Genomic DNA, 135,256 nt, shown 5'->3' with positions numbered 1-135,256 from the left:
TTTAAGAAAATTGAAATCGTATCAAGTATCTTTTCCGACCACAATGCTATGAGACTAGATATCAATTACAGGAGAAAAACCTAAAAAATACAAACACATGGAGGCAAAACAGTATGCTACTAAACAACCAAGAGATCACTGAAGAAATCAAAGAGGAAATCAAAAAATACCTAGAAACAAATGACAATGAAAACACGATGACCCAAAACCTATGGGATGAAGCAAAAGCAGTTCTAAGAGGGAAGTTTACAGCAATTCAATCCTATCTCAAAAAACAAGAAAAATCTCAAACAACCTAACCTTACACCTAAAGCAATTAGAGAAAGAAGAACAAAAAACACTGAAGGTTAGCAGAAGGAAAGAAATCATAAAGATCAGATCAGAAATAAATGAAAAAGAAATGAAGGAAACAATAGCAAAGATCAATAAAACTAAAAGCTGGTTCTTTAAGAAGATAAACAGAATTGATAAGCCACTAGCTAGACTCATCAAGAAAAAAAGGGAGAAGACTCAAATCAACAGAAGTAGAAATGAAAAATGAGAAGTAACAACTGACACTGCAGAAATACAAAGGATCATGAGCCATTACTGCAAGCAACTATATGCCAGTAAAATGGACAACCTGGAAGAAATGGACAAATTCTTAGAAAGGCACAACCTTCCAAGACTGAACCAGGAAGAAATAGAAAATATAAACAGACCAATCACAAGGACTGAAATTGAGACTGTGATTAAAAATCTTCCAACAAACAAAAGCCCAGGAGCAGACGGCTTCACAGGCAAATTCTATCAAACATTTAGAGAAGAGCTAACACCCACCCTTCTTAACTCTTCCAAAATACAGCAGAGGGAGGAACACTCCCAACCTCATTCTACGAGGCCACCATCACCCTGATACCAAAAGCAGACAAAGATGTCACAAAAAAAGAAAACTACAGGGCCAATATCACCGATGAACATAGATGCAAAAGTCCTCAACAAAATACTAGCAAACAGAATTCAGCAGCATATTGAAAGGATCATATACCATGATCAAGTGGGGTTTATCCCAGGAATGCAAGGATTCTATAATATATGCAAATCAATCAATGTAATACACCATATTAACAAATTGAAGACTAAAAACCATATGATCATCTCAATAGATGCAGAAAAAGCTTTCGACAAAATTCAGCACCCATTTATGATAAAAGCTCTCCAGAAAGTCGGCACAGAGGGAACTTACCTCAACATAATAAAGGCCATATATGACAAACACACAGCCCACATTGTTCTCAATGGTGAAAAACTGAAACCATTTCCTCTAAGGTCAGGAACAAGATAAAGGCTGCCCACTCTAACAGCTATTATTCAATGTAGTTTTGGAAGTTTTAGCCACAGGAATCAGAGACGAAAAATAAATAAAAGGAATCCAAGTTGGAAAAGAGAAGGAAAACTGTCACTATTTGCAGATGACATGATACTATACATAGAGAATCATAAAGATGCTACCAGAAAAATAGTAGAGCTAATCAATGAATTTGGTAAAGTAGCAGGATACAAAATTAATGCACAGAAATCTCTTGCATTCTTATATACTAATGATGAAAAATCTGAAAGAGAAATTAAGGAAACACTCCCATTTACCATTGCAAGAAAAAGAATAAAATACCTAGGGATAAACCTACCTAAGGAGACAAAAGACCTGTAGGCAGAAAACTATAAGACAGTGATGAAATAAATTAAAGATGATAAAAACAGATGGAGAGATATACCATGTTCTTGGATTGGAAGAATCAACATTGTGAAAATGACTATACTATCCAAAGCAATCTACAGATTCAATGCAATCCCTATCAAACTACCAATGACATTTTTCACAGAACTAGAACAAAAAATTTCACAATTTGTATATAAACACAAAAGACCCCAAATAGCCAAAGCAATCTTGAGAAAGAAAAACAGAGCTGGAGGAATCAGGCTCCCTGACTTCAGACTATACTACAAAGCTACAGTAATCAAGACAGTATGGTACTGGTAGAAAAACAGAAATATAGACCAATGGAACAGGATAGAAAGCCCAGAGATAAACCCACCCACATATGGTCACCTTATTTTTCATAAAGGAGGCAAGAATATACAATGGAGAAAAGAAGCCTGTTCAATAAGTGGTGCTGGGGAAACTGGACAGCTACATATAAAAGAATGAAATTAGAATACTCCCTAACACCATACACAAAAATAAACTCAAAATGGATTAAAGACCTAAATATAAGGCCAGACACTATGAAACTCTTAGAGGAAAACATAGGCAGAACACTCTATGACATAAATCACAGCAAGATCCTTTTTGACCCACCTCCTAGAGAAATGGAAATAAAATCAAAATAAACAAATGGGACCTAATGAAACTTCAAAGCTTTTGCACAGCAAAGGAAACAATAAACAAGATGAAAAGACAACCTCAGAATGGGAGAAAATATTTGCAAATGAAACAACTGACAAAGGATTAATCTCCAAAATATACAAGCAGTACAGCTCAATATCAAAAAAACAAACAACTGAATCCAAAAATAGGCAGAAGACCTAAATAGACATTTCTCCAAAGAAGATATACAGATTGCCAACAAACACATGAAAGGATGCTCAATATCACTAATCATTAGAGAAATGCAAATCAAAACTACAATAAGGGGGGCTTCTCTGGTGGTGCAGTGGTTAAGAATCCACCTGCCAGTGCAGGGGACACAGGTTCGAGCCCTGGTCCAGGAAGATCCCACATGCCGCAGAGCAACTAAGCCCATGTGCCACAACTGCTGAGCCTGCGTGCCACAACTACTGAAGCCCACATGCCTAGAGCCTGTGCTCCGCAACAAGAAGCCACCACAATGAGAAGCCTGGGCACCACAACGAAAGAGCAGCCCCCACTCGCCGCAACTAGAGAAAGCCCACGCACAGCAACAAAGACCCAACACAACCAAAAATAAAAATAAATAAATGTATATATATATATAAAAAAAGATGTGTGTAGGATCCCTCCTAGTTATAAGAGGCTGTGTCTCTGGATACCACATATCCCAGAACCGTGCTAAGTGCTGTTATGGTGATGGGGTGGGGAGCGGGTGGGGAGGGGGCAAGCGGAGATCAAAACCATAGTCTATATGCCAGCTGAAAAGTCAGGACAGGCACAAACAGAACTACTTGATAACAACAGAGACAGTCCCCCAAAGGGGGCAGCTATCTGAAGACTTCAACTTGCAAATAGAGTTTAGAGAAGGCAAAAGTGAGTAGGAATTCTCTCCCATGGAATTGGAAAAGATATTCACAAATCATATATGTGAAAAAGGATTACTATAAAGTACTCCTACAACTCAACAACAAAAAACAAACAACCCAATTCAAAAATGAGCAAAAGGTAAAGCAATTATACTCTAATAAAAGTGTTAAAAAAAAATGAGCAAAAGGGAATTCCCTGGAGGTCCAGTGGTTAGGACTCTGCACTTCCACTGCAGTGGGCCCCGGTTCAATCCCTGGTCAGGGAACTAAGGTCCCACAAGCCACACATGTGGCCAAAAACAAAACAAAGAAAACAAAACAAGACAAAAATGAGCAAAAGACTTCACAGTTCTCCAAAGAAGATATACAAATGGCCAATAAGCTCACGAAAAGATGCTCAGTGTCACTATGTCACTAGCCACTCGAGAAAATGCAAATCAAAACCACAGTGAGATACCATTTCACATGGCCCATCCATCAGGATGTCTATATCAAACAAAGAAAAAGAAAGAAAGAAAGAAAAGAACAAGCTGTGACAAGGATGTAGAAGAATTGGAACCTGGTGCATTGCTGGTGGGAATTAAAAATAGTTTGGCATTTGAAACATGTGATCCAGCAATTCCACTGCTGGTTATATACACAAAATAACTGAAAGCAGGGACTCAGATATTTGTATACTCATGTTCATAGCAGCATTATTTACAATACCCAAAAGGTGGAAACAACCCAAATGTTCATCAACAGATGAATAAGCAAAATGTGATATATACATACAATGGAATATTATTCAGCCTTAAAAAATAATGAAATTCTGATACATGCCACAACATGGGTGAACTTTGAAAGCATTTTGCTAAGTGAAATAAGCCAGTCACAAAAGGAAAAATTATGTATGATTCCACCTATATGAGATACCTAGAGCAGTCAAATTTAGAAAGACGCCAAGTAGAATGGTGGCTGCCAGGGACTGGGGAGAGGAGGGAGTAGGAAGTTGTTGTTTAATAGGTATAGAGTTTCAGTTTTGCAAGGTGAAAAGAGTCTTGCAGATTGGTTGCACAATGTGAATGTACTTAAAACTATTGAACTGTACACTTAAAAATGATTAAGATGGTAAATTTAATGTTATGTGCATTTTACTGCAATATAAAAATTTAAAAAGAGAAAAAGAAGTAGTGGAGCTAGGATTCAAATCCAGGACATCTGATGACAATATGTGCTCTTAACACTAGGTTACACTAGTCTTGCAGGTAATCACTAGTCCATGAGCATTAGAAGGTAGTTTATCTGTCACCCTGTCTTGCCAGAGCCTGTCCCTTGGTTCCACCTATATGAGGTATCAAGTATAGGCAAATTCATAGGCAGAGAGAATAGAATAGAGGTTACCAGGGGCTGGAAGGAGGAAGGAATGGGGAGTTATTTTTTAATGGATACAGATTTTTTCTGTTCGGGATAATAAAAAAGTAGACCTCACACCATAAACCATAAGTTAGTGGATCATGTCTCTTGTGACATGATCCACTAACTTAATAGTGCAAATGGCATTGCCAGGATAAACACTCTTCTGATCACTACTTCCTTGAAATTCATGAGGATTCTTCAGTTCATAATGACGTTATAGTTCATTTGGACCCAGACTTACCTATATTCTTGTGTCCTAATAAAGCCCAAACCGAAGATCTCCACAGAGGTCCCTCAGGGGTTTACTTAAGCACCCACCTACTTTTCACGAATTCTTACTAGGACTTTAAAGACCTTAGATTACCTTGTTATTTTATGTTCATCCAATACATAGTTAACATTTTGCTTCATTCTAAAGATGAAGTGAGCTCTAGGACTGGTATCAATCCATTTAATTTTTTAGCTAGAATATCATAAATTTCCAAAGAAAAGTTTTTGTCAAACCAAAGTTCATTGCCTAGGGCATGATTTATACCAAGAAGGCAAAGCTCTCACTTGCAGACTATCTGCAAACCATTCTTTTTCCAGGCTCACTATCAAACAAGAGGATTCTTGACTAGGACTCCTAGTTATTGCCAGCAATGGATTCCCAACTTTTCTGAAATTGCTATTTAATGAAGTTCTCAGTAACTCACCCTCTTCTATGAAAACCGAAACATGACCAGGCATTGTGTGATATAAATTTAGCTCTCCAACCACCTCCTTCAATCTGGAACTAACTAATTATTATAAACCTTTTTTTTGTTTGTACATGAGCAACCTGGACAGGCCCTTGGTGTTCTGACTCAATTTTATAGGAATCTGATTCAGTTCTGACTCAAAAGCATGGAGACCAATTGCTTACCACAGCCTCCTCTAATTATAGCTTTATAATAACTTTTTTAATGTGGATTTTTTAAATTGGCTGCCATTCAAGCCCTGGTGGATTGCAAAATGCCCCTTCTTGTCCTCCCATTCACCCTGGCCGGGCCTCCCTTTCACTGGGGACCTGTCTTAGTTCTTTCAAGCTGCTATAACAAAATACACAGACTGGATAGCTTATAAACAACAGAAATTTATTTCTCACAATACTAGAAGTTTGATGTCCAAGATCAGGACGCTAGCACGATCGGCTGAGGGCTTTTTTCTGGGTCAGAGATGTCTCATTGTGTCCTCCCATGGCTAGGGATCTCCTGGATCCTCTTTTATAAGGCACTAATACCATTTATGAGGATCCCCACCACAGTTGAAGCACCTCCCAAAGCCACCACCTACTAATACCACCACCTTTGGGGTTAAGATTTCAACATGAATGTGTGGGGTTCACAGACATTCAGACCATGGCAGAGCCTGTTCTCATTGGCTATCGGCTAATTCTCTCTTAAATGAGTCAGCCAGTCTCTCTCTAGTTGCCCGGCCAGTCTTCAGGTGGTTCTGCCACAAGAAGCCTAAGAAGTCAACCTGGAAGTTTAATTTGGACCTTACTCATCCGGTAGAAGATAGAATTTTTATTTATTTATCTATCTATCCATTCATTCATTCATTCATTCATTTATTCATTTATTATTTATTTATTTAGCGGTACGCGGGGCTCTCACTGTTGTGGCCTCTCCTGCTGCGGAGCACAGGCTCCGGACGCGCAGGCTCAGCGGCCATGGCTCATGGGCCCAGCCGCTCCGCGGCATGTGGGATCCTCCCGCACCGGGGCACGAACCCGTGTCCCTTGCATCGGCAGGCGGACTCTCAACCACTGAGCCACCAGGGAAGCCCATGAGTGCTTTTTGAATTCACAGCAAACAGTACTTCTGTCTCCCAAGCAACTCGTCTGTAAAATGTTTCACGTCAACTACATTTGGGTATGACGAGCATGGAAACGATAAAAGGCACAGAAATCAAAATTATACTGTTTCCTAAGCATGCTATAGTATCAATTTTATATTTAATTACATTGAGTTTTGACGTGTACAGAATTCCATCAAAATGTCTCTGTGTAATTTCATGGGAAGTACATTTAACCTAAGCTCTATTTGGCTTATCTTGAAGGAACCGTTCTCCGAGCTTGTTTGCCCAGCTGCTGCCTGGAATGCGGTGTGGGGCTGGGATGAAATCAGTGATGGGGTTGGTGGGTGATCAGCCAGCCTTGGACAGAATATTTCAAATAACCACCTGTATATTACTTTATAAGCTTCTGCAGTTTTGACTTTAATAGATTTTTAATATTTTAACACGTTTAAAGTTCATATGCTTTTAGTTTTTGCACAAAGGCCCAGACTGACTGGATCCAAGTATTTTTTTGTCCTGCTATTGCAATGAGAAACTATAGGATTTGTTTGTAGTTCCATCGTCATCACTGAACAGTGGTGCCTGTGGCCAGTCTTCCTGGGCCCCGCTAAGATGGACACTGCAGCACGACTCAGAGGTTGGCCACATCTGGTTATTTGACTGTGTCAGCTCTACATACTCCACTGACATGGCTAATTTCAGAGCCATCCCCAGAGACCTGGCTCCTTGCTTCTCCTAGGCAGCTGTGAAGACTGGACATCATAAAGGAGCTAGTCAAGGCCATGTAAGTACCTCTAGAATTCAAATTCCGAGCTCTTTTCTATTAATAGACAAACAGCACTGACACTTGAAACATGCCACTAATTAAGTGCCCAGATGTATAGAAAAAATAAGTAAATAAAGTTATGCTTAAAATAGGTCCTTGGGCTTCCCTGGTGGCACAGTGGTTAAGACTCCACCTGCCAATGCAGGGGACACGGGTTCGAGCTCTGGTCCGGGAAGATCCCACATGCCATGGAGCAACTAAGCCTGTGAGCCACAACTACTGAGGCTACGCTCTAGAGCCCGCGAGCCACAACTACTGAGCCCACGTGCTGCAACTACTGAAGCCCGCACGCCTAAAGCCCGTGCTCTGCAACAAGAGAAGCCACTGCAATGAGAAGCCCGTACACTGCAACAGAGAGTAACCCTGCTGGCCGCAGCCAGAGAAAGCCCACGTGCAGCAACGAAGACCCAACACAGCCAAAAATAAATAAATAATAATAATAATAGGCCCTCAGTAGATAGGCAATGAATAAGAAGAGATAACTCACAAACAGAAAATAAAAAGAGTAGACTACTACACACAAGTGGAAAGGAAAATGTTAATCTTTAAGAAATTTTTTCAAGTGTGACAGCATTTAATTAATGAAAAAAAGTTACATTTCCCACCTTGGTCTGTGCTCCTGGGACCCACCATTCTGTTGGGATTTTCTTGGGCAGGGTGTCAGCTAAGATGATCTAAGAATAATTTTTTATATAAAAATGTCTCAATTATTAAAAACTTAGAAAAATGTTTAATGAAAATGCCCAATTCTGATGAAGCTGGGGTGAAATACGCATACTCATCTAGGGCTGCAGCAGCTCAAGTTGATACAAAATAGGCTTGAAAAGCCAGAATTTCATGAAAAAAATAATGCAGAACAGAGTAGGTTTTGTATTATATTACTTTCAGAATATATTGGATTGGTCAAAAAGTTTATTCGGGTTTATCCGTAAGATGTATGGAAAGACCCAAACAACGTTTTTGGCCAATCCAATATGTTTCATAGTTTAATTTCCTTAATAGTAAATTAACATGTACATGATAACCAACTACAGAAAGGTCCAGGTTGGGCTTACAGTCTTTTTGAGGTAGTCAGTTCTGCGGAATCCAGGGAGTTATCTTACTGCTCCAGCTCTTCCAACCAATTTGAGTGTCCTGTAATAAATCCCTTTCTACTTAAAGCACCTTGAACACCCAGAGGGGTTTCAGTTCCTTGTGCAGAACACTAAGCACTGAATGGGTTTGACAACATTGCCCAAAGGAGCAGTGTTAAGAGACTCAACAGGATGAAAACAGCATTCTAACATGAGAGACGAGGACAGCTTATTACTGTGAGCTTCTCTCGTGGCAACCTAAATCCCTCCTAATGCTAAAAAGCCTGTTTACTTCTTGTCAATCCCTTGATGAATAGCTACAATGTTGAGCTCCAATTCAGGTGTCAGAAATTAACATTTCTGCTAGAGAAAGATGCATCTGAGCCCAGACTGAGCGTGCCTGGGACATGACCATGGCCCTCCCTACCCCACGGAATGGTGATTGACAGGCCCTCATGATGAGTCCCTGGGATAAGTTTTCTGCAGTTGGATAATACACTTGGCCACATTAGACTTGTCCCTTGATGCTAGTGTCCATCTAGTTGACACTGTGCTGCAAAATATACTAATACACACGACGGGTGATCAGCTACCAATAAATCATGCTGTTGTTCTACTCTGATCGCCTGTCATAAAATATTCAGAGCTAAAAATGCCTTTCAGTTTAAATGGTCACTAGGGCTTTAGTCCAGTTCAATGGTAAGTTCAGGTTTTATTATATTTTTGCACAGGCTAGATGTGGAGCACAAACTGAAGAGTTCCAGGAGAAGCACCAAATGTCGCACCCCACACGGAAGGTGGGGACCTATGCGGTGCAGGAACATATGATGGGAGGAAAGGCCAGAGCCCTCCATTTGGCTATTCCTATCCCTAGCCTGACACTGGCTCTGCTGAGAGGCTCATCTGGTCATGGGAAGCCAGCCAGATGGGGGCATTTTAGGATGTGTTCCCTAGTTTTTTACTGTAAGCATTCAAAATGTTTCCAGTCTTTTGTGGTCATATAAGGAGACGATAGAGTGGAGGAAATCTATATGAACATAGCTGGGATTGGAGCTCAAATTACCAAGCATGCCATCCTGCGTAGGAAACTGGATGACTGGAGATTTGGGAAGGCTCAGTTCAGATATCCTGTCACTAATAGAGATGGGGAGCACGTTCGTAAGTCATGTCTGAGGAGCTGTGGTCCTGACTGGCTGGTGGTGAATGTGGGAAGTACGAAGGGTGAATTGACAGGAAGGAGTGAATCTGGGACTCTGTGTCTGGAATGTGGAGAGTGGTTTGTGTCCTGCACAGAGCCCAGTGATGAATGGGTTTGAGAGCACAAACCAAAGAGAGCAGTGTCAGAGACTCACCATGATGAAAACAGCAGTCCAGCAAGAGCAATTAGACCTTTCAGGTTTTCTCTAACTTTTGTTCATTTTTAGGACATGGTTAGAGCCAAAGAAGAATTGGTAAAGGGATCAGGGTTGGGACTAGGGTGATGCAAATGAGGCCCCTAGGGCACAAAACTTAAGGAGGTACTCACCCTCTGGGACCAGCTCTACATCTGTATGACCTTGAGAGTGAGTATCTCCTTAAATTTATGCCTCCTTGCCTCGAGGTTATCCTGGCCCTGGTAGGGAAATCTTCAGACCACTAAATAGCCTAGGCTCCCCCATCACTCGTGTCCCCACGTCCTTTTCTCCTATTTCCCAGGTCTCTGAATTTTCCCTCACTGCCCACCCCAGGGACAGTACCATAAGAATCTAATCTTAAATTAGATTTGAAATGAAGGGCAGTGCCAGTTAGGTCCATTAAAGCCTCCCTGTATGCTCCCCTGCCTGGACCAAAGATGGATATGGGGAAAGTGATTTCCGAGATGGAGATATCTTCCTCATCTCCACTCCCTGAATCCAAGCCCAGCTGAACACCGAAATGGCTTCTCATTCTAATTTTTTTTTGGCTGCAGCACACAGCTTGCAGGATCTTAGTTTCTCGACCAGGGGACCAGGGATCGAAACTTCACCCTAGACAGTGAAAGCCCGGAATCCCAACCACTGGACAACCAGGGAATTCCCTCTCATTCTAATTCTGACCTCCCCTCACTCTTGCGTCTCGTCCCATCCTTGCATCAGTTTAGTTTAGGCCACTCAAGTGCTCTCACTAAGGGTTCCCTTCACTGTCAGTAGGCTGCTCCATTCTGGTCTCAGAGCTAATAAATTGATCCGCTTTCTCCAATATGACAGCTACCTTCTTCCCTTAATTTTTGCTTTCCTCAGCCACCTCTTGGCTCTAGGACAACTCTCAGGTGCCTCCTAGGGTGAGAGAAAAAGCTTTACCACTCAGAGTGATCTTAGGCAGTTGGTAAACAACCAAGTGTGGGATCTCAAGAAATCTTCCCACCTCCTATCAAATAATTCCAATTTTACTTCTCAGATGTATACCTCTTGATAAGAATGCAAACACCCCTGGGAAGGCAAGTACTTTAATCTGTCGTCAAGCAAGCCTTATATGAATAAAGGAGATGAGAATAGATTTTGGTAGAGAGTTTGAGGCCTTGGGTACCTTGAGTTAAAGAGGCTTCTAGAAGATAACCTGGGTGTTCCAAATGTGACAGTCACAATTTCGCAGAGAGCCTTCCTCAAAGTTCCCCGCTCATCACTCCCCTACTTTCCACCTACTTCCCTTATCTTGTCACCTCCTCTCCTGGCAAGTCAGTGCGGGTTGTTGGCAGGAAACCCCTGCCCCTTGCTATAAGACCTCTCCAGAGCGCTGCTTGAATGTGCTCATGATGTGGCAGCTGACTTCTGAGGAGAAAAGGATGCCAGAGAGAGAGCAAGAAGGAGCCCCCTTTTCCTTTGATGTCCTAATCTCTCACACACCATCATTTCTGCCACATTCTGTTCAACGGCAGTGAGTTGTGAGATTTAGCCCACAACCTAAAGGGAGACGAATTAGGCTCCACCTTTGAAGAAAAGCAGATCAAAAAATCTGTGGACATATTGTACTTAAGTCGTGAGATGAGTCACTGTTATGGCCCATCATAGTTCAAACCATCAGCAGGTCCTGTTGCTCTACATTCAAAATGTATCTCAAATCTGACTGTTACCGAGTCCAAGCTCGCTCTGCTCGCCGCACCACAGGCCAGTGAATTGGAGACGAGGTGCTGAGGCAAGGAATACGACTTCACTGGGAAAGTCGGCAGACCGAGATGGCAGACTCGTGTCTCTGATGAACCATCTTATCTGGGTCTGGATGCCAATTTCTTTTATAGAATTAGAGAGGGAGAGGCGGTGAGAAGTCAAGTAAAAGGGCCATCAGACTTGCAAAACATCTCCCGGAAAGACCAGCCTGGGTGAGGGGATGCGTTAGTTTCTTTTTTCTTGCATCCGTTCAGAGGTGGGCAGGGTTCCCTGAGGCAGGCCATTTTGTATGATTATAATAACAAAAGCAACGAAAAGCAAAGATTAAAGTCAGAGAAACAGATCCAACGTGGAGTCCGAGTTAGCTCTTCCCTGTTACATGACCGTATTTTTTCATTTTCTTTATTAAGTTATGATTCATACACAGGAAAATTTACCCTTTTGTGGGTATAGTACTGCAAGTTTTGGCAAACATATAAAGTCATGTAACTAACATCACAGTAAAGATAAGAGAACAGTCCTATTAATCCAAAAACTTCCCCCATGACCCTCAATGGGAAAGTAGGGAAAGTTCTACTGGGCTTTCTGATGCTAATGGTAATAGGCAGTGGTAGCTGAATTTGCAGGAAACTCCCTGGGAAGAGGGGGTATTGGTATTTTCACGAGGCTCTCCTTTACTCAGATAAGTGAAGTTCAGATAAGATTTCTTTCTGTATCTTAAAATTTTAACTTTACCAATTCTGGGAGTTCCAGTGAGTCGCCACACCTCTCACCCTCCAGGAGGCTAGACTGGCTTTCTTATTTGGCACTCCGCAGGCTGTGTTCTGAAAGAAAACAGAAGCTGCAAATGTCTTGAGACCTAGGCTCTGGAACACATGCTGAGACAGGAGCGAAGGGGGCGGGGCACAACCCTTAACGAATGACACAGCTGTTGAGAAAAACTGGGTATGACAAAAGCTGGTTAGAACTGATTAGTCCCAAGACGGCAGAAGATTCGACTTCCAGTGGTCACTAAGCCTTATTATATGCTCACTGTAATACATTAGCACATGCTACGTGACACACCCGCTCGTGCCATGACAGTTCCGAGGCCCACCATAAAAGGCCAAAAAGTGGGCGGTGGCCCAATTCCTAGAAATCCCTGCCCCTTCCCTCCACCCCCCGCAAATAGTTGGAATAATCCTCTCACTCGTTAGCCTATGAAACTACCCACCCCATATTTCAGGGCCGCTCTCTCCTTCTGAGATGGACCGCATTCTGCCTATGGAATGTGCATCTCTCTCAGTAAACCTGCTTTCGCTTTGCTGTGGCTCGCTCTTGATTCTCTCCTGTGCGAAGCCAAGGACTCTCACTAGGTGGCCCATCCCAGCAACTCGCTCGAGACATAGGACAGGACCATCCAATTGCGCCCCGTTTTCCTGTAACATCTTTACAAAGGAAGAGGAAGAAGGTGGTCTTCTCCCCTCCTCACTTTTCCTTTGACTATAAAAATGTAGCCAACTTAGTTCTTGGGACAGAGCCCTTTTGCCTGCCCGCTTCTATCTTTTACAAGCATCCTATAGTAATAAATCTACTTCTTACCTATCACTTTGCCTCTCACCAAATTCCTTCTGCACCGAGACATAAAGAACCTGAGCTTCATTAAGTCCTGAGACGTGTTGTGCGGTTTCAATACAGTATCCATTCCACTACATTCTACTGGTCAAAGCAAGACACAAGAACAGGCCAGACTCAAAGATTGCAGAAATAGACTCTACCTCTGAGGGAGGAAGAGCAAAGAATCTGTGGCCATAATCTTCCACAAAGCGTTTGACTGGAATATGGGGTAGGTGAAGGCAAATCACCCCGTGTCTTACTGAGCTGGCGTCTTGAAGGAGCCATAAACCTCCCTCCCTCCCTACCGCTCTGCCCCCTTTAGCAGGAGATCTGCAAAAGCCTCCGATTTTCACCCTAAGCTCCCAGCATCTCTCCGCTCTCCACCTTCTCGCAACCTCTCTCTGCTCTGTAGCTGAGCTACAGCCAAGATCTATGATCTTGGGCATATCACTTTTCCTCTCTGGCCCCCCCCAACTCAGATACCCATTCTTCTCCCCACCTCATGCCCTATAGGCCTCCTCACCTTCCTCTCACAGAGAAGTCAGCTCAGAGTGAGTTGAGTGGAGAATTAGGAAAGCTCTTTGAGGCTTCTTGGAATTCCCAGTCACAAAAGAAAATTTGGGATAACAAAACTGTTGGGGTGAAATTTGAACAATAGAATGGAGGGGTTTGGTAGGGTCACTCACAAGAAGCGGAATGGGAGGGAACTAAAACCAGAAAGTTACCTTTAACTTCTCTGCCTCAGAGGGACCACAGGCTGCCCTAGGCCTTAACATTTGGGACTAATAGCCCATAATTACCCATAATGACTTCACAGGGCTCAGCTCAGGTAGGAGCCCAGGCATTTCCAGGTAATGGTTTTTCTTCCTTTTTAATTTTGAGTGTGTTAGCTCCCTGTATGGATCGAAAGGCATTTATTAACACAAGTACCTTTGATAATTATGTTGGCTTTGACTCATGTGCTATTTATTAACTACTTCAGTCAGTACAGGTAAGAGCCCTGCTTCTGGGTCAAGCAAGAGAAGGAGACAGAAAACTCAAGTTTTCTCAAAAGGAGTCCTGGGTGTCCAGAGAAGACAGAGGGAGCTTTGTCGTTGTGCTCCTGGGGGAAGGGGAAAAGCAGGAGACAGACCCTTGAGGGGACAACTGGAAGGGACAACACCCACAGGCTGAGCCTTCGTTTTCTTATCTGCTAATGAGGCTTACAACCAGGGAATGCATCAGGGATTAATGCCCACACTTTTATCCATGTAAGGAAAAACAGTAAGACTTTGAAATTAAGTGGGAGTCCTGACCTGGATGGCTCATAGATCCAGGTAATCTCTGCCTGGTTTGTCTTTTTTTAATTTATTTATTTTTTATACAGCTGGTTCTTATTAGTTATCTATTTTACACATATTAGTATATACCTGTCAATCCCAATCTCCCAGTTCATCCCACCACCGCCCCCGCTTTCCCTCCTTGGTGTCCATACGTTTGTTCTCTACATCTGTGTCTATTTCTGCCTTGCCAACCGGTTCATCTGTTGCCTGGCTTGTCTTTGACTGGGCTATTCTACACCCTGTAGAGGTAAAAGTCTAAATACTCATAGTAGGGCAATTAATTCCTTCCTAAGAAATGCAACCCTGTGGCCATTTCACAGTGGATGCAACTGATTCCTATGGCTATTGACCAATGTTGCCAGTTCTTCCAGTTTGCAGCTGTTCATTAATTCATTTCCACATTCCTTATCTGGCTATAAACCTGTGGTTCTTTGAGATTTTTTAGACTTGGTCGTAATATCCCAGCGTTTCCTCATTAATTAATGAGTTAAGTTTTTGGCACAGGTGCATTTTATATCTGAGTAAGTTGTCACACATTAATCCTTTAACATCTTACAGAGAAGGATAAGGAGGTCCAGAGAGGAGATGGGACTTTCCTAAGATCACACAGCTTGTTTGTGCCAAAGCCATGACCAGAACCCAGGTTCTTTTTTTTTTTTTTTTTTTGCGGTTCGCGGGCCTCTCACTGTCGTGGCCTCTCCCATCGCGGAGCACAGGCTCCAGACGCGCAGGCTCAGCAGCCATGGCTCACGGGCCCAGCCGCTCCGCGGCATGTGGGATCTTCCCGGACCGGGGCACGAACGCGCGTCCCCTGCATCGGCAGGCGGACTCTCAACCACTGCGCCACCAGGGAAACCCCCAGGTTCTTTTGACTGTTGTATGTTTAGTAATCCCTGACGTGCATCACAGGGTTGTCACGAGGACCGGAAGGTAGAAGAGAGAAGAGAACATGGTGTAAAAAGTGAGAGGTGAGGGGTTCTTGTGTCGGGGGTGGGGGGTGGGGAGAGGAGGCTCACTGGGTCCTGGGTTCCAGCCCCACATACTAGGCGTGTGAGCACAGTCAGGTCACTTGTCTTCCCTCGGTCTCATGACCTGCCCTGCTTACCTCACAGGGCCCTGGGGAAGGGGAAGCGAGGTGAGGGAGGATACTTGAGAAAGAGCTCTGGTGATTTTTACAATGTACTTTCATATTCTTTGAGACTCCTCTCTTCAAGAGGTGGGGCCTCATTCCCCTTAGCTTGCATATGAGCTGGATGTTGTTAGAAGTGACTCACTTCTAACAGAATAAAGCAGAAGTAAGTGTGTGTTTTGTGTGTGACTAAGGTCATGAAACAGCATGGTGGCTTCCACTTGGCTGCACTCTCTCTCTCAGACTTCTCTGGCGGAAAGCCAGCCGCCCCGTCTTGAGAATACTCAGACAGCCCCGTGGAGAGGCCCTCGTGAGGAATGGAGCCCTCCAGCCAAGAGCCAGCTGTAGTGAGTTTGAGAGATTTCAGGGCTTCTTTCAAGGAAAAAGATGACCAGGAGGTTGGCGATAGCAAACAGGGAGCTTTATTTGGGCTTTCACAGGCGTGCACGCAGGGGAAGCCCTTTACAGCGTGAGACCATCCGCAGGCGATCGCTTGGGCCCACCACCCAGAAGAGGAGGAGGGCAAGGAGAGGCAGATGGAGAGGGTCCTTCATACCTAGATGATGTTGTCCAGCAACATGATGGGGAGTCTTGAGGTGAGGGAGCTCCAAGGGGCAGTGGTGGCTTGGGCTGTTCAGTGGCACCAGAGTTTATTGTGCTAATGGCTAGCAGATTTGGCACGCGGTATCCTGGGGAATGCAAAACAGGCAGGGTCCAAATGGCTAAAGGTGTATTTAAAACAACTGGGTGTGTAAAATAAATAGTTAATATTTTTATTTTATTTATTTATTTGGCTGTGTTGGGTCCCAGCTGTGGCACGCAGGATCTTCGCTGCGGCATGTGGGATCCTCCACCGCGGCTTGCGGACTCTTTGTCACGGCATGCAGGCTTCTCTCTAGTGGTGGCACACGGGCTCAGTAGTTGCAGCGTGTGGGCTCCAGAGCACATGGGCTCAGTAATTGCAGCACGTGGACTTAGTTGCCCCCCCTACCCCCCCGCTTCACCTGGCCTGTGGCATCTCAGTTCCCTGACCAGGGATCAATCCCGCGTCCCCTGCATTGGAAGGCAGATTCCTAACCACTGGACCGCCAGGGAAGTCCCTGGGTGTCTAAACATTTGAGTTTGCACCAGCATGCTTTTGAGCCAACGGTCCCAGTTGGCTGTGAGGGGCCATCTTTGCCTCATTATGTAACTGTGTCAGTCTTAGAAGCAGATTCTTTAATCCCAATCAAGCCTCAGGCGACTGTAGTCCCAAAAGAACTTTGAAACTTCACGAGAGACTCTGAGCCACAACAACGCAGAGACTTGGCTCCCAAATTCCCGACCCTCGGACACTATGCGAGATGTAAACGCTTGTCGTTTTAAGCTGCTAAGCTTTAGGATCTTTGCTCTGCAGCAGTAGATAGCTAATACAAGTGCCTTGAGAAGCAAAGCCCATTGCGTTGCAGGAAAGGCTGGCTGTGTGCTTACTCCCTCTTTCTCCCAGGAGGCCGAGGGTGCTGCTTTGAAACAGACAAGGCACAAATCCATCAGAATCAGCCACTTTTCACTTGCTTCTAGATTATTTAGGCCTCCTTTGCCTTCATCCCAACGCCAGACCTTTTAAAATGTTAAGCCTTTAAATAGGCCTGGGCTTCAGCTTGGGAAACTACATTTCTCTTTCATCCCTGCCACACTCTCCTCTGCCCAAAGCCAGAAAGGTCTTGGAGGAAGCTCGTCTCTGCCCTGATTGATTTTCCCCTCAGCTGTGGCTCCATGTCATTGGCTCTGACTGGGTCCTAATTAGGGAATTGGCTTCCCCATTTCTTGTCCTGGGAGCTGGAGATGGCGCTGCCAAGGTGGGGGACACCTCCGTGCCCTTCCATTCTCACCCCCCTCAGCCAGGATGTTCTTTCAGGAGTCTGGCCTGAATCTCTCCTGGTGCAGCTTAAATCTGCACCCTTCTCTCTTTCTCCACAAAGGAGTTTCTTCCCAGCAAATACAGCCTCCTATTTGCTTTGTCACAGCTGGTGATCTGAGCCGAGCCTCCTCTCACTCCCAGCGCAGCCTGCTGACCCCCTCCCAGAAGAGGACAGAGCCCACGCTGTGTGAGGCGTGTCCTGCTCTCCCAGATGCCTCATCATCGTCCATCTCTTGTTTCCCTTGCGGCCCCAGGGAAGCCGGGGAAGCCTCTGGGGATCCCTGTGCTCAGTTCTCAGTCCTGAGCTCAGTTCTCAGCTCTGTCCTCTGCTCTCCCGGAGTGGCTCCCCTGGACCTCCGTGTGCTCACTTGCAAGTCCGTCTCTCAGGGCTGCAGAAGCTTGAGTCTCCATCTGACCCGTAGGAAAGCCAAGACATGCAGGTTATGGTCCAGCTCAGTCAGGTCCCCAGGACTGGAGTTCCTGCTCAGGGCTCAATCCCCAAGACAGCTGGGCCTGCCAGAGTCCTGGTGGGATTGGTCTGTTTCCTCTACCCCTTCTTCTCTGCCCTCCTCTGAGAGGCCTGTAGAAGGGGTGAGTAAGGGAGGGGAATCCTGAGTCAGATACTCTATCTTCTATTATCATCGAAAAGTTCCAGGAGAAACCAGCTCATTCCAATTCTCACCATGCACAGGCCTTAAGTAAAACTTAAAATCCTATTTCCTTTCTTTTGTGGGTAAGCAATTAGTGAATGGTCTGTTAATAATGATGGAGATCAGAATTGTGATTTGTTTGGGAGTTTGTTTTTTAAATTTTTTTCCACTTTCTCTGAGAATTGGCTTCAGTGCAGGAGAGGAACAAGAAAAAAGGAAACTAATGTTTAGTGAGTATCTGTTAAATGCAGCAGGATTCCTTGTCAAGGGTTCTCATGAAGTTGTTACCAGTTGAACAGTGCCTGTTGCCCCATCTTACATATAGGGAGAACATATGATGTGCTTTTGACCAACACAAGACCTCAGTGCAACTGTAGGTATCTCCATTCAGAGCACCAGTAAGCCTTCCTCAGGTGAGGCTGGCCTCATGCTTCCCCAGGGACACAAAAATTTATCTGGCTGGGCTGGGATCCAGGGACATGTGGGTTTTCCCACTGCCTAGCTCTGTGCCCTAAGCCTCTTTCACCTCCCAGGCCCTGGGCCCCTCCACACACATGCCTCAGGGAGGCCTATGTGGAATTCGGAGATGTGAATGAACAGGATATTGTATACAATGCAGGTAAGAATATAAACTGGAAACAAGTTGACAGTCTCTTGTTAAATGGAACATTTGTGTACCCTAATACCTAGTATCTTATTTCTTACACATACATAGAGAAATTTTAGAACTGTATACCAGGACACATGCACAAAACGTATTCAATGCTTGGTATCATTGTTCAAATGGCAAAGGAGTAGAAACAGTCTCAGCATCTATCAAAAGGAGAATGGGTAAATAAGTTATGGCATATTCACACTGTATCAGTTGAGATCCAGTCTGGAAAGCAGAAGCCACACTTTCTCTCTCTCTCTTTTTTTTTTTTTAATTTTTATTTATTTTATTTATTTATTTTTGGCTGCGTTGTGTCCTCGTTGCTGCACATGGCATTTCTCTAGTTGTGGCAAGCGGGGGCTACTCTTCATTGCGGTGTGCGGGCTTCTCTTGTTGCAGAGCACGGGCTCTAGGCGTGCGGGCTTCAGTAGTTGTGACATGTGGGCTTAGCTGTGGCTCGCAGGCTCTAGAGCGCAGGCTCAGTAGTTGTGGCGCATGGGCTTCGTTGCTCCATGGCATGTGGGATCTTCCCGGACCAGGGATCAAACCTGTGTCCCCTGCATTGGCGGGCAGATTCTTAACCACTGTACCACCAGGGAAACCCAGAAGCCATACTTTCAATCAGAAAGGATTTAATACAGGATGTTGTTAGCAGAGGCACTGGAGGGCTGAAAGAAGACAGAGGGAGTGCTGAGCTAATCCCTGAATAAAAAGTCAGGAAGGAGCTACCCACTCCAGGGTGGAGAAACAAAAAGGAAGGGAGGGTTTTACAGACCTCCCAGAAGCTTGGAGGAGGGGCTTTAAGGAATCTGGGCTCTGACCTCTGAGGATGGGACAAAACCCACCACTGCCTCTGAGAGGAAGCAAGAGGTTTTGGGGGAGTGAAGAAAGGGCTGGAGCCTGGGGCTAAGTGTCACCATTAGAGAATCACTGGAAGGAACCAGGGATATACAGAGATAAAAAGAAGGTAGTCCCTTCTCCCCTCCTCCACCCTCCAATTTCTCTTCAGCGCCCCCTATTAGCAGAACCTAACAGGATGCCAGCTGAAAATGGATCAAGGACCTAAATGCAAGAACTAAAACAATGAATCATGTCGAAGAAGACGTAGGACAAAATCTTCACAATGTTGGATTTGGCAATAATTTCTTGCATATGACACCAAAGGCACAGGTAACAAAAGAAAAAATAGACAAACTGGACTTCAAGAAAATTTAAAAATTTTGTGCACCAAAAGACTATCAATAGAGAAAAAGGCAACCCACAGAATGGGAGAAAATACTTGCAAATCATATTTGCAAAGGGATTACTATCCAGAATATATAGAAAACTGAAACTCAACATCAACAACAAAAAAACAACCTGAATAAAAAGTGGGCAAAGGACTTGAGTAGACATTTTTCTAAAGAAGATATACAAATATTCAATGAGCACATGAAAAGATGCTCAAAATCACTAATCGCTGGGGAAATGTAAATCAAAACTGCAGTGAAATACCACCTCACATCAATTAGGATGGCTATTATCAAAAAGAAAAAAAAAAGGGCGGGGGGGGGCTTCCCTGGTGGCGCAGTGGTTGAGAGTCCGCCTGCCAATGCAAGGGACACGGGTTCGTGCCCTGGTCCGGGAAGATCCCACATGCCGCGGAGCGGCTGGGCCCGTGAGCCATGACCGCTGAGCCTGCGTGTCCGGAGCCTGTGCTCTGCAACAGGAGAGGCCACAACAGTGAGAGGCCCGCGTACCACAAAAAAAAAAAAAAAAAAAAAAACAGAAAACAAGTGTTGGCAAGGAGAAAAATTGGAATCTTTGTGCACTATTTGTAAGATTGTAAAATGGTACAGCCACTGTGGAAAACAGTACGGCGGTGCTTCAAAAACTTAAAAATAGAATGATCATATGATCCAGCAATTCCACTTCTTGGTACATACCCAAAAGAATTGGTAACAGGGTCTCAAAGAGATACTTGTACACCCATGTTGATAGCAGCATTATTCACAGTAGCCTAAAACGCTGAAGCAACCCCAGTGTCCATTGATGGACGAATGGCTAAGCAAATGTGGTGTATACACACAATGGAACGTTATTCCACCTTAAAAAGGAAGTAGATCCTGACACATGCTACAACATGGATGAACCTCGTGGGCATTATGCTAAGTGAAATAAGCCAGTCCCAAAAGGATAAAAACTGCACGATTCTGCTTATGTAAGATACGTAGTAATTTAAGACAAAAAGTAGAATGGCAGTTGCCTGGGGCTAGGGGAAGTGTGGAATGGAGAGTTATTGTTAAGGGGTACAGAGTTTCAGTTTTACAAGATGAAAGAGTTGTGGAGACTGGTGGTGATGATGGTTGTACAACATTATGAATGTATTTAATACCACCGAACTGTACACTTTAAAATGGCTAACCTGGTAAGTTTTATGTGTATTTTACCACAGTAAGAAAAATTGGGGGAAAAAAAGACGAGAAAACATGAACTTTAGGACAGTTTACTTCTTGTTGGGGGAGACAGGAGGGAGTGGGGTGAAGAGCAACGCAAAGGAAGATGCAAGTTATTACTGATGTTTCAGCTCTCTTGTCGGGTGGCAGGCTCATGGGTGTTAACCATATTATGTTTTATAGATAATATTTTGTTAAATATGCCTTTTAAAATGCACAGAACATTGAATTTTAAAATATAAGTGAGAAAGCATTCAGAGGTAAAAGAAGGAGGGAATGTAACTTGGAGGCGGGCCAGTTGGAGTAGTGGGCGTGGGCGGTGGCACAGCCATGACGTCCGTGGGACGGCGGGGCCCGGGGCTCCGGCAGGAGGGCAGAACGGGTGCAGGAGGAGGAGGAGGAGGAGGGCAGCCTGGGATCCTGGCGGCGGGGTGCAGTGCCGCCCTGGACCACACGAGGGCGCCCCACACCGCCACATCCAGGCGGCGGCAGGGGAACGGTGTGGGCGGTAGGAAAGGAGGGAAGCCGGGGAGAGGCATTTTGGGGAGGGTGGGGTGGAGGGGAGAGCCTCCTGTCCGCCCAGACTGGCTCCTGTGTTCAGGTTTACCGTGTGGTCAAGCCTCGAAGAAGGTCAGTGTGAGGTTCAACTGGAAACAGAGCCGGCTTTCAGGCCCTGAGGAATCCACGCGAGGGTCCATCAGGGCTGCCTGCGGGGTTGGGGTGGGTATTTGTTATTTATTGAGGCGTGGGTGGTGTGCCTGTGCTGTGTCGGGAGTGACTCTATAGGTTAGCGGGTGTGTGTGTGTGTGTTTCTCCAGGAATATAGTGGAGAGTGGGAGCAGGGCGAGGAGAGGGGCAGTTGCTGCTTCCCCCCGGCCTGGGGCTGGTACTAACAAGAGGGAGAGCCTGCGGCAAGATCCAGCCTGTGAGGACTCAGAACTTCCGCCTCAGAGGAGCCCCAGGTCTGAAAGAGGAGGGATGAGCCTGGCTGCCGGCGGTGGAGGGCACCGCCCTCAGTCTGGCCCAGCAGGACTGTATATCGGGGGCTTCCTCTGGGGCCTGCAGACAACGCGCCCCCCGCCCCAAGCCTTCTAGTGGTGGTTCGGCACCCAGCAAAGTCTAGGATGCCACAGCGGCTGCCAGGCCCTGGATCCTGCTAGGGGCTGCTGCTCAGGGACCTGGTGTTGCTAACTGGTGCCCAAGGGCATAGCCCAGCAGAGGTCTGTGACCTGAAAAACACCACTGATCTCACTTTAGACCAGAACATATTTTTTTTTCTCCTAAAAGCAGTGGCAGGGAGCCCAGGTTTGAGGAGGGTATGAAGGGTGGGAGAATATGCCACCTCAAAATACGCCTCTAGAGCAGAAGGATTATTCTGAGCTGATTATTTTGAGAAACTACAGACCAAGGAGGAGTTCTGAAAAACAGAGTAGAAATTACTTTTTTGAAAGAGAAATTTACATTTATAAAGAAAATCTCCGTTTGTAAGGGTATCTCCCTCACTGGGTGGAGAAGTTGACTTTGGATCCCAGAGAATCTTAAAAATCCCTGAAGAAGGCAGTAACTTAAATCTGCATAACAAACCCTACCCTTGTTTACTCTGCTTCTCCTGGTAACCCTTCAGAACTGACTTCCTCCCCACACTCACCTTTGTTTCTTCTGTTTTTGGCTGAAGGTGATATTTAAACCTCTGGTTTAGGCCACCTGGGAGAGTTAACTCCTTTTCCCTAGGTATGTCCCTGGTGTACAAGTATATGAGAATAAACTTATGTTTTCTTCTTGTTATTCTGTCTTCTGTTTACAGAGGTCTCAGTTGAGACTCAGAAGGGTAGGGGAGAGTTACTTTTCCTCTCCTACAGCTGGGACAGCTTCGAGGACCTAGAGGCTTCTCCCCTTCCCACCAGTCTCTGGTGCTATCGCACGTGAATGCGCTTTGCGGGCTATATCCTGGTCTGGCGTCTCAGCCCAGAATTTGAGAGCATTAGGGTTGGTAGAAATCAAACCCAGGGTGGGAGCCTCTGGCCAGTAGGCTGAGGCCCTGTACAGTGTCCCAGAGCAGGGGGAAGAGAAAGTCCTGCAGCTTCTCAGGGGAAGAGGAGGAATAGCAAGCCACAGGCGTCCTGGGGATGAGAGCAGGACATTGCAGTGCCCAGGACATGCCCTGCGGGGGAGGGAGAACAAGAGCAAGCCTCAGAGCGCCCTGGCTGAGCACTCTGTCCTTGTCCAGCCTTCTCCCCAGTGGCCTGGCCTTGGCTCTGTACACCCCATCTTTCCAGGAGCTGCATTCCTAGGTCTAGCCAAACAACCACGAGGAAGATGTGAGAGAACAACTTCCTTCTGGGATGGGACCCCTCTGGGGAGTAGCAGGACCTGGTGGGGAGCGGGGGTCCAGGGAGCAAGGCTTAATGACCATGTAGTCTTTAAGAAGAAGGCATCAGCACCAGTCCTGGGTTGGTTAAATTTCCAGTTCCGCCACCTGGTAGCCATGTGAACGTAAATGAGCAAATTACTTAACTTCAGTTTCATCATCTGCAAAATACGGGAACGATAATTACCTTGCAAAATTATGAAGGTTTAGAAATTAGGAATGTAGAATGCTCAGTCAATGGTAAATGCTGTTACTATTGAAACCGACTTCACCTAAAACCTCTGCTGAGTTTATGATTAACCTCTCTGTGCAAAATTTTATTGCCTTTCTTGTTGCATATCTGTTCCCCACAGGATTGAGGATTATCAAAGAAAAAGGGGGATTGAAACCTAGCAGGACCCTGCAGAGATCTCCCAGGTACAAAAAGCCTTTCTATTTCCCCGTTTTTCGTTTGTAGGAAAAGGCTTTAGTCTCCTAGGCCTGAGTTCCAAAGAGCAGATTCAAGCAGTTACTAATTAGGGAAGTGAGGACATGCAGAAATAAAGGGAAAGCAGCCAAGAAACAATAGTTAAGTGATAAAACAGAGTCCTAAGGATATACATAACCATCTGACAGGTATCTTTTTTTTTTGACAGGTATCTTTGAATTGTTGTGCAGGAAGTAAGACCCTTATCCAGGTGGAGGGCAAGCTGAGCACAAGCAGGTACATCCCAGACTGGCTGGAACCAGAAGGTTGGTGATTAAGATTCCTGAAATATTACCCTGTTACCTCACCACCAACCAATCAGAAGAAAGTCATGCCCCCTGCAGCCCTCACCCCCAATGTTGCCTTTAAAAACCCTTCCCTGGGGGCTTCCCGGGTGGCGCAGTGGTTGAGACTCCGCCTGCCGATGCAGGGGACACGGGTTCGTGACCCGGTCCGGGAAGATCCCACAAGCTGCGGAATGGCTAGGCCCGTGAGCCATGGCCGCTGAGCCCGCGCGTCGGAGCCTGTGCTCCGCAACGGGAGAGGCGGGAGAGACCACAACAGTGAGAGGCCCGCGTACCGCAAAAAACAAACAAAGAAACAAAAAAACCAAAACCCTTCCCTGGGGACTTCCCTTGTGGCACAGTGGTTAAGAATCCACGCGCCAATGCAGGGGACACGGGTTCGAGCCTGGTCCCGGAAGATCCCACATGCCATAGAGTGACTAAGGCTGTGCACTGCAACTACTGAGCCTGTGCTTTAGAGCCCATGAGCCACAACTACTGAGCCCATACACTGCAATTGCTGAAGCCCGTGTGCTTAGAGCCCGTGCTCCAAAAAAGAGAAGCCACTGCAATGAGAAGCCTGCGCACCACAATGAAGAATAGCCCCTGCTCGCCGCAGCTAGAGAAAGCCCACGTACAGCAACAAAGACCCAACGCAGCCAAAAATAAATAAATCAATACATTTATTAAAAAAACAAAAACCCTTCCTTGAGAGCCATCTGGGAGTTTGGGTCCTTTGAGCACAAGCCACCTGTACTCCTTGCTGGGCCCTGCAGTAGATGCTGTACGTGCCTTCACCACGACCTGGTGTCAGTAAGTTGGCTTTGCTGTACCGTGAGCAAGCAGACCCAAGTATGGTTTGGTAACACTATCATTACTTTCCAATGCCCAGACCCATGTAAGATGGCTCCAGGCCTCTCTTCCAGGCTCTGACAAAGCAATCCTATAATTTGCCTGTACTACTGTACTGTGATAGTGAATCACTAAGAAGTTATTATGTTACCCAGACAGGAGTGGGTTAATGTCTCTCTGTTGATGGGAGCCTCTGGGAAAATGCCTTGATTCCAAAGACTTTGTTGGTTGGTGAGCCTCTTCTTTCATCAGGGATCTCACAGCAGAAGTCATACAGAACTTTCAGAGCAGAAAGAGACCAGGGGTGGTGCCTGTCTCTATGGCCTACCCTGATAGAAGCTGGGGCCCAGGCAGTGTAAGGCTGTGCTGATGTCCCTCGTAACTTTCGTATCATGGGGGTGAGAGCTCAGGGGTCAAGTGCCTCCAGCACTGGGGGAAGAGAAAGGGCCTGAACTTAAACTATGTGTGTACAGCTTTTCCCTTCTCCTTGCTCTGGAGCCTCTCAGGCAACCCGTTAAAACTCCCTTAGGTGAGGCAGGGAGAAGCCTCCCTGGTTCATGGCACATAATAGCTGCTTAATAAATGTTGCTGGAATTGAATTACATGCAGACAAGAAGATTTTGGGGAGCGAAGAGACTTTATGTGAATTCAGTCCAGAGGCAGGAGCCTGTAGGTGGGCACCACCCAGGATCAAGTGCCAGGAGTTGATAGGGGCCGCACCCTTCTGGGTGTGCCTGATGTTGAAACCTGGCAGCCACCCTAGGTTTCTCCCTGCTCCCACTCCCACCCTGCTCAGTTCACTCTGCCTCTTCCTAAACTCGCTTGAATCTGCTCTGCTGTTTCCCTTGCCCTCCTCTCAGCAACCATATTTCCAGCCCAGACCACTGCCGTATCATGCCCGGAATCCTCGCTTCCAACCTATTGCACAAACCGCATCCAAGCGATATTACTGAGACCAGAATGGTGATCCCTCTCCCTGCTTAAACACGGCTACGAGTCCCCATTGCCTACAGGATAAAGCTCAAATTCTCCAAAAAATGACATGTAAAGCCCCATGCACCTGCTCTCCTCTCCAGTGTCCCTTCTTACCCACTACCCCCACTGCCACTCTGGGCACGGGTCAGACTGAACTGTCCACTCGTGGAGAATGCCAAGCACCCTTTATCTTCCAGGGTTTTGTGTATGTAATGCCTCCTCAAGGTGGAGATTAGCATTGTCACACACACACACACACACACACACACACACACACACACACACACACACACACACACACACACACACACACACACACACACACACACACACCCCTTGTTTCCTCCTGCTTAGTCTGATTAATTTCTAGTTCTCCTTCAAGCCCCATATTAGACTCCGCTACGACCGGGAAGCTGTCACTTACCCCCTTCCCTCTGCACCCTGTCAGTGCTGGCCTGGGTGCCCCTCTCTGCTCTCCCAGCTCCCGGTGCCCCCCAGGCCTTTACTTTTGCATTGACCTTTGTGATCCCAGTTTTTGCTCCCCCCGGAGGAGGAGTGAGTCTCCTCCCTTCTTCAGGGTGTGGCCCTGCCTGGTTCACTGCTTTATCTCCAGGGCCTGGCCCAGTGCTGACACTTGGCAGGCGTGTAGCTGTGACCACTGTAACTTCGCCAGAGCCCACCTTCATTCAGCACACGCTGCGTGCCAGGCCCCGGGAGGGTGCCTTCAGGCATAAATGTGGTTAATGCTCACAGGGCTGAATAGCACACAGGGTCCATTCCCACCTGTTTCCTGTCCTTTAGGGGTGGAAAGCTAAAGCCTCATCGTCTCGCAGACCTCCTCCTTCGGGAGTGGTGGGCGCACATTGTGATCCAACGCTGAGATCCCTCGTGGGATTTGGAAGGTGGAAGGGAGCTAGAGGCCACCTTCCTACCGCTTTGGCTATTCCCTTCTGGCAAACAGGGTCATACAGATGTGCGTCTTCTCCTGCAGCGGTATCCAGTATGTGGTCCCCACCCCCGGCAGCAGCAGTAGAGGCCCTGCCTGCTCCCTGGGTCACAGCCACGACAGTGTATCTTGAACTCAGGTTGCCAGTGATAACGTCCAGATGCTCACCTTCCTCTCCTGCCCACAGCGAGGGAGCAGATCCTCTGGAGACTCGGCCTTACCTCCTCCCTTCCCCCGTCCAGCCATCCAACCATCCCATTAGCACCTAACCCCCCCGTATCAAGTCACTCTCTGCTCAAAATACCTTGAGTGGTTCCTGTTTCCTGTGCTAAACTCTGGCTGATATGACTGTTGTTATCCTTATTTTACAGATGGGGAAACTGAGGCACAGAGAAGCAAAGTGATCTTCCCAGAGCCACACAGCCAGTGGGTGGTAGGGCCAGGCTCCAAACCCAGGTCTTTCTGAGCCCCGAGCCCACTGCACCATCTTGCCTGGTGAATATGTGTTGGTGTTGCTGGCTGCGGGAGGAGGCCCGGTGAGCTTTTAGGCGGTGGGCTGGGCTGACACCCATGGCAGGTCCTGAGCAGATCCCCAAGGTGTCTGTTCCTTCCTGAGAAGCACAAGCGGCTCAGGTTCCTGGGAACTGACCCCGAGGCTGGGGCTGTGGGATGTGTGGGGCAGGGAGGCTGCTGAGAGCCACGCCGTCTGGGCACCGCGTCAGTCAGTTCCCAGGGTTGGAGCCCATCAGCAGTGTCTGGAGAAACACTCAAGTGACCAGTGCAAAATCAGATTAGGGGGATGGTGAGGTGGAGGCGTCACCAGGCCCGGAGGCCGTCTTGGGCGGCACCACCTCGGTGAACTTGTAGTGGTTTGTTCTTGTCATTGCCCCAGGGTTGAATGGAGCCTGAGAGTCTGACAGACATTTGAGGCTCATGTATGTACCAGAATTCAGAGGGAGAACATGGTGGGCACTCAGACTGAATGTTCCTGCCAGCATGCTCTCTCCTATTAGACAGCTAAAAGTATAGGGGAGGCCAAAAGGTTGTCCAGTGAGGAGAAAAGTAAATCAAAGGAGTTGGTTGATGCTTCAGGTATTTAGAGGACCAGTCTTTGGCTGACTACATCTGAAGGCAGGGAGCAAGGCAGCCAGGGGGCCAGCCCCTCTCCCTGGACAGATCTTCCTCTGGTGTCTTCACTCATGTATACGTTCTTTTTCTTAAACAGACTCAGTAAGTGAGTGCTATCACATAACAAGCATCAACAGATCCTCCTGGCCTCACAGAGACGTTCCAAGGGAAAACATGACTTCTGAGTTTCCTTGTTGATTAGTGCCTTTCAACATCCTGCCTTTGCACAGGTGCAAACCATTTTCTTGTCAATGACTCTAAGTTGCGCTAGTTGCCTGTGAGACGTGCAGGGTTGCCCGGCCCTGTAATGAGGACTTAACATTCCTAGACATCTGAGGTACCTGGGACATTAATGCTCCACCACCACAGGTCTGCCGGCAGAAGTTCAGCCAAAAGGTAGGAAGGGAGGGGAGGGAGTCTGACAAAGGGTATAGAACGCAGACACATTTTCATTCATTTCTCCGAGGCTGCCCATAGGTTCACAGGGATCTCCTGTGTTTGTTCCTTTATCAGACCTGGGCTTGGGAAACACTGCTGCTAATTCACTCGAGTTCCTGAAGTTCACCTTCTGGATTTTAGGGTCCTCATCACACTGTATTGTAAGCACTGATTTTCTTTTATTGCCCCCACTGGACAGAGCTTCTTGCAAACAGAGACTGGCCCTCATTCACTTTGCTATCTTCCTAGCCTAGGCCAGGGCCTGGCACATGGTCTGTGTCTAACACATGCTTGCTGGTCCCCTCTACCACGCCGCCACACAGCTCTCTCTGGATGCTCTTCTCTGAGAGAAATGTAGCCTTCCCTTTCTCTACCCAGCTCAGATGTCACCTCCTGCAGAAGCTTCCCCAAGTCTCTCAAATCAAAAGGGCTCAACAACTTTGCATGTTGTCCCCTCTCCTCTCAAGAAGCTCAGTCTGGTAGGTGGGGGTTTAGAAAAGCAAGCTAATGTGTACAGTGTACTGTGATGCTTGACAGACTTTAAATGGGCAAAGGATCACTGCGTGTTCATTCAGTGGAGTGCTCTGAGTTGTCTAGGATTCCAAGCTGTCTGATTCTCTAGGGAACTAACTGCACATTTGATTATCTTTCGCTGGGCTGTTTTATAACTTTGCTGTGATGGAAGTTAACTTGTACAGGGCTGATGATGGCGCAGATGTTTCCTGCCTGATGTGTGATGCAAATTGTTCCTGTTCGTGGCAATGCAAATGAGTTTTGTCCAGTAGAGAATAAGTCTCCATAAGTCCAATTCTCATTTGAAAGTTGTAAAATCTTACTGGTTCTTTCCTTTTTTTTTTTTTCCAATTCAATTACTTATTTTAGTAAATGAGTAAGAAATAGAAAATTTTAAATATAGATATTTGTGTCTTTTTACATTTTATTTTATTTAAATTTTTATTGGAGTATAGTTGCTTTCCAATGTCTTAGTTTCTACTGTACAGCAAAATGAATCAGCCACACACATACATACATCCCCTCCTTTTTGGATTTCCCTCCCATTTAAGTCACCACAGTGCATTAAGTAGAGTTCCCTGTGCTATACAGTATGTTCTCATGAGTTGTCTATACTGGTTCTTTCCTTAATTAATGAGTTATATAAACATGTTAATTTTATTTCTGTATGAGAGTCATGATTTTACCATTTTGCAAATTATGTTTCAGTGGTAAAAACTATGACAGAGGTAGTGATAATATATACTGAGCATTTATTCTGTGTCAGGAAGTATGCTAAAGATTTTATAGTTGTCGTATTTAATCCTCACAGCAACCCTATAAGGTAAGTTCTATTTATTAGTCCCATTTTACAGATATAGGAACTGAGGCCTAGAGGTTAAGTAACTTGCTTAAGGACCCAGAGTTAATAAGTGGTCTATCTGGACTTTGTACCCAGAGACCTGGGATTTGACACTAAGATTCATATTCTAACTGCACTGTCACCATAAAGGCACTCAGAAATAAATTGGGGCAGCCACTGTGGAAAACAGTATGGAGATTTCTCAAAAAACCAAAAATAGAACTACCATATGACCCAGCAATTCCACTCCTGGGTAAATATCCAAAAAACAAAACAACAAAACAAAAAACAACACTAATTTGAAAAGATACGTGCACCTCAATGTTCATAGCAGCATTATTTACAATTGTCAAGATATGGGGACTTCCCTGGCAGTCCAGTGGTTGAGACTCTGTGCTTCCACTGCAGGGGACTCGGGTTTGATCCCTGGTCAGGGAACTAAGATCCCCCATGCTGTGTGGTGTGGCCAATAAATAAATAAAATATGGAAGCAACCAAAGTGTCCATCAACAGATGAATGAGTAAAGAAGTGGGTGTATATATATGCAATGGAATACTACTCAGCCATTAAAAAGAATGAAATTTTGCTATTTGCAGCAACACGGATGGAATTGGAGGGCATTATACTAAGTGAAGTGTCAGACAAAGACATACTATATGTTATCACTTGTATGTGGAATGTAAAAATTACAACAAACTGGTGAATAAAACAAAAAGAAGCAGACTCAGAGATATAGAGAACAACCTAGTGGCTACCAGTGGGGAGAGGGGCAATATAGGTGTAGGAGGAAGAAAAAGGGTTGCTATGGGATTATATGAGATCATGTGTGTGAAACTTTTGAAAATTTTAAAGCACTATAGAATTTAAAGAATCATTCATTCAATTAAAAGAACAAAACAGATCAGTGGGAAAAAAAACAAATTGGGGAATCAGAGAAGTCCTCCTGGTAAAAGGAGACATGAAGCAAGTTTCAAACGGTGGATAGGAGTTGGTGCAGAGGAGAAAGGAGGGAGGGGTTTCCTGGCAGAAGTCAGCACGTAGGAAGGCAGGGAAGTCTGAAATAAGGTCCTGCACTTAAGGAACTAAGAAATTCACCTGGGGCTTCCCTGGTGGTGCAGTGGTTGAGAATCCACCCGCCAATTTGGGGGGCACGGGTTCAAGCCCTGGTCCGGGAGGATCCCACGTGCTGCGGAGCAACTAAGCCCATGCGCCACAACTACTGAGCCTGCATGCTACAACTACTGAAGCCTGCATACCTAGAGCCCGTGCTCTGCAACGAGAAGCCACTGCAATGAGAAGCGTGTGCACCACAACAAAGAGTAGCTCCTGCTTGCCGCAACCAGAGAAAGCCCACGCGCAGCAACAAAGACCGAACACAGCCAAAAATAAATAAATAAAATAAATTTATTAAGAAGAAAAAGAAACTCACCTGGGCTGGAGAGCGGGGTGTGGGCTGAGTATTGGCAGAAGAAGACTGCAGAGGTATGTGGGAGCTCATCAAGAAGGGCCCTATGGGTCAGGCTAAGGAGTTGGGACTTTATTCTCAAACTACAGGATTTAAAGCAGAGTGAGTGATTAGATGAGTTTTATTATTTTTATCTTTATTGCCTTTATTTGAAGTTATAAAAGCAGCTGAAAAATCTGGCCGTTTTAGAAAAATCATTTTAGAAGCAGTGTTGAGGCTGCATTGGAGGTGGTGAGAAAAGACAGGGAGGATGTTAAAAACCAAGTCTATGGCAGGGAAAAAGAAAAAGCATTGCAAGGAGAAACAGTGTGTACAGCAGTTCAATCTATACATTCGGGCAACCGATGAGGTACGTGGAGGTGGGAATGGGGAGAGGCTGGGACGCAGGTAGTTTACAGCCCTCCAAAGCTCAGAACTCCATCTACTGCAGGCCTGTTTATGCTCATTCTTAGCATTTGAGAAACAAGATAGTACTTAGGATTTAAAAGGAAAAGGGTTCTTCCCATTCTGAAAAGCATATGTAAATAGGGCCTGACACAAAAGTACCCAGGCACTTTTCTTTTAGCCTCAAGGGAAAAAAAATGAGTTAGGAAAATAAAGATAAAACACAATGACAAGAATTATTATAAACCTTCTCTTAATAATTACAGACATACAGATTGTCAGCACACCAGGTGATTTTTAATCCCAGCCCAGTTCCCCTCCTGGCTTCTTAATGGCTGCTGGCCACTTCCTCTTGGGACCTGGCCAGAGTAAGCTCAGGAAATGCAAACTTTTAATTCTGGAATCAGTAAAGCATATTAGGAAAGGAAATCCCACAACTGAAGAAATCACATTATGAATTCCAAAGCCAAGGAAAAGGACTGTAAATCAGATTGTGAATTCATTGGAGACAGGACCATTTGACTTATTTTGGTGCAGGATCCAAGTGATTGGTTTGGTCTCTATTCACCCTTCAAGGTTATCCAGGATTCAACCTCTTTCATTCTCGTGTTTCCAAACTTCCACCCAGTACAACATTTAGCTCTAGCAGCTGAGCTGTCTGCAGTCTTGCTTTGCACACTTCTGACAGCAGGGGTGGGGGAGGGGTGGTGCCAGCTAAAGGGTCAGTGTTTTTCATTTATAGCCACGTCCCTAGGATTGTGCGTGAATGAGAACGTACTTGAAAGGCCTTTGTACACTCTGATGAGCTATACAAATATTATCGCATGTTCTTTATTGTTCTGGTTGATGACAACTGACACTATTTAATTTTTAAAACTACTATGAGCTCAATACTGCTATGTACTCAACTGTATGCAGTGTACATTCACAATCCGCACAATAATTTCATTATGTTTCACTTACCGAAGAGGCTCAGAGAAATTAACTTGCTAGAGTATCTACTTTTTGTCCTTTTTAGGCCCTCCTGAGATTGGGTTAGAGACTTCTCCATGTGCTGGCCCATCACAGCCCTTACTATGCAGTCTCCCCCACTAGACTAGGAGCTGGGGGTGCCAGGAACTGCATTCTGATCACTGTTATCCCTTCTATCTAGGAAATAGGCACATAGATGATGCTCCAAAAAACACTATTTAGGTGAATTAATGAAGGCTGATCTTATGTCCACTGCTCTTTTCTGAATATTGCTGTTTTCCTTATAACTTACTGTTCACTGTCCGCTTTCCCCTACTAGAAGGTAAGATGCATAGAAAGACATTTTGTTCATGACTGGATTCTCAAAGCCTAGAGCAATGCTTGGGGACCTAGTAAGGGTCCAGTAAATACCTGTTAGTAAATAAACTAAAATAGCTGCTCGGGCAAGCAAATTCTACTTTTTGTGACATCATAGTATTGTTTTCTGATGCTGATCTCAGTAAGATAATGTTCGACAACCGTTAACACTGTAACGTGGGTAAGTGCGGAACGCTCTGGCTTCCTGAGTTAAACATTCACTTGCAGCTGAATGATGACTGCAAGGGGAACCGCAGGAATGCTGTCCCCAAGAGCACCGTCTCAGGAAGGAGACACTGGTGGTTGACACAGGCAGCCCGTGGACTCTACACTCTACAGCTTTGGTCCAGCACCAGCGAAATCACGGCTAGAGACCACTGTGCTCTTGACTTCCATCTCATTCACCTTCCTTTCACCAGATGCAATTCTTGAAGCAGAAAAATAAAACCTGTTTGTAATAATTATCAGCTTCATCTTCTTAGGAGTCATGTGTCTCTTGCCAGAACTCTTCTAGATCAAAGGTACTGCTGTTTTTTCCTCTCTGTAAACCAGTATTATGTGCTCCATTAAATATTTTCTTGTAGTATAAAAGTAACCATGACATCAAGAAACTTTAGAATGTGGAAAAAATATAGAAAAAAGTTACCTCTAAATTTACCAGGCTCACGAAATTAGTATATTTGTTTATGTCCTTTATCCCCTGTGCACATGTATATATGTATTATGCACACACACACACACCATGGTAGTTTGTGTTCTGCCTTTTTCATTTAACATTGTGCTGTGATTATATCATAAGGACTTCATAACCATCTGTTTAAATAGTTATTGATACAAGAAATTGATAATTTCAAAGGAACAATTTTCTTATATAAATTCCAAGTCTGGAATTCTTAGGGAAAAGATGTGAACTCATGGTATTTGACACATATTATGAAATTGCTTTGCCAATATTGTTGTACCAATTTATTGAGCCACCAACTGATGATAATTTATAATTTAAGTCATGTTATTGATATAGTAGAGAAAAATAAAAATCTCATCAATCTTTCAGTTTACCTTTAAGAACATTGCTAAGGACAAAGGACTTTAATCATGATTGGTTACTAGTTACATTTCTGCTCTTTAAGAATCATCACAAATATTGAGGGGAAAAGATTATCAGTTACTAATCAGGTGTCTTCCTTGTGGAGGCAGTGTACAAAGAGCAAGGGCTTTGGGATTCAAATCCACCTTACTTAAAGAGCCGGGACATATATGCAACAACCTCATGAGGTGTTAGTTTCCATTCATTTCCAAACAAAGACCATTACATTTGTAAGACTAAACGGAGGATCTGATCCAACAGGACAGTTTTTGATCATTTAGCTAATAGTCTTATCTTTAAGAGTCACTCCCTTAGAGCTATCCTCTGCATGTAAGGCTCCACCCACCTTGGAAATTAGAGGAGCTCAATTTTTTCCCAGGTACCACTTTTCTTTGATTTTTTTTTAATAGTCAGGTGCCTACCCTTATTAAGCCCTTACTTAACACAAGCTGTCACATATCAACTAACCTTCATGACAACCCTAGTGGGGGATGGTACTAATTATTAATACCTTACGAAAGAAAACATCTGATGCTTAACCCTAGCAGTCTATATCGTTAAGCAACCGGTAGGCTGTAGCTATTCCAGTCTCCTCTAGCAAGTCAAGGTAAAAGTCAGCAAAAAGTAAGTAAATCAGTGCTGTTCAGCTGAGGAGAAAGATACTCTGCCAATCACTCTCAACTGAATGATTGTCACTATGGCCCCGACTAAATGGGGGAAAGGATACAAAGCTAGAACACGTTTCAGGAACGATGTACTTGAAACCTCCTTAGATGCTTCAGATTAGAAGCATCTAAGGAGGTTTGGCTTAATTTCTCACATTTGGGCAAGCCAGGCAAGCTTAGGCCATCACTTCCTTATCAAGTTTTCACAGTGACAGAAGTCTATCACTAACCTCTTTCTTCAAGTGCCTGAGCTGATTAAAACAAGCCATGTTGTTGCAAAGGTGGAAATTTACTGTTAACCTTTCCTCATCTTTCCAACCATAAGGAGCGGGGAGGGGGCAGGGGGCACACGCCTGATAATTAAGTTTATTACACTGTGAACCATTTGCTAGGGAAGGTGTAAAACCCAGACACTGAGGTTTTTCATATAAACCAATACCCAATTTATCAATCTGAAATTCAATATAATAAAACATTGGCTCATATATTAAATGGCTTTTAACAATTTTTTTCCTTTTTAAAATACAGGATTAATATTGACATATATAATCTATGGCACAAACTACTAAATTCACACAACCCAAGAATAAGAGGATTATTCATCAATGTGATTAAATCGGGGATAAAAATACCTCCCTGAATTTTCCATAATTTGTTTTAGCATCATCCTTTCCTGAATATTTTTTGTAGAAATTATTTATTTTGAATAGTTTAAGATAATTTCAGTTCTCAATAGAGGACTATAATGTGATAATATAGTCTTGTTATCATGATCATCTACAACTGTCCAACCTATCAGTTTCTTAAATAATTTTCCAGATTTGAATTGGGAGGCTATTTCAGAGTATACTCTTGAACAGTCCCAAGCCTCTTTGGGCATAACTACTTAGAGAGCTGTATGTTCTCTGTGACTTACAGAGTGTGGAACAATGCAAAGATAGGCAGGGACTCTATTCTCCCAAAGCAGCCACTGAAGCTGTGTCAACTGAAATAAAATTAAGAAGTCTAGTCAATCCTCATATGGAGCAAGGGACAACAGACTGCCCAGTCAGAGAGCCCAGATGCATCATCCAGTGTTGAACACAACACTGCAACACAGAGAGGATTAGTTGATTGTTAACACGGAATAGATGGCAGAGTAGGCCTACATCGGGTTTTAGTGTTGGCTCTGTTACCAAACTTGATCTTGAATAAATCCCTTAAGCTTGTATCTTCAGTGGGAAAAAGTCAGAGTTGGACTGGGTAATAAAAGGTTTGTTTAGTCCAGCTTTGAGCCAGTTTTTAAACTTTGCTTCAGAATACAGCAACTTCAGAACACTTCCTTCTAACAAATGGTCAGTCTGCACCAAAAACCCCTCACTTCACTAACAAGATTCAACTAATGGAAAAAGACTAAGTAGGGTCTTATGTGTGGATGTAGCTTAACAACTGGGATGGGGAAAAATCATCTCATATACCAGGTTTACTCCCCCCACCTCACATTTTTTACTTGTATTACTTTACTCAAGGGTGATCCTCATTTTTATAGAAGGGGAAACAGGTACACAGAGGTTAAGTCCATGCAAAATGGCAGAGTCCAAACTGGAGCCAAGCCTGCCAACAATCACAGTAGGCTTCTCCACTAAAATTCCTCCTCCATCTGTCATGATACTTGGGCACAGAAGGGGAGCTTTCATTGTATCCTTAAGATTAACTGCTCTGGTTTCAAAATGCTTTCAGAGAGGTCGTTTCAAAAAATTCCCCTCCTGGTTGCCTTAAAGAAGAGGTAAGGAGAAAAATCAAAATAAGCCATATACACAAATCCCAACACACATAAGCTGAATAATTTACATTAGGAAGGGCCAAATTGAACCTTGATAATAAAAATGAAGACACAAAATATTTTCCTCAAGAAAATAAGCACATGGAAGAAGAAACATTTCTTAAAAAAAAAAAAAAGTTTATTTTAAAAAGCCAGCCTCTTAAGGTTTTATATCTATACTTTCACACTGTCAATTACAATGACATTTAAAAATGCATTGAATATAATTTATTGACTGTCTATCATTATCCTCCTGCCACCATTTAAAAGATATTAGGTGAAAAAATATTTACAGTTTTCATTCTGGTCCATCCTCCTTCCTATCCTTATACTAAACCCATTTCTCTACTTTTCAGATAAGTGAAAAGGGTCACAAAATCTTTAGGTTTATGTAAAGAGTAAGAATGTGTCTAATAATTCTAAGCAAAACATTAATTTTCTTTAAGGCCTTATAAGAAAAAGAAAAGGAGTTACTTATTAAAGCAAACATAGCAACTTCTCTCCCAATCTTATCCTTATTGGTTTGTGTGGGCCAAATCTCTATGGGTCTCTTTAATTAGCAAATATTTTTTAAAAAACCCAAAAAACTGAACACACAAAGACTATCTCACACACAGTGCTAAGCTAGATGTGGCTATAAATGGAACCACTATGAATCAAAGGGGGAAAATTCCAGGAAAAACAACAACAAAAGATTCCAAGTCTCACAGTTTAACTGAAGTTTTGGAAAAACCTAAGCTGAATTCAGCTGCTGTTTGAAATGCCTGTCTATGTTTAATTTACTGAGGAGGCACAAATACACAGTTTTGTGTATTTTAATACTAATTTTTCCAGTGTGGGGGGGGAAATACTATGTGATCTCAAAAGGGGCGGTGATCTATGACCACTCAAAATTTATCTTTGGAAAGGGGAGCAAAAATAGTAATTTAATGAAGTCAACTCTCAAGCACTTGGCTTCTAATAAGCAAACCAAGAAAAGATAACTGGAGGAGGTGTACTGATGAGTACAGTGCATCAAGAACAGCCAAGATGTTTGCAAAGTTTTATGCCTTAAATTTCCTAAATATATATCTAGCAGGCACATATGCCAAGCAACTATTGATGCTAGGAAAATATTTTAGTCAGGATTTTATAAAAACCCCAACTTTCAAATCTTCTAGTGACAATGTCTGACACTATTATTACAAATAACAATGAAGCAAGATTAAATTTTAGATTTGCCTCAAACTAGTTATTTTTTCTTGTAACAGAACACTTAAAATGGATGAATTAAGCAGAATGGTTTTAAAAGTTAAGGCTCCCTAAAGACTAAAACTTAAGGCACATATTATTATCACACTATCACAGCACATTATCATGACACTGTTAAAAGCAAAGATTTAAACAAACAAAAACACAAACCAACTTCCTTCTCTCATTCTTTTTCAACCACTTCCTTCCCAAAGGCTATGACATTTTTAGCCCAGGCTACTGGTAAGGAGTGAAACAAAAATTCCATCAATGAACCCCTGGTATGATTCCCACAGAAATGTCCAGTATTTGCATTGAGCACCACTGGTAGATCACAGGCCAATAGAACATTTGGGGTCATGAGCTGCTCCATTTACCCATCAGCCCCACAGGTTCAAACTGGACTCTCCTCCTCCTTGGGGCCTCCTTCTATGCCTTTAGGATCCACAGATTCTGCTGCATCGGTAACTTCTTTTGGCTTCTCAGCAACATCTATACTGGTCTCCTCCTCTTTACTTTCCTTTTTCTGCTGCTGCTCAGCTTTCTGTTCTTTTGCAAGAAGTCGGTAATTGATGCCCATGCCGATGAAAAGATAGATGCCTGCGACAATAAGGATTATACCACATGCCCAGTATGTGTATTTGTAGTCTCCATATATGTCATTGAGACGACCTAAAGATGTCAAAAAGAAAAAAAAAAAAAAATTATGTGGGTAGACAGTTACGCCCTTTCCCAAATAAAGCTTAAGAATCCATTCAAAGAGCCCATAAATGACTAATTATCTAAAAAGAAACTGCTCATAATTATCTGATCTTTTACTTATAATGTCACACTGATTTTGGATGGCCCTGCGCAGTCTGTTAACTTTAGGAACTTGAAAATAATTAAATCTTGGCAAATTTGAATTGGGGAAATCCTAGAGACCACCTAGAGTCAATCCTCTCAATATTCAATGGAAAAATTTGTTGCTCAAAAGAGGTTTAGTAGTCTTGCCCAAGGCCATAGAGCTAATTCTAGTCTCCCAGGCCAATGTACTTTCTCTGACATCAGCATTTCCCAAAGGGCGTTCCTGTGAACACTCATCCTCTGCTAAAACATTAACTAACAGCAACACCCTTCCACCATTCTAAGTGCTTAATCCTCACAACAGGAAGGTTCTACCATCATCCCCACTGTATAACAGAAAAACTGAAGTACAGAAAACTTAAGTAACTCGTCCAAGGTCACAAAGCTTGTAAATGAAACAGGTTGGCTGATTCAACCCAGCAAGTCTGACTCTGAGGCCTGCACCATAACTTCTGTGCTACAGGGTTACTCCCTAGTGTTTGCAAAGTCAAGTAAATTTGGAAATGACACATAGTCTTTTCTATTAAAGGCTTTATTAGACCTGATAGTAAAGAAACTTATTTACTTTGGCGTTTCCAAACTTTTCTCGGCCATGAATTCCTTGTTACAGTAAAATTTATTAGCATCTCAAAATAGTATTTATTAAACTATGGAAAACCCTACACATATAAAGGACATAATAACCAATTCAAATATAATTCCATACGGTTTTCCAACATAGGGCATCATGCACTCAGCAATACTTATTGATTCTCTAAATATACACACGGCCCTGGGTCTGCTAGGCCCTGAGTTAAGGGTAAGCAAAGGAGGTAACATCCACAGCTCAGTGGAGAAGAGAAGTGTTAATCCAATAACTACACAGACTGTGACAAGTGCTACAAGGAGCGTCTGAAGGCAGAAAATAGAGGTTTTAGACCAGCAATTAGGGTCAGGAAGCCTCTTCTTAAAGTGTAACCTTAGCCAAGACCTATAGGATAGGAGTTATCAAGGAGAAGGGAGATGGGAAAAGGCTCAGGGCAGAGAACAGCGAGTGCAAAGGCAGGTGATAGGAGGAAGCACAGGGTGTGAGAGGAGAAGCAGAGAGCAAACTGAGTGGTGGGATATGAGGCTGGAGACACAGGTGGGCCAGGCCACGCAGGACCTAGTAAGCCACAGCAGGGAATCTGATCTTCACCCTAAGAACGTGGGAAGCAACTGGAGTGTTCTAAGAGACGAAGAACAGCTAGACTGGATATGGGTAAAGTTAGAAGCCTACTGACAGAAGATAGGAGATTTGGATAAGAGTGGTAGTTGTGATGGAGAGAAAACGGGCAGATTAGAAAGAGATTTAGGAAGCAAAAACAGACAGGATTTGGAATCTCCTTGGGTATATATAGGGAGGAGAGAGGGTGGACAGGTCAGTAGTGGATCTTCTGTTATGTATCCTTCCTTACTTTATGGTGCATAATCTCAAAAGCATGACTCACATCCAGAAGTCCAAATTATAGTTGCATTCTGTAGCAATAATAATTTTAAAATGTAAACCATTTAGCATTCTTAAGAGAATAATACACCGGGTTTTATTGTCACTTACTAGCTGTGTGATCTTGGACAAGTTATTTCACTTTAGAAGCCTCTATTTCTTTATTTATAAAGCAGGAACAATAATAGTCTGACACCACACACTTGTAATATATGACAAAATACAGAAAAAGATTAGGACAGTCCCTGGTATACTGTGAGCCCTCACCTGGTACCTACTGTTATTATTTTAAATATTACTGCTGAATAAATTCCACAATTAAAAAGAAATCACCAACAGTATTTTAAAGGTGGTTATACATACATTTTTCTACAATAAACAGGTTAGTTTTTTTATCAGGAAAAATTATTATACATACTTAAGTGTGTAATAGTTTTTTATTCCTCTTTCAGCTTGATGATTCACTTTAATTCAGTTCTATTATTTGAGCAATTACGCTGTACCAAGCATTGTGCCAGCACTGAGGGTACAGAAGCGAAGAAAGACTGTCAAGCAGCTCACTGATTTCTGCCTTCTATCACCTTCCTAATCTTCTGTTTTATGTTATTAGAACCATACAAATAGGGAGACATACTATACCTAAAAGTGGTGGCCCCAGCAGGACAGGACAGCATTCCACAATGGTCACCAATCCCACAGCACTGGAGAACCTCTGGGGTCCAACCAGGTCCATCAGCGTTTCAAACAATACTGAGCTGAGCCACCCAAATGCGAATCCGAAGAATCCCGCATAGACACAGAATCCTATATAGCTAGAGGACAAAGGTGCTGCCAGATGACAAACTCCATTTGCAATAATAGAAGCAGCAAAAAAATACTGAACTCGAGGTCTTATCCACTTTGTGTTGGCTACAAGTCCCATAGAAGGTCTGGCTACCATGTCAACAAAAGCCAGAATGGAAAGAAGGAAGGCAGACTTCTCACTAGAGTAATGCTGACTCTTGCCATAATTACTAAGAAAGACCAAAGGTGTAAACAGTCCAAAAAACATGAGCACATTTCCAGACAGGTAGAGCAAAAAGCCTCTGTGCTTGAACAGGGATAAGTCCAGGAATTTATTAAGTGTTTGGAAGACTGATCTTTTCTCTTCTTTCGGATTTCCTCCAATGAGATCTGTATTTGCATCACTTGCCCCCTTTTTTGCGTCAGATTTTCCAGCTTCCGGAAGAGATTCTTTAGACATATATCTCTCTACAGTGGTTGGCTTGGGCCCTATTGGTCTCATCAGAGCTCCAGCCACACAGCAGTTTAATAATAAGCCCCCAAGAATTAGGAAGCTTCCTCTCCAGCCATAGATACCAAAGAAAGCCTGATTAAGGGGGGCCAGGGTAGAAAGGAACACAGGGCTGCCTGCCATGGCCAGTCCATTTGCCAACGGTCGCCTCTTGTAGAAATACTTGCCAATCATGGTTAAAGCTGGATTCAAGTTGAAGGCAAGCCCAAGACCTGGGGAGAGGGGGTGAAAAAAGAATCACATACTCCAATAAATGTCAGAAACATATTTGGCATTACTTAACCAGACAAAGAAATTAAGAGGTATATAATTCAAAAAGATATAAATAAATGGAAAGATATTCTGTGCTCATGGATTAGAAGAATTAACATTGTCAAAATGTCCTTATTACCTAAAGCAACCTACATGTTCAGTGCAATCCCTATCAAAATCCCAAGGACATTTTTCACAGAAATAGAACAAAAAATTCTAAAATTTACATGGAACTACAAAAGAACCAATGTTCATGACAGCATTATTTACAGTTGCCAAGATATGGAAGCAACCTAAGTGTCTACCAACAGAAGAATGAATAAAGAAGATGTGGGGAGATTTTATATATATATATATATATATATATAATTCCCCCCAATGGAATACTACTCAGCCATAAAAAAGGAATAAAAATTTGCCATTTGGAACAACATGGATGGACTTGGAGGGTATTATGCTAAGTGAAATAAGATAAGTTAGAGAGAGAGTAATGCAAATACTGTATGTTACCAATTATATGTGGAATCTAAAAAATAAAACAAACTAGCAAATATAATAGAAAAGAAACAGACTCATAGAGAACAAATTGGTGGTTAACAGTGGAGAGAGGGAAGGGGGTGAGGGGTAAGATTGTGGTAGGGAATTAGGAGGTACAAAGTATTATATATAAAATAAGCTACAAGGATCTACTGTACCACACAGAGAATATAGCCAATATTTTATAATAACTATAAATGGAATATAACCTTTAAAAATTGTGAATCACTGTGCTATACACCTGAAACTTAATACTGTAAACCAACTATACCTCAATAAACAATAAAATGAAAAATAAACTTAAAAAAAAAGATATAAGTAATGGAAAGTACAACACAATATTGTATAGCGGTTTAAAGTGTGAGCTCTAAAGCCAGGCTATGTGGACTAGCCAGAGCAATCCGGCAAGAAAAAGAAAGAAAAGGCATCCAAATTGGAAAGGAAGTAAAACTGTCACTGTTTGTAGACTGTCATGATTTTATGTATAGAAAACCCTGAAGACTCCACCAAGAAATTATTAGAAATAATAAACAAATACAATAAAATTGCAGCATACAAAAGCAGTATAAGTCAAAATCTGTTGCATTTCTATATGCTAACAATGAGCTATCAGAAATTAACAACCCCATTTATAATCCTAAGAAAAAGAATAAAATATCTAGGAATAAATTTAACCAAGGAGGTTAAAGACTTGCACCCTGAAAACTATAAAACACTGTTCAAAGAAATTGAAGACACAAATCAATGGAAAGATATCTCGTGCTCATGGATTGGAAGGATCAACATTGTCAAAATGTCTTTATTACCTAAAGCAATCTACAAATTCAACGTAATCCCTATCAAAATCCCAAGGACATTATTCACAGAAATAGAACAAAAATTTCTAAAATTTATATGGAACCACAAAAGACCCCGAATAGCCAAAGCAATCCTGAGAAAAACGAACAAAGCTGGAGGTAGCACACACCCTGCTTCCAAACTATACTACAAAGCCATAATAATCAAAACAGCATTGTAATGGCAGAGAAATAGATACATAGATCTATGGAACAGAATTGAGAGCCCAGAAATAAACCCATGCATACATGCACAATTAATTTACAGCAGAGGAACAAAGAACATATAGTAAGAAAGGATAGTCTCCTCAGTAAATGGTGTTGGGAAAACCAGACAGCCAATGCCAAAAAAAAAACAAAAAACAAAAAACCTAGACCACTATCTCACACCAAACACAAAAATTTATTCAAAATGGATTAAAGACTTGAATATAAGATCTGAAACCATAAAATTCCTAGAAGAAAATGCAGGCAGTATGGTCTTAGCAATATATTTCTAGATATGTCTCCTCCTCAGGCAAAGAAAACCAAAGCAAAAATAAACAAATGGGATTACATCAAATTGCTTCTGCATAGCAAAGGAAGTGGATCAATAAAATGAAAAGAGAACCTACTGAATGGGAGAAGTCATTTGCAAATGCTGTATCTGATAAGGGGTAATGTCCAAAATATATAAAGAACTCATACAATTCAACAACAACAAAAAAACCCAATTATAAAATGGGCAGAGTTGGGACTTCCCTGTCAGTCCAGTGGTTAAGACTCAAAGCTTCCACTGCAGGAGGCATGGGTTCGATCCCTGGTTAGGGATCTAAGATGCCGCATGCTGTGAGGAGTAGCCAAAACAAAAAAAAAAAAGGCAGAGCAGTTGAACAGACATTTTTCCAAAGAAGACACACAGATGGCCAACAGGCACATGAAAAGATATTCAATATCACTAATTATTAGGGAAATGCAAATCAAAACCACAATGAGATCACCTCATACCTGTCAGAATGGCTATTACCAAAAAGAAGAAATGACAACTGTTGGCGAGGATGTGGAGAAAAGGGAACACTCATATACTGTTGGTGGGAATAAACTGGTACAGCCACTGTGGAACACAGTATGGAGATTCCTAAAAAAATTAAGACTTGAACAACCATATGATCCAGGTATCCCGCTTCTGTGTATTTACCCAAAGAATACAAAAGAACACTTAAATTGAAAAGATAATGGCACCCACCCATGTTCATCACAGCATTATTTACAATAGCCAAGATATGGAAACAACGTAAGTGCCCATCAACGATCGAATGGATAAAGATCGTTGATGTATGTGTGTGTGTGTATATATATATATATATATATACATACACATATATATACATATATATGTACACACACACACACATAACCCCCCACACACACATAATGAAATACTACTCAGCCATAAAAGATGAAATGTTGCTATTTCTGACAACGTGGATGGAACTTGAGGGCATTATGCCAAGTAAAATAAGTCAGATGAAGAAAGACAAATACCACAATGATTTCATTCATATGTGGAATACAAAACCAACAAACAAAAACAAAATAAATTAACAAACCAAACCAAACAATTACGTAGATATAGAGAACAGAGTAGTGGTCACCAGAGGAAAAGGGGCAGAGGGCAAAATGAGTAAGGGGATCAACTGTGTGGTGAAAAAATAAATAAATAAATAAAACCAGACTATGTAGGTTCAAATCTCATCATCATCACTTATTGGCTGTGTAATGTCAGACACGTTGCCCTCCTGTGGCTGTTTCATGGTATGTAAAACAGGCGCACAGCACTGCTGTGACTAAAGAACTTACTGCCTGGCATGTAGTAAGCACTCAATAAATGTTAGTAGTTATTTTTATAATTGTTATTTATATTATTTGAAGGTGATTAACTGTCAAATCTGGCAAGTCATGTGAAGGATCATTATAAGCAAAGAATGTAATTAAGGAGACTGTTATCAAATTGAGTTTTAAAAACAGTTTTTAAAATAGACTATGCAATACAAAATTATTCCTTTTACAACAGCACCAAAAACTTTAGTGTGCAATTTATAATGGCTAAATTGTATAACTTTCCTGAAGGGCCAGAGAATTAAAACCAACATACAAAGTTTTTGTATAATTAAACACAACATTGCCAAGATGTCAATACTCCCCAAATGTAAGTGCTAACTTGACGTGATTCCAATGACAATATCAGTGCATTTCATTTTGGAGATGAGGTTAAATGATTCTAAAACATACTAGAGAACACATGGGAGTCAACCAGAAAATTTTGGGTGATGCAGGATGGGATTAAACAGAACTGATATTTAAAATGGACTTTAAAAAGCTACAATCGGGCTTCCCTGGTGGCGCAGTGGTTGCGAGTCCGCCTGCCGATGCAGGGGACACGGGTTCGTGCCCCGGTCCGGGAAGATCCCACATGCCGCGGAGCGTCTGGGCCCGTGAGCCATGGCCACTGAGCCTGCGCGTCCGGAGCCTGTGCTCCGCAACGGGAGAGGCCACAACAATGAGAGGCCCGCGTACGGGGGGGGGGGGGGGGGGGGGGGGGCTACAATCAATAGAATAGTGTGACTCTGACTCAGGAATAGGTAAACACTGAAGAAAGTGGACAGAAAGTCCAGGAATATACCTAAAATATATATAAACATTTAATGTACGATAAAAGTAATATTTTAAATTACTGCAACAAGAATTACTCAATAAATGTTGCTAGTATAAGTAAATATTCAAATAACTTGGAGATGCTCTTCCCTGGCCCCTGCTTGCTCCCTACTTACCATTTATGTCTAAGCTATTCAGAGACTTAAAGCAGTAAACCAGACTAGGTCACTCCCCTATTGCAAACCTGCTATTGGCTTTCTGTCCATAACCTTTACCCTGACCTTACCTCCCAGGTCTCATACCAGACCATTCTCACCTGTGCTAACAAGCACGCTGCTGATTTAGGGTCTATGTTCCCCTAGATTTTCACAATGCTAGTTCCCTGCTGTTACTCTATTAAGGTCATCTCTTCAGCAAGGTCTTTGTATAGAATTTATCACTCCCTGATTTTTCTTATTTATTTCTGAGTAGCAGTGTCTGCCTCTTCCCATGAAACAGCATGACTTTGCTGGACTTGTTGCCCTATGCCCACAGCATGTAGACAGTGCCCGACATACATATGGTTGTTGTTCATGATATGCTCTTAAATGACAAAAACTGGTTACAAAATACTTTATGTAACCGTATCCCTTTTTGTTCTGAAAAAAGTTATGTTTGTGTATAGAAAAAAGTTGGGAAGGATATATATACATAAAAATGTTAGTAGTCAAAGTCTCTGGACTGTGAAGTTATACATAATCTTTATCATACTCATCAGCAGTTCATTATCTTAATTTGGCTATTAAAATAAGGGGGAAAGGACTTCCCTGGTGGCACAGGGGTTAAGAATCCACCTGCCAACAGAGGGAACGTGGGTTCGAGCCCTTCCTGGTCTGGGAAGATCCCACATGCCACGGAGCAACTAAGCCCATGCGCCACAACTACTGAGCCTGTGCTCTAGAGCCCGCGAGCCACAACTACTGAAGCCCGTGCACCTAGAGCCCGTGCTCTGCAACAAGAGAAGCCACCGCAATGAGAAACCCGCGCTCCGCAATGAAGAGTAGCCCGCGCTCTGCAACAAGAGAAGCCACCACAATGAGAAGCCCGCGCACCGCAACAAAGACTAGCCGCCGCTCGCCACAACTACAGAAAGGCTACGGGCAGCAATAAAGACCTAACACAGCCATAAACAAACAAACAAACAAATAAATAAATAAAATTTTTTTTAAAAAAGAGAGCGAGACAGAGATAGTAACCAATGACCGCCCTTGCAACGACTGCTGGACACATTTTATCTACAAATCACTGACTATTCTTAGGACAAGGGATACAATCATTTCTTTCAATTCATTTATTCAACAATGTACACCTACTGTATGACAGCAATTTCTTTTTAAAACTTGATTTTCTATTGCTCTTAAATTAACAGGTTGTCAAAATGATAATTTCTATAAGGAGGGACTTTCACTCAAGATCTGAAAGACCAATGCAGGTGAATACCAAATAGCCAGCGATATATTAATGCTTGAAAATGAATCAACTCACCTCCAATGACTCCGACACACAAGTAAAGTTCCTGCACAGTGTTACAGAAGGAAGCTGCGATCAAGCCACAGCCTGACAAGCAGCCGCCAGCAATCATGATTGGACGACTGCCATATTTATTCACCAGGATACTGCTGATAGGACCTAAGAGATAATCAAAAATTTAGTGGTACACAAGGCATTGATGGCACTAAACGACAAGTCCTTCCAAATAAGCAGATACAACAAAAGGCAATGGTAAGAATATTGTTATCTATAATTATTTCATAATCATAGGTATGTGTGCTGGAAAATAAAGATGCTAGAAGAATCATTAATTGTGTATCTTCTCTATCTTGAAATCTTGGATGGAATTTTACTAAAATATAAAAGACTCTAGTCTTTCCTTAATCTTTCTCTTATAAGGCATAATAGGCTGAAAGCCTTGGTAACAGACGTTCATCGGCTTCTTGATTTATCTAGGATATGATCAACACATATTTAGTAAGTTTGCTCTATGTTAATTTTTGGGATAGGCAGACTGATGAGAGATTTTAAGAGTGTTCTTTACACATCATCATAAGTGTAGTTTGTGTCATATTTTTTAAAAAGAAGAAAAAACAAAGGCAAAATACACAATTTTTTTCTGCAAGTTCAGTAGTTTTGCAATTAGGACATCTAAATTTAAAACAAAACAAAACAAAACTGTTCCCATTTACACCTAGATATCTCAGGTATTGAATTGAATGGAATGTCTTCTAGGGTTAACCGGGTTCTGTGCCTATACTGCTGTTTTGTGACAGCAAAACTATGAAAAAATGTTTGTAGAAGATTGTCAGATAATGGTCAAAACATTCTCAGGTTTAACAACATAAACCAGATTAAATCTCCTCAGCTAAAGAGATGCATACCAAAAAATCAGTTTTTCTTTAACATGAGAGAAGAAACCAAACAAAAGTGTAGTGTTAAAAGGATCACAAATAAAAAGATTTTATGCGTTTCATGTATCAGTTTTCAAATACAAAAAAATCAAATGGCCTCTCCTTAGTTGCTACAAATAGGTATAAACTGTAATTCCCGTTTTCCAAAATTTTAAGTCTTAATTATGAGTCTTATCTAAAGCAAACAATGTTTTAAGAGCTGTAACACAACTCTTAGACTAACAATATTTGCTGATTACAAACGAATGACATTTGACATTCTCTGAATTTCATTTATTTATAATACTTATGTCCCTACTTCATGGCTCTGGACTTTGGAGATGACAACTTTGTTTACATGACACCATAACATGTCTGCCTTGTTAAGGCAGATGACTGCAAATAAGAAAGGGTCACTGCAATGCATCAGTAGGGAAGGGGACACAAGAAGAACTAATATTTGAACTTGCAGCTAGTGAGAACCAAGTTTTGAATCCAGCCCATTTTCTCCCCGTTACATATGTATTTTTGGAACTACAGTTCCAAAGTTATAAAGCAGAAGACATACAAATCAAGTTTCTCTTCTATTAGCACAGTAAATTCTGACTTTATTCTGTAGTAAGTCTATTTTTAAAAAGACACAGAATGCACATATTCAGAATATAGTACTGATCATATGTTGACATATTTTATTTCTATAAACACTATGAAAAATTCTGCATTACTCATATTCTAGTGCTACTATATTCAGAGTTGCAGTATGGTACACTATGATTAAAAGGACAGGCTCTGGCCCTAAGGAACCCAATTTCAAATTATGGTATGTATATTCAAACTGTGGTATGTATATATGTATACATACATATAATAAACATGCAAGAAGGAATGAAAGCTTTTGATATCCTAGTATTTGAGGACCAATTCTCTCTAAGGGGCTGGTCAAGAAATGACTGCGGGAGAGACTTCAGGCTCAACCAAGGATGTGTATAAACAAGTTCTCATTGAACTTCTAAGTCACTTCATGAAAATATTAGGCCACAGCTGCTTTAGAAATAATTTGAATTTACAGCTTGTGTGTGATGAAAGAATTAAATACTGAAAGAATATTCATGAAATATGTCCATATAAATTAGGCATTAAACAGATTTTTGTATAGTCAGAATTACAAAGATAAAAAAATACTGCCACACTGTTGACTCTGTGAAGTAGAAGTTAATGCTGTAAAGTCTACAGTATTTTAAGTTCTAAACTAGGAATGTTACGATGACATTACTGTGGAACTGAAAATATGTGAATTTATACTTTCATTTTTTAAAATTAATTTTTATTGGAGTATAGTTGCTTTACAGTACTGTACAGCAAAATGAATCAGCTCTACGTATACATATATCCCCTCTTTTTTGGATTTCCTTCCCATTTAGGTCATCACAGAGCACCGAGTAGAGTGAGTTCCCTATGCCATACAGTAGGTTCTCATTAGTTATCTATTTTATACATAGTTTCAATAGTGTATATATGTCAATCCCAATCTCCCAATTCCTCCGCCCCCTCCTACTTTTCTTTGGTTGAGAGTCCACCTGCCGATGCAGGGGACAAGGGTTCAGTCCGGGAAGATCCCACATGCCACGGAGCAGCTAAGGTCCGTGAGCCATGGCCGCCGAGCCTGCGCGTCTGGAGACTGTGCTCCGCAACGGGAGAGGCCACAACAGTGAGAGGCCCGCGTACCGCAAAAAAAAAAAAAAAAAGGAAAACCTCAAACAAAAACCAAGAGTAAGTAACTAAGATCTTCTCCTTTAAAAATATACTTTAACAAGTATCAGTATATATCTGTGAACCAAAGCACATGGAGGGAGGGAGGGAGGCAGGGAGGAAGGAAAACTTAACCCTAAACCACTCACAACTCAAAACATATTATTGTTGAGGGTGTGGCCGAAATGTACAAGTTAAAGAATTAAGGCAGTTTTAAATATAATTCTTATGGGGTCATACCACCTAAGAGCCAAACAAAACAAAATAACCCATTTAGTAAAAATTATGCCACAAGGCTCTTGATACGCAATTTATCTTTCAGAGTTATTTCAGGAAGAATGGCCCCAATTAGCTATCATTAAAAATAGAGAGGGGTACAGTTTGTAGGCCTATTATAACACAAATTCAGAGAAATGTGCTAGTTATCTCTGGGTGAGGACAAAGAAGGAACTGTTTTCCCAAAAGAAAGTGTCATGTGCAATTAGCACAACTGACATCACTTACTTCTGATGCAAAATGCCAGCGGCTCTCAAGCTCTTGCTCTTAGAATTGCAGCATGTGAACCTCTTGTTTGTAATCAGCTTAAAGGTACACTGAGCACCTGGAGTACCTCTGGATAATATTTACGCCAATTTCTTCAAGCCATCAGTCAAAACCTGATTAGAAATCCTGGCAGATCAAGTTCAGAGCCTCCAAAATTATTGGTTCTCAGAAGCTAGAAAATGTCCAAAATCCCTTTTGATTTCTCTGGGCTCATGAAAAAAAAGTAAGTACTATAATTTAACACTTACGTTCTTTTAAAAAGCACTTAATTTTACAATAGACAAAACAGGCATACGTTCAAAATTTTAAAGGCACAAAAAACTTACCCATTTTTCTGTGCAATGAGATTAAGCACTGAACTAATTTACAGACTTCAAATACTTATTCCTGTTTCATGAGATTACATTATTGTCTCAAGAGGATTACAAGCTTCCCAAGGGCAGGGATCAAGATCAGTGTTCTCTATCACTCACACCTAGCCTAGTGAGGACTCTGTGCATACGGCTTAATAAATATTGGTTGAATCTGCCACCACATTAGAAGCCTAAACTAAGGTTTTACAGTTGAATTGCAGAATCTTTATACTGGGCTTTTAAAGAGCTCATGTGAAAATAATCTGAGGCACTAAATTATGATTAAAAAAGTGAAAGCTTGGCTAAATAATCAACATGAAACCCTGTCAATCCCAAACAATAAATACACTTAACTTTTGAATCTCTGCTAACTAAGCAACTACATATTTTATTATTATGGGAGGTTTTGACTTTTACATGTTAAATTGTGTTTTGATGTTCCAAGGCAAACAAACAAACAAACAAACCCACAGTATTTTAAATGATATTAAGGTAAGCAACGTACTCTTCCACATTTCCTTCACAACATGTCAAAGAAAACAGAAAGGGAAAAAATGATAAAACTTAAGTTTAAGATGAAGCTGAAATGCTTTAGGACTAATTACATCACAAGGAACAAAACAAGGAGGATTTTATCCAGTTCTTTAATTCTAACACTATGAAAAGATTTTACCTGAGACTTTGAACTGTGCTATTCAGGTTAGCCCGATTTACTTTAATTCTCCCAACATCAATTTTTTAAAATCTTTATTTACACTTATACCGCAAGAGTCTAGCAGAGAGCAATAAGAAAAATAAGTTGTGCACATGTCATTTTTCTGAGAGTTTAAAAAAATTTTTTTTCCCCTCTGAGAGCTTTTTTAAGTTCAATGATACGGAATTGGAACAAATCCTCACAATTTCTTATTTCTGTTTCGGAATACTATAGTGCAACAAACAAAGCAAGAGTTGTCATTGTTAACAAGAATAAAAAATGTGACTCTAAACATAAAGCTCTGAGAAATACCATTTCAAAACACCTCACCGAATAAAACATTTTTTTTTAAGTTACCTAAAACAGAGCATCTGGTTGCTTAATGAAAATTAAAACAGCAGGCCTTAGTGGGTACTTACCTCCACCATACATGACAGCCAACATGATGGAAGATATCCATGACACTTCACTGGTGGTGGCATTGAATATACCTTCAATTTCTTTGAAGAACACAGTAATAGATTTGGGAAACGCATAGGAGAAGCCGATGGAAATGAAAGCTCCAACTACCACTGCCCATCCCCAGCCTCCATCTGGGGGGGTGTATCCAACTGGACCTCCAACTGCCGGTGGCATTTTAAGTGTAGATAAATCCCAAAATGCAGTTCAAATCCAAATATCTAAACGATACAAAATTTAAATAAAATGTCAGCAATAAAACACTCCCACCTAGCATTCCCAACAACAAAGCACCCCTCAAGTAACTGAACTATTTTTCAACGTTACTTGGCCAATATACATTATCTTCTAAGGACGTTATCAGAAAAAGAGACTTCAGAGACATGATATTGTCCACATTTTTTAGTAGCTTAAAGGAAAACAGCTCCTCACCATTTAAGAAACCATAACTGAAACAAATCCTTTTTAATAAATGTAGCCTTTGTATTTCAAATAAGCCTTCTTGTCTTAGCAGTTAATATAATTCCTCAAATTACTAATAACTAAATAAGTAAATAAATGTCTTATTTGACTATCTGCTTGCAAAATTCACATAACACATACCCTACAAAAGTTTCAGGTTTTAATACAGGCTTTATAAGTTTTTCCCTTTTCCCATGTATTCTACAATACTGACTTTCTCTTACTAATATGCTGACTTAAAAGTAATAGGAAGGAGGTACCTGACTCACTAGATATGTAGCAATTTACAAAATAAAAGATCATTCTGAATACATAAGAATTTCATTTAATGACCTGGAAAATTATTTCAGAAAAGTTTCCTTTTATCTAACTTCCTTGGTTAAACTCCTAAACAACACAACTAATCAATACAGTTGAACTCACAAGTTGAACTATAATGTCAAAAGATGGTAGTTTCAAATCAAAGATTATCCCGTTTTCTTGAAGCCACCTAGTACTAATGAATAGCAAGGTTAGAAAATGAAACTTCCTGTTAGATTATGAACAGGGAGAAGATGGGAATGTTTGTTTGATAGTAGCCTTACCCATTTTCTCATGAAGGTCTCCTTTAATTTATTCAAAGCCAACTTCCACCCTATACTATAACTCATCCTACAACAGTATGTTAGCATGTCCATTTCAAATTATCTCCACTCAGACTGTATTATACAATAAATAAATACAGGTCACAGATGACAAACTGACTCTTGGCTACAGCATTCTTTAGTCTAAAACACAAATCCTAATTTCACAGTGTAGGAGTCATCTCCTAAATACTGTTCCTTCCAATCCATCTGAACACTTCATATATGATTTAAGACACTGGACATTGTAGGGGTGGGAAGAAGACAGTCCCAAAGGGAAGTTTCCCTAAAGGCAAGGATATAGGTTTCATCACTTCTACTCAACATTGTACTAAAATCTAGTCAGTTTGTGCAGGCAAGAAAAAGAAATAAAAGGCATAAAGACTAGAAAGGAAGAAGTAAAGCTGTCTTCATTCACAGAAGACATAATTGTCTATGTAGGTAATTCTAAAGAATATACAAAAAAAGGTACTAGAACTAAAAATGAACTAGATCTCAGGACACAAGACCAATAAATAGAAATCAACTCTATAAGCCAGCAAAGAACAATCAGAATTTGAAATTAAAAAAAACACTGAACAAAACATTTACAACAGGACCAAAAAACTGAACAGGGATAAATCTGATGTGTAAGATGTGTACACTGAAAACTACAAAATATTACTGAGAAATTAAACAACTAAATAGATAACCCACCCCTATGATTTGAAAAAATCAAAATTTAGGCAAAGATTTCTGAAGGCACATGGCACCATGTTAATTAAAAAGTTTCTAAATTGGGGTTTCCCTGGTGGCGCAGTGGTTAAGAATCTACCTGCCAATGTAGGGAACACGGGCTCGAGCCCTGGTCCTGGAAGATCCCGCATGCTGCAGAGCGACTAAGCCCGTGTGCCACAACTACTGAGCCTGTGCTCTAGAGCGTGTGCGCCACAACTACTGAAGCCCACGTGCCTAGAGCCCGTGCTCTGCAACAAGAGAAGCCACCGCAATGAGAAGCCCATGCACTGCAATGAAGAGTAGCCCCCGCTCGCTGCAACTAGAGAAAGCCTGCGTGCAGCAAAGACCCAACACAGCCACACACACACACAAAAAGTTTATAGATTGAATTTCAAGCTACAGATTGGGAGAAAGTATATACAAATCATATATCCAAGAAAAGACATGTCCAGAATATAAAAAGAACTTTTATGGCTTAATAGCAAAAAGACAAACAACACAATTAAAAAATGTGCAAAAGATTTGAAAAGATACTTTACCTAAGAAGTACATGAAAAAATGCTAAAAATTGTTATTCGTTTGTGAAATATAAATTAAAATCCTAATAGAGATACTAATATATCTCTATTAGAATGACCAAATTTCAGACTGATAATACCAACACTTGGTAAGGACATGAAGCAAACGGAACTCCTGTATTGCTGGTGGTAAATCAAAATGATACAGCCAAGTTGGAAAACATTTTGGCAGCTCCTTATGAAGTTAAATATACATTTAACATGTGACCCGGTCATTTCTAGGTATTATCCAAGAGAAATGAAAATATAGATCTTCACAAAGACGTATATATTCTCTAGTAGCTTTATTCATAATGGCCCAAACTGAAAACCCAAATGTCCATAAACAAATGAATGGATAAACAAATCATGGTATAGCCATACAATGGAACATTACTCAGCAATAAAAAGGAACCAACTACCAACACATGCAAGAACATGGATAAATCACAAATGCATTATGTTAAGTGAAAAAAAGCTAGACGTGAGCCTACATTAAGTTCTAGGAAAGCAAAATTATAGTACTAGAAAACAGATTGGAGGTTGGGGAGAGGAGGCTGACTGCAAAGGGGTTTCAAGAGAACTTGATTTTGGTCATGGAAATGCTCTATTATTATGGTTATGGCAGTAATTATTCATCGAATTGTATATCTTAAATTGGCACATTTTATTGTATGTGAATCATACCTCAATACAGCTGATCAAAACAAAAAATATAATCAAGGACAGTGTCAAGGAGGATAAACTCTGGTGGCACAGGGAGATAATACAGAAGGAAAAGAAGATGGCAGGCAAATTCCTCTGTCTTGCCTATCTGGATGGTTAAAAGAAAGAATAGGAAAAGGAAGAGGACAAAGAAGAGGAGAGAAGACTCTCTTCTGAGAATTCACAACTACAGGCCTGTGTGAGCTTATGCTTGGCACGGGAACATCTGTGGGAAACCTCCATTGTTCTTCCAGAGATATATATGTTTGAGTTTGCTAGCAAAGATTTCCCACAGACAAAGCTCTGCCAAGTATAAGCTGACAATCTAAATTTTCAAAACACACCAAGAATCAATTAATCATGAGTGAAGTAAAACCAATCCAACGCAGCCAGAACTATAGACATTGGATATGGATACTTAAAATGATTAAAAGCATGAAACAAGGCATTAAATGAAAACACACACACACACAAAATACTATAAAAAGACTAGTTAATTTGAAACAGAACTTCTAGAAATGAAAAGTATATTCAACAAAATTAATACGTTAACCAGAAGACTGAACATAGCTGGGAAGAAACACAATGAACTGGAGGATGGGTTTGAAGAAAATAAAATTCAGGGAGACCTTTATTCTGAAGCTAGGAGAAAGGTTTAGAAACACGGAGTTTAGAATGGGAGGATCTGGCAAACATCTAATGGGACTTTGGAAGAAGAGAACAGAGAAAGTAGGGAAGAGACAATTTTCAAGAGTTAATGGCTAAGTATATTTCAGACTTGATGAATAATATGAACTACAGTTTAAGGAAATCTAACAAGCCAGAGAAAAATCTTAAAAAAACACTATTGAGAAAACACAGATTATAAAACTAACAGATAATCACACCGACAAAACAGAATTCCCATCAATTTTGAAAAACTCTCAGCCACCATATATTCAAATATTGATTCTTCACCATTCCCTCTTTCCACTCCTCTGAGACTCCAACTGAATGTGGGTTGTCCAGATGGAATAAGGTCCTGCCTTTTCCAATATTTCTGCTTAACCCCTGTCACGAGACTGTTTCTCTCTGGGACTATGTATTCTGGAATGTTCCCTCCTTTGGGGGCCCCAGAGATTTTTACAGCCTGTGGCAGTGAACCACAGTAAGAACTGGGATAAATGAGAGCTATACTTTCCTTGTGTAGTGGATCTAAGGGCTTTTGGATAAAGCAAATTAGAAAAGGAGAAGCAGAAGACCTCAGGCCTCTATTCTCAGGAGAGATGATGTTTAGTTAAGGGTATCTGAATCTGAGAATCTGGAGAACAATTCCATTAAAAATATAACCCAGTTGAAAGAGTAAAGACCTCGTCCTAGGGCATTTCACTTACCTATGATTCAGGTGGGACAAAAATATTTACATGTTGAAGCTTCCTTAAATTTCTACTGGAATGAATATAAATAAAAGCTATTTAACAGCTCAGTTCTGCTGAAGGAAACAGTCTGGATGCTAAAATTATGTTAAACAGAACGGCTCCGGGCATTAATTTTGAGTTTTTCCTTCATCTAATTATGAAAAAAGAGAAAAGCACTTGAAATTTTTCAAGCAAAGAACCACTAAAAAGATTACTTTGCCTCAGAATGTTTGCACACACGGAGAGAGACACCCACACACAGACGGTAGAGCTGCTTAACACACCAAGCTCTGACTCCAACGGCTAATACGTGCTGGACGTGATTAAACTTTGAGCTTCGCTGCCAGCTATGATTTGTCCCAGTTAGTTACAGCAGCTACAATTTTTAGTCTCTAAGACTTGTCTCATCAAGATAATAATACCTTATTCCATAGTATAAAACTTAAGATTTAAAACTTGAAGAAGCTTTAAAAAGATTCATTAAGAAATAAAAAGTATAAGAAACAAGATTATCCAAATTTCAAAAGAACACTTCAAAAAACCAGACGTGGATTCGATACAGTTCTGCCACCATCCAACAAACGGCTGTCCTTCCTAACTTAAAAATTCTGATGGTACCTAACAGAAAGTATGTAATGTCATTATCTAAACACACTATTTTCTTTTAAACTGACCAAATCTCAGCTATAAACAAAAGGGTTCATTCAGAAAGTAAATTATGTGAGCAGGCCCCCTGGCACAGTATTCAGAGCCCCACTGAGAAGGAATACTCAAGTCCAGAGGCTAAAAGAGATTAAAGTTTAATATTTTAAACCTTACGATGTGCACAGTAGCCTTCCTATTAGCTTAGCCATTATTTTATGACTCTCTAGTATTTGCCTGAAAGCGACAGGAAGATTTTTTTAAAAAGTGATAGGGTATATACGTCAACGCTACTGTCTTAGTCCCAGCTTCCCCTTCCCACCCTGTGTCCTCAAATCTGTTCTCTCTCTGCGTCTTTATTCCTGTCCTGCCACTAGGTTCATCAGTACCGTTTTTTTAGATTCCATATATGTGCGTTAGCATATGGTTTTTTCTCTTTCTGACTTACTTCACTCTGTATAACAGACTCTAAGTCCATCCACCTCATTACAAATAAGTCAATTTCGTTCCTTTTTATGGCTGAGTAATATTCCATTGTATATATGTGCCACATCTCTATCCATTCATCTGTCAATGGACACTTAGGTTGCTTCCATGTCCTGCCTATTGTAAATAGTGCTGCAATGAACACTGTGGTACATGTATCTTTTTGAATTACGGTTTTCTCAGGGTATATGCCCAGTAGTGGGGTTACTGGGTCATATGGTGATTCTACTTTTAGTTATTTTTTTAAATTAACTAATTTATTTTTTGCGGTACGCGGGCCTCTCACTGCTGTGGCCTCTCCCGCCGTGGAGCACAGGCTCCAGATGTGCAGGCCCAGCAGCCATTGCCCACGGGGCCCAGCCGCTCCGCGGCACATGGGATCCTCCCGGGCCGGGGCATGAACCCACGTTCCCTGCATCGGCAGGCGGACTCCCAACCACTGTGCCACCAGGGAAGCCCTAGTTTTTTAAGGAAGCTCCATACTGTTCTCCATAGTGGCTGTATCAATTTGCATTCCCACCAACAGTGCAGGAGGGTTCCCTTTTCTCCACACCCTCTCCAGCATTTATTGTTTCTAGATTTTTTGATGATGGCCATTCTGACCAGTGTGAGATGATACCTCATTGTAGTTTTGATTTGCATTTCTCTAATGATTAGTGATGTTGAGCATCTTTTCATGTGTTTGTTGGCAATCTGTATGTCTACTTTGGAGAAATGTCTGTTTAGGTCTTCCGCCAATTTTTGGATTGGGTTGTTTGGTTTTTTGATATTGGGCTGCATGAGCTGCTTGTATATTTTGGAGATTAATCCTTTGTCAGTTGCTTTGTTTGCAAATATTTTCTCACATTCTGAGGGTTGTCTTTTGGTCTTGTTTATGGTTTCCTTTGCTGTGCAAAAGCTTTTAAGTTTCATTAGTTCCCATTTGTTTATTTTATTTCCATTACTCTAGGAGGTGGGTCAAAAAGGATCTTGTGGTGATTTATGTCATAGTGTTGTGCCTATGTTTTCCTCTAAGAGTATTATAGTGTCTGGCCTTACATTTATGTCTTTAATCCATTTTGAGTTTATTTCTGTGTATGGTGTTAGGGAGTGTTCTAATTTCATTCTTTTACATGTAGCTGTCCAGTTTTCCCAGCACCACTTGTTGAAGAGGCTATCTTTTCTCCATTGTATATTCTTGCCTCCTTTGTCACTACCAAATGTAAAACAGATAGCTAGTGGGAAGCTGCTGCATAGCACAGGGAGATCAGCTTGGTGCTTTGTGACCTAGAGGGCTGGGACAGGGAGGGTGGGAGGGAGGCTCAAGAGGGAGGGGATATGGGGATATATTGTATACATATAGCTAATTCACTTTGTTGTACAGCAGAAACTAACACAACACTGTAAAGCAATTATACTCCAATAAAGGTATTTTTTAAAAAAAGAATTAAAAGAGGTACAGTGCCTGTCAAAAAAAAAAAAAAGTGATAAAGAACAATGGGAAACAATAAATAACCCTAACTTTTCTTAACAATGATGGTGGTGACAAGAACCACCTTCTAGATTTTCTGATTTCTCTCCTTTTCTCATAAGTATCAGGAATTGTGCAAGTAAACATCTGGAAAACCAAAGTTGAGTTCCCTACCCCACATGCTCTGCCCCTACTCCAGAATAGTTGGAAATAGTATTCATTATGTTCTCTATACTTTTCTCCATCAACATTTAAAACAAAGCCACTGTCATTTCCTAAAATGACAATGACCAGTATGTGAACTTAAAAGAAGCAGAAAGCATCTAAAATCAATTATCTGAAAAGAATTTGTTACTAAGTGTAGACCAGTTTTAGGTTTCAAATTCACATGGAGGAAATTCCCTGGTGGCGCAGTGGTTAGGCATCCACCTGCCAATGCAGGGGACACAGGTTCGAGCCTTGTTCCGGGAATATCCCACATGCCCCAGAGCAACTAAACCCGTGCGCCACAACTACTGAGCCTGCGCTCTAGAGCTCACGTGCCACAACTACTGAGCCCGTGAGCCAAAATTACTGAAGCCCGCGCATCTAGAGCCCATGCTCTGTAACAGAGAAGCCACCCGCAATGAGAAGCCTGCGCACCACAACGAAGAGTAGTCCCCGGTCGCCGCAACTAGAGAAAGCCCGAGCACAGCAATGAAGACCCAATGCAGCCAAAAATAAATAAATTTAAAAAAACCTCACATGGACACATTCAAATCCAGAAAGGCTGATTTACTGAAGCTATTGGTGCTGAAGTAGCTAATTTACTGCTCTTTATAACTGGTCTTAGTCCAGCTTCATGGCTTTCAGAACCATTTGCCCCAAGGTAAATCACATAATTCAAGGTCTAGGAAAATTCCTTCTTTTGCCTTCTTTTCCATTTTGAAATTGAATAAAATGAAGAAAACAAATTTAAAAAAAAACCCACAAACAAGCAGAAGGTACTAATGAAAATGAGACAGGAGGGAAGGTGGCAGGGCACAACCTTTTTTTTTTTTGCTGTAAGATCTAAGTTTCCTGACCAAGGATCAAACCTGGGTACTGGCAGTGAAAGCCCCGAGTCCTAACCACTGGACCACCAGGGAATTCCCAGGGCACAACTTTTAAAAGAATGTCATAGCCATTCACGACAAAAACTGATTAGGCCCAAGATGGCAGAAGATTCAACTTCCAGTGGGCCTGGAGCATCATTATACGCTCACTGTAATACATTAGCACATGCTACATGACACACCCACAGGCACCAGGACAGTTCCAAGGCCGACCATAAAAGGCTAAAAAATGGGCAGTGGCCCAATTCCTGGAAATCCCTGCCCCTTCCCACCCAAATAATTGGAATAATCAATCCTCCCACTGGTTAACCTATGACATTACCCAGTCCATAAAAACTAACAACCCCATAACCCAGGGCTGCTCTCACCTTCTGAGATGGCCCACGCTCTGTGGAATGTGTTGTAGAGTGCGTATCTCCCAGGGCTGCTCTTGCCTTTTGAGATGGACCACATTCTGTCTATGGAATGTGTGTCTCCCAGGGCTTCTCACCTTCTGAGATGGCCCACACTGTCTACGGAGTGTGTATCTCCTTAAATAAATCTGCTTTCCTACTTAGTTCTGGAGCAGAGCCTCTTGCCTGCCTGCTTGTGTCCTTCCAAGCATTCTATATTTAATAAATCTACTTCTTGCCTATCGCTTTGCCTCTCGCTTAATTCCTTCTGCACTGAAACATAAAAATCCTCAGCTTCATCAAGTCCTGGGACCAGGTGCGTGGTTTCAGTTGAGAGACTGTGGATTTGAGTACCCTCCTGAGCCAGAGCTTGTGGGTTCAAGTCCCAGCTGAGAGGTACGATCGGGTTCGAGTCCCAATCTGAGGTGTGCAGTTTCCAAAGGAGAAATATAACTACTCTAACTGGTTAGGCAAAAACTCGGCAGTTTTGAAATGCATGATTCTGATCAAATGGCATACGAAGAACTTAAAGAAATGTAAACTTGGAGTAAAAAAAAAAAAGAAACAAAAAGAAAAAAAAATCACCTATTGTTGCACATATGGGTTATTATTATTATTTTGCGGTACGCGGGCCTCTCACTGTTGTGGCCTCTCCCGTTGCAGAGCACAGGCTCCGGACGCTCAGGCTCAGCGGCCATGGCTCACGGGCCCAGCCACTCCGCGGCATGTGGGACCTTCCCGGACAGGCGCAGGAACCCGTGTCCCCTGCATCGGCAGGCAGACGCTCAACCACTGCGCCACCAGGGAAGCCCTACTTTTTTTTCTTCTATAAAAACTACCATGGTGGGACTTCCTGGGCAGTCCAGTGGTTAAGATCTTGCCTTCCAATGTGGGGGTGTGTGGATTCAATCCCTGGTCTGCGAGCTAAAATCCCACATGCCTCACGGTCAGAAAACAAAACATAAAACGGAAGCAATATTGTAACAAATTCAATAAAGACTTTAAAAATGGTCCACATCAAAAAAAAAACAAAAAAAAGCTACTGCGGTGAACTAGAAATTTAGGACAGATTTTTAGATATGGAATTTCTGCAAAATTCAAAGGCTTTTGATTCATATTGTAAAAAATAAAAAGAGCCTATTTTTCCTCTTTCATTGTATTTTGTGGCAAAAACACTTTAAACTAAGAATCATACCAATATTCAGAACTCTGAGAACAGTGTATGTCAACAATGGTAAGGTTTATTTTAATACAGACAATAACATTACATTTTTTTCTACATTAAAAAGCAACTAATAGGGCTTCCCTGGTGGCGCAGTGGTTGAGAGTCCGCCTGCTGATGCAGGGGACACGGGTTCGTGCCCCAGTCTGGGAAGATCCCACATGCCGCAGAGCGGCTGGGCCCGTCAGCCATGGCCGCTGGGCCTGCGCGTCCGGAGCCTGTGCTCCGTAATGGGAGAGGCCACAACAGTGAGAGGCCAGCATACCGCAAAAAAAAAAAAAAAGCAGCTAATACTCCAATATAACAAGTCTGTGGATTATTTAGGGCTGAGCATTAATTAAAATCCTTGGGTAAAAGGTGGACACCTAGTCAAAGAAGTGATAAATTCATTTTTACTTTTCACTGCAAATCCCTAACTTCCAGGGCACTATCCCACCTCAATGTGCGTGGTTAGGCACTTAGGCTACCCTCAAAGTCACACAACAGAGAAGCTAAAGTACTGTACATCTGTAATAGATTTTAGGAAATAGCAGCATAATTAACTAAAACAAAAACCATGAGATCAAGTTAGTTTAAGTGCTCTTTAACACTGGGGCTTACATATGGGGATAAGGAGGCAAATGAAGATGTCCAAAGATTAGAAAATAACTTCTATGGGGGAATTCCCTGGTGGTCCAGTGGTTAGGACTAGGTGCTTTCACTGTTGTGGCCTGGGTTCAATCCCTGGTCGGGGAACTAAGATCCCACAAGCCGTGCTGTGTGGCCTAAATAGACAAACAAACAAACGAACAAAGTTGTTTGCTCATTAAAAAAAAGTAACTTCTATGGATATTTCAAAGCTTTTTTTAAAAAATTGGAGTATAGTTGCTTTATCAAAGCTTTAAGAGAAGTTAGTAGAACCAATTCTTTATTACATCAGACACAACTAAAATGTATACTTACAAGAGGCACCAATGCTTTAGGATACCTTAGTGTTAAAGATCAATTCAGAAACTAACAAAAGCAAAAACAGTACAATTTTCTTCCAAATCCACATACTGATGTGACACAAGCATTTAGTAATTTGCAAAAATGAAATTATTTTTTCATTAACTGACAATACCATAATTATAAATTTATCTAATGCTAAGATTCTGTTCCAGCCCCCAATATCACTATTCTTTTTCTGAATATACCTTGCCACATGGAATTAATCCCCTCCATGACATTTTAACTCAAGGCTTCTTGGGTAGGATTCTGAAAACTCTAAGATAATAAGTTGCATATTTGTTTCTTCCTTTGTAAGTAACTATTTCCCTAATTAGCTTAGGTGTGTGCTTTTAGATCATGAATTAAGGACAGAGGCTATTGTTTCAACAACAACAACAACAAGCTAGGGAATTCCCTGACAGTCCATTGGCTAGGACCCCATGCTTTCACTGCAGTGGGCCGGGGTTCGATCCCTGGTCAGGAACTATGATCCCACAAGCTGTGCGGGGAGGCCAGAAAAAAAGTAACAACCAACTAACCCCTCCCCCATGACCAAATGTTAGGATTCAAAGAATCTGACTCTCCCAGTTTTTGAGAAGTATGGAAAAATATGAAACCAGAAAAAACCCTCCAGTGATGTTAAGCTTTCTGGAACTCTAAGAAACACAGGCAGAAAGGTATTTTGTTTTGTTTTGCTTAAATAAAAGAAAAAAATTATGGAATACAACTTTCGGCACAGAACTTATCTGATTAGTATCACTTTCTGAGTTATTACTACACCAGCAGATTTTGCCTTCTTTAATGCTTCATTTTTGCCTGATTCTAGCAGATTAAAAAATTAGCTATTGTCCATGTTGAGACCAAGTCCTGTTCCCTTTCACATGTTAATTTATTTCTTGCTTGGGAAAGAGTTTCCAAATGTAAAACCATTTCAAATTTATATAAAACATAAGAATGTGAGCAGTAGTGAATGAAGAAAGGGAAGTTGGAGGCTGTGTCCTCCAAAAGCAGGTTTTCCTTGGCAGAATTCCAGGCTATATTTTGGAATACCTGTATATGATGTTTTCTACAGCAATGCAAATATATATTCAACAAATCAAGAGCTAAGTGGGCCATTTCAATTTATTAATATATGACCTACCATTTCAATTCATTAATATATGACCTATCCTCTTCCAAAATCTAAAGAAGAAATATAATAGGCTGAATTAAAATTACAAATAGATGTGATATCAAAACTGTGTCACTTATGTTACTTTGAATATAAATCAATACTTGAATATAATTGGTGGTATTTCAGTTAGAATCTACTTCACTACCTATTCTGAAGCTTAATGGGGAGATTTACAATTCATTAAAAGGCAAACAACAAAGAAACCTTTTCCTTTTCTTGCAAAAGGCTAAGTTGAACTCAGAAAAAATTAACACTATACTTAGTTTCACATGAAAAACTTTTAAGTTTTGAAGACTAGAGGCAACACAGTAATATGCTGACATTTCATTTCAAAGCTTAATTCTCCTCCTAAAAGTTTCAAACCATATTTTTAAATATATATTTTTTCATCCCTTTCTAGTAATTTCTCATACACATAATTGTTTAATAAATAACCTTTGAATGAGCCTGAACTTCATTATTATGCTACCTTTGACCCTCATTATCTCAAAGAACTAAGTTGTTTTGTTTTCTTGTTTGTTTTATTAGTAACAGACAAACCACAAAAAAGTATTCAAACTGAGTACTGTTTGTCTGGCATTAAAGCATTATCCACCATTCTCAAATGTTTACTTGCAAAGCTTTTTAAGAATAGAGACTAAAGATATATCAAAAAGAAGTCAGCATTATTACCTCAAAATATACTGTAATTAAACTTAAATAGCCTTTTTAATTGCTGACTATATAAATCTGTGTTCTCGTTAAGATAATAATCAGTTCCTTTATTAGAAATACATAAGTTTCAGGGGCTTCCCTGGTGGCGCAGTGCTTGAGAATCCGCCTGCCAATGCAGGGGACACGGGTTCGAGCCCTGGTCCGGGAAGATCCCACATACCGTGGAGCAAATAAGCCCCTGAGCCACTACTGAGCCTGTGCGCTCTAGAGCCTGTAAGCCACAACTACCAAGCTCACACTCCTAGAGCCCTTGCTCTGCAACAAGAGAAGCCACTGCAATGAGAAGCTCCCACTCGGCAATGAGAAGCTCCCACTCGGCAAGGAAGAGTAGCCCCCGCTCGCCCCAACTAGAGAAAAAGCCCGCGCGCAGCAATGAAGACCCAACGCAGCCAATAAATAAATAAATAAACAAATAAATTTATATATCTATATAAAAAATACGTAAGTTTCAAATGAATGTTTTACTTTCCTGGAAACAGGTAATTTGTTAAACCACTCCTCTTCCCTCTACTACATCAAGTAAGTAGTTCTCTAGGTAATACAGTAAATACAAATAACATCATTACACAATCACAATAGATAAAAAGTGTAATAATAATAGTAAGTGTATTTCTAACCTACAGAGTAGGTATTTCAAACCTGAGATTCATCAACATCTTTAGGGGTTCCTCCAGTTGAGCAAAATAAAGGCCTGAATCTAATATAGTGAGCTGCTGAAGACAAGATTTGAAGCAATTTTAAGCACATTTGCTGAAGCACCCAAAAGAGGGCAAGAAAATCCAAGTCACTGACGATATGCTTTATCCTATTTAAGTTATGGCCCTTAAAATAGAACTCCTTTGGAAACAGTAATTTTAAACATATACTTCCTAAATACAAGGGAAAATTATTCTGCCTTAATTTGTGAAAATCATTTTACTCTCCCTTAGCATATACACAAGCATTTTGTTCCCTCTCATTTGTGAGGTCAAAATTTATGATTTAGTACATAAAAGTCAAGGGCCAAAAAATTTACATAACTGTGACATCATGAGTTGTGTGCTGTGTTGCATCACAGGTTCTAGCTAACTTTACTCTCACAGAGGAACAGAAGTACAGGAGTTAGGAGCAGCAGTTCTTAGCTTTTTTGGTGCCACAGATTCCTTTAGCAGTGTGATAAAACCTATGAAGCCTTTATCAGAATGTTTTTAAATGTATACAAAGGTATTATTGTCAAAACATTTAAAATTGGATATAATAATGTGATTTTTTAAAGTACGAAATTAGATAAGATCTAGCAGTGGGTCTAATAACCACAGTAATTTCAAAGTAGTGATGAATTTGAACAATTTCAAGATAGCTGCAGCCGCTGTATCATGACACGAAAATATGTGATTTCCATTGGTGACAAAGTCACAGGTACTGCCAATACTACTATGGTTTGTTGCCTGCATTCATAGTTGAAATAAATTCTAAATTTTACTTAGAGGTTAATGAAAAGATGTAATTTTTTCCCCAACCAAGTTCACAGACATTCCATCCAACATGGAGTATCAATCTGCAGATCCCAGGTTAAAACCTCTGATTGGGGAACAGAAGAGAAAGTTAATAAAGTAAAAACTTAGCTTTCATTCTCAAAAGCTCAATAAGGCAATTTACAAAAGCTCTGTTAAGCTCTATTATTATCCAAGATAGTTTAACACACCAGAACTGTACCATCAGGCCTTCAGTCTTCCGAAGATTTATATAAGAGCAAAATCACAGGGAAGAAATATTTTTCAACAAATCATCAAATATGCAGCTTACAATGCCTGTATATTTTGAGGAATTTCTCCTTTATATGAAGGCTAAATCATTGTAATCAAATCGGATTCAACATTATGAGTAGTTGTGATCAGCAATAGGGGAGTGTGGACAACCAAAGGAGCTGGATCCTACTGTTTCTGCATAAAAGGTCAGTAGCAGTCTTCAATGGCTTAGCCCATGCAGCCAGTCACACTGTCCTGGATGTGAACTCATGTAGCTATTGTGTATACTGTGGCCCCAGGAGAGAAATCACCATTTCTATAAGATCATTATTGCTCTTTTAATCACTTGTCTGCAAGACACTATGGCTCAAACAGGTCACCTACACTAGTCTTCCTGCCGTAAATCCATTATAAACTGGATCCTACAACCAAAAACAGAGAGGGAGAAAGAGGTGGGGGGGAAGGAGAAGGGGAAGGGAAAGGGGAAGAGGAGGAAGAGGAGGGAGAAGAGGGAGAGGAGAGAGACGGAGAGGTAAAAGAAAAAAATTAGAGGAAAAAAGCATGGAGAAAAATTTGTCAGGGCAAATAAAAGGATGAGTAACATACAACTTAAAAGGCCACTGCACCAATCTACTAATGACAGCAGCCTAAATTAGGTAGCAGTAATAAGAATGAAAAAGGGGAGTAGAATAGGGTGGGAAGAAGTGGACACGAGACAACAAAGGGGAGAAGGGGCTGGCACTTAATTGCATTTGGTAGAGTGGGGGCCCACTGGAGAACTATTAAAATGACTCAGATTTTAAGTTTGGCTACCTGGAGTAGTCAATCCCTGTCCTCAAGGAATTTAAAATCTGTAATCTGGTTACAGCTAGAGATTTAGATTTGGTTAGGGAGTGATTCTACCAGAAATTCCCCCAAAGCTATGGGAACAGATAAGCTCTTCAAGAAAGAACAAAGACCAAAAGAATCCCTACCAATTTAAGAACAGAAATTCTAAATATCCCAAATACTAAAAGCTATTCGAAACATTAACATCAAGTGCTAAAAAACAACCTAACAAAATATGTACTGGCTTTTTAAAGAGGATGTACCTTGTTACATTGAAATACATTTCTCCACAAAGAAAGTGTTGTGATCATATATGATATTGTATTAAAGCACACAAACTTTTAACTTGTCCTTCCTATTCCAACTACCTCTCTTTTATAGAGGTATTCTAGCTAATCAATTACGAAGGAATGTTAGAATTAAAGGCACAATTAAATTATTGCCATTTGCAAACCACTAATGAAATAACGGAACGAGGCCATCAATATAGCAGAATGAGGGACAACCAAACATCATATGCCTCCTGATGGAAAAATACACACCACCACCTATGAATTATATTTGCCCTCTCCACCACACCATGCCTCCTCTCAGAAATCCAACCGCAATCTATCTACAAATTTACAGAAAATACGAGGGATAGGAGAACATGTTAAACCTATACCAGAGGGACATTCAATAAAATCCAGAATGAGGGAAACTGCAGAAAAAATAACCCGGTTCCATCAACAAATAACTTACGAGGAAAATAAGAGAGAAAAGGGTAACCTGTAGTTTAAAAGACATACCAACCAAATGTAATTTGGATCCCAAACAGACCACTTACTTTGAAACAATTTAGGAAAAATTGAATACTGCCTGGTTATTTGGTGATGTTAACGATTAAAGGTGGGATAATGGTATTGTGGTTATGGTTTTTTAAGTCATATCTTCTAGAGATACACTGAAATATTTACAGATGAAATGCATATCTATGTTTTGCTTCACAATAATCCAGTAGGGGGCAGCAGGGAGTAAGTAGGAGTACAGATGAAACGGTAATGGCTGTTTGAAACTTCAATTGGGTTTGAAACTTTCCATAATAAATTATTTAGAAGGGAAAAAAATCACTATCAATAACAGCAAAAACACAGAAAGGACAAAAATGGATTTGAGTCTTGTTTCCAACCCTTACAAGTTGAACAGCCCTGGGCTAGTCACACAACCTCTTAATGTCCACATTGGTTAAATGGAGAAAAATAATAAACTCATTTGCTCAAGCTAGAAACCTGGGAGATATTTTTAACTTCTCTGGCTTCCCCAGTCTCCCACATCTGGTCTATCACTGAATCCTGCCTGTTCCCCTCTCTCTTCCATCTTCCCACTACTGTCCATCTTGTCCATCACTGTAGTCTCACAAAACTCTAACAGCCTCCCTCCAACCTGTTCTCCACTTTGTATCCAGAGTGATATTCCTAAAATTCAAAATCTGATCATGCTATTCCCAGCCCCATTTAAAACCATTAAACTGCTTCATTTAGCTTCAAGACAGGAGCACTTCCTTAAGTTTTTTTTACCTAGTCCCTTCCCTATTTCCTTAAGATGACTAATAAGGCCTTTCATTATCTGATATTGTCTACTTCCATCTTTCCCCATTCTCTCTGCTCCCTCTTCATGCTTTAGCTTTGCTGAAATTCTATACGTTTTTCTAATGTACCCTGTACTGATTGTAGCTTTAGTACTCATGTCTGTAATGCTCTTTCCACTATCACTCCCTGGCCTAGCTAGCTCCTATTCATCCTTCAATTCTCGGGTTAAATAGCATTTCCTCGGAGAGGCCTACCTTTGCTTCTATACTAAATTGGGAGTTTTCTCACACCTACATAATACAGTATTTGTTCCCAAAGGAACCTGTACTTCCTCGATCATATACTCAATACTTGTTTGTAAAGAGTACTTGTTCTGGTAATTATACATTTGTTTTCCAGTTACACCATAAACTCTGGGAGTGACAGGGCTAGAACTTGTTCATGGCTGAATCCTAGCTCTCTCTGAATCCTAGTGCCTGGCAGCCAATAATAAATCAAGTCGCATCTCCCTTGTCCTCTAACAAAATGAGATTGGCCATGTAGGCATTTACAGGGACCTAAATTCTGCATAAGCATGCATATTATGAAGTGGATGTAAAATATAGTGGGAATGAAGGACATAAGAAGTTGGGAAGTTATTATTCAAAATAACTGTTTTTTGGCATGAGATAATTCATATCTATATTTATAATTTTAGAGAACGCACAGGAGCGCCAAACTCACTAAATGGGAGTCAAAAGACACATCATCTCCACCCAACCATTAAAAAGTTTTCAGAACTAAGATGAGAAGTCACTTACCCTCTCCAACCTTAGCTTCCTAATCTATAAAATAAGGGAAACTGACTAGCTGGTCATTAACATCTTTTCCAGAGTTATGTGCATTAATATTTAAAAGGCTAAAAATATGTAAACTATTGAAACACTGATCAGTTGGTTCATCCTATGGTGGCATGATCCTTTTTCCTTTTTAATCTCTTTAGGTATGCTATAGCCTATTATGTTAAGCTTACAACTAAACCTTTGAACCTATTCAGCTATAAAGATCTCAGGTAATGCTCCCCAGACCATTAACTTGCATTTTTAACAAGGATCACTGCAATCCAATGAAAGAACAGCATCTATCTAATCCCTGAATTACTGAAGTGCAACTTTTGTTTAATACTTACCCAATACTTGTTTTAAGGGCTAGATTTCTTAAATTCTTTATTATATCTATGGCAATTTGGAGGCAAAATTATACCCTATGGTATAAAACTCGGATTTATAGGTATATTTAGTGCCTAACTAAAAAAACTACACTAAAATACATACTCTCTGCATCACCTCACTGGTCTGGTAGCTGACATCAAAACTGATTAATGGCTAATTCCTACTTACACTCTTTCAAACTCTCACACAGTTCAGAGTTCACCCTATCACTACATTCCTCTAGTAACTATACCCACATTTGTTTTATCAGGGCACTAAAGTGTACACATTTTATTTCGAAACCAGAATAATTTTTGAAAAAAAAATTTCAAAACTAGTTCTGACAAAGTAGCTTGTCAACATTTTACTGTTATCAGTAGATGCCTAGTTTATAAGCAAACTGGAAACTCGACTAAAGTAGTAACGTTTGTTTTGGGGGGAGTAATGTTTGTTTTTTTGATTAAGATTAATCACAAACTAGTTTTGGCAACTAACTGCTTGTCGCACCAAATAAGTCATGACAAATAAATGAAATGTTAAAATGCACGTGGAAAAAGAGGATGCATTTGGAACAAAAAGCGTGCATCAGACCAAGTGTAACGCTATGCTTCAGATTCCTTCCGACAGGGCCGCCTTAAAGCCCCAGAGCGAGGGCGCTGCGGCGGACGTTCTGCAGCTACAGGTTGAATGACAAAGAGTTCCCGTCAGCACCACTCCGGGCGTCTGCCAGTTGCAACGTCCCCTCCTCAAAGTCCTCTCAGACACTGCAGTCACGCCTAGGCTGCGGGGACTGCAGCTCCCTCAGGCCACTACCGCCAAGTCGCCAGGTGGGACAAGGATTGGCTGGCTGAGGAGGTTGGGGCGGGCGTGCCACGAGTCCAAAATAACTCCCGCCCCGAGTACCGGGAGAAAGCCGCCAGCAGTCTGGAGGCACCACGTGAATCGGCCTCACGTCGATCCTTTCCCAGATCAAAAGCATCTCCGGAGCAGCCTACTTAACACTAGAGGAGAAGCGACTTCCCCAAGGTCACCGGCAGCTCGACCCCACTCCTCGACCAGGCCGGTGGCCCGCACCTGACAACGGGGCTGCAGCTCTGCTGGGAAAAGCGCTGTCCCCAGCGCCTCAGGGTCTCCTTCACCAACGCTGCGCTCCGAGGCCACGTGGCTGCTGCGGCCAAGATGCCCCCGCCCGGCCGCCCCCCCTCCCCCGGAGACCAAGCCTTCCACTCCCCCGAGGCTCCCTCCGACCCAGCCGAGGAAACAAGGGCACCGCGGGGTCCCGGCCGAACGTGCGGCCGCCAGTTACCAACTAACCGTTATGCGCGGCTCGCGGCGCAGAGCGTGAACGTGACGCCGCCGCGCGGCTGGAGTCCCGCAGGGCCCAGGGTCCAGGTAGCGTCTTTCACCGGCTGCCTCGTCTGCTCGCCCGGGAACCCACGCGACCGAGTAGTCACGTCGCAGCTCGCCAGCACTTTGTCGGGCCGGGCCAGCGAGGCTGCTTTATAACTGGCCGGGGCCGGAGCATGCGCACAGGGGGCGGAGTCGGCCCTCCCGGCCACCGCCCCCTCCCCCCTACACTCACACCCGAACCGCAACTCGCGCCTCCACAGCTCTCAGGCGCGCGCCCGCTCACTCTCTCGCGCGCGCTGGCGCCCCCTCCCCGCCACGTGACCGGCGGCCCGACAGGACCCGAAAGCTGCGCCCCGCTATGCAACGCCGACCGCGTTGCCGCACTGCTGTGGGGGACTCGCCCTTTCGGCCAGCCGTCGGAGGACCTCGGGGTGACCTACTCGCATCTGGGACACCAACGTCGATCTCGCCCTCAGTCTCTGCCAGAGAAAAGGGGGAAACCGCTAAGGACGGATGGGGCGTGTCCCCCGGCTCCTGACTCAGGTGTGGGGGGGAGATGGGCGCGCGGAAGAGCGGGGAAGTGACTGGAAGTGGGGGACTGGGCGGGGTTTGAGTGGACGCGGGTGCACCTCCGACCCGGGAAGAGGCCGAGGGCTAGAGGTTAAGAGCGTGGGCTGTGGGCTCGCAGCTTGAGTTCTGTGACCTCGGGGAAGTCACTCAAATCCTCAGGGCCTGTTTCCTGCTCCCTAAAATGGCAACAGTAGTAGAAGCGACCTCAGAAGGGCTTTTGGTGGTTTTGAGAGAATTTATGGAACCTTCTTCCTACAGAGCCTGGTCTGTAGCATTTGGTGAATGGTGGGTATAAAGGCAGAAGTCGGGAGAGAAGAGCACGTCTGACGGTGGCGACACTGGTCCCAAGGGAGGGTCTGTGTGTCGGAAATATGAAGAAATGAGACTGCAGAGAGGCCAACTTTTTATGGACGCTGAGGATTTGGGACAAAATATAATTATAGCTCACAGTTCTGAAGGGCCGATTGTATTCTTAGCAGTTCACCTGAACTATCCTCACAACCCTATGGTGTTGTTGAAGTGATCAAATTAAATAATCCTGGAGTGCTTCTGAGGTCTCCGAGGAATTTCTTTTGAGAAATGACAAGAATGTACGAATCAAGGCCCCTGCCTTACAAATTTTGGGGGAGGGTGAGTCAGGTAGAAATCCACCAACATTGACAAGTACTTGGAGCCTGCCCTAACCCTGCCCTCCTCTCCTCCCCTCCCCCTCTCCTTACTTAATTCCCTCTACAACCCTGTGAGGTTGGCCTTCAGCTTTTTGTTTTGCAAGTGAGGAACCTAGATTGTGATGGAGTGAGGATTGAAGGATAAAATTCTGAATGCTTCCGTGTGCTTTCTTCCTCTCTCCCACTCTGACTCTGTTTCACACAACAAAAAGCTTTCAGTAACAGTTCAGCACATTAGAAGACAGTATGGAATCTATAGCCAAGTACTGCTTATAAGCAGTAATCGATTTTTACCTTTGATAAATGCAGAGAAAATAATAAATGCAGAGAAGGCAGGCTCTTCAGGTGTTTCGGGTGGTCGGGATTTAGAACGGCAGTGCTTCAGGACTGTTAGGATAGTAGCAGCATTCAGGGTAGGTGGTAGGAGAGTTGAATTAGGGAGACAAACTAGGACAGGTTCAGAGGTGAACTATCAGGACCTGAACAATGGAATGTAGTGGTAAGTAGTAGAATAAGATGATTCCCAGGAAACCTCAAAAGAAGGCTTATAGAGGAGCATAGTGTGGTAGATTAACGATATGGACCCAGGATCAGATCTGAATTCCAACTTTGATACTTGGCACTTAACTAGCTCTTTGTCCCTAGGCAAATCATTTTACCTCTCTGACCCTCCCTCATTCTCTGGTCTGTAAAACAAGAGCACTACCTTCCCCGTAGAGGTGTTATGATAATAAAGTCAGTATTTACTTTAGTGTCTGGCATATAGTAAGCACTAAATAAATGTATAACCATGGGAAACCATGAAATTGAATCCTAAAGATTAACTCTAAAGTTCCCTCACTTGGTCCTAACAGTGTAGTCACAGGATCATACTTAGTGTTGTATTGTAGTTTTGTATTCCTTTTCTTGAAGCTATCCACCAAAATTATATATACCTCAAGCCCCATAAAATCTGGATCTGCTCCTAGTAGGATCTGTAGTGTTGTGAAAAGAACATAGGCTTTGGAATCAGACTTGTTCCCATAACTTGTTATCCCTGTTACTTCAGGCAGTTAATTCACTGACCTATTCTGGCCTCAGTTTTCTTACCAGATAAGCTGAAGGTAATATCTACCAGCCTGAGCTGTTGTGAGTCAAATAAGATAGTATTCGCAAAAGCAGTGAAACTTGGAAAGTGCTCTACAAATGTTTATGAATTAATATTGGTATAATTTGTCCATAAAGTGTATGAGGCAAAGATCAGAAGCATCCCCAAGGTGGGACTTCCCTGGCTGTCCAGTGGTTAAGACTCCACACTTCCAATGCAGGGGACGCAGGTTCGATCCCTGGTTGGGGAGCGAAGGTCCCACATGCTGCGCAGCCAAAAAATAAATAAAGGAAACAAAGTAAAAGATAAAAAAAAACCAACTCCAGGGTTCTTAGCTGAAAAAGTAGAAACGGCGTGGGTGAGCTGGCAAAAATAATGAAATGACACAGGTAAAATTTTTGCTTTTCTGCCAGGTTTTCTTCCTGATTAATCCATGAGACACTGAAGAGGTAAACTAGTAAGCATAAGATCAGAAATTTAGAGCTGAGAGGAGGTTGAAGATCATCTAGCATAACCCCCTACATTTTACAGAAAGTGAAATTAAGGTCTGGGGAAGCTAAAAGGCTTTTCTAAGGCCACCCATCTAATAAGTGGCATGATCGGAAGAACCAGATCTCTAGGCTCCAGGTTCTTACAGTTCCAAGCAGTCTTTAAGATAAAAGCATTTCATCATGGGGTCTTTCAAAATCAGAGAAGGTATGGTGCTCCCTAGTGGCTTTTGCCTTCATCACAACATTTTCTAGGTACACTTTTCTATTTTAAAGGTTGATAGGCAGTTTGCAAGCTTGTCAGTAAGTGAACAAAACTTCTGAAGATTTCAAGGTAAGAGTTATAACTTCAGAAATTAGTAATGAGATGAGACATGCAAATGCAAAATTTGAAAGTTCATAACAACTAGTTACTATTCAAGTTGAGAAAGTTACTCAACTGCTTTATCTGGAAAACGAGAATAATAAAATTACCGTGTATTTTCTCTGGAATTCAACTGTGTACTTCATTTACATTCCCCCAGTTACTCCATCATTTCTGTGACGGAAATAACAGGAAAGGATTCTTTTAAAACACAATAATACTTAATAGATTAAGAACATTCCCCCCATTTAACATTTATAGCAATTTAATTGGGAATGTGGAAAATGAAAAGTTCAGAACAGTCCATATGGGGAACAGGTAACAAGAATATTCCTTTTTGACCTATTTATCCTCTAATTCAGTTTGTTTTCAGCGAAACTGCATAAGGCTCTCCTTATGGCAGTCCAGTTCCCATACCCTTATTCCATTCAGTGGTCTGATATGGCTTTTGTCTCCTGCTTCTTGTCTATGCCAGCACAGGCTAGTTTTGGCCTATGCTGTTTGTAACCTACATCACTGTTTAGGACCTTTGCTAGCAAGCATTCCTTTTAAGCATGGTCCTACATATTTGCTAGCCTGTCTACTTCCTTGACCCCAGCTAACCCTGAGCTTGCCCCTTACTTCTTTTTTTCCTCTCTCTTGTCTCTTCCTTTCTTCCTTCCTTCTTCCCTCCCTCCCTCCCTCCCTTGCTGTCTTTAGTATTCTAGGCAGGTGGGCTGAGGGTGGGGGAATAACAATAATGATAAATTGATGATGGCTAAGATTTAGGGAATATTTAGTATACGCCAGGCATCGATCTAAGCTTTTTACACATATTAACTCATTGACTCCTCATAAAAATGCTATGGACTAGGTGCTATTTTTTAAAATTATTTAAAAAAATATTTATTTGACTGTGCCAGGTCTTAGTTGTGGCACGTGGGATATTTTAGTTGCGGCATGTGGGATCTTTAGTTGCGGCATGGGGGATCTGGTTCCCTGACCAGGGATCAAACCCGGGCCGCCTGCATTGGGAGTGCAGAGTCTTAGCCACTGGACCACCAGGAAAGTCTCTGGACTAGGTACTAATATAATCCCTATTTTACAGACAGATACAGTTACAGAGGTAACACACAGAGATGTTAAGTAACTGCCCCAAAGTCACATAATCAGCATTGTCTGGAATTAACAGGAAGTAGTCATTATTTAGTTTTCAGTATAAATATGAGTAGAAATTGTCATTTGTAACTGATAATACCATAGGAGACTAATCAATAGACTTTGAAGGCCATCTTAGGAAGACCATGTTCTAGGTTGCTTCTACCCCTGGTAAAGCTAAACAGTCATTATAAAAACTGTTGGCCAGGGCTTTCCCGGTGATGCAGTGTTTAAGAATCCACCTGCCAATGCAGGGGACACGGGTTTGAGCCCTGGTTCGGGAAGATCCCACATGCCACGGAGCAACTAAGCCCATGTGCCACAGCTACTGAGCCTGTGCTCTAGAGCCCGCAAGCCACAACTACTGAGCCCGCGTGCCTAGAGCCCGTGCTCCGCAACAAGAGAAGCCACCACAATGAGAAGCCCACGCATCACAACAAAGAGTAGCCCCCGCTCGCCGCAGCTAGAGAAAGCCCGCGCGCGGCAACGAAGACCCGATGCAGCCAAAAATAAATAAATAAAACAAAACTGTTGGCCATGGAAGCTGCCTTTGAAACTAGAGAGTTCAAAAGGAACTACCCCCTGCTTATCTGAATCAGGGTAGTTGTGAACCTCTGGGCAGGTAAGTTGGGGTGGAGATGTTGGGATATCTTTTCAACAGCTAAATTTTAAGATCACCTATATTCCAGGAAGTTCTGGGTGTCCTGGCTCCCACATTGCACGCTGTGAGATCTTTCAGCGTGAGAGCTTGGACCTTATGGCCCTTACCCAACAGCAGCAGCAGGCAGTTGGAACTCCTTGAACAGCTGTACCTCAAACCTGGTGTGACTCGGAAGAGGGGTGCATGCAGCGAAGGAAGCCTCTTAGATCATAATGACTAACTTTATGTATCCACTTGCTTGGGGAGTCAGGCCTGGGTGTTCTAACTGGACCTTGATACTGGTGCACTGGTGTACAAGACGAGGCGTTGATAAAGCACAGAAATCAATCTGTGGTGACCTCTGAGAACCCCGAATCTGCCACAGTGCCCTGCACCATACAGCACCTGTGACACCTGTGCCCAGGTGAGGTCCAGGGCTGTCAGCCTAACTTCTGAGCTGTGTATTAATAGAGTGAAGCCTCTCTCCACCCGCTTTCCTTTTGCACAAATCATGAGTTCAGATGTCATGCCTATTGTTTTTTACCCTGACAGCCTTATTTTTTGTGGTCATAGAATAAGGCCATACCCCTCTGGGCAGGGTGTAAAGATTTCCCTAAATAAGGTAAATGTTCTCATCATTGATCATTCAAAGAAGAAGAGAATTCTCACACAGGAATACTTGCAGCATGGAACAGGCAAGATGGCATTTCTGGATTTACTTTCTTAGGGTTTGGACTTAGAGGAGGTAAGAAACGTTGAGGGCTCTCCTCACTGAGTCTGGGGAAATGGCCTCTGCCACAGAGCTGCCTAGTAGGACCCAGGCAAAGAGGTTTTCCTGGAGACCCAAAAATGAAGGTAAATATTCATGTTTTGTTAGTCTGTTTATTGATGCATCACCCTACTTATCCTTGAACTTCAGTCAAGTTTAATCTATCCATCTAGGCATCCAAGTTCACGTGTTTCAAATGAAGCACTTTCCCGTGTAGCACTAACAGTACAAGTTTGCTCGACATTTCTGCATAATACATTATTCGCTAATTCAAAAGAAAATAGAATTCTTTAAATTACTAACACTTTATATTTAATCAATATAAAGGGGAAAACAACGACAGGAAATTGCGTGGGGGTTAGAAAGTGAGGAACGGGTAGGCAGATGGGGAGTAGGGCGAACAAATATTGCAGCAGGCTAGTCTGTTCCACATTGGTCTCTGCTGAAGAATTTAAGAAGCAGGCAAAAAGGGAAGTGCTCCTTCCTGGCCCCCAAGTCCTCCCCATGGTGTCAGTGGTGATTTATGAAAGATCTTCAAGGAAAAGCTTAGTCTCAAACAAAGGTCTTAGTTACAAGATTTGGCAGTCCCCTCCCTATGAGGAGATTCTCCTTCCATTACGACCTTTGGCAGATCAGGATTCAAGTTTGAGACCCTGTGGATTGTCTTACAGTTTCACCCACAGTTTTCTCCCATTCCAGGCCCATGGTTCCATTTTGGTCACCATGGCCACAGTAACTGAAATGGCCTGCTTCATCATTTGCAATGGACAGCCTCCAGCCCCAGACTCCAAACCAACTGCTAAAGACAAGTTATTTTCTCCCTAGTGTCTCAAACTCATGGTCTCAGACTGAGGGCTTTAATTTTACCCTGCTTTGGGAGAGCCCTCTTTAAGTCTTCTAGATCTACATAATGCCTCTTACTGTTTATCATTTCTAATCTAGTAGCAAAAAAGAAACTGAAATATCTTGTAGCAGAATATCCTTTATTCTATGATACCTACCTCCGGGATACCTGGTCTCTTCAGTGCCCCCAAACCAGAAGCATAGTAACTCTTACCAAGCTCAGAATATACCGTTCTACTGCAGCTGTGGTTTTTTTATTTTTCACCACTCCCTCATTGATTTGTCTCATGTATGCTTGCCATAGCCACATCACCAGGAACCAGAATCTGGAGAAGTTACATGCCAGCAACAACACGAAGCACAAAGCCATAAACTGCAAACAGGCAACAAACATCAGGGCAACCATCCACGTAGAAGATTAGGTATGCCTTTCATGTTGCTTCAGGCCAAAACAATAATAATGAAATAATGGGGTTTTTGCTCCTGTTTCCAATGAAAAGATAAATTAATCTTGGAGCCTTCCAACTTCATATGTATCCCCTCTGGTTTGCTAGTCATTGCATTTACCAACCCAGGTGAGACCACATCATGCATGAAACACAGCCCAAATATGCTTCAACCATAACATGGGAATATATAATGCAGGCTATGTTGATTACCAAGCCCACTTACAGAATCCAATGGGATGAGTGAGGTATGGACACCAGGACTTAGCGGAGGAGTTCCTTGTTGCTGCAACCATGCTTCTTAACAAAGACCTTCCACCAAGAATCTAGGAAAATCCCATCCCATTCCCCCAAACTTATAGGTATGTTATTAAGCTATTCTTATGCTTAGTCATAAAGTGGGTATTTTTTAGCTTATAATTACTAAAAGGCTGAGGTTTAAACCTAGGTCTCATAGCTTGTGCTCTTAAATGCTGGACGATTTTCATTTATCTAAAACTCTGAGGTCATAGGGAGGGATGGGGATGAGGAGGGTAAGAGGCAGGAAATAGACGGCTGTTTTATAGTCCCAACCCTGAGCCTTAGCTTTACATGCTGTTTCTTCAGAGAACGCACTTCCTCCGTGTACCAGGTGAGCTGTATACAGAATAACATGGAGATGAAAGAGAAGCAGACAGACTAACGAGGGAGTAGTTTTAGTAATTCTATTATATAATTCAAACCTCTTTGTAATCCAGTTTAGCTGCCCCACTAATTAATGTGAATTAATAAGTTTCATAATTATCATATTTACTCACCAGGTTCTTTCTACATAATTACTGTTTACACTTTAATAAATTGCTTAGGAAGGCCACCTCCTAATCCAAATTAAATGTAGTGTGTTTCATTTCCTATTTCATTCCTGTGGGCACATGATTATTTTGGAAAAAGCTTTGGCTCGATAATTAAATTCCATATCTCGCTCTCTCTAAAACATTACATATTCATGAGCCTTGCCAATCCAAGGGAAGGGCTCTTCTAGGCTGTTAGTGGATCTCCTGAAGTTTTAAGGACTTCAAGCAAAAATGGATGCCGTCTTTGTACTTTAAAATTCAGGCATTCCAAACTTCTAATGTGTTGTCAGCTAACAAGAATGCAGAAGTCATAGAATTCAGAAAATATCTTAAGAGTATTAGATAGCCATATAAACATTTTATGATCTAATTTATACATTTTTCATATAGAAAACTTTTCCTCAGGTCAGCAAAGCAAATTAAGTTTCTCCTTTATTTTCACATGAGAGGAGAAAGCTGGGGAGAGAGAAGGAAAGGTAATGTTTTTAAGGTAGATTAAAAAGACCTAACGCCCCAAGAATTTTCTATCTATGTATTGCAGGGACATTTAAATTCTCTGTTAGCATTTGGTATGACTTTCTGTCAACTTGGAAAGTTAACCTTTCTAGGACAGTCTCTACTAGAAATTGGTACTTCCTCTTCAAAAAGATTTTTGCTTACTTCTTTTCAAAGAGATTGCAAGATAATTTTAGCTCACTGAAGAACATTTTCCACCTCTTGATTATCCAATACAGCTATAGTACAGTTCCTTTTATCCCTCCTCCCTTTGTCTTTTAGACTGGAAGGTATCAAAAGGTAAAAGGTGTTCAGAAATGGAGGCAAACATAGATGAAGCCTAAAGACATTCCCACGTATCCAGGTCTCTAGCAGCCTTCCTCCTGGCCTCTTCCTCTTTTTTTTTTTTTTGTTTGTATTTTTTGCGGTACGCGGGCCTCTCACTGTTGTGGCCTCCCCCATTGCGGAGCACAGGCTCCGAACGCGCAGGCTCAGCGGCCATGGCTCACGGGCCCAGCCGCTCCGCGGCATGTGGGATCTTCCCGGACCAGGGCACGAACCCGTGTCCCCTGCATCGGCAGGCGGACTCTCAACCACTGCGCCACCAGGGAAGCCCCTGGCCTCTTCCTCTTGGCATTCTATCCTTACCAGGGAAAAAAAAAATTACTCTGTAGGCCCCCACTCAAGGACCTGACTTCCCTGGGAATTTTTATTCTTATATTCAAAATACATACAGAATTTCATTCAGTTAAGTTTTATGACACGGGGACTTCCCTGGTGGCACAGTGGTTAAGAATCTGCCTGCCCATGCAGGGGACATGGGTTCGAGCCCTGGTTCAGGAAGATCCCACATGCCGCGGAGCAACTAAGCCCATGTGCCACAACTACTGAGCCTGTGCTCTAGAGCCTGCAAGCCACAACTACTGAGCCCACGCACCATAACTACTGAAGCCCGTGTGCCTAGAGCCCATACTCCACAACAAGAGAAGCCACCACAATGAGAAGCCCATGCACCGCAATGAAGAGTAGCCCCCACTAGCCACAACTAGAGAAAGGCTGTGTGGAGCAACGAAGACCCAACACAGCCAAAAGTTTAAAAATTAATAAATAAACAAATTTATATTTAAACAAAGACCAGATAGATGCTAGTTAAAAAAAAAAAGTTTTATGACATGAAAATTGTTGAAAAGCAATAAGTTATTAGTGTGTAATTTCCGTTTATATCAGTGATCTCTGTTTTAAAAAGAATAGGCTATGCAAGACATGGAAGCAACCTAAGTGTCCATCGACAGATGAATGGATAAAGAAGATGTGGCACATATTTACAATGGAATATTACTCAGCCATAAAAAGAAACAAAACTGAGTTATTTGTAGTGAGGTGGATGGACCTAGAGTCTGTCGTACAGAGTGAAGTAAGTCAGAAAGAGAAAAACAAATACCGTATGCTAACACATATATATGGAATCTAAATAAAGAAAAAAATGGTTCTGAAGAACTAGGGGCAAGACGGGAATAAAGACGCAGACCTACTAGAGAATGGACTTGAGGACACGGGGAGGGGGAAGGGTAAGCTGGGACAAAGTGAAAGAGTGGTAGTGTATATATGGACATATATACACTGCCAAATGTAAAATAGATAGCTAGTGGGAAGCAGTCGCATAGCACAGGGAGATCAGCTCGGTGGGATAGGGAGGGTGGGAGGGAGAGAGACGCAAGAGGGAAGAGATATGGGGATATATGTATATGTATAACTGATTCCCTTTGTTATAAAGCAGAAACTAACACACCATTGTAAAGCAATTATACTCCGATAAAAACGTTAAAAAAAAAAAGAATAGGCTATGAACTTCTCTCAACCTTTGATGCAGGACTCCAGCTGAACTAGCAAAGGAGATTACCTCAAAGAAACTTAAATATTTTTTTCTTTAACAATTTAACTTTCTGTCTTTTCTCCTTCCCAATGTATCGCTGTAAACTTCTTACAAACAGGGACTGTTTCTTCTGGTATCATACAGATTGCTTTATATAAACTTACGTATATGCTAGTACAACTTGGTTGATTATTTCAAAGTGGTGTCAGCATAATAATGATGGTAAATAACAACTAACATTTATATAGCACGGCCTCTGTGCCAGGCACTGTTGTAAGCATTTCATGTAGAGTTGCTTAATGTAAAGCCACTTTTATCTGATTGTCTTTTATTTTTCTGGCAAAACGCTTTAAAAATCTGTGCTGCAGTAAATTCCACAATTCAGCCTTCACCTCCCCAACAAGAATAACTAGAATTCCAGTGTCGGTCTCTTTATTATTTTGACTCCAATAAACTATCACTTTTTAGGTCCATGCTTGCCCTCGAGACTTGACCTGAGGACACAGCTGGTACTTGGTTTGCTTATCTTAGCATAGGAAGCAGCAAACAAAGCCTCAAGTAACTTTGCTCTTGGTATAAATCCTTGATTAGCTTCACTGAAGTAAAAGATGCAGTAAAAATGTTGATTTGAAGTTTGCTTGCTCTACCTTTCATAATTTTTCAGAAAAATATTGGCCAGGTCAGCAAATATATGCCATATATATATATGTGAAAGTTCCTTATCCCTTGTAATGTAATAAAGTGTAATGGATTGGTTCAATTTAGAATCTAACAAAATGACTAGTTTTTTCTTCCAATTCAGACTTTGTTTCTCTTCTTAAGACATTTAGTTTCATGCAGTTATGAAATTTCACTGTTTAGCAGTGAGAAGAAGTTTGATAAAACTGCCACTAGACAAGCTTGGACCTTTTTTAGAAAAAAAAATTTATTTATTTTGGCTGTGTCAAGTCTTAGTTGTGGCACACGGGAACTTCATTGCAGCATGCGGGATCTTTAGTTGCAGCATGTGAACTCTTAGTTGTGGCATGCATGCAGGATCTAGTTCCCTGACCAGGGATTGAACCCAGGCCCTTTGCATTGGGAGTGCTGAGTCTTACCCACCAGACCACCAGGGAAGTCCCGGGACCTGACATCTGACAAAAACAAGAGGTGTTTTTGCCAATTAGTAATTCTTCCGTAGATTTAGGGGATGGAAGATAATCTGGTTTTGTTTACTTAGGATTTATTTATTTATTTATGGCTGTGTTGGGTCTTTGTTGCTGCTCACGGACTTTCTCTGGCTGTGGTGAGCGGGAGCTACTCTTCGTTGTGGTGCGCGGGCCCCTCATTGCAGTGTCTTCTCTTGTTGTGGAGCACGGGCTCTAGCACGTGTGGACTTCGGTAGCTGTGGCACGTGGACTCACCAGTTGTGGCTCGTGGGCTCTAGAGTGCAGGCTCAGTAGTTGTAGTACACGGGCTTAGTTGCTCCTTGGCTTGTGGGATCTTCCTGGACCAGGACTCGAACCCATGTCCCTTTGCATTGGCAGGCGGATTCTTAACCACTGCACCACCAGGGAAGTCCCAACTTAGGAATTTTTAAAGCACTAGCCTAGAACCAATTATAAAAATGTTGTTCTATTAACTAAAGCACTTTTCCTGGCTGCACCACACTTCTGCCATTTCTGAAGGTGTTTACAGAAAGTTTGCTACCGTTTTGGCACATCCATTTTAGCAATACCACTGCTATACTTACGGATTCCACAAGGCTTTAGTAATCCAAGTGCATGTTTAAGACATTCATTCATTGTACTTAATTCATCCATTCACTCATTCATTCCATGTTTATTGAATACTTACTATGTGTAATAAGATTTTTATAATTAAATTATTTGTAAAAATTTGTTAATTCCTGTACATGGGACAAAATTTTAATAATACAAAGGAATATACAGTGAAAAAGAAATCTTACATCTCAGTTCCTCAGCCATTCACCTCACCTCCCCACAGTCAACTAATATTACCAGTAGTATTTTTATTAATATGTTACTTTTATACGCTTCTAGAGATATTCTATGTATATATAAGTATATACATAGATTTTTTTATATATATATAATGGTAGCATACTGTATATACTATTCTGTACCTCTCCTTTTTTCACTTAACAGTTTCTAATGGATAAGATTTATTGCTCTTTGGGTACATTAGATTAATTTCAATATCATGACCAGCACATTTCAATATTAAAGTTTTAGTAAAAAGATGCTCCAGAAAAGACCGTGAAATGATTTCCTTGATAGGACAGTGTTTGTTACAGAATCAAAAACTTATCACAAACTTCTACCTTTTCTAAAAAATAAATTGTAAATATAGTTATACACATGAAACAACCAAAAAACACAAAAAACAAAAATAAAAAAAGAGGAAAGAGAATAATAATAAATACATGCTCAGAAAAGGATCTGTATAGGCTCAGAAAAAGGTAAAGGGGCAATAAGCTATGTGAAGATGTGCTTTGTGATTCTGTACATGATGTTACAAGTTGTTCTTTTGAATGATCAGCTATCAACAATAACCTGCTCAGCCAGTAAGTCAGAGTCCAGCAAGGGGGTTCTGTGGGTTTCCATTGTTTCTAGCTTAGTGTTTTTCCTAAGGGGTCTAAAGAGCACCGCATCTGTCAGGATCACTGAAAGCTTTTTGTTTTGTTTTGTTTTGTTTTTTAGAACGTTCTAACGAAGGTAGCCACTTCCAAGGTTTTTGCCTTTTTATTTACCTAGCCAATCCACCCACATAATCTGATGAGTCAAATTGTCAAATATCTGAATGTAAATTTTTCTGCCATCATAATTTTGATACAGTCTAGGAAGTTGTACATTTAAAACTTGAATACCTGCCATGTGTTTTCCTCCAGTTTATCCAGTATTGGCTTACTGATGTTTAAGATTTATTAATGTTCAATGCAAAAAATTAATGAAGTCTTAATATCTTTCTAAAAGTATTTCAGGGACTTCCCTGGTGGCGCAGTGGATAAGAATCTGCCTGCCAATCCAGGGGACACAGGTTTGATCCCTGGTCCAGGAAGATCCCACATGCCGTGGAGCCAGTAAACCTGTGCGCCACAACTACTGAGTCTGCGAGCCACAGCTACTGAAGCCCATGCGCCCAGAGTCCATGCTCCGCAAGAAGAGAAGCCACCACAAGGAGAGCCTGCGCACCACAACAAAGAGTAGTCCCCGCTCGCCACAACTAGAGAAAGCCCATGAGCAGCAACGAAGACCCAACAAGCCAAAAACAAAAACATAAATAAAATTAAAAATATTTCATTATTGGGACTTCCCTTGTGGTCCAGTAGTTAAGAATCTGCCTTCCAATGCAGGGGACATGGATTCGATCCCTGGTCGGGGAACTAAGATCCCACATGTCACAGGGCAACTAAGCCTGTGCACCACAACTAGAGAGAAGCTTGCGCACCGCAACAAAGAGCCTGTGCACCACAATGAAAGATGCTGTATAGCTTAGTAAACTGTATTCAGCATCTTGTAATAACCTATAATGGGAAAGAATCTGAAAAACTGTACATACAGTAAGTCCCATACGTACGAACCTTCAAGTTGTGAACTTTCAAAGATGCGAACGTACGTTCCCATGTCCAATCACATAAGTTGGTTCATGTGTCTGGCGTACATTGTCACATGTTCATCCTCTACAGTAGTTGTGCTTTTGTGTACTTTACTGTACAGTACCATATAGAGTACAGGAGTACAGTATCTTTATTTCAAGCCCAGGATGTTTGGAAGCAAGCTTCAAAGCAGCAGTGATGTAGCTGGTACTACTGTACTTTTCAAGATACTGTACTGTAAGATTAAAAACGTTTTCTTTATTTTTTGTTTGTTTTTTATGTATTATTTGTGCTAAAAGTAATGTAAACCTATTGCAGTACAGTACTATATAGCTGATTGTGTTAGTTGGGTACCTAGGTTAACTTTGTTGGACTTATGAACAAATTGGACTTATACGTGTGCTCTCAGAACGGAACTCATTCATATGTAGGGGACTTACTTGTGTATATAACTGAATCACTTTGCTGTATACCTGAAACTAACACAACATTGTAAATCAACTATACTTTAATAAAAAATGAATAAAATTTAAAAACCTGAATCTGCAGGGCACCTTCTAAACTCTACCCCATTGAAAAAAGTGAAGCATTTGAGGATATCTCAAAAAGAAAAGTGGTGAGCAAGTGGGGAAATGGGCAAAAGAATGGGAATAGACATTTAACCAAAGAAAGAAATGCAAATGACCAAAGCAAAATACAGAATAGTATTCAATAATAATCAGATATGGATATCGACAGGGATTTCTCTGAATTATCAAGTCCAGACCAAGGGGGGAAAGCGGGGGTGGGGGTGAGATGAACTGGGAGATTGGGATTGACATATATACACTAATATGTATGAAACAGATAACTAATAAAAACCTGCTGTATTAAAAAGTAAATTAATTATGTAAGAGTTTTTCACAAGACATATTGGCAAAGATGTATTTAAATTATAAAACCAGTTTTATAACTCTCAAGAGTATCTGGAAACCAGCACTCTCATACATGGCTAGTAGGAGTAATTCTAGTTATGAGAATTTATCCTTAGGAAATAATCATATATTCTTGTACAGGTTTTTTCAGTGCAGTGTTACTTATAATAAAGACTATACATAACCTAGATGTTTAACGATAATAGGTGAGTTAAACTGTGGTTTTTCTCAGGACTTCTCTGGTGGTCCAGTGGTTAAGACTCCATGCTCCCAATGCAGGAGCCCTGGGTTCGATGCCTGGTCAAGGAACTAGATCTCGCACGCCACAGCTAGGAGCCCGCGTGCCACAACTAAGACCTGGCACAGCCAAAATAAAGAAATATTTTTCTAAAAAACTGGTTTTTCTAAATGTTGGATTACAAATGTAGCCGTGAAAAACAATCATGCTTTAGAAAAATATGGGGAATATTTATGAGGTATTATTAAAGAATGAAGGTTTCAAAACACTAAGTACAAATCCATCAGGATTTTATTTTTTAAGTAAAGTATGAGCACAAAAGTAACATTAGAAGATTATAGCTCAAAATGTTAAGAATGTTACTCAGTGGTGGGATTATAGGGTGGTATTTATTTTCTTTATAGCTTTATTTGGATTTTTTTTATAATTTTTAAGTTGTGCCATGACTACCTGAAAAAAAAAGGAATACACTTTATATAAGAGAGCTATTTTGTTTTAAGCACCTGTGGTAAGTGATTTTTTTTTTTTTTAAACTGGAAAAGACTGAGCATTCCATATACCACAACAAGGATGACAAAGGGGGAGAGTCTGCCTGTCAGATGAAACCATAGACTATTCAAACTGGGGGATGAGTTAGAAATAATTAATCCAACTCCCTTTATTTTATAGATGAAAAAATATAGTCTAAACTTACCCAAGGGCACAGAGATAGTGTTTAGAATCCAAACAATAATTGGATTTTCTAATTCCTAGAATCTTTATCTCATCTTTCTTCCTTTCTACTTATTGTATAATGTAATAGTTGGCAACTGTGTTCTTTTAAGTCTGAGAAAAGAAATGGAAAAATTTTAGGATTTTACTATATCTTAAATAACATAGTAACATAGCTTTTCTTCCTGTTTTTGAATTGGCACTTGCCTCTCCCACCCAAAAAAATACCCATACACTGTAGTTATCTTCAGAGTAGCCCATTTGAAACAGCACCTATAAATACAACTTCATGATGCTGATTTAAATATCTCTCACATCTTCCCTTTTCACCCAGCTACCTTCCTCAAGGCCACAGACTGATTATAAGAGGTAATATCGTGGACTAAGAAGCCCTGATATCACCTCACTACTCACTTTAACACCCTCCTTTCAAAGCAAATCCATCTTTCAAGTCACCTCAAATTGGGTCTGATATCCGGTTATGAAAAGATTTCTGACACAAAACTCATTTAAATGTGGCTTCCTAACGATAAAGCAAGCAGCCTTGGTGCTCAGAGACTGCTGTCATTTAGATCAGAACAGATTATTGTCATCATTATGTAATTTTTGTTCTTTATAAAGAAAACCCTTTGGCGTTTACTTTACAATGGTTTTCATAGTCGCATGAGATAATTTGGGGAAGTAATCCGAGTGATTATCTGACCCAGCATTTTTGGAAGCAAGTAACAGTTTTCAACACCAATACTTAATGGAAATCTCTAAATTAATATATTTTTAAATTATCAGAATATCAGGAACTTTTAAATTTTTGGAGATTCTTAGGTGGTATGCAAACATCATTTCATTTGCTGACATCTCAGTCAAATCTGTGCTCTTGAATCAAAGATGCAAAAGCCTGTAAGGGCTTTCCTCTGTCATCTCCCCTGTAAATAATAGATTTTTTTCTACTTTATTTACCTGGAGAGGTGTACACAATATGAAAAGGCAAAGACTTGCCCTCCATAGGTATGGTCTACCTAACAGATATAGTGGGGCCTACCTGGGACCTCCATGAGTTAGTCTCTACTGTGTCTTCCAAAGGAAACAGAATACACTGTCCTTTGGTTGATACAAACAGAAGACAGCAGCTGTATGTGACCTTGTGTCTGACATGGTTCTGGCATCTGGACAGAATCTTTTTGGTAGCTTGTGCTTTGTCCCCTTCTAGCAAGTACAGCAACTAGGCACCTGGGCCTAAGACTTAACCACGCCACAAGATCCCAGACCTCCTTGAAGGTAGGAGAAAGGGGTTCCAGTATTCTCAGCATTTAGTTATCAGTCTCAGATGGGCTTAGTGTTCAGTTAATGAACAGGAACCATGCCAGGGAGAGACACATGAGCTTAGATCTCAAAGGGTATGTCCTCTGAAGCTGAAATCATAAACCAGAACATCTGATGTGTACCTCATACACAATGAAGGAGGGAGGACTGCTGACGGAAATGTCACGAGCAGCTGCTTTTAGCACTTGGCTCTCACCTATGAAGCTTCCCTCTCGGCCACTACACTCTACCCTCTTCCTGCATGAAAGCCATTTAGGGCTCTTTAGTTCTCATCCTGCACACTGTGAAACAGGGTATAAATTTATATCTATTAAATCAGTCTAGTTCATGGCTGGTTGATGTGCCTGGTGGGTTATAAGAATGACTGGCTCGGGCTTCCCTGGTGGCGCAGTGGTTAAGAATCCGCCTGCCAATGCAGGGCACACGGGTTCGAGCCCTCATCAGGGAAGATCCCACATGCCGCAGAGCAACTAAGCCCGTGCACCACAACTACTGAGCCTGTGTTCTAGAGCCTGCAAGCCACAACTACTGAAGCCCGTGCGCCTAGAGCCCATGCTCCGCAACAAGAGAAGCCATCACAATGAGAAGCCTGAGCACTGCAACGAAGAATAGCCCCCGCTTGCCGCAACTAGAGAAAAGCCCATGTGCAGCAACAAAGACCCAATGCAGCCCAAAAATTAATTAATTAATTAATTAATTTAAAAAAAAAAAGAGTGACTGGCTCAGCTACTGTTTTGAGTCAGGAAAGAGACAATTGTGTGCTCTGCACTGAAAGGTAAGGAATATGGCCTATGGTCCTAATTAAGTTGTTAAACAATGTTCTCTGAACATTGTTTAAATCACTTTGTTCTTCTACCACTTCTCCAGCTATACGATAAAACATGTAACCTGAGTGACTTCATAGTGGGGTTGTGTAGACAGGGTATTCCCTCCATCTGGAATTCTCCTTCCCTCACTTGTCCAATGCCAAATCCTCTTTATCCTTTGGGTTTAAGTTGAAATCTTAATTTCTTGAGGAGAGTTTTCCTAATCCTACTTTCTTACTTCTCAAAACCAAGAATTCCCCCAGTTCATCACTCCATAGCATCTGGTACTTCCCTTTTTGCAACCTGTGTCATGCTTATGATAATAGTTGTTCAGTGTCTATCTTCCCTATTAGATTTTAAGTTCCATTAGGGTAGGAATCACATCTGTCTTTTGCACCTGAATATCCACGAAGCATTGTGCTTTGCACACATTTGGTGCTTTAATAAACATTTGTTGAATGAATGATGAATTACATCTTATAATTACTTTGAGATTCCTTTGTGAAAATTGGTGTTGAACTCTGTGCATTCCTGATCATGCAGGTGATATTAATAACAGGTGTTGAATTAGAGCCAAAACGACTGCTACTTATTGCTAAATTCCCCATACCTGACTACTGTTTGCCTTTTTGTATCACAATCTGAATTCTTATCATCATGGCAAATTATTTCCAACTCCCTAAGCAATCATTTTTAGGAAGATTGCAGTCGTGTTCATTTTTAAGTAAAACTTAGAATCCAAACTGGCTTTAGAGTTGAGTACTGTGTTTCCTAATATTTTCGTAAATTTAAAGAATCATTAAGCTCCCGTAGAAAAGATTTCATGTGATCTAATTACTTTGAGAAAGAGTTTGCCAACTTCAAATACATTCTTACCCAAATGCCTTCTCGTTGACTCTAGGTGTTTCTGAAATATTAACCTGAACTTGAGTATCTAATTCTATCTAGCAACTTTTCAGGGTAGATTTGTAGTTGAAACAAGGAAAACCAGCTTAATATGCCATTTATTAACTCACTGATTTATTAATTCAATAGTTATTAGTGAACACTCTAAGCCAGACACTATTCTAGATATTTGGGAATATCGGTAGAACATTCTTGTCCTCAAGGAAATAATGATAGGACTATTGTAGTATAAACAGTAGTCACCAAACATTCCTTTGCACCTCTGCTTTTCCCAGCCTTCCTTCAATTAGGTTGGGGTCAAGTGATTACTTCTGGCTAAGGGCCTGAAGGAAATCTTGTATCACTTTCAGGCTGAGGAAGTTATAAGCTGATGTGCCTCCCCTAACCCTTTTTCCCCCTCAGGGTGACCTCGGAATTTACATGTTCCAAGTGTACAGCTGCAAGATGGTAGATCCTGAGTCATCTTGGTTACTTGAGTGAAGGTGTGGAGTAGAACAACACAACCTTCACTGCCTGCAAACCTTCACTGCCTGCCAACCTAGGACGTGTGAGATACATATTTTTGTTGGTTAAGTCATTAAGAATTCAGGGTTTGACTGCTGAATTTTGTTGGTTAAGTCATTAAGAATTCAGGGTTTGACTGCTCAATTAACTACCTTGAGTGATACAACTTCTATTATTTATTTAACACCTTTTATGTGCTAGTACACAGTACTAGGCTGTAACAGTGATTTATTGTTGTTACAGCCCTGTCAACCACTTTCCTTGACAAAAGGGAGGCTTTTTTTTTAAGTTTTTTTAAAAATATATAAATATATTTACTTATTAATTTTATTTTTGGCTGCGTTGGGTCTTCATTGATACGCACAGGGTTTCTCTAGTTGTGGCGAGCAGGGGCTACTCTTCGTTGTGGTGCGTGGGTTTCTCATTGTGGTGGCTTCTCTTGTTGCAGAGCACGGGCTCCAGGTACTCGGGCTTCAGTAGTTGCAGCACGTGGGCTCAGTAGTTGTGGCTCACGGGCTCTAGAGCACAGGCTCAGCAGTTGTGGCACATGGGCTTAGTTGCTCCACGGCATGTGGGATCTTCCCAGACCAGGGCTCGAACCCGTGTGCCCTGCACTGGCAGGCGGATTCTTAACCACTGCGCCACGAGGGGAGTCCCAGAGTCTGCTGAATCACTTTTCAACTCTGAGCCACTGATGTCTGTATTTTCAATACAGTATCACCCTCTGTGCCATCAAGAGCACTGGCGATGCAGCATCCCTTAAGCAGGGCTCCACCATTTTTTTTCTGAGACTTTCTTCCAAGCTTCTGACATCCATTCTACATGTTTTGATGCTGGTGCTTTCTTTTTTTTTTTTTAATTTTATTTATTTATGTATTTGTTTTTGCTGTGTTGGGTCTTCGTTTCTGCGCGAGGGCTTTCTCTAGTTGCGGCAAGTGGGGGCCACTCTTCATCGCGGTGCGTGGGCCTCTCACTAACGTGGCCTCTCTTGTTGCGGAGCACAGGCTCCAGACATGCAGGCTCAGTAGTTGTGGCTCACGGGCCCAGTTGCTCCGCGGCATGTGGGATCCTCCCAGACCAGGGCTCGAACCCGTGTCCCCTGCATTGGCAGGCAGACTCTCAACCACTGCGCCACCACGGAAGCCCAATGCTGGTGCTTTCTTGATCTTACTGGAAGTTGTCAAGGGAAGGTTTTCAGGCAACAACTAGGATTTGTATTTCTTGTGTTAATGGTGCTTAAATGGTTTTTTGACTAAAACGTCCATGGGTTTCAGTTATCCAGTCACACCATCAGGAATAACGACCAAGTTTGTGGATGAGCAGAGGATAGCAACTACATTGAAACTGCTGAGCAGTGAAAAAACTGAAAAAGACCAATTGTCTCAATTTCAGAGATGTTAAAATGTGAAAATAGATGTATCTTGGAAGAGATAAAGTATTGTGTTTTTTACAAATAAGGATATATAATAATAAGCCCCCAAAAAGCTCAGCTACCCAGGAGCTCACATCATTCTCTGAACTCCATCCCATTGTTAGCACTCCAGTCCAAGCCTTCACAAATCTAGGGCAATGCATTAAGAAGGGTCTGGGGTTAAGAGGAAAGAGAACTGGCTTTAGTGTCTGAAGACCTGAGTCTGACTCTCAGCCCTGTGGTTTTTCAGATGAGCTGCTCCAGGGGTCAAGTCACTATTCTTTGGGGAAATACCTAATTCCGAAGGTTTTAGGAGGGGATTTAATGTATGCAAAAGCACTTTAACTGTAAAATTTATATGCAGAGGACAAAGAACTTATGTTTGTTGAGGGCCAGGAACTGTGCTGGGTACTTTGCTTGCATTATCTCGTTTGATCTGATGTAAATGCTGAGGCAGGTAGTATCTTGATCATCTTGCTATCTAATCCACTTAATTCTGTATTAAGTTTTTTTCCTAAAATACGTCTTTCCTTGTCTCATGCCTTAAAGCAGAAATCATCTGTGCTACTGTTTGGATCACAAACAGTTGATGACTGTGAGCCTGTCACAGAACTGCAGCCTCTTACTTGCTCTTCTTGCCTTGTAGCCAGAAACAATTGAAATAAGAGACCCTTGGGCTACCAGTGTACTGCCTTCTCTGTGACTCTGATGCCAAAACTAGCCCCCGAGGACCATGCAGAAAGTTTTTACTTATGGTAAAAGTCCAAAATGGATCCAAGATTCAGGGTGTTTATCTAAGTGAGCATTAAACAATGTGAACCGATTCAGATGTGCATAAAGTTGGCATCCAAAAAACCATAGAAAACAGAGCCCCCAGTGACAAGAATATAGTTTGGGGGGCTGTAACTCTATTCATGGGAGGAGAAGTTACCAGCAAGAAATCTAGTTCTGGGGAATAGAAGTATAAGACAGGAATCCCCTTAAAGCTCGATTACCTTTGAGACTGAATCATTGAACTAGTGACCTAGTCTCCTCATGGTCTTCTAGCAGGAAGAATTTGAGCCCTTGAATTGAGTGAAGCTGAAATTACAAGTTAGGGTTATAGATTCAAGCTCAAAGTCTAGAGCATTACAAAGTTAAGAGCTAAGCACATTGTTACACCAGGTACATGAAATGCTATCTTGAAATACAAATAAGCGGGAGTGAGGTGGAGTGGGGTGGGGTCTAAAGCAATAAACTTTATTATACTTCAAATGTCCACAGGATACCTTTTAAAGCCTCAAAGGGGCAAAGATCCACAAAAATTGGGGGGTCTTGAAGACCCACATCAAGGCCACCATCTTAGGACACCTCCAAGAGCAGTGCTGTAATGTTTAATTTATAACTCAGTGTAACACTCATATTGCTCTCTGATTAGTTTATATTTACATTGACTCTACATTAAGATTTTAAGCTTGAGGGTAGTAATAGCATCTTACTTTTTAAAATGTTTTGCAGGGCTTCCCTGGTGGCACAGTGGTTGAGAATCCGCCTGCCAATGCAGGGGACACGGGTTCGAGCCCTGGTCGGGGAAGATCCCACATTGCCGCGGAGCAGCTAAGCCTGTGCAACACAACTACGGAGCCTGCGCTCTAGAGCCTGTGAGCCACAACTACTGAAGCCCGCGCACCTAGAGCCCGTGCTCCACAACAAGAAAAGCCACCGCAATGAGAAGCCCACGCACCACAACAAAGAGTAGCCCCCACTCGTTCTCGCACTAGAGAAAGCCCACGTGCAGCAACAAAGATCCAACGCAATCAAAAATAAATAAATAAAATAAAATAAAATGTTCTACATGTGCAGTACCTAGCATAATGCTATATAGATCTAAAAAAACTTATTAATGTCACCCTTTCCTATTTGAATCTGGTGCAGTTTATATATGATCTCTAAAAAGGTGAGAACCTAGATTACTTTTTGCCATTCAGCACATAATTTTCCGAGAAACCAGCCACTCCAGAAAATCTATCTTATTTGCAGAACTATTGCAAAATCTGACACTCCTCTTCGCTTCACTGGAATGCCCTCGTAATTGCCAAATGTTGCCTTGCCTCATGGAAATTCTTGGCCAGACCTATGGATTGTTGGCCCTTGCAGCTGTTGACCCTTGAAGTCCAATTCTCCTATAAAATTAAATCAAACAACGCCTCTTAGTGATCTAATGAGAACAGGCACTGAGCTAGTTACCATCAAAGGTACAAATGTATGATCACTGCCCTCAAGTAGTTTATAGTTGATATAAAAACAAATATCAATACTTAAATAGTGTAAAGACAACTGACAGACGATACAGAAAAAAATGAATTTACTGGAGGATAAGACATCATTTTTACCCCTTTATCTAGAAAGCCAGATCCCAGTGTCAGAGCTCCCCATGCCCTGTTTTCCTTCATGTTACTATTTTGAGGTGCACTTGTGGAAGAGGTATGATGTCCTTGTCCTATATAAGTCTTCCATGTACCTTGGGCCATCTCCCGGATGTTTGGTTCTCATCTCTTGACCTAAGGTTACTCAAAGGCACTCATTGAGATTCCTGCCTTGGGAAATGTCCACCTCCTCTCTTTACTACCAATTCTGTATATTAGGGCCTATACTCTTGTTGATTTTGTTTTTCAGTTTTCTAGACCTGCGGACCTTGAGCTGGTACAAGGCCACAAAGATATATTTATTTATGTTGTCACAAGACTTATTTTCTTCCCCTAGCATGTTGGGCCAGAATATATGTGATTTCTATTCGTCCTCATCACTCTGCCTGGAATATAATTTCCCTGGGACAGCCTTTTCTTCTGAGATGAAGAGATTGTCAAAAGCAGTGCAGCAACCACTGCCTCCTGTTCCTTCACCTCATTTTCCCTGTTCCCTCCTTACCCTCTCTTCCTTGGCGACTTCATCTGTTTCCCTATGAGAATGAATGTTACCCCATTCCAAGTTTTCAATGTGTTCTAAAAGGAGAGAAAGCCTAAGAGTATGAGTCAACTTTATTCCTGGTACTGAACCCTTTTTGTTCTCTTGTTAGTTGCCCTGAGGAACAGGGAAGGGAAGTGCAGCTTCTACTTCTCCCTTCTATTTTTCTAATTCTCTTTCCCTTTCATAAAAAGGAAGTGAATTGCAGTCAACCTATTACATTAATTTAAAAGAGATCCATTTAAAAGAAAGTGATAGGGCTTCCCTGGTGGCGCAGTGGTTGAGAGTCCGCCTGTCGATGCAGGGCACACGGGTTCGTGCCCCGGTCTGGGAGGATCCCACATGCCGCGGAGCGGCTGGGCCCGAGAGCCATGGCCACTGAGCCTGCACATCTGGAGCCTGTTGCTCTGCAACGAGAGAGGCCAAAACAGTGAGAGGCCTGCGTATCGTATCGCAAAATAAATAAATAAATAAAAGTGATAACACACTGAGCTCCTGTTATATGCACATAGGGCATTACGAAGTACTTACTTTATGGTGCTTAACATGTTACAATTGACTTTACTAACCTTAGTGTTGGCTTCTTAGGCAAAAACAGAATCAGACTACCCCAGGAGATGAACAGGCATCTGCCTGATGGCCTGACAGTTGAAAATGCTCTCCTTCAACTTTTCCAGGTGTGGAGAGGGTAACTGTGACCTGCCTTTCTGTCCTCACCTTATATTTCAGTGATTTATATGTGCAGCTAAGCCTCCAGTATAATGCAACCTCCTGGAGGAGAGAATCTTGCTTTCTCACCCATCTTTGTTTCCCTCCACGTCATCAAGTTGCACATCCACATTGCACATGTCAATACTCAACAAATGTTTTTGATAAATCAATCAGTCGAGCAAGCCTTGCCAAAGTGGTCACCTGTCATTACTGCCTGGCTTTGTGGAAATCTTTCAACCCTGCGTGTCGGTTCTCTTGAGTGTTAAAAATAACAACAACAACAATAATAGGTGTTACCTGTGCAACCATGAGGAACAACTCCCGTGAGAGCCAATGACAATGAGAGAAAGGTCAAGGAGTCATGTTGGGAGCACAGTCATTCGACCCTGCCTCAAACAGACCCAGGGAACAGCTCTGAGGAATTACATCCAGAAGGGAGCCTCTGGAGAACACCCACATTCAACACCAGTACCTATGACTTTCCGCACTCAGGAGACAGCCCCTGAGAGACCTTGCTCCATGTCTCACACTGGGAGTGAAGAAGGGGAGCCTCTCTCTCTGGCCCCAGCCTGGAAACTTGAGCGGTTCCCTGACACAAGGATTGCTGAGAGACTGAGCAGATACAAACGGAATGCCTGTGCCCTTCCCTGACTGCCTATTTTGGCCATCTCCCTGCTTTCAGTCTCCACAGTGGAGGGATCAGGGGCTTGAGCCAAGCCAAAGATACAGGAGAAGATCTGGAATATACCTCTGTGGGTAGGGAGGGGAGCGTACAGAGAGGAATGTTCAGAAAACAAACTCCATGCAAGAATCTGGAGTCATCAAGGGGCCAAGTCTTCTACTCAGTTAACCCCCAGTCACTGGTAGGAGCGTCATTTTAATGTATGATTGTTGGGGAAAGGTGGGATATGGTAAATCATGATACTTCGAGGGGGTGGACCTGACAGTCTAGTCCCCCGGTTGGCCTTGAGTGAAGAGAATCAGTACCAGTGGCTTGACTTCCCTGATTCACCCTACCCCTCTCCCAGCACCATCTAGAGATCTCTCCAGGGAGAGGCTGTGGCTATTATCGAGTCTATCCAGTGTCCTGTGTTTATGCACCAGGAGCTTTGGGTCTACCTGAAATTCTTTCCATCTGGCAGAACGGAGCTGGGAATGGTAGGCCTCAAAAGGGCTTCAGTTCTTGACCTTTCCAATGTGGCAGTCCAGTAGTGCTGGAAAAATATTGCTCTGGCAGGACCCTCTTCCTTTTCCTTGTACCCTGAAGATGTGTAAAATCCTCACCTGCAGAAGGAGAAGAGAGAGGAGTTTGTCCACACCATTCGTTCCCTGTCATCACCTGCTGTTCATAGCTGCTGCATAGCACATGTAGGCAGTGAGGCATCCATTACTTGACTTTAAACTCTGCAGTTACCCGGGGCCCAAAGGTTCTGGGAGCAGCTTCCTTCAAGTCTTTCTTTTGTTTTTTTAAAGATTATGTGGTTTTTTTTTTTTTTTTTTTTTTGTGGTACGTGGGCCTCTCACTGTTGTGGCCTCTCCTGTTGCGGAGCACAGGCTCCGGATGCGCAGGCTCAGCGGCCATGGCTCACGGGCCCAGCCGCTCCGCGGCATGTGGGATCTTCCCGGACGGGGGCACGAACCCGTGTCCCCTGCATCGGCAGGCGGACTCTCAACCACTGCGCCACCAGGGAAGCCCAATTTTGTGGGTTTTTTTGATGTGACCATTTTTAAAGTCTTTATTGAATTTGTTACAATATTGCTTCTGTTTTATGTTTTGCTTTTTTGGCCAGGAGGCATGTGGGATCTTAGCTCCCCGACAGGGATTGAACCCGCACCCCCTGCATTGGAAGGCAAAGTCTTAACCACTGGACCGCCAGGGAAGTCGCTCCCTCCTTTAAGTCTTGACTGCTCTAGCCAGCAGGGCTTCCAGCCTTCTCTTCACTAGTTACAAGAAATTCATAAATTCCGTGTTGTTACCAGCAGGAGACTCCCCGGCATTCTGGAAGCTCTATATGAGAGTAGGAATGGCTGCTGCTGCTGTAGCTGCCTGGACCTACAGCAAAGAGCCAAGGAAAGAAGTCACCTAACACCGTGTGCCCCCGACTCCCCCAGAGCTGGCACAGCCGAAGGAGTCTGCAGAGCCACGTAAATCTTCCTCCAAGCAGTCTATCTCTACAGTAGCTGCAGGACAGTGTTTTTGGCACCTTTTAGTTTTCAGTAGATGGGCGGAAATGGATAGCAACAGTCTGTTTCCGAAGCTAGAGATCCAACCAGAAAAACCTTCAGGAAGGAGAAGGCAGCTTCCGCCAGAGGGGTCTAGAGCCTGGGCTCTAGAGCCCACGAGCCACAACTACTGAGCCCCCGTGCCACAACTACTGAAGCCTGCGTGCCTGAAGCCCGTGCTCTGCAGGGAGGAGAGGCCACCGCAATGAGAAGCCCGTGCACTACAATGAAGAGTAGCCCCCTCTCGCTGCAACTGGAGAAAGCCCACGTGCAGCAAGGACACAATGCAGCCAAAAATAAATAAATAAAATTTAAAAAAGGAGCAAATGCTGGCAGTGTTTATCCAAGTGTTTTTAGGTGAGAGGTTACACTGGCCTGTTCAATTCTACAGGCAAGTAAATTGCTGCTTTGGAGTTGGATGAGTTTGGTTCTATCAAACATTCATACATAAAACAGACACCCTTGTTTCTGATTCCATGCTCTGCAAGCAGCCTACTCTTAAAATCTGATTCTCAGGTGCCGGTCACAGGACATGAATGTTTTAGCCCTCGGCTATTCTATTTCTATTTCTATTCATAATTTTCATTATGAATAAACTGCTGCTCTGATTTTGAATACAGCTTCTGGAAGCTTGAGTCTGCTCTGGGAGATGAATCCACAATCTATGTGTTAATTGATTGAGTTTCTAAGCCTATAGGACTGAGGACCAGAACTACACTCTGGTGAGTCATCAAAGTAAAACTAATGCCGTGGAGGACCTTTTGGGGTCCCTGGAAGCTCCCTGACTGGTTGGTGGTCAGTATCCTTCCTACTCATACTCCTAAAGTTATTAAGACCTAGTGAGCATTTAATCTATATTCAGGGACTGGCAGGATAAAATTGTGTTTGGGATCCTGGTCTGGAGTCAGAGAGACTTGGTATATATCCTTTCTTCCATTATTAAATTAAGCAAATTTCGTAATCTTTCTGTTTCAATTTTTCTCACTTGTGATTTGGGGATAACAAAAGTGTCCTCAACACAGAATTGTTTGGAAACAAATGAGACAGCATATTAAGCACTTCATGCAGTACCTAACATAAAGTGATGCTTAATAAATAGTAGTTACTTATATTTTAATAGCTCTCACTAGATGCCAGGCACCATGCTAAGTGTTGATATATTTGCCCAAAGTCAAACAGCTGGCAAGTGGTAGAACTGGGCATTGAACCAGGCCAAAGCTAATGTATTTGACTACTAGGTTAAACTGTCTTTGATGGCTTAACAAACACAGCAAAACTTACCCTTCCGAAAAGTGTCCTCTCCTTTAGAGGAATACATTTGGAAGATGGTATATGTTTTCTTAAGCCTATTCGGAACTCCTCTTGTGGACTTACCTGAGAAATCTGTGATACATTTTTGGAACACCCTTAACAAGGGTAAATCTTTGTTCTTTAAGAGAAGATTTGGTCTTCCTGGACTTCCCTGGTGGTGCAGTGGTTAAGAATCTGCCTGCCTATTCAGGGGACACGGGTTCGAGCCCTGGTCCAGGAAGATTCCACATGCCACGGAGCAACTAAGCCCATGTGCCACAACTACTGAGCCTGCGTGCTAGAGCCCACGAGCCACAACTACTGAGCTCACATGCCACAACTACTGAAGCCCACGCGCCTACAGCCTGTGCTCCACAAGAGAAGACACCGCAATGAGAAGCCCGTGCACTGCAATGAAGAGTAGCCCCTGCTCACCACAACTAGAGAAAGCGTGCACGCAGCAACAAAGACCCAACGCAGCCAAAAATAAATAAATAAATAAATATGTTTAAAAACAAAAAGACAAGATTTGGTCTTCCTTAATAACAAAACTTACTCAGTGCCAAGCCCAGTAAATAAAGCAGAGAATTACAATGAGAAATGCCTTCTTTGGTGGAAAAACACACGGTCTAGAAAGCAATTCCACAGTTTTGTCAGAAGCAGTAAATACTTCATCATCACAGAGCATTTTCTATTGCTGCTGACTTCACTCTCCTGCCACATTGGTTTTGTATGGGGTGAAGTTAGTAAAGATGTATTGTTATTAACAAATTCGATTAATTTCAAATGGTTGAATTATTGTAACTGAAGACTAATTGATAGATTAATATAAAATAAGGAAGGATCCCCAGTGAAGGCTTTATCCTTTTAACAGTTCTATTATTGACATGAAAGTATGCTCATCAAACCTGTAAATCAAAGCTGGGAATGGGTGATTTTAGAAAAATGGGGAGGGGACTGAAAATTTAACAGAGTAAAATGTAAGGCGCTTTACTTCGAGCTAGAAAAAATTAACTGCGTGTACGGGGTAAGAAATATAGCATAGCAGAAGCACATAAGAAAAATGCTTGGAAGTTTTAGTAGATAGGAACTCAACCTAAGTTAATGACTGCCAAGAAAAATACTCAGATATTAAGCGGAATTAAAGGAAGCATAGATTCTAGACAAAGGAGGTGACATACTCTGCTGATTAGCTTTCTGGAAAAGATAATATAAGAGGGTTTAGGGTCAAACTGAACTGTATTCAGGGACTTCCCTGGTGGTTCAGTGGTTGAGACTCCACCCTTCCAGTGTAGGGGGCACGGGTTCAATCCCTGGTCAGGGAATTAAGATCCCACATGCTGCTTGGCGCGGTCAAAAAAGACAAAAAAACAAAACCGAAATGAAACGAACAAACAAAAAACTGAACTATATTCAGAAGAGAATAATCATTATGGTAAAAGAATATGAGAAATGTTGAATTATTAGGAGACAATTGTTGTTTGAAGGTGAAAGATTGGGGGGCATGATTGATTTCTTTAAATATTTAACGTGTAATCACATGGGGATGTGAGTGGAAGCTTCATTGAGATAGATTTTTAGTTCAGGATGCAAAAGAAATGTATACAAGTGACAAAAAACTAAAAATGAAATGAGGTTTCAAGAAAAAGTTTCCCCATCACTTGAGGTGCTCCAGAGAAAAAGAAACTCAACAACTTATGTCTTTCTCCCCAAGAGAGGACTCAGACCTATCAGATCCTGTTTATAATCATCACCATCATCCAAAAGCAACGTTAAAGCACCCACATGTATTGTGAAGGTAAAGTGACCAACTATCCTGATTTTCCCAGGACTGAGGGAAGGGTTTCCTGGGGTGCAGGACTTAAGGGTGCTAAACTAGGAAAAGTCTCATGCAAACCTCGATGAGTTAATCACCCCAGAGGTGAAGGAATCTTACATTAAGTGGGTCCTTTAAGGAATGGTTAAGACAAACATAAAAGATATGCAATCAAACCTTCCTTGAACCGACACATGAACAAGTGAAGGCATTGTCCTTTCTCTTCCATATAACTGAAATTTCTAGATATATGAAGCTTACTTTTAAAATACCAACAAGTTTATATATAGTAGATTTATAATGTCCTAAAACATATTACATAGTTCTTTATGCTCTTTATCAGACAATGTGGAATACAGATTTGTCTTTTTTTGAAAATATATTAAGAAAAATTAGAATTAGAATATACAGTAGCCATAAAACAAAACAGGTAAGACTTAGGTTTTAAAGTCTGACAGATGTGGGTTTGAACTTGCTTCTGTCAATTACAACGTGTTAAGTTACTTAATCTGTGTCTCAGTTTTCTCAACTATAAATTGGGAATAACATTGTACCTACTATGTAGAATAGTGTCCAGTAGACCATAATAAGCACTCAGTAAATGGTAGGAACTTTACCATTATTAATAACTACCAGAGTTATTATCTGAGCTAAATAGCTCCAGCTGATTGCACTGCCTTCTAGATCATCTGAACAGACTCTGCTATCAGTATCTCTGGTCTGTATACTTGATCCCTATATTTTATACACAATTGAATTGAAGTATGAGGGCACTTAAAACTCCTAAGGAGCAAAGTGCATGTGCTTTTTGATGGCTATCTACTCATTTATATCTAATCCCGGAACTGTGTTCCAAATACTTGGGAGTTCTAGAAACATTGCCTTCCTATAAGTGTGACATTATAAAAATCAATCAATTAATCTACCAATTTTACCAGCAGTTTGAAGTCAAAATGATCATTTTCAAACATAATTTTCCGAAGGTTCCTCTCTGTTCTACCACCCATTTTGTACCAAAAAAATCTCTCTTTTTTATTTTTTTGTCCATGCCATGTGGGTTGCAGGATCTTAGTTCCCCCACCAGGGATTGAACCCCGGCCACGGCAGTGAAAGTGCCTAGTCCTAACCACTGGACCACCAGGGAACTACCCCCACCAAAATCTTTTTTCTTATCTAATGGCTCCTCAAATGCTAAAGAACTACTTGGACAAAATGTGCATCTGAACTTTATTAGTTTTCTCAGGGAAGCCCAGGAAAGGAATATTTCTAAAGCACAAGAACGAGCCTTTTAAGACAGTAACTGTTTTTCCTTTATAACCTTACCCTTGACTCTATACTGAAACAGCAGTATATAAACATACATGTGAGAATCACAAGAAGGCTGTATATGTATAAAGGAACATGGAGGCACCCAACATGGCTGCACTGACGTTCCCTTCCCTCCTCTCCCCTCCTCCCACCTAGAATGCAGTCCTAAGCATTCCAACCGAAATCTGTGGGTCACAACTTAATCAACTGCACTCCTCATTTCAGTACTGGACAAAGATTACCCATTCACGTTTTTCTCTTAAACCCACAGTACTGCCCTGAGGTGTACCTTGGGAGAGAAGAAATACTTCAGGAGAGCAGGTGAAGTCATGTATACTGGCATCATTTGAAAGTCACAGAGTTTTCTAAAAAAAATCTCTTCAGGGCTTCCCTGGTGGCGCAGTGGTTAAGAATCCGCCTGCCAATGCAGGGGACATGGGTTCGAGCCCTGGTCTGGGAAGATCCCACATGCCACGGAGCAACTAACCTCACGAGCCACAACTACTGAAGCCCGCATGCCTAGAGCCCATGCTCCGCAACAAAAGAAGCCACTGCAATGAGAAGCCCGTGCACAGCAACGAAGAGTAGCCTCCGCTCACCGCAACTAGAGAAAGCTCGCACACAGCAACAAAGACCCAACGCAGCCAAAAATTAATTAATTAATTAATTAATATTTTAAAAACCTCTTCAGTCCAAAGTTAACCTATTTGAAACTGACCACTGGGAGCTGGCCTCCTGTCTAAAGGTTTAACTGTAAGTAAACAATCTAAAAAAAATTTTAAAGACCTTGTTTTTGATCAGAGTGTTCAAAGAGAGACTTTTGTGGGTAAAAGTTCACTAGGCTGAAACAATAGAAACATTGGAGAGTGGAATATGGCCTTCACTCTTAAAGCAGAGGGTCCTAGTTCACCTTTGCTGGCCTCCATCATAGGAGAGTATGGATACAGCTTAGTTCACCTCTCAGAATATTTTGCAACTTGATCGTTAATAATAGGAGAGTCAATTAGAAATTACTGTGTTCAGCAGTTGAGCATTTATCTAGCTCTAGGAAAAGGTGGGAACGAATTTCAGCAAGGTTGATCTTCACTTAGCAAATAACCTCCTGAATCATTTTTAATTATTAAAAAGTGAAAGGAAAAAAGTAGCAGGAACTTTCCCACTCCCTTGTGCCCGTATGGATCCCACTATAGATTCTCAAATTGCCTGTAAAGACCACTCAGAACTGAAAAGCGATAGTCACTCTAACCCATCCCCTGATTTAAACCTTACTTTTTAACCTTTAAGAGAGAGAAAAATGAACCTAATCCTTCATTAATGAGCCTCTAAGCTAGGAGAGGCCGAAAGTAATTACTATTTCAAGAGTATGAAAGTAATTACAGGTCCATGAGTTTGCCTACGTGCTCTAGTTGTGGCAACCATATGTCAAATTATCTCAGCTAGTCCAGATTTTACACATTTTATCTCAGAAGTTCTTTACTCCTCAGATCACGAAGATCAGAGATTTTTCAGTTTGTAAAATATGATTATTTTAGCTAAAGCCTCATATGCTCTGTTAACAATAATGATGTGCAAAGCTCTTTTAGGCTGAGGGAAGGCTGTTGAAGAACAAATAATCATCTTCCACCCCCTAATGACATCTTACCAAAGTAATAGCTAGTCATATTGCCTATATGATTTAAACGCCCACCAAAAGAACAGCGGTTAGCGCAATTATTGTTAGAATTATCCCGTCCCTCTCCTTACTCTAGTGTAAGTGGAGAAAGAAGCAGAGGGGTACTGGTTAATGTCCCTCTGAGTTGTCCTCCTCCTCCTAGTTGGAAGTAACGTGCTCTTCCCAGGTCCCCACGGCATCCTAGGCTCTTCACCAGCCATTTGCTCCATCATGGGTCACCACTCAATGCAGATCACTGCCCCAACTCCTGGACACAGTTCTCTTTGTAGGACGTTGTTCCCTATGATGGGCGCAGCATATGAGTAAAAGTGAGGCAGGGCGCACTTCTCTTTACAGTTTCATCCCTTTATTCTCCACACCTCCACTACCCTAGGTAGCATAGGTCTATTAGACTTAGTGATTGGTTGGAGTAACTTAAAGAAACTGCAGTGTAGGAAGAAAAAATATTTTTAACTGAACTCGAAATCTGTGATAGTTAGGAGTTCTATTTAAGCTGCCTTCATGGAGGTCCCATGAAGACTTCCATTTAATCTCATTAATTAGAAACTTAGGCTCATCGCCACATAGACTTGCTGCTTCCAGAGTGAACTCCATATTTCTCTCTTAAATCTCCCATGTCACAATGGTTTCAGCCTAGTGAACCCACAAAAAACTGTAGAAGGGAGGCCAGCGTAATTAAGTGCCCTGACCCCACCACCACCATAGAGAAAGTCAGGGGTTAGAGAATGAAATGGGATTAGTGATATTAATTGATTGTTATATATTTTTTGTACATCCTAGTTTTAGGGTATCAATAGTAATGCTGCTAAATGACCTTTCTGATAGTCCCAGGAAAGCTAACGAGACATTATATCTATCCTAGATGATTGACATGTAGATAACCAGTCTAATCTTTCTCTAATCTTTCTCTTTTTTTGGCTGTGTTGGGTCTTCGTTGCTGCATGTGGGCTTTCTCTGTTTGCAGCGAGCGGGGTCTACTCTTCATTGCGGTGCACGGGCTTCTCATTGTGGTGGCTTCTCTTGTTGCAGAGCACAGGCTCTAGGCTCGCAGCCTTCAGTTGTTGTGGCACACGGGCTCAGTAGTTGTGGCACACGGGCTTAGTTGTTCCGCACCATGTGGGATTTTCCTGGACTAGGGATCGAACCTGTGTCCCTGGCATTGGCAGGCAGATGCTTAACCACGGCGCCACCAGGGAAGTCCTATAATCTTTCTACCATACCCTCAGGTCTGAGAACCTTGCCGTTTCCTAACCTCTGCTGTGTGGCTGTCTGCCTACTTTGGGAAGCTCTAGCCAGTACCCAGGAATCGGTCTCATCCCAGGAGGTTTCTCTTGCTGCTCCCAGTAGCTCATTCTCTGAGTCTGAGTTATTCAGTCAAAAAAACCCAAATGCTTCAGATAGCTCTCACAGGATAGTCCAGGTGGGCACATGGGCCCTCTAAGTGTGATCCCTATTTAAGTCTCCTCACCACCGTGAGTAGCAAATATGCCTCTTTTTTCTTAAAATTGTCCAGCCAATAACTGTTGGAACACAGATGCACACACATATACAAACCTTTCAAGAGCAAATGTTAAAATCACAGAAACAACGTAAAATCTAAACTAAAGCTCTTAAACTGTTTATAAAGGGAATTCATCCCACAGACATGTCTCATCAGCATGGTATTTTGTTGTTGTTGCTGTCTTTAAATGATTTCTAATGTCTTTAAAGGGGGCATGTAATTCCCATTTCCCCCAGTCAGGTTTAGTTTAATAATTTAAAACGTTCTTCTATGATGCCACCAAACATTTTTATTTGTTCAGCAAATATTTACTGAGCTCCAACTATAAGTCAGGCATACTCATACTCAGAATAGGGCAATGAGCAAAACAAAGCTCCCTGCCCTCATGAAGCTTACATTCTAGTAAAGAAAATAATTTCATTATTCATGGTAAAGAGCTTATTGTTAATGTCTACAATACTGAAGATTTAATATATTCTGGCTTTAATTCAGAATTATCTACCTTGCATGTACATTTTTCATGTAATCAGGAGATTTTATCTCAACTCAAAGTAACCGCATGTTATTAAATACCCATTTAGCAATGAAGTGTTCAAATGTAACCTGTCTGTGACCAGTTTACTCAATAGGGAATATTAATGACATTGAGATCATTACACTTGGGCTTACTCTATGCACAAATTAGTTAATACCCTTCAGTCTCATAGCCACAGACTCTGCTAACCTGGCCAGTCCTCCTTCAGAGGCCTGCAGCTGGAAACAAGAGCAATGAAGGAATGATAGATTAGGTGTCCATTAGCGCCTTTGGAAAAACAACTTAACATCCACTTCCTGATGATGGTGTTCCAAGAGGCATGCCGGACAATAGTGTCGTTGTGATTAAATGTGGCTCAGGGCAGTCTTCACACTTTAAGCTCTCCAGGTTCCCCTCTGTCTCCACCAGCCAGGAGAATCACTAAGGAGTTCTTTTCCTTGGATGAGATCCTTGGGATAGGATTGCAGCCCTTTCATTTCTGTGCTGCTTCTGTGGTACAGTCTTCTGCCTTCAAGAGAGTTTCTGAACTATTGATGCAAATAATTTAAGAGAATAACAAATGTGATGAGGTGTTTAGAGAATCTAAGCTGACACATTCTGGTACTCAGACATGTTTGGAGGACCTGGCTGCTAAGGTTCCATGTATGTGAAGGATTAAGAACGAGTTCATCCTAAGGGAAGAGAGGACCAAAAGGCAGGGTTGGGCGAGAGGAGTGATTCTGGGCACAGACCAGATTCATGTTTGAATCTTAGGGAAAGGGAGCTAAGATAAAGTGCATGTAAAACCCTTTATTTAAAAAAAGAGTCATTTCCATAAAATCTCTGTGAGCCATCAGGACCTTAAAGTAGCCCCTTCAGATCGGCTGTGTCACTGTATGGAAGAAATTGGAGGTGAAGAGTGCTTTTGCCCGTTGGAATTTCTACTGTAACAGACTGAAATGGCCAGGATCAGGGCCCCAAAAGAAGGAGGGGCGGTATCCCACCTCAGTGAGCATTGGCTACAAAGCACAGACATCAGTGGCTTCAGGTGCTGTGGGGCCTGTCATCAGTGTGTACTTACAGGTTGGTTTTAGGATGGCAGGAGATTGGACCAAAGTGAATCAGAGTCAGGAAAGTGCATGTAGGTGTGTCTAAGTGGCATAGTCAAGACTGGTTCCACAGATTTCTCACGCCAGAGAAGGGAGCTGTAATATGGAAAGGGGGAATGCTAAAATGAGCCCTGCAATGCTGGACTGGAACTGGAAATATCAATATGAGCACAATGCTTTATAAGTGTGTGTGTGTGTGTGTGTGTGTGTGTGTATGCGTGTGCATGTGCGTGTGCGTGTGTGTGAGAGAGAGAGAGAGAGCAAGGAAGCGAGCCTGAGCCTGTCCTCTGAGAGAGACTACAAGCAATGAAACACCAGTACAAATTAGCACACCTAGAACCTGAACTTTTCTAAATACTATTCTCCGCTAAAGAAACCAGGGCTTCTTAGGTAAGTGGCTTATTTCAGTACTCGTGCTAGGAAAATACAAGAAAAGCCTGGAATATCTTGTGTCATAAAGTCAGGAAGCTTAAAGAATTTTGGAGACATGTCAAAAGGACAGTTTGAAGGGACTCCCACTATCGAAATCAGGGACAATTTTAGCATCAAAATAGTGTCAATAACAGATTATATATAACCCACTGAATAAAATAAGAATCTATGCATCATAATGGTGTAAATAAATTGCCAAACAAATCATGTAGAAGAGAACATTTTTCCTTACTATAGAATGCCAACTAAAAAATATACAAGGAATGATAAATTTATAAAAAAATCACCACTTGGCAATCATCATAGTAATAATTGACTCAGGCAAGACTCATCAGCGGATGCTAAAACTAGTGGGTAAATTTTGATGAGAAACAAGATATTTAAGTAACCTCAAAGTATCTCCCTACAAGAAAAATAGTAATTTTAAAATAGAGAAATCTAGCAGTTTCTACCTTAACAAGTCATTAAAGGTAACTTCAGTAGAAATGGAACAATTCAACTCCTAATAGTATGTACTGTGATCGCATCACTTCTGAGGTATTCCTGCTTAGAATGCATAACCTGAAGCTAATCATGAGGAAACATCAGACAACCCAAATTGAGGAACACTCTACAAAACAACTGGCATGTAACTCTTCAAGTATGTCAAGGTCATGAAAAACAGTGTGGAAAATTTCTTCCAGATTGAAGGAGATTAAAGATACAACTGAATGCAATGTATGATCTGGATTTTTCTTTTACTGTAATGGGTATTATTGGAACAATTGAACAAAATTTGAATGAGGTCTGTAGATTACATCATATTATTGAATCAGTATTGACTTCTTAATTTTCATAATTGCACTGTAGTTATAAAAGAGATTGTCCTTGTTTTTAGGAAATACACACTGCATTACTTAGGGAAAATGGTATCATGTCTACAACTTATTCGCAAACAGAAAAAAGTTCAGGAAAAAAAATGATAAATAAGTAAATACATACACACATACAGAGGGAGAGAGTGTGCAAGCCCATACTAGGTATTGACCTAGGTTGCTAGGAGAAAGAGTTGAAATTAACAGGCAACTTACACAGGACTACTTTCAGAAATTCTGAGAACATGCCCCTAAGCCCTTTTATTGGGTGCCTGCCCAGTGCCAATTTATGTTGTAAGATAAGGGAGAGCTCACACAGCAGAGTCTTGAATACCAGTGAGTCATTCTCTCTGTTTGAGGCACCTATGTAACATTCTTCTAACAGAAAGTCAGTTGGACTCATCTCGACTTCTATTTCACAAATGTCTCTACCAAAAATTGTTTCTTTAACTTTCATCTTCACATTGAGTCATTAGAGTCAAAAATTCCACACAAGTCTCCTGCTTGAACAATAGAATAATCTTTTTTTTTTTTTTTTGGCCGTTCTGTGCGGCATGCAGGATCTTATTTCCCAACCAGGAATCGAACCCGTGTCCCCCTGCAGTGAGAGCGTGGAGTCTTAACCACTAAACCACCAGGGAAGTCCCAGAATAATCCATTTTCTGATGAACAGATTTAATTCAGATAAATTAAAAATACTTATCTAGGGGCTTCCCTGGTGGTCCAGTGGGTAGGACCCCATGCCCCCAATGCAGGGTGCCTGGGGTTCGATCCCTGGTCAGGGAAATAGATCCCCCATGCATGCTGCAACTAAGACCCAGCACAGCCAAAATAAATAAATATTAAATAAATAAATATTTTTTAAAAAATAAAAATACTTATCTAATATACGGATAAAATATTTTGGACCCAAAAGTCAAAGCTGATTAAAAAACAGGACAGATCACAGATTGAATCACCACCATCCTCTCTTTGCTGTATTATTTGTTTGCTCTCTTTGCTCTATTATTTCTATATCACTTGTGGGCAGGAAGCAGCCATATTGAAATACAAATTTTACTTGTTTCTTTAAAAAAAGAAAAACAAATAGATGGTTTATTCTAAGAATGTACAGGAACTTATACTCTAAACGTCCATAAATACATATTCTAGGGACTCTTATCACCTTAGAACCCTACTACAGTTTCTCTTTAATCTTTTTAAACATCCTGTTACATAAATTGCAGCTGTATCTATAGCAGGAAGAATAATAAGATAATAATTGGTCAGACATCAAAAGCACTTGGGTGGGTCATATAGAGACATTTAGTCTTCTCTCCTACCAGCACCACGTTCTTAGATTTTTTTTTTCCAACTACATTAATGAAGTTTTTGTTTGTTTCTTCTTTTTCCTTTCCCCTAAGTAATTACTATGAATTTTTGCCAGGTCAGAATTTTTTCCCAGGAAGAGATCCCAAGTATTAAGAAAGCAGAAAAACGGTACCTGAAGATAAGATGTAAACTCTTACCAGGCCCGCCCCTCCCTTTGAATTCTTTTTGCATATTGAATGGGATTAATTGGTGGAGTTGTATGTCCTCAATTTTGTATGAGGGAGAGGTCCTACCTGGCCTGTGCTAGGAATTTCCGATTAAATTTCATGGGATAAATTTGGAACTGCTCTTACCACCCAGTATTACAGTAAGAACCACACAAATTATCTTATGTGGGCTGTGAATCATATGTATATATCCAGCAAGTATTTCTAGGTCATAAAATGTTAGAGTTAGGAAGAGTTTTAGAAGACTTTTAGCTTGATCTCTCTTCCAACGTAGACATTTCATCCATCACTTTTCTGACAAATGATCACCAGTTAAGATTCCAATTTTTGTTGTAACAAGGAGCTGCCTATGGTGTTGGGCAGCCCGTTCCGTTGCTGGACAGCTCTCATTGTAACCCTTGCCTCTTGCTGTGGTTATTTGGAGCCTCACAGAATATGTCTACCCCTCTTCCATACAACAGCCCTTTACACATTTGGTGGCTGCTAATTTGTCCTAAGCTATCACCAGGTCTCAGGATGATTTTTCAGATAGTGTTGAGTAAATGCATAAACTACCCAAAGTTTACAATAGTAAACTATTTACAAGAGTAAATTATGGTTATATTTTTACTTTCTTACTTATGTATAAATTCTAATTTTCAAAGTAAATATTTACTTTAATAATGACATTAATTACTTTTATTGAGTTTTATCTAGATGCCAGGTCCTAGCATGCATATATAATTATCCTAAATAACCCTGAGAGACGGGAACTATAATTATCCCCATTGTACAGATGAAGGAACTAGGGCACAGAGGAACTAAATAATTAGCCCAAGGTCACATAGCTAAGCAAGTGGCTGAAAAGAAATTGGAACCTAGGTTTGCCTGATTCTTAACCAATCATCTTATAACAAGAAAAACTATTTCTTGGGGCTTCCCCAGTGGTGCAGTGGTTAAGAATCCGCCTGCCAATGCAGAGGACATGGGTTCAAGCCCTGGTCCGGGAAGATCCCACATGCTGCGGAGCAACTAAGCCCATGTGACACAACTACTGAGCCCACGTGCTGCAACTACTGAAGCCTGCGCACCTAGAGCCCATGCTCCACAACAAGAGAAGCCACCGCAATAAGAAGCCTGTGCACTGCAACGAAGAGTAGCCCCCGCTCGGCGCAACTAGAGAAAGCCTGCGCACAGCAACACAGCCAAAAATAAATAAATTAAAAAAACACAACTGTTTCTTTTGTGGGGGAGGGGAATATTTGTTTTATTTTTAGTGTTGTGTCGGAAACAGATATGCTGGACAGCATAAAGTACACTGTGATTATTATGTCCTTTGATTTGGACACAATGCAATCTGTTAATGTCCCTATGACTGCATCTGATTTTTCACCTGTGTTATGAGACTACTGGCTCATATAGAGCTTTGCAAAAAATCCTTTGGTTCTTATTTTATTTTTCTTTTTTCCCTTGACTCCCTCTTGCCCCCTCCTCTATCACCCCATCAGTTCCTGCCCCTCCAGTAACCATTTTATCTACCTAGTTGTTAACATTTTTCTCCATTCTCATATGGTCATATATAGACAAATACAAATGTACACATATTCAATATAGATTTTTTTTGTCATGTAAAAAAAGTGACTACTTTTTCCCTCCTACTTTTACTTAAAACAATTTCTCATCTAAAACTCCTCTAAATCAACTGGCAGAGTACAAACTTATTCCTTTTAATGGATGTTTCAAAATGTGGGTATACTATATTTTTGAAACCATTCCCCTATTGATGGCATGCATAGTATTTATAATGTGTGTGTGTGTGTGTTGCCACTTAAAACACTGCTCCAATAAATATCCTTGTACATATATATAGGATACATATGTATTGTTTTATACGTATGTATTGTTTTATTTCAATAGTTTTATTGAAACTAGTGGTTTTATTTGAGTAAAACCACTAGTCTATCTATCTTGATAGATAGACTTGATCCACTTGAACCACTTGATCTATCTGGGGATAGATCCCCAGAACTGAGATTGCTGGATCACATTTTTTAAATAATAGCTGTTGCTAGCAGTTGCTTTTGAAAAAGGCTGTAATACTTTTTATTTCGATATCAGCTACATGAAAATACCCTTCACCCCACATCCCTGCAGCAATAAGTATTACAGCCTATTCAACAGCTGTTCTAATAAAACCTCTGTGAAACAAGAGGTCAAAGGAAACTACTTAAACATAGTAAAGATAATTTACTGAAAATCAATAGTAATTATAATTCTAAGTGGCAAAAGATTAAAATTCTTTCATTCAAAATCAGGAACTACACATTGAGCTTTTAATTAAATACATCTCTCAGGTCTCTTTTATGCTTAACTTTAAAATTGATGTATATTACACATATAAAAATGTACAAATCATAAGTGCACAGATCAATGAATTATTGCAAAATAGGGGAATTCCCTGGTGGTCCAGTGGTTAGGACTCTGCACTTTCACGGCGGTGGCCCCGGGTTCAATCCCTGGCTGGGGAACTAAAATCCTGCAAGCTGCGTGGCATGGCCAAAAAAAAAAAAAAATTATTGCAAAATAAACACATTCATATAACCACCACCCAGGTCAAGAAACAGACACTAGCAGCAGCTCAAAAGCCTTCTTCATGCCCCCTCCCAAACATTGCCCCCTTCCTCCTTCCTCAAGAGAACCACAGTCCTAACTTTTAACCCCACAGAATAGTTTTCCCTGGTTTTGAAATATATAGAAATAAAATAACGCAGTGTATACTCTTCTTTACGTGTCTGGTTTATTTCCCTCAATATTATCTTTGTGAAGTTTTCCATATTACAGATAGCAGTAGTTCACTCATTTTCATTGTGGTACAGTAGTTCATTGTATGAATACTATACACAATTATCTATTCTATTTTTTTTTATCTATTCTATTTTTGATGGACTTTCAGGTGCTTTTGAATCTGAATCCTGTCCTCCAATATATCAGCCACCAATACTCCCAGCTTTGTGTCATCAGAAATTTGGATGGTTACATCATCTCTGTCTACACAGATCATTGACTTTTAACTGTTTGACAATACCAGACAGATTTGTGTCAGCCATCTAGAGATCTCCCTTCAGGTTAACCTTAATACACTAATAAATATTATTTGGGCAAAGTTGTTCAATGAGCTAAAACTATAGCTATGTGTAGTATCATTGAGCATACATTTCTACACCTCGTCTGATTCAAATAAACAAATATTTCTTGAAGGTCTACTGTGTTCTGGGTACTGACTGGGGATAGAGCAGTGAACAAAACAGATCAGATCCATAGCCTCGCTGAATTTATGTTCTAGTTGATGAGACAGATATAAACAAACAATTTAGATAATTTTATTTAAGTGCATGAGGAAAGCGAAACAGGGCAACAGGCTAGGAAGTAATGAGGAAGGAGGCAGACAGCGTTAGAAGGCAGTAACCACAGGAAGACTGAAGTGTAACATTTCAGGCAAGAGGAACAGCTAACGCAAAGGCCCTGAGGAGCGGTTAAGCTACAAGAAACAAGAAGGTTAAATAACTGTAAATGGAAAGTACATTTCCATTTACAACCAGGGAAGCCCCATCCCAAGCGTTTTGATCAGCTGTCTTGCTGAAAACAAATTTAGCATGTCGTTGGTGGCGCAGTGGTTGACAATCCTCCTGACAATGCTGGGGACATGGATTCGAGCCCTGGTCCGGGAGGATCCCACATGCCACGGAGCAACTAAGCCTGTGTGCCACAACTACTGAGCCTGCACTCTAGAGTCCATGAGGCACAACTACCGAGCCTGCGTGCTGCAACTACTGAAGCCCGCGCGCCTAGAGCCTGTACTCTGCAAGAAGAGAAGCCACCGCAATGAGAAGCCTGAGCACCGCAGCAAAGAGTAGCTCGCGTTCACTGCAACTAGAGAAAGCTGCGTGCAGCAACGAAGACCCAACTCAGCCAAAAATAAATAAAAAGTAAATAAATTTATTTAAAAAAATTTAGCATGCCCTTGGATTTCTTTAATCTGCCTGTCTAGTAATCACGTCATAAAAGAAAACAGCATTACTTAGGTGCCTGCGTGATATGGCCCCTGGTTACCTGGGTAGTCTCATTCTTGCACTCTGCCTCCTGTTTACCATTCCAGCCACCTCAGCTTTTTCTCTGTTCCTCTAGCCTGCCAAGTTTATTGCTGACTCATGCCTTTTTCACACGTGGTTTTCAGATTGTCTCTGTAGCAATACTTCCTACATTCTATTCATCTCCAGGGCTCAGATTACATGCTACTAGTTCACAGAGGATTTCTCTAGCACTGCCCCCTTCTGCAATGAGGCTAGTTCCTCTACTTATGTTCTCACATGAATCCCAGTGTTTTCTTTCATAGCACTTACCACAAGTTGCAATTATGCTGTAATTTTTGATATTATTTGTTTTCCTCGCTAGAGTTCCACAAGGGGCAGAAATGTGCCTGTTTTGTTTTCTGCTTCATTCCTAGTGCCTTGCACAGTGACTGCGATCTAGTAGGTACACAATAAATATTTGTTGAATGAACGAACTTGCCCTTAGTGGACCCAAGTTGATACTTAGCATCAATTCCTTTAAGTGCTCATAAAACATTTTTTAATAATCCACCCAAAATCTTCCAGGGATCATTGAAGATTTTAAGACCATAATTTTTTTTTTTTTTTTTTTTTTTTGCGGTACGCGGGCCTTTCACTGTTGTGGCCTCTTCCTTTGTGGAGCACAGGCTCCGGAGGCGCAGGCTCAGCGGCCATGGCTCACGGACCCAGCCGCTCCGCGGCATGCGGGATCCTCCTGGACCGGGTCACAAACCCATGTCCCCTGCATTGGCAGGCAGACTCTCAACCACTGCGCCACCAGGGAAGTCCAAGACCATAATTTTTAAGGTCTCATTTTTTTTCCACATGAAATACTTTTTTGGAGAGTAAAATTTATGTATTATATAGATGTAATTTAAAAGTAGTACCGAATATTTATAATGAAAAAACAAAACAAAACAAAACCTGCTCTACTCCCCAGTCTTACTCTCTAGATAGGCAGCTATTTTAAACTAAGCAGGTTTGGTCAATCCTCCATCTTCAAAAGAAGCCCTTTTTCACACTTGAAAATCAGTACATGTCACCTTCCGACACGTTTCCTGCTTTCAGTAATTTTTGTAATATTTCTATTTGTGGTTTGCAATCATATTAGCTATTTCTTTCATTACCTTTCAGTATTGGGATTAGAAATCTTGATTTGTCCAAAGCAGTGGTATATCTCATATAAGCTCTCCTCAGTAGTAGTTCAAATTTCTTACCTATGTTTGTTCTTCCTGTTCCAGCATGAAAATTATCCTCCTTTTTTTTTTTTACTGAGGTAGAACTCACCATAAATTTCACCTTTTGAAAAAAGTATCTTTCTTGTTGAGGAAGGTGGAAAGAAAAGTAAACCTTACATGGCTCACCAGCAGACATACTGCTGCTTTCTAGAAACAATGGTCTCTTGCCCAGGATGGCCTGGGTTCCAAAGCCAAGGTAAGGAGGGAGGACGATAGTGAGGAGTAGATAGGTAGAGGCAGGAAAGTGAAAGCATAGACTGTCTATTCAGAAAGTAGTGAATTCCTTTTAACAATTTTCTCTCATAACAAGTTTGCCATTCCTTATTTCACATCAAATTGTCCTCTATCAATATCACAGGCAAACAGAAATTGGGTGATTTAAAAAAATTAATTAATTAATTTATTTTTGGCTGCGTTGGGTCTTCGTTACTGCGTGCAGGCTTTCTCTAGTTGCGGCTACTCTTCGTTGCAGTGTGCGGGTTTCTCATTGCGGTGGCTTCTCTTGTCGCGCGGGCTTCTGTAGTTGTGGCATGCAGGCTCCGTAGTTGTGGCGCATGGGCTTCGTTGCTCTGTGACATGTGGGATTTTCCTGGACCAGGGCTCGAACCTGTGTCCCCTGCATTGGCAGGCGGATTCTTAACCACTGCGTCACCAAGGAAGTCCTATATATATTTTTTTATATATAGTTTGGAGTTGATGCTACCCAAGTCATCTTAAGAGCCTCTTGTGCTCTAGGCATTGTTACCTTTGGAGATCCTTTGTATTATCATATAAACATATTAAAATGTCACATCCCAAATCAAATAATTAAATCTTGCTATAAAATTTTGACACAATGTTATATAATTTTTCTTTTGAAATTATTATTTAAACTAGAAGTAATATTTAATTTGTTTGCTTATCATTTCTCAAAAATTATTATGAAATCTTATGAATTTATGTAGAATGAAACAAAATCTAGCCTTCAAATGCTTTTCAAATGTAATAAATTTATTTTGAATATTAATTTTATAATTGATAAACTTCACATGATACATGTGTGGACATTTGTTTTACTCGTTTCAAAAAATTGTGCACAGGGCTTCCCTGGTGGCGCAGTGGTTGAGAGTCCACCTGCCGATGCAGGGGACACGGGTTCGTGCCCTGGTCCGGGAAGATCCCGCATGCCGCCGAGCGGCTAGGCTCGTGAGCCATGGCCGCTGAGCCTGCGCGTCCAGAGCCTGTACTCCGCAATGGGAAAGGCCACAATGGTGAAAGGCCCGCATACAGAAAAAAAAAAAAAAAAAAATTGTGCACAAATATAACTTTTGTTTTAAATGTTAGTGTTTTTAAATACATTAAACACTCTATAAATACTTTTTTTTAAGATTTATTTTTATGTGTTTATTTATTTTGGCTGTGCCGGGTCTTAGTTGCCCCATGTGGGATCTTTGTTGCAGCATGTGGGATCTTTAGTTGTGGCACGCAGACTTCTTAGTTGCGGTATAAATACATTTTTAAATACATTACATACGTTCACAGAAGATCAATCAATCAACCCAGAAAAGTATAAAACAAAAGTAAAATCCTTTTTCCTATCTAGCATTCCCATTTTCTAGAGTCTAGAAGCAATCACTGTTGATAATGTCGTGTGTCCTTCCAGAAATTTTGCATACATATCCCAGCATGACAATGAAAAAAATTAGTAGTCAATCTAAGAAAGAAATGGAAAACTTTATTCAAGCCAACCTGAGGATTATTACTCAGGAGACAGTGTTTTGAAAGCTCTGAGGACTATTCTGCCCCTTAGAGGTCAAAGCATAGTTACATAAGTTTTCAAGACAAAGGGTTATACATCAAAGTAATATACTGACAGTTTACATAGCCCAAATACTGACAGTTTACATAGCCCAACAAGGTGAGTAGTGGGTTATTGTGACCCCTTACAGGACTGAGAAAGGAATGTTATCTCCTAAGGTGTTACCTTGCTCGTGCCAGGAGGAAATTGCTTTTTTTTGGTGAGTAGATATTCCTGTGTCTTCTAAGGGGATCTAGTTAATGTATAATGCAGGTGCACAATGCACACTAAAGGGGAAGGGGTAGTGGCTCAAACAGGCAGGGAGTGAATTTTATGTTTAAAAATTTTCTTGTCCTGACTTAAAAATAATTTTATTTCATCAATTCCCCTTTTGATCGTTAATCAAAAGGTGATCAAATATCTGGTCCCTCGATGCTAGGATGGTTGCTTACCTCCCCTGGTCCATCATGTCCCTCAATACTGGTTTCTAATAGCCCCGTTCTTTGTTTTCTCTTATGGGGGGGGGGGGTTGTACTGGTAGGGTGTCTGGCAAGGACTGACAGTCAATTTTTTTAAAAAATAAATTTATTTATTTTTGGCTGCATTGGGTCTTCGTTGCTGTACTCGGGCTTTCTCTACTTGCGGTGAGCGGGGGCTACTCTTCTTTGCAGTGCGTGGGCTTCTCATTGCAGTGGTTTCTCGTTGTGGAGCACAGGCTCTAGGCTCATGGGCTTCTGTAGTTGTGGCATGCGGGCTCAGTAGTTGTGGTGCATGGGCTTAGCTGGTCCACAGCATGTGGGATCTTCCTGGACCAGGGTTTAAACCCGTGTCCCCTGCCTTGGCAGGTGTATTCTTAATCACTGCGCCATCAGGGAAGCCCCGACAGTCAATTTCAAGTTGTCCAGTAGGATTTATGTCAGTTTTACCTTGCATGTACCTTGTGCATGTCCATTATTTTATAGAGAACTATAGATGTGATCAATAGTTTCAGGTTGTTTGGATATCATCTTAGTAGAAGCAGGTGATACCCAGCATAAAGGCAAGAAACTATTACTTTCTTTTTTCTTTTTTGGCTGCGTTGGGTCTTCACTGCTGCGTGCAGGGCTACTCTTTATCGCGGTATGTGAGCTTCTCATTGTGATGGCTTCTCTTGTTGTGGAGCACGGGCTCTAGGTGTGCAGGCTTCAGCAGTTGCAGCACACAGGCTCAGTAGTTGCAGGTCATAGGCTCTAGAGCACAGGCTCAGTAGTTGTGGCACAGGTTTAGCTGCTCTGCGGCTTAGATGCTTCGCGGACCAGGGATTGAACCCGTGTCCCCTGCATTGACAGGCGTATTCTTAACCAGTGGGCCACCAGGGAAGTCCCAAGAAACTATTACTTTTAAAGTTACACAAACTGTAATAAAAATTGCCAATAGGAGTAACTATCATTAGTAAAGATTTAACCCAGCATCCTCCTGAACCAAACCATCTTCCTAGTATTTACCTTAAACTGGGAAGAGGATCATTCAGAATGGTAATTTGATTTTTCATATGTATCATAAGGCGGGTTACATTAGAAGACTCATCAGTATAAAAGCACAACATTCACTGTGTATGATAGCACAAGTTCTCCCTTTGGAAGCTGTTAGAATACTGAGGGCCATGCAATTCTGTAGGACTGCTTTTCTCATCATAGAATCTTCTTAATTGAGCAAACTAATGACTTGGTTACTACGATTTAAAGCTTGCTGGGTGAATTTCGCTGAAGGCTCTATATGAGTAATGACATATTCTGTTTCAAGTGAAGGAACAAATATCATGGCCAAATAATCATACCACTGGAAAACTGATTGAACCCAGCATGACCGGTTAAAGGCAAATTGGCAGGGACTAGTTTCAATGCTACCCGTAGGTGACCTTGAGCCCAAGGGAAACCAATTGTTCATCTTCCTAACCTACCTGGGGATAGCCAATGCTGTATGTAAATTTGTTCCATAAATCGATTGGGTCTTGTTAGCGGCTACCCAATATATTTAACTTCTGGTGAAAAGGAGCCTTTATGGACAGGTTCAAAACAGGTATCATTAATTGGCCAGGTAAGAGTGTCCCACTTCACAAGAGTGATATCGGCAGTCACTTGCATGGTACTAGAATTTCTTTCTTCTAAGATAAAATCTCTAAGGCCTTGGAGAGGAAAAATCCACCAAGATAACCCAGGAGCACTGGACATAGGTAACTGACCACTAAGTCCATGCGCCACAGCTACTGAGCCTGCGCTCTAGAGCCCATGAGTCACAACTACTGAAGCCCACACACCTAGAGCCTGTGCTCCGCAAGAAGAGAAGCCACGGTGATGAGAAGCCTGTGCACCGCAATGAAGAGTAGCCGCTGCTCGCTGCAACTAAAGAAAGCCTGCACACACGAACAAAGACCCAACACAGCCAAAAATAAACAAACAAACAAACAAATTAATTAATTAATTAAATTGGCTGTGCTGAAACTTTTCATAAGGAATTTCAGACTGAAGTTTTAAAAGGCCTCTGAAAGCCGGAAAGCCAGGCCAAGGACTTGTCATAGATTTTGCCTATGCTATTTACAGATTTGGGTGAATTCCACTCTTCTCAAGGTCTCCCAAATATTTTGAGATTACTACACCTATTAGGAGGTGGCCTTTCTTATTTACCTGGAAAGGCTGCTGTGAACCCTCTAAGTAAGGTACCAGGTTAGGGACCTCCCTGGTGGTCCAGTGGCAAAGAATACTCCTTACAATGCAGAGGACGTGGGTTCGATACATGGTCAGGGAACTAAGATCCCACATGCCGTGGGGCAGCTAAGCCCACGCACCACAACTACTGAGCTCGCGCACCTCAACTAGAGCCCGCCTGCCGCAAACTACCGAGCCCACACACCCTGGAGCCTGAGAGCCCCAACTAGAGAAGAGAAGAAACCTGCACGTCCCAACTAGAGAAAAACCCATGAGCCGGAACAAAAGATCCTGCATGCCTCAACAAAGTTCCCGTGTGCTACAACTAAGACCCAATGCAACAACAACAACAACAAAATGACGAAAAAAAAAGAGAAAAAGCTATCAGGTTGTTTGTCCAGTGGGCTTTATGGTTCCGTAAAGTCCACCTTAGTTCTTTAAAGCTGTCTGGTCATATCTGATTTTATGTATTGTCTAAATATGACATTTCAGTCAAAGTTATGGTAATATAACCAATGTTTCCAATTATGTCTTTTTATAAGGAGAACAGATTCTTATTAAACTTATGTACATAACTATATCACCATAAAAATAAGAATGCTCAGTGAGAGTTTTCAAATTCTGGAGGGATCAAGAAGACAGAAAAAAATAAATGTTTCAATTCTACTTACAAAGGAATAATTTACCAAGTTGCCTAAGCCATATTAGCTTTAAGGGAAAGATTTCCTTATGTCTGGAAAACACATATTAAAAGCCAGTAATAGGACTTCCCTGGTGGCGCAGTGGTTAAGAATCCGCCTGCCAATGCAGGGAACACGGGTTAGAGCCCTGGTCTGGGAAGATCCCACATGCCGTGGAGCAAATAAGCCAGTGCGCCACAACTACTGAGCCTGTGCTCTAGAGCCCGCGAGCCACAACTACTGGGCCCACGTGCCACAACTACTGAAGCCCACACGCCTAGAGCCCGTGCTCTGCAACAAGAAGCCACCGCAATGAGATGCCCACGCACTGCAACGAAGAGTAGCCCCAGCTCGCTGCAACTAGAGAAAGCCCGTGTACAGCAACAAAGACCCAGTGCAGCCAAAAATAAACTAAAAATAAAAGCCAGTAATATTTCAGACAAAATCCATAAAATTATAACCATATTCACCAGTTCACTAAGTCCTATGTAACTAATCCTTTTTGTTAACAGTTTTATGAAGCCATACGGTTTTTCACAAGGATTCTTTAATTTCTTACCCATTCAGCAGTATGATCAGAAAGTTATCAGAAACCTGTACTTCTCAAAAAAGCTCTATGAATCTTCTTGAAGATGTGACATTTTTGCAAAGATAACAGAGTAAAACAATGACTGTCTGTGAATGACAAAAGACTTTAAAAGGCATAGTTAAAAATTTGATTACAATGCAATTGACAAAGAAACTTAGTTATTGCTGTGACATACAACATTTTAAGATACTAATTAGAATTATGATTGATAGCATTATACCAGGACATATCCAATTTTTATAAATTTTATATAATTTCTAGAATATTTATATTAATGACTTTTTATCCATACAATGCAGGCTAAAAAGTTTTATCTCCACTCAGTTGGCAATGCTTCCCATGTAACCCAACATACCGAATAATGTTAATTAGTTTAATCTCTCTCTCTCTCTCTCTCTTTCTGGGATGCTTCAGGGACCCTCTGAAGCATTCCAGAATTAGCTGAAGGCAGGAGAGAATTTTATGTTTAAAAATGTTCTTGTCCTCCTGTAACAGGGAAGAGCCAGATCATGTTGGATCTGTTTCTTTTAAACTTTTCTTCCCATTGCTTTTGTTCACTAAAAGGATGTAGTCTAAACACAATGGCCTGCCTCAGGGAACCCTGCCCCTCTGCCTGAATGTTAAACCAGAGTGTCTTTGTTTGGGGAAACATCTTGACCCTGTCCACCTGTGGATGGCTGCAAGAAAGAAGAAATGAACACATCATCTCCCCGAGGCTGGCCATTCCAGGAGATATTTGCAAATCTTATGGCCTTTTTACTTACTTCCTTATCTCCTCCCCATCTCTGTTCTATAAAAGAAACTGGCATCCAAACCCCCATAAGATGATTTTTGGAGGCATTAGTTTGCCATCTTCTCAGTCTGCCGGCTTTCTGAATAAAGTCGTATTCCCTGCCTCAACATCTCATCTCCAATTTATTGGCCTGTCGTGCGGCGAGCAGAGCGAGCTTGGACTTGGTAACACTCCCTTAAAATAAAAATAATTCTATTCCATCTATATATGTATAAAAATACACAAATGGTATTGCATGATGGGTATTGTTGTGCATCATGATGTTTTTCACTTTCACGTAATTACTATGGAAGTTTTTTTCATACCTATAGATTTATCTCATTGTTTTCAAATGTTGCATAACATTTTACGGGATGAACTATAATGTATTGAGCTAGTGCCCTGTAAACATCTTTTTAAAAATGTTTATCTTTGGGGTGTAGTGGCATCGTGGGTGACTTTTTCTGTCCTATATTTCGAACAGTATTAGTGTTGCTATACCATTTCTATAATTTTTTTAATTAAAAAAAAAGAACCATCTTTTAGGGTGTGGTTTGTAGCAACAAAATTCAATAGGGGACTCTGGGAGTCAGTAAACACTGAGAATGGGCATTCAAATCCACCCACTCAGGAGTAGATAACAGTCCCTAACTACGTTTTCAGTAGAGGTCAAAACCAAATTATTGGAAGTTAAGAGGTGAAGATAATTGCCAGGGCAGGTAATTTGTTAGAGGAGTTTGCCAAAGACTGGTGGAAACAGGACAGAATCTTTAAAGAGCAGCAAAGTTGGGCAAAGCCTTTGTTCCAATGTGGAAAGGCACAGGTGAAACAGGTGTAAGCTCTGCCTCCTTAGCTATTTTGATTATAAGCCTAAAGAAGACTCGATCGACCGTGGAGAGTTGGTAGCAGCCTGAGACAGCTTTCTTACCTTTTTCTTTTTGTTGTTTTACTTGGTAAAAAGTGAGTGAAGGTAAAGTGTCCTTATAAATTATGCTCTTGTGAGGTCAGTGACAGGGCATCGGGAAGGGGAGGAAGCCACTTGACTGCAAATCCCTCACGTTTCACCCATAAGCAAAATCTAGTTTGTGTCAATCTTGCTCTTTTGAAACGTGGGCCGTGGGAAAATGTATGATATTTAAAATCCTGAAATCAGATTTGCCTTGGTGCGGGTCTTTTTGTTTTTGTTTTTTGGGGTTTTTTTTGGAGGGGGGGAGGGTTTGGATGTGCCAGGCGGCATGCCGGATCTTAGTTTCCCCACCAGGGATCGGACCGAACCCCCTGCAGTGGGGCTGTGGAGTCCTAACCACTGGACTGCCAGGGAATTCCCCTTGGTGACAGTCTTTTGAAGACAACGGAGAGAACAAAATAACCAGAGAATAATGATTAGGTTGATAAACAGAAATGCCTTAGGTAAAATTACTGAGTTTGACAGTTACCCTTTTCTTGTGTGGTTCTGGAAGTAATGTCCTCATCTTTGTTTAGCATTAGGGTTAGCCCTCATGAGGGGGTGGGGGGGAAATCTCCTGCTAGGTCAAAGGGGAAGGTGGTACCAGGCCAGTGGAGATATATTTTGGACAAAGCATTGGATCTTAACACACTTCTCAAATCACACCATTGTGGACAGGGAGTGTTGCCTGCTATCCCAGTTCTAGCCACTGCAGCACTGACAGTATGCCCTGAGGGGAATTCAGGATGGAGAAAAACAGGAAGCATTCTGTGCTTTGGTTATTGGCCCTAGGTAGTTAAGATGCATATCTAAGGAGTAATTTCAATGAACCCAGATTTTTGCATCTTCATAAAATAGAAAAGCGCTAAAATCATCAAACTTGAGATACCTGTTTTTTGTGATTAGCAGTAATCTTTTGATGTTTGACTACATGTTTGTTTTCCAGCAAAAAACTCGTAGACCCTGGCTTTTCCCTTACCTCTTCAGAACAGTTCCTCACAGTTTTCTGAGAAGCTGTCTCCCAGGAGGGCTGTAGTCCTCAGTAAGAGCTCAGAAACAACTTGAAAGTTTTAGATCGTGCATTTTTCTTAAGCTGACACCATGTAAAGAGCATTCTCTTCTAACACCTAGAACGCTCTCTGTTTAGGCTGAATCAAGGTCTCTGGATACACTGTGGTGGCCAGGCTGGCTGCGTGTGTGTTGGGGGGTGTGGTGGTCGGAGGAGGGAGGAAAACTGACTTTTTTCATGTTACATCTTTTGTATCTTTTATTATGAAAATAAATCATTCAAAAAATTAAGTTGTTGTTTTAAAGACTTGATTGAAGCTGAGAAGAGAAATTTGGTTTTGTTTTCTGGTCAGCACGGCCCCCTGGATTTACTTCATTTCATTCCTACTTCTTCATTTGCTCTGTGATTTCACAGTGTGAAGTTTTAGTTTAGGGCCCTCTCCCTGCAAACCACACCCCTGACCCAAGTTAACTAATCTAATCTAAACAAGTCAATTTATGTGTAACATCTTCTTTTCTTCCACCTCACTTTTTGTTTCCCATCAGCAAACAAAACATCTTGTTAAACAATGATTCTCTACCTCAAGCTTGAGATCTGAGTAACAGGCAGATGCCAGCCCTGCCTGCTGTTTATTAGCTGCATGACCTTTAGCAAGGCTCCGGTAAAATGCTCTGGAATTTGGTTGCCTCATGTGGGGCCGTGGAAGGTGCACTCACTAGGTCAGAGGTCAAAGGGCGTGGGCTAAATTTTCATTCTGCCACTTTGTTGCTGTGTAAACCTGGGCATGCTGCTTGGCCTATGAGCTTCAGTTTCTAAAAATGGCGATAAATCTTCCTTCCAGGGGGGTTGTGAAAGTGAGACAAGATATGTAAAAAGGCCTGATGTCCAGGACAAGTGGGTTCTCAAGCCATGTTAGTGTCTTTTCCTTCCTCTTCATCTTTTGATTTGTTTTAACTTTGTAAAATGGGAATGGTGAACTTTGTAAAGCCTGCCTGTTACTCAGGCCCCCTGCCTTTCATAGTGCTTTGCAAACTGTGAAGCAGAATATGTGATTGTTTTGGCACCAGGCAGACATGGGCCCCAGGCTGTGAATTTCTCTGCCCTCTCTAAATTGTGTTTGAATTCCAGAGGAGAGCTCTGTTTTTCTAGGTGGAAATTAGGTAAACTTTTCCAGGAGCTCGCCCCAGGCCGTAAGCTGGGGGCTGGGAGCTCCTTCTGGAAGACCTTTCCATCATTTTCACAGGGCTCAGCATCACAGAGCCACCTGGGGGGAGTCAGGGAAGGGTATTGTTCTTAGAAGCCACCTGGTTGCTGGCTTACTCCCTTAGGACGAGAGAAGCTGCTCAGACCTTTGAAACACATTACTGAAAACCTATTCACACTTATATGGAAGCCAAACATGAGGATGGCAATGATGATGACAATGACTATAATAAGGATAATAAACCACACCTGCTGTTCACTATGTATACTGTGCTGTGGGAGAAGAGAGGATGCCCTCAGCCCAGTACTTGATTTGACATTTTTTTCTTTTTTTTTGCGGTAACGCGGGCCTCTCACTGTTGGGGCCTCTCCCGTTGCGGAGCACAGGCTCCGGACGCACAGGCTCAGCGGCCACGGCTCACGGGCCTAGCCGCTCCACGGCATGTGGGATCTTCCCGGACCGGGGCACGAACCCGTGTCCCCTGCATCGGCAGGCGGACTGTCAACCACTGCGCCACCAGGGAAGCCCCACTTGATTTGATTTTTAAAGCTTTTATTGCATTTCTATCTCCTCTGAAGTTTTATTCCTATGGCACATGGAGGTGTAAAGTAAAAGTTTTAAACTTAGTCATACTAAGAGGAGGGAAGAGAGAAGACAGTTAAACTAAAAATGAGTAATTTAGTCAACTTAATTAGTTTAGAAAAGAGCCAGAGGTACACATGGAGGTTTAGAAGACTTCATTAAGACACTTGGGGGAGTTCCCTGGTGGCCTAGTGGTTAGGATTCTGGGCTTTCACTGCCATGGCCTGGGTTCAATCCCTGGTTGGGGAATTGAGATCCTGCAAGCCATGAGGTGCGGCCAAAAAAAAAGAAAAAAATAAAGACACCTGGCATTGCCACTCAGAGGATTTGTAAACTGTATTAAATAAGCAACTCTCCCTGCCCCTCAGTTTCCTTGTCCTAAGATGAGGAGGGGCTTCCCTGGTGGCGCAGTGGTTAAGAATCCGCCTGCCAATGCAGGGGACATGGGTTTGAGCCCTGATCTGGGAAGATCCCACATGCCGCGGAGCAACTAAGCCCGTGCGCCACAGCTACTGAGCCTGTGCTCTAGAGCCTGCGAGCCACAACTACTGAGCCCACGTGCCACAACTACTGAAGCCTGCGTGCCTAGAGCCCGTGCTCTGCGACAAGAGAAGCCATTGCAATGAAAAGCCCGCGTACCACAACGAAGAGTAACCCTCGCTTGCTGCAACTAGAGAAAGCCCACATGCAGCAACAAAGACCCAATGCAGCCAAAAATAAAGAAAGAAAGAAAGGAAGATGAGGAGGATTGGTGAAATAATATCAAACCCTTCCTAGCTCTAACTTTCCTAGGCCAGATGCTTACAAATTGAAATTCTTTTGTTTCAACCTGTCTTGTTCCCTGGACAAGGGGGAGGGAAGAAAGGGTCCTAGTTTTTATAGAGCAAGTAGCATATGCCAGGCTCCGCATGAGGGATTTTGTTTACATTAATGTATACATTAACTCCTAGCACAGCATTGCTCTGTTAATTTGACCAGTGGTCTTAAAATGGGGGGTGGGAACGCATGCCAATAGTACCATCACAAGGTTCTCTTATTTCTATCTTATCAAGAAAACAAGAAAGTAATTGATAAACAGAAATGGGTAGACAGAATTGTGTATATATATGTGTGTATATTTATTATAAATAACATATATATAAATTATATATTTATATGTGGTACATAATTTAAATTTTACACTGGGGTGAAAAATTAAAAAAAAAAAGGAGTTGAAACATTATCCTAGACACTGGAAATAAGATAATTACTGTTAATCTACCAAACAGATATTTTACTTGGGGGAAATTGAGAGTTCGTAGTATGTCCAAATGAATTTTCATGTGTAAATCACAGGTGAGCTGTTTCTTAATCCATCCTTTCTGTCCTTCCTTCCCTACTTCCCTGGCGGTCCAGTGGTTAAGACTCCATGCTTCCAATGCAGGGGGCAATGACACATGTAATTCACTAAATCATTCTCATTGTAAAAGAATAAAAAAACATAAAGCAAAGCCTTCTGGGCCATTTTCCATTCTGCCCTCCTCCCCGCCCCCAGTCCCTGAACTTACCCTCCTACCCAGTCCTCTCCCCAGAGATAACTACAATTATCATTTAGATGTATATTCCAGCCCTATAAAAAGTAAAGTTTCCTCATTGCTATCCTTAAGTTGTTGCTTTAAGAAAAAAGAGACGGGAAAGAGTAAGGGGAAAGTGGGACTCGGTAATCTACAAAACGTTTTAGGCAGGATGCTTTTCAAAACCCAAGAGCAGAACTGGAACTTGAACCGCACGTGGTTTCCAACATGAGCATCTGGCCACCTCCACCTTGGTAAATACTGCTGATTGGCTGGCTCTGGCTCTGGCCCACCTGCCAGTGACGGCCAAACACAGGAAAGCTGACAAATCAATAGCATCTTTCACTTTTTAATTTTTATTCTTTTTATTCATCAGTTCCCCCGTACTCTGATGATTGCCGAGAATAGGAGATTCTCTTACACACAGTAGCAGGGAGGCAGTTTCTATCCTCTTTCCTTTCTAAAGGACAATGTCAAGGACATGTTGAGGCCAGGTCAGTAAATGTTACATCAGAGATACTGCTGCTATATTTACTCCCACTTGCCTTTCAAGCAAAGCAATTTATATGATGAAAAACAGCAGAGACAAACTGACCTGGGTATCTTCAAAGAAAACATTGAATTTTAAAGCTGTGTATGATCTTACATTGCAGTAAATTTCTCTGGGGGCTAAATTTCCTTTTTCTCTCTCTTCCCACTTTTTAGAATTCTCTGTGAGGAGAGAGTTAAAGAGACATACTACTTCATCCCAGGCCTACAGACCTGCAGTTGCTATCCAGGGTTTAATTCATTCTAGGCTGTCACCATAGCCTTGAGATGAGAGAGACTGAACAGACAGGAGAATGACAAGCAGAATTACCACTGGATTTGCTTTGGTCTGGAAGTTCCCATATCAGCTTCTGTCCCACCCCCACCCTGAAACCCCTTCTGGACCAATTATTTTTATTCTTCAAACCTCAGTTTTCTGCTCAGTAAAATAGGAAGATTCAATTCTGTTTCACTTGGAGGGATATTGTTAGGAGAATGAATAAATATGAATAAGGTCTTGTGGGAAAAGGAAGGTTATTCAGCACCGATTCAATTCAACAATCATTTCTTTTTTTTATTGAAGTATAGTTGATTTACAATGTTGTGTTAATTTCTGCTGTACAGCAAATTGATTCAGTTATATATATATTTTTATTTATATGTACATTCTTTTTTTTTTTTTTTTTAACTGTTTGGCCATGCCACACGGCATGCAGGATATATGCAGGATTTTAGTTCCCCAAGCAAAGATCAAACCTGTGCCCCCTGCATTGGAAGTGTGAATCTTAACCACTGGACTGCCAGGGAAGTCCCTATACATTCTTTTTTTATATTCTTTTCCATTATGGTTTATCACAGGATATTGACTATAGTTCCCTTTGCTATACAGTAAGACATTGTTGTCTATCCATTCTCTATATAATAGTTTGCATCTTCTTACCCCAAACTCCCACTCCATTCCCCACCCCTCCCCTTGGCAACCACAAGTCTGTCCTCTATGTCTGTTGAGTCTGTTTCTGTTTTGTGAATAAGTTCTTTTGTATCATATTTCAGATTCCACATATAAGTGATATCATATGGTATTTGTCTTTCTCTTTCTGACTTACCTCACTTAGTATGATAATCTCAGTTGCATCCACGTTGCTGCAAATGGCATTATTTCATTCTTTTTTATGGCTGAGTAGTATTCCATTGTATATATGTACCATATCTTCTTTTATCCATTCAACTGTCAATGTACATTTACATTGTTTCCATGTCTTGGCTATTGTGAATAGTGCTGCTATGAACATAGGGGTGCGTGTATCTTTTTGAATTATGGTTTTGTCCAGATATATGCCCAGGAGTGGGATTGCTGGATCATATGGTAACTCTATTTTTAGTTTTTGAGGAAGTTCCATACTGTTTTCCATAGTGGCTGCACCAACTTACATTCCCATGAACAGTGTAGGAGGGTTCCCTTTTCGCCACACCTTTTCTAGCATTTGTTATTTCAACAGTCGTTTCTTGAGTACATATTAAGTGCTGGCAGAGAATACCATCCAGAGTAAAACATTGTACCTACCCTTAAGTAGTTAACAATCTGATAACTGGAAAAAAAAAAAAAAAGTTTACAAAGAACCTTAACCTCAGGCAGCAAATGATAAATTACAAATGAGGGAATAGGAGAGGATTAGGGGAAGTTTCAAAGGGAGAAGCTGCATTGAGATAAGAGCTAAGAAGAGGACATTCCAGATAGAGAAGAAAGAATAAAGAAAGGTGTGGAGGAGGCAAAGCTCAGGATGAATTCAGGGGACAAGGAGTACAGCAATCTGGCATACGTCAGGGAGCCATGGATGGCAAGCTGGGTTCATACTGGAGAGGTTAAGAAGTCTATACTTAATCCTATAGGTGTCACAGATGTTTCGTTGAGGAAAGACATGATTAAAGTACTGCTTTAGGGCAATTACTATGGTGGCTGGGGTGTGGGTTGGGGAGGGGCAGCTTGGAGGGGTAAAAGGAACAGGTGAGGGTGATGGCAGAGCCTCACAAAGTCTTCCTTGACCCACAGTGAATCTCTGCATCACATGCTGTAAAGGAAGAACTTCCCTCCTAGTATTGACACATTCAGCATTTACACTCACCCCAGTTTGGTTTTGGTGGATCTCTTTTCCAAGCATGACTCCTGGCTCCCCATTTAGGGGGTGCTTCCTGAGAACAGGGCCTTTATTTGTTCTCTTCCTCTTTCTCCTCTCTGTGCCAGCAGCCCCAATGCCCTCTATGCTATGGCCAGCCACAGCCCTCACTCAGGGTGGAAAGACTGGCGCTTTCTTTCTGCTTTTGTTTTAGGCATTTTTTAGCATCAACCAGGGCATCCAATGAATTCAGAGGGTGAAAAAAGGAAATAATTAGTAGGCAGATGAGGGAGGAGGAGATGTGCCAGTGTCATAATGAAAGACTAAGTTTTGGTTATGGTCCTTTCAAGAAAAATTTAAGACAGCATTTGTTGAGCATTATTATATATCTTGTATTTCACATGCATTATCTCATTGCATTCAGTCGGCAATCCTATGAGATAGTTACTATTATTTACAAATGAGAAAACTGAACAGAAAAGTTCGATAATTTGGTCAATAGCCCATAACAAGTGACAAAGTCAGAATTTGAATCATGTTTCTCCGCCCATTATCTTAACCACTATAGTCTACTGGTCCTGCACTGTGGTCCTAGATACCGAGGTCAATTAGTTCTTCAGTCCATACCCTTCTCCTCCAGTACAAAGGCACTGTTGCTTGAATGTTTACTGAAGGAGTTGATCCCTTCAGGGTTAAGACTTTGTTACTGGAGATTAAATTGCAAAGCCCTAACCTTTTCAATGCTAAGTAGCTCTCAGGGGGATCTCAGTGCTTGGAAAGATTTTAGCCTGCCAGACAAATATCATTTATTAATTAATTCCATTTCCCATAAGACAACAAGACCTCCTACACTGAGTTGAAGGGACTCCAGACAAAAAAAAAAAAAACAAAGAAATCAGAGTAGCCTAAAAAGAAGTGACAGTTTCTATCAGGCTCCTTTGAAATGAAGAGAAGAGCTCTCAGGCCTCCCTGGAACCTCAGGGTAGTGGCCTGTGGGATAGTGAAAACTGAACCCCTGATGGAAATCCCTGCTCCCACCATGTCTGTTAGATTTGCTTGAGTGTCTGGCATTTTGGAGATTTGATGGGAAGGGAGCCGTGAAAGGGAAGAGAGCAGAGCACCTGAGGAATGAGGGAGGGAGGGAGGGACGGTGAGAGAGAGGGAAGGAGAAATTAAGGAGAAGAGAGACTCTGGGTATTCTCCTGGCTTGAGAGTGATGCCTGTAGCTTTTAGCTAATTAACTAAATTAGAGCCTGTTTTGGTTCAGTTGAGAAGGCAGTGTGATAGAACCTAAAGACCGTGGATTCTTTTTTTTTTTTTTAAATATTTATTTATTTATGGCTGCGTCAGGTCTTAGTTGTGGCACGCGGGATCTTTCTCGCCCCAAGGCCTGTGGGATCTTAGTTCCCCAACCAGGGATCAAGCCCGCGTCCCCTGCATTGCAAGGTAGATTCTTAACCACTGGGCCAGCAGGGAAGTCCCAAAAGTGTGGATTCTGAAGAGAGACACATTTGAATTTCAAGTCCTGCTTTTTTCACTACCTGCATAACTTCGGAATCTCATGGAATAAAATAGCTATTTCTTAGGATTGTTATACATGAGAACAGATAAGTTTTAAAAATTCCTGCTATTAATAGGCATTAAATGAAGGCCATTTATTCAAAGTCTTGAGAACTACCATTTTGTATTAATTTAAGAAGCCTCAGAATTAAACAATTTGCATAATTCACACCTTCTTTTGAATTTCAAGTCTGTTAGCTCTAAGAAATAATTGTTGAATTAAACTAGAAAGACCTCAGATATTTTTAGGAGATGATAGTGGTCAGCCAAACAGAAGAGCATGACCTTAATGAATTTGCTGGTCCACAGGAAGACAGAATGTTGACGAAGCCACCAAACTGTCAGAAGTTTTCATTTAGCTTCTCTAACATCATCTCTATCAGTGTTAGACCAAAATGTAATTCTTTTCAACCAAGGATCACCAAGAATGCACTAAGTTGCATCCTTTCAAGTTAGATCTTGAGACAAATATTTCTGGGGGGCTTGGGGTGGGGTGGGGGGCACCAGCCGTCTCACGGGATCCTAGTTTCCCATCCAGGGATTGAACCCGCACCCTCAGCAGTGAAAGCTCGGAGTCCTAACCACTGGACCGCCAGGGAATTACCCCCAATTTTCGTTTATTTCTGTTTTTAAGAGTTCTCATTCCAAGATCTTCTGGGTTGGAAGCTTGATATTTCAAGGTCCTAGTTTTCGGCTGGAAGCTTTTTCCTGACTTTCCTGTTTTGTTTTGTTTTCTCGCCTGAGGCCAGATGCTAAGCTCTAGTGCCAGGGTCTTAACCAAACACATGACCCTATTTCTCTAATATCTCCGGGGGATGTGGGGAGGAAGCAGTGGGGGGAGACTGGCTCTCAAGCACTACTGCAAGTGCCTCCTAAGCAAGGCTACTGTGTTGGTGGGGGGTTGTTTTTGTTTCTTTAAATATTCCCAAGTAATAACAACATTTGCATATTCAATAGCTATTCTTGCCGGATTTCTGAGTTCCTTAATTTCAAAAACTGTAAAATAAAACCATGTACCTCCATTGTAAGCAATTTCAAAATTCAAGGAATGAGCACGATAGGTGTGTGTGCTCTCTTCCCTGTCCCACATGAAGATCTGTCCCCTTGGAAACTGGTTTGGTCAGGTAGGGGTGGATGGATATCTTTGTCTCTCCAGTTCAGGTATTACCAAGGGATGGGAGTTGAAAATCAGTGAAATTTGTCAGATTTCCCTAAAAGTAGTTAGGAATTCAACACATTAATGTAATAAAACAGCAAGACCGTCCCATGGTCAGGCAGGGTCTCGGCCTGAGACCTCTTTCCCTACATTTTCATGTGGTTAGAGTCAGCTCAGACATCTCCCCCTCAGGGAAGCCTTCCCTATCACCTCTCCAATCGCTCTGGGTTAGGGGTAGGCTCAAACTTCCTTCTCACGCTGTCTTAACCTCTGTGTAACATTGTCATCCACTGATTACAAGTTGATTGACTTGCCAGAGCATTTTTTTCTCAAGAGATTTTTTTCACTCCATCTATAGAAAGTAGTGGAGGACCTGGTATATGATAGATTTTTTTTTTTTTTTTTTTGGCTAAGTTGGTTTTTCATTGCTGTGCGGGCTTTCTCTAGTTGCGGTGAGCCAGGGCTACTCTTCATTGCGGTGGGTGGGCTTCTCATTGCGGTGGTTTCTCTTGTTGCGGAGCACGGGCTCTAGGTGCATGGGCTTCAGTAGTTGTGGCATGCAGTCTCAGTAGCTGTGGCTCATGGACTCTAGAGCGCAGGCTCAGTAGTTGTGGCGCACGGGCTTAGTTGCTCCGCAGCATGTGGGATCTTCCCGGACCAGGGCTCAAACCCGTGTCCCCTGCATTGGCAGGCGGATTCTCAACCACTGTGTCACTAGAGAAGCCCTGTGATTGATATTTAATACCACTTTGCTCATGGAAGGAAGGAAGGAAGGAAGGAAGGAAGGAAGGAAGGAAGGAAGGAAGGAAGGAAGGAAAGAAGGAAGAAGAAAATGCATTTTGCATTCCCAGTTCATTAAAGTTTATCTATTTACTAGGTCTCTTCATTAAAGTTTATCTATTTACTAGGTCTCTTCAATCCGGCACTGAATAATTGAGAACGGCGGGCTTTCATACACCAAACTAGCATATTTTAAAAATTCTCCCATTCCAATCAAAGGTTTTGCTCATAGTCAAATCTAGCTCCCTACAAGAAAAGTTGAGTGTTCTAATTCTGGTATTGATGCTGGTGGTGACTTGGGCTTTTCTTTTGTTTCAGTTTGTTCATCTGTAAAATGAGTCTGTGTTTCAAAAATGTGAGTTGTAATTCATTAGTAGCTTTTCTTATCAATTTAGTGGGTGGCAACTGGCATTTTAAAATTGAAATCATAGTGTAATTGTTTGTGGTAAGGTAAGAATTGCTTCGTGAAACTTAAGGTTTTGGTTATACTCTATGTATGCAGGTCCTAGGTTGTGGTGTAAAATGTACTTCTTACTGTATTATCACAACAAAAAATTTTAAAAGAATTGAATTGGATGATAAATGAAGCCCCTCTAATCTTAATCTGTGTGAATTTGGCAGGACTGCAGTGTAACTACTAAAATAGTGGGGAAAGAGGGGCTGCCAAGAATTAAAGAGAGATCAGAACAGTTCAAAACAGTAAGCAAAGTACGGAACAGGAGGCACTGACAGAAGAGCACCAGAAAGGTTCAAAATAGAAATCCTTCAGAGAATTGTGCAATTTGGCCCTTCCCACCTTCTGAGCCTTAAATCTCTGACCTGTCTGTTGCCTTTGTTTCTATGAGTTGGGAAGAACAGTGGTATTTTCATGAGCTGTTCCCTCTAGTCCCGCCCTTACTCTTCTCCTCTGCTTATATATTATAACTCCTCTTCTTGCCTCTTGGCAGCTCCTCTCCGCCCTGATGCACCCACTTGTGTGTGCTCCCACCTCTTTCTGTTCATGCTTGCTGGTCAGCCACATATACCCTACACGGAGCCAAGAAGTATGTGTCAGAATGTGGGGTCTGGACAGGGTGGGTGAAGGGGTGGAGTGATTCCCTCAGCGTCCGAAATCTTCCCGAGATGGCAGATCAGTATAAATTCAAAACACATATTTTAATCCCAAACACTTTCAATTCACATTTAAAGAACGCATTAGTATTTATTATTATTAATTTTTAATCAAGAAGCATCATGAGCTTTAAAAGTTTGAGAATCACTGGTCAATAGAGTCAAAAGTGCCTCCCATTACCCACCAACTCCAATCACCTGTCTTTGTTTCAGGCTATTAAGGCCAGCCAGCATCAAGGAGATGCAACTAGAGAGAGATGGAAATGGGTCTTAGAAACCCTGCTGCAGAATGACTGATGGGAAGGGTTTGGGACACAAAGCAAGGACAGTTTGATTTCTAAAGTCCCTTGTAGTTATCAGATTCTTAGAAACTAAGATTTTTAGGATTTAATGAACAAATGAGAAGTGAGAGGAGATTTTAGCAGGTACCGACTCTGTTTTGTGATTGGGGAGCCCAGCCTCAGGACAAGGAGACAAGAGACCTTGGTGTATAAGCCTCAGCTCCTTATTCTGGCTAGGGATGCGTCTGGACAGTGCTTAGCTGAAACCCATGAAAGAATGGATTGTTCTCAATGCTTGTGTCAGAAAAACATGTTATGGACCATCCCTGCAGATTCTTCAGCAAGCTCTGAGTCACTGCTAGAAATTAAAGGTGGGTGGGCTGAACGCTGGCATCCCAGGGTTTCAGTCCTTTGCAACTGACCAATCAGATAACCTTTGACATCTGGCTTGACCTCTCTGTTTCTTATTCTTCCTTTTCTGTTAAATGAGTATTCAGGTAAGCAATAAAGATTTCCACTGCCAAGCATTTTTTAAGGTAACTTACATAAGTTAAAAAGAAGTGGTAGTAGTAGAAAAAGTAGTAGAAATGGAAGAAGAAGTAAATATTATTATTTTATAAATTAGAAAACTGAGGCACAGAAAGTTAAAATACCTTGCCCAAGGGTAACCAGGGATTTGTGTACGTGACTGAGTCTACAACCACCTGAGTCTGTGTGACTCCAAGGTGAGTAATCGGTGGTGGGTGCTGGGAGCTGGGGTGAAAGGGGC

The 135,256-nt window shown here is 41.6% G+C and overlaps 2 protein-coding genes and 1 long non-coding RNA gene across 5 annotated transcripts; 2 read left to right on the top strand and 1 right to left on the bottom strand.

Annotated features, from left to right (window-relative positions):
- The first annotated feature begins 21,720 nt into the window (after positions 1-21,720).
- LOC115859757 (uncharacterized) lies at positions 21,721-34,920 on the top strand. 3 transcript variants are annotated; one of them, XR_009564381.1, is made up of 5 exons: positions 21,721-21,809; positions 23,901-23,964; positions 24,183-24,279; positions 27,442-27,565; positions 28,296-34,920. It is a non-coding gene; the product is annotated as an uncharacterized lncRNA (long non-coding RNA). The 3 variants fall into 3 exon arrangements; XR_009564380.1 differs by having other exon boundaries at positions 27,442-27,606; XR_009564382.1 differs by having other exon boundaries at positions 21,727-21,899; positions 27,442-27,606.
- Positions 34,921-36,845: 1,925 nt separating this feature from the next.
- SLC16A1 (solute carrier family 16 member 1) lies at positions 36,846-71,540 on the bottom strand. Its single transcript, XM_030869069.2, has 5 exons — positions 71,269-71,540; positions 51,998-52,258; positions 47,341-47,484; positions 40,903-41,769; positions 36,846-38,624 (listed from the first exon to the last, which is right to left on the bottom strand). The coding sequence occupies exons 2-5, from the start codon at positions 52,212-52,214 to the stop codon at positions 38,347-38,349; spliced, it is 1,506 nt and encodes a 501-aa protein (XP_030724929.1). The 5' UTR covers positions 52,215-52,258; positions 71,269-71,540; the 3' UTR covers positions 36,846-38,346.
- On the top strand, positions 70,496-78,293 carry LOC138842615 (basic salivary proline-rich protein 1-like). The gene is made up of 4 exons (XM_070045127.1): positions 70,496-70,636; positions 70,960-71,251; positions 71,293-71,847; positions 78,175-78,293. Exons 1-4 carry the CDS (start codon positions 70,496-70,498, stop codon positions 78,240-78,242), a joined length of 1,056 nt encoding a protein of 351 aa, XP_069901228.1. The 3' UTR covers positions 78,243-78,293.
- The last annotated feature ends 56,963 nt before the right edge of the window (positions 78,294-135,256 follow it).

The sequence above is a fragment of the Globicephala melas genome, chromosome 1 (genome assembly GCF_963455315.2).
Source record: "Globicephala melas chromosome 1, mGloMel1.2, whole genome shotgun sequence".
NCBI classification, from domain to species: Eukaryota; Metazoa; Chordata; class Mammalia; order Artiodactyla; family Delphinidae; genus Globicephala; species Globicephala melas.
The sequence above is the reverse complement of the archived record's forward strand: the minus strand, read 5'-3'. Positions and strand labels throughout refer to the sequence as shown.

Excerpts from the sequence above, each read along its gene's own strand:
- LOC138842615 (XM_070045127.1), top strand. The coding sequence starts at position 70,496 with ATGCACGTGGAAAAAGAGGATGCATTTGGAACAAAAAGCGTGCATCAG. Across the intron at positions 70,637-70,959 it reads CGGACGTTCTGCAGCTACAG|AGGAGAAGCGACTTCCCCAA; the intron begins GTTGAATGACAA and ends ACTTAACACTAG. Across the intron at positions 71,848-78,174 it reads TCCCCCGGCTCCTGACTCAG|CCACATCACCAGGAACCAGA; the intron begins GTGTGGGGGGGA and ends TGCTTGCCATAG.
- SLC16A1 (XM_030869069.2), bottom strand. The coding sequence starts at position 52,214 with ATGCCACCGGCAGTTGGAGGTCCAGTTGGATACACCCCCCCAGATGGA. Across the intron at positions 47,485-51,997 it reads GGCTGTCATGTATGGTGGAG|GTCCTATCAGCAGTATCCTG; the intron begins GTAAGTACCCAC and ends ATTATCTCTTAG. Across the intron at positions 41,770-47,340 it reads GTGTGTCGGAGTCATTGGAG|GTCTTGGGCTTGCCTTCAAC; the intron begins GTGAGTTGATTC and ends CCCTCTCCCCAG.